Source organism: Coregonus lavaretus, assembly GCF_964263955.1.
Source record: "Coregonus lavaretus genome assembly, chromosome: 33".
NCBI lineage: Eukaryota > Metazoa > Chordata > Actinopteri > Salmoniformes > Salmonidae > Coregonus > Coregonus lavaretus.
The window spans coordinates 12,044,538-12,188,716 of NC_140020.1; the positions used below are offsets into that span (position 1 = coordinate 12,044,538).

A 144,179-nucleotide genomic window follows, 5' to 3' on the forward strand; every position below is an offset into this window, starting at 1 on the left:
CAGCATGAGTGGTCGGGAGTAGATGCGCTTGTTTTGAGATCAAGGTGAGAGCTGCATGTAGCCACGTGTGCACATTTGTTCATATTATTTGTTAGTAAGTGAGTTATTAGCCCAGTTATAGCTCATTTCTAGTCAGCAATGGGGGAGTGGTTGCTTCCTACAAGAGAACAAAACGTGTTTTCTAGGCATCTTTGAAAGTGAGTCAGGTAAAGAGCATTTTTTCGGTCTTAAAGGGGCAGTGTTGTATTTTGAGACAGGCTTGAATAAGCTAAGTAGCCAATAGGAAGAGGGTAACATAATTTGTCTGATTCTCTGTAATAATGGTATGGGAATAATAATTAACTTTATTTTGTAAAGTGGTTTCTTGCATCAAACAACACCTTTTCAGTCACCTCCTTGTCTGAAGGACAAGTGGATGAACAGATTAATGTCAAGCCCTGCATATTTTTTCCAAAAGTCTCATGGAATGTAGGCCTACATAGAACACCACACATTGGCTGCTAATGTGTTGGCTGAATGATAGGACAGCTATTTCCATGTTAAAATGTTATGGGATGCATTTTCACAATTGTTTTTGATGGTAGGCCACTCTGATAGGTCTACATTATGATCAAATAGCCACAGTAGCCTATTTGGCCGCTGTTATAACTGTAACTAAAAGCGGGTACAGCCTCAGTGTTCACAATAAATACGTGCCAGAAGTTGCACAGAATTTTCACAACGTTCAAGTTTGCACTCAGCAGACCTGAAGTTTGCTCAGTGCCAAAAAAATGTTGAGGGAACATTGGTAGCGACCCCTAGTTCGGGAACCGCTGCTCTAGTCCCTGTATAGTGCAATATAATGGGAATAGGGTGCCATTTGGGATGCAGCCCTATATCACAGAAACAAAGCACCAAAGATGACGGTGTTGTGTCTTTAATATTTACATCTTGATAACATACCTTTGTAATCACATGATCTTAGCAAAAATACAACAGTGATTTGAAATGTGTAAGTTATACAGGATCTTTGTAAAAGTAATATTAATTTTGATTTTATTTTGGTGTTGGCTTAATTACTAGCTTATTATAGTCCAAGCACTAGGTCATGCATTGGAGACAGTTAATGAGAATGACACTCAATGTAAGGGGGAGGACACAGACAGAGAGAGACACACAGAGAAAGAGAGAGAGGTAGAGAGAGACACACAGAGAAAGAGATACAGAGACAGAGAGAGACACACAGAGAAAGAGAGAGAGAGGTAGACTGACAGAGAGAGCGAAAGAGGGAGAAAGAGCGAGACAGAGAAAGAGAGACACGGAGAGCGAGAGACAAGAGAGGGAGAAAGAGAGAGCGGGAGAGAGAGACGAGGGAGGGAGGGAGAAAAATAGAAAAATAGAAAGAGACAGAGAGAGAGCACAAATATCAACCTTGCTGATGAGATTTAACACCCTGCCTACAGTCTTATTTGAAAGGAAATGCAAGCGTACTAATCAGTAACATAGGAGTGACGTATTGGACAGAGTATTTCTTTACTCCCATTCCAATAAAGAGGATATGTTTTATTCACACAAACAGAGGTGAAATTAGAACTGGGGTGGCCATCCGTCATATTGGAAAGCTACTGGAAAGCAGGCTTTTGCTCCAGCCCTATACCTGAATCAGCTAAACAAGGTCCAGAGGAGCAGCCGATTAAAATAATCAGATGTGTTCTGTGTAGGGCTGGATCAAAACCCTGCAGGAGGGTATAACTCTCCATTATGAGAGTTGTCCACCCCTGAATTAGAATATTCTAACTGTGGGTGAAACTCTTTCCACATGCTCTTTTCTGTTAGCTGGTGATGTGCTTCTCATTTACCACAAAGATACACTTCTGAACAGTGAAAGACCAACCAAATAAATACAAATACTGCACAGGAAATTCTCCAGTGGTGAATCAACACTGACAGTGTAAGATTCAACACTGGGCCAGTGTGTATAATGGTCCACACTTTTCAGTGTTAAATCAAATCTGTGCTTAGTGCCGACACTGTTACACTTTATCAGTGTTAAGGAAATTAACACTTTTAGTGTTATGCAAGAACACCTCATATATATTTTTTTACACTAGGAAGTGTATATAGTTTACACCAATGGTGTTTTGCAATAACACCTCATAGTACTTTTAACAATTACACCAATTAGGCCTAGTTTTACTCTAATAAAGTGGCTTGAAACTCATGGTTTACAGGCCATATCAGGCCTTCAAGTAGGGTTGCAAAATTCCGGTAACTTTCCCAAAATTCCCAGATATACTGGTTGAAGGATTCCAGAATCTTCCAACTGGGATTTCTGGAAAACCTTGGAGTTATGGCAAAGTTTCCAGAATTTTGCAACCCTACCTGCAGGCCACTTTATGCTGGCTTGTAAAGTGATCTGTAATTCCCATTGGAATCCAGCCAGAGTTAGGCTATCCAATAGTTGGAATTTGTATTCACCCACAACTTGCATTCAGAATGACTGCCAGGGTTGGGAACACTATGAGGAGACTAAGTAAGCCATTTAAACTGGAACAACCATTTCAGTAATGGGTGCACAAAATCGAATTAACTGATTGGATTAGTTTAGAAAAATGAATGTTATTTATCTTTGAGTAGCATAAGATTAATCAATCAATGTACATGCAAAAACACAGATATAAAAAACAATCCTAAAAAAATCTACCTGCAGTAGAGCATGCTGGGAAATATGATAACAATGAAACAATCACACTCAACATTGGTTATGAACACCAACACTGGGGTTCTTTTAATTTAGAACTCATAAAGTTAATTTAAAGATGCACTATCTACAGTCGTGGTCAAAAGTTTTGAGAATGACACAAATACTAATTTTCACAAATTCTGCTGCCTCAGTTTTGATGATATGTATATACTCCAGAATCTCATGAAGTGATCAGATGAATTGCAATTAATTGCAAAGTCCCTCTTTAACATGAAAATGAATTGAATCCCCCCAAAACATTTCCATTGCATTTCAGCCCTGCCACAAAAGGACCAGCTGCCATCATGTCAGTGATTCTCTCATTAACACAGGTGAGAGGGTTGACGAGGACAAGGCTGGAGATCACTCTGTCATGCTGATTGAGTTAGAATAACAGACTGGAAGCTTTAAAAGGAGGGTGGTGCTTGAAATCATTGTTCTTCCTCTGTTAACCATGGTTACCTGCAAGGAAACACGTGCCATCATCATTGCTTTGCACAAAAAGGGCTTCACAGGCAAATATATTGCTGCTAGTAAGATTGCACCTAAATCAACCATTTATCGGATCATCAAGAACTTGGTCCTCTGTAGCTCAGCTGGTAGAGCACGGCGCTTGTAACGCCAAGGTAGTGGGTTCGATCCCCGGGACCACCCATACACAAAAAAATGTATGCACGCATGACTGTAAGTCGCTTTGGATAAAAGCGTCTGCTAAATGACATGTTATTATATTATAACTTCAAGGAGAGAGGTTCAATTGTTGTGAAGAAGGCGTCAGGGCGCCCAAAAAGTCCAACAAGCGCCAGGACCGTCTCCTAAAGTTGATTTAGCTGTGGGATCGGGGCACCACCAGTGCAGAGCTTGCTCAGGAATGGCAGCAGGCAGGTGTGAGCGCATCTGCACTCACAGTGAGGCAAATACTTTTGGAGGATGGCCTGGTGTCAAGAAGGGCAGCAAAGAAGCCACTTCTCTCCAGGAAAAACATCAGGGACAGACTGATATTCTGCAAAAGGTACAGGGATTGGACTGCTGAGGACTGGGGTAAAGTCATTTTCTCTGATTAATCCCCTTTCCGATTGTTTGGGGCATCCGGAAAACACCTTGTCCGGAGAAGACAAGGTGAGCGCTACCATCAGTCCTGTGTCATGCCAACAGTAAAGCATCCTGAGACTATTCATGTGTGGGGTTGCTTCTCAGCCAAGGGAGTGGGCTCACCCACAATTTTGCCTTAGAACACAGCCATGAATAAAGAATGGTACCAACACATCCTCCGAGAGCAACTTCTCCCAACCATCCAATAACAGTTTGTGGACGACCAATACCTTTTCCAGCATGATGGACACCTTGCCATAAGGCAAAAGTGATTAATAAGTGGCTCGGGGAACAAAACATCAACATTTTGGGTCCATGGCCAGGAAACTCCCCAGACCTTAATCCCATTGAGAACTTGTAGTCGATCCTCAAGAGGCGGGTGGACAACCAAAAACCCACAAATTCTGGCAAACTCCAAGCATTTATTATGCAAGAATGGGCTGCCATCAGTCAGGATGTGGCCCAGAACTTAATTGACAGCATGCCAGGGCAGATTGCAGAGGTCTTGAAAAAGAAGGGTCAACACTGCAAATATTGACTCTTTGCATAAACTTAATGTCATTTTCAATAAATTGACACTTATGGAATGCTTGTAATTATACTTCAGTATACCATAGTAACATCTGAAAAAAATATCTCATAACACTGAAGCAGCGAACTTTGTGAAGACCAATACTTGTGTCATTCTCAAAACTTTTGACCACGACTGTAGAAATCGCTCTGCCATTTCCTGGTTGGAAAAATTATAATAGTTTGCCTAATTTCAGTTTATGTGACAAAACAAGGAAGTACAGTGTACACAGAAACATTGTACCATCTAAACCACTGTGAAATATATTTTCCATAAACGAAAATATTGTATTTTCAGCTGTTTGAAGCTGGTGTACAAAACCGAAAGTAAAAGATGCAAAAAACGAAAGAACGGGAAGCATAGAAATAGTGCACATAGAACATATCTACAGCTTTTTAGACTTGCTTTCAATGAGAATGACAGATCTAAAACACACATTTCTATGTGAATTTGGTCAGGTCGCCAAAAAAGTTACATATTGCCACATTAACATCTGAATCAACACTAGAAATGTTACAATGAAAAATCAACACTAGGTAACACTGGCCAATTTACTGTGGCAATCTCCCATGGCAAAGTGCATTCATTAGCCACAACAATAATATTTTTAAATATCCACCTTTAGAATATGATATATGATAGCAATAGTTCTATATACACAGAGGCATATATATATATATATATATATATATATATTACTCATTTAAAAGTAATCATTTTTGTGTAATGTCCAACAACAACATACAACAATACATTTTGGCAAAATAATCTGGATGCGGATGTTTCCCCCACTAGAGGGCACTGAAGAGCATTGTTTCAGTGCCACAGTGTCACAATGGTTGCATTCCAATAGTCTCTCCTTTCTCCTAAAGTGTGCACTTGTTCACTTCCCTTCATGGATTTAAAAGGAAATTACTGGTACATAGAAATTCCCTTTAGCCCATGCCTACACCAATCCAATGCTTTTAAATTAGTTGGGAGCCGTAAACAAGTGCACATTTCAGGAAGGAGGAGGGATTATTTGGACACAACCAAGGCCTAGGCATGACCTTTGGCAGGTAGAGTACGAAATCTAAACAGCAGCAAATTAGCCCCTTCTCCTCTGTACACACAGGGGCGGACTTAGCGATTTGAGGGCGCGGGTGCCTGTCATGTGTGTGTACACACTGGCGGAATTACCATTAGGCAGAAGAGGAAATTGCCTCACATCACCAAGGGGGCTAATGAGCTGGGCATAAAAATAAAATATTTTTATATCCATCTGTTTAAGTGAGTTTCAGTGTCAGTCTGTTATCATGGAATTTCCCTGATATAAACACATGTATGTTTCATGTCCTTTGGTTGGGTCCTCGTCATCATCAGGTGGTGTGACGAGTACTGAGTATACGAAGAGGCAGGACGCAAAGTGGGTGAGACACGGGAGTGAGGGGGAAGGAGCAGCCGGTATGATACCTAATTTATCCGCCAGAGGACCTTAAACGGCCCCACATACCGGGGGCTCCGTTTCTTGCAGGGCAGGCAGAGAGGGAGGTTTTTTGTGGACAGCCAGACACGATCCCCAGGCTGGAATACAGGGGCCTCACTGCGGTGGCGGTCGGCTTGGTCCTTCTGCCGACAAATGGCCCTCTGGAGATGGACATGGGCGGCGTCCCAGACCTGTCCGGCCCAGTGGAACCACTTGTCAGCAGTAGGTACATCGGTCTGGCTGGGTGTCCAAGGGGCCAGGGCCGGCTGGTACCCCAGGACGCACTGGACGGGAGTGAGCCCCGTAGAGGAGTGAACGAGGGAGTTCTGGGCATATTCTGCCAAGGGAAGAAACCTTGCCCACTCACCCTGCCGGTCCTGACAGTGGCAACAAAGAAACTTCCCCAGCTCCTGGTTCATGCGCTCCACCTGCCCATTCGACTGAGGCCTATACCCGGAAGTGAGAGCAGAAGGAAGACCAGTTAGTGGCAAAAAACGGCATGATTTGGAGAACCGATCTACAACCACCATGACTGTGGTGAAGCCGTCAAAACGTTGAAGGTCGGTGACAAAGTCTATTGACAGGTGTGACCAAGTTCGCTGAGGCACTGGGAGAGGAACTAGTTTGCCTGCCGGGGTGTTCCGAGGTGTCTTCGTTTGGGCACATACGGAACAGGAGTTGACATAGTGGGAGATATCAGAATCCAAGGTGGGCTAGAGAATGCAGGGTGCATGTAATACCAGAGTGTCCTGCCGTAAGGGTGGTGTGCACCCAGATCAGCAGGCAGTCACGGACACGGGTAGGTACATACACGCACCCCGGAGGGGCGTTGGCAGGCGCTGGGTCCTCCTGATCCGCCAGGCGGAAGTCTTCGTCCACATCCCAAACGACAGGTGCAACGATGAGAGACGAGGGCAGGAAAGGACTCCCCAGATCCTTCCTTTCTCTGGTATGGTGCATCCTGGAGAGTGCGTCAGCTTTCACATTCTGGGATCCTGGGCGGTAGGACAGAATGAATTGGAAGCGAGTGAGAAATTGGGCCCACCTGGCTTGACGATAGTTCATCCGTTTCGCTGCCCGTATGTGCTCCAAATTCCGGTGGTCAGTAAGAATCCGGAATGGATGGACTGCGCCCTCCAGCCAGTGTCTCCATTCCTCCAGAGCGAGGACCACCGCCAACAGCTCCCTGTCTCCAACTCCATAGTTCCTCTCTGCGGGGGTAAGCTTTTTAGAGAAAAAGGCACAGGGATACATTTTCTCTGGCTTACCATGCCGCTGGGAGAGGACCGCACCCACGCCCTCCTCCGATGCATCCACCTCCAGGATGAAAGGACAAGATGGATCTGGATGTTTTAGGATGGGCGCTGTGGTGAACCTCTCCTTTAGCCTCTTGAAGGCAGCTTCAGCCTCAGGGTTCCAGGCCAGCTTCTGAGGCCCACCCTTTAGGAGAGAGGTGAGCGGGGCGGCTATGGAGCTGAAGGACCTGATGAAATGCCGGTAGAAATGAGCGAAGCCCAGGAAGCTCTGTAGGCTGTTGATGGTTGTGGGAACTGGCCATGACCTGACGGCGTCCGTCTTCACTCCTCCCATGAACACCCCCTGTGGACTGATCCGGTATCCCAGGAAGGAGATGGCCTGTTGGTGGAATTCGCATTTGTCCCCCTTCACCAACAGGCTGTGTTCCGTGAGGCAGAGTAGGACAGCTCGGACGTCCCTGACTACTGTCTACTCAGCATGTCCCGGAACACGTCATTGACGAAGGACTGGAACACAGAAGGTGCGTTGGCGAGACAGTAGGGCATGACGCAGTATTCATAGTGGCCTGAGATAGTGTTGAATGCCGTCTTCCTCTTGTCTCCTTCCCGGATTCGGATCAGGTTGTAGGCACTCCTCAGGTCCAACTTGGTAAAGTACCGGGCCCCTCGTAGCTGCTTGATGGCCGATGGAACCAAAGGGAGGGGGTATCGGTACTTGGTGGTGACTGCGTTTAGCCCTCTGTAGTCAATGCATGGTCTCAGTCCTCCATCTTTTTTGGCCACAAAGAAGAAGCTGGCAGAGGCAGGAGAGGTAGAGCGTTTGATGAACCCCTGTTTCAGGGTCTCCGCCACATACTACTCCATGGCCTCAGTCTCCGCCATGGAAAGGGTGTAAATGCGACTCTTCGGGGGGTGTTGTCCCTCAAGCAGGCACTGTCCCAGAGCCTGTGAGGAGGGAGACACGTAACCTTTAATGAAGAGAAGACATCAGAGATATCTGCGTACTCACATGGAATGTTGGGCTGGAGGGCGGACTCCGGACTCTCCACTGACGTGGAACAACAAACCACTGGCAGGCAGGTCTTCCGGCATAAGGTGGACCAGGCTGTGATTCTCTTGGTGCTAAACTTGATGGTGGGGTTGTGTAGTCTGAGCCAGGGCAATCCCAAGACGATCCGGTGAAGGGGTGATGTGACGATGTGGAATGACAGCTCCTCGTGGTGCTCCGGTAGTGTGGGAATGGTGATGGTGATGGGGAGAGTGACGTGTGTAATGGTGCCTGATCCAAGGGGTTTATTGTCCAGTGAGGTGACGTGTAGCGGAGATGACAGTGGCACGGTGGGTAACGCCCATTCAGAGACAGCTCCCTATCTATAAGGTTCCCCACTGATCCGGAATCTATCATTGCAGTAGAAATGGAAGAGAAGGAATAACCAGTTACCGTTATGGGAACTAAAAACAATGGTTTTGTGATAGGAGCTGACGTAACACTCACGGAGCGGCGACGGGAGTCATACCGCCTAGATAGGGAGCTGCCAGGAGATCTGTGGTCTGTGGTGGTGTAGGGGGTGCTGCCCACCTCCATTGGTGAGGACTCGGAAGCAGGGCAGCTTCCATAACTCAGAAGGGGTGAGCGTCGAGGCTCCGGGAGGTGTTGGGAATGCCGTCTCTCTCTCAACATGTCGTCAAGATGGATGGACGTGGTGATGAGGGTATCAAGGTCCATCTCATCATCCCGACATGCGAGTTCCGTCATGATGTCCTCCCGTAAGGCTCTCCTGAAGGCAGTGCACAGAGCACGCTCATTCCAGCCGAAAGATGCCACCACCGTGCAAAAGCTCAGAGCGTACTCGAACGCTGCCCCCTCTTTCTGTTGTAGATGGAGGAGACGCTCACCCCCGTCCTTTCCCTCCGTGGGATGATCAAACACCGCCCTGAACCGAGCGAGGAAGGTGGGGTAGGGAAGCGCCACTGCCTCCTCTCCTTCCCAGACTGCCATGGCCCAATCCAGCGCCTTTCCTTTAAGTAGCGATATCACCAGCGCTATCCTGGCTTGGTCAGATGGATATGCCCCAGGCTGACGCGACAGATAAAGTGAAACCTGTAGCAGAAAGCCGCTACATTTAGTAGTTTTACCGTCATAGCGCTCCGGTAGGGCGAGGGTTCCCGCAGAAGTGGGTGATAGCACGGGAACAGGTGGATTGGGGGCACTCACCGCTCACTGAGGTGGAAGCGGAGCGCTGGGTAGATTATGCAGAGTTTTGAGCACTTCCTGCATGGCGGCGTTCAACTTGGCAAGCTACTGTTGGTGCTGGTCAAGGCACTGGGAAACTCCTGCTGCATCCATTTTCGTTTGGTGTGTGATTCTGTGACGAGTACTGAGTATAACCTCCCGAGTGGCGCAGTGGTCTAAGGCACTGCATCGCAGTGCTAGCTGTGCCACTAGAGATCCTGGTTCGAATACAGGCTCTGTCGTAGCCGGCCGTGTCCGGGAGACCCATGGGGCGGCGCACAATTCGTCCAGGGTAGGGGAGGGAATGGCCAGCAGGGGATGTAGCTCAGTTGGTAGAGCATGGTGTTTGCAACGCCAGGGTTGTGGGTTCGATAAAATAATGTATGCGCTAACTGTAAGTCGCTCTGGATAAGAGCGTCTGCTAAATGACGTAAATATACAAAGAGGCAGGACACAGATGCAGGAATGAACAAGGTCAAGGTTTACTTAACAATGAGAAATAACAAAGATCGAGTAAATGACACAAAGCTTAACAATCACACACAACATCATTCAGAACAGTCCAGGGCTAAATAGGTGAGGTGCTGGAGGTGATTAGGGTGCGTTGGGTATCCATTCCGGTGTTGCCGAGGTGGTGCACTCAGACCGGTGGCTCAGTAGACCGGCGAATCAGAGTGCCGGAGGGGAGCCACGGGAGGAGACGTGACAGGTGGCCTATGTTTGGATAATCATCATCATCCCCTGACCAGGAAATGATGCATATATCCTTCACCATGCTGCCTCAGTGGAGCCCCATGTTCAAAAGTGGTGCACTATATAGGGAATAGGGTGCCATTTGGGACTCAGACTGTATCCTCCACTTCACTTTACTATGGACCAGCTGAATGTACGGCACTCACAACTGGACAGGAGAGCTTTCTGGGAAGCCACTGTAGTAGACATTGTGGAAGACATAGCATTCCTGTGGTTCAGCCGTCATACTGTATGGCAGTACTGTCCCTCCACAATCTTCTTGAGTCCTAAAGACTGAAGTATTTCCCAAATATTGGATTTCATGAGGATTTCCAAATACATTATTTCCAAATACATCATTTCCAAATACATGGACATTTAATTTCCTGCAACTTCTTTGCCTTGCATTTGTCGTTTTTCTTCTCCTGTCAGTCTCTATGGTCAACTAACCAGACAGTGTCCTCAAGTTAATTTAATTTAAAACAGCTTGGGTGTTAGATTTTCTCTGTGAAATGTATACCTCATTCCACCGTGATGGGGTTAGGCTGAGCAGTGTCACATAGAGTAAAGAGGTGCAGACTGCTTTATGGTCTCTCCTGGAGCGAGAGGGAGATCAGAGAGTCCAAGAGGGCCCTGAAAGGTCAACCTGTGCCCCCCTCATCTCCTCCTCGCCTCGTACGGCTGTTTGGCTGAGCCTAGGGGATCCTCTTTCACTCTCTGCCACATGCCAAGCTCAGGCAGCCAGAGAAAAATCTAAGGTCTATCATAACAAACACTTCTTCACTGTAATCACCCACAGTCATGTGCAGCTGTAAAGGCTCCCTCATCATTCCATAATATTCTCAGCCCATACTGGAGGTTAGGTACTGTAAATGTTAGATAAATGGGAGATTAGGGGTTAGATAGTATATTGAAACACAAACATAATGCCACTCCTCCTTGCTCGGGCAGGCTTCGGCGTTCGTCGTCACCGGAGTACTAGCTACTACCGATCCATGTGTCTATGTTCGACTTGTTTTGTCTTTATTGGTCACACCTGTTTCCCATCATGTAGTTATGTCTTCCCTATTTAACCCTCTGTCTCACACTGTGTTGTGCGTGTTTGTTCATGTTTTGGTTGTCGTTAGTGTGCGGGTTTGTTCCTCCCTGCGTGGAGGTTTGTTCTTTCTATTACCTACGAGTAAAGTACGTTTTTCCGATTAGCTCTGTGTCCTGCGCCTGACTTCGTCCTACCGCATTACACTGACACCTTGACAGAAACACGCACCAAAATATGGAGTCAGCAGGTACAGCAATGCCAGCCAAATCGATGGAGGAACGCATCCAACAACAAGCGACCATGATCCAGGCTCTCAGCACCGCTATGGAACGAGTGGTGAATACTATGGAGCGATGGGAGAGAGGAGGTTTCCCTATACCTCTTCCAATTACACCACCACCTACACCGCTGTCCACCTCTTCACCATCTGGGTCCAGTGGGATTCGGCTCTCGCTCCCGAGGGCATATGACAGTACAGCTGCCGGGTGTCAGGGTTTTCTGCTCCAGGTAGAGCTCTACCTGGCAACCATCCACCCGGTTCCCTCGGGATTGTGTGTAGGCCAGTGACTAAAAATCTCAAATTAATCCATTTTTAATTCAGGCTGTAACACAACACAATGTGGAAAAAGTCAAGGGGTGTGAATACTTTCTGAAGGCACTGTATATGTAACAAAATATCAATACATTTTTTATTAAAAGTTACTTTTGTCCTCCGAAGAGGGGGGTGGATGGGCCAATAAAATAAATACATCTTAAATCAGCAGATTATCTGCCGATAAAATTAAAATAAAATAAAAAAATGTCTGAACATTTATTTCAAACTGTGTACGTTTTACTTGTGTTTTACTTGTGGATCTAAAATCAAGATGAGTCAATTAATTTGTCTGCATGCCATTTAAAAAACATTGCAGATATTGGAGTAAACCTATTTTGGGTTAAGACAAGTAACTATGAGTAGGGGCAAATATCATGATAAACTTGCAAGCTGTGTCTGAATAAGACATCCGATTAACACTTTGCATTTATAACAGTTGGTTTTACTATATCTAATAAATAACTAAATCATTGATGGATCAATAGATAAAATAAATGTATGTCTCTCGTCTGCCCCTGCAAACCGGTCGGCATATGCGTCATTACACTCTTTCATCTGATTGGTCGTTTCCGATGAACCGTAAATCAGCATATGCGTCATCACACTCCCTCATCTGATTGGTCGAGTAGGCGCGCCTTCTGACTTTGTGGCTGTGGTAACTAGTTACTACCCATCCTCCCCGACCAACCTCCCTACTTAATTTCTGTCTAAAGTAACTAGACCATTAGTAGGTATCATTCGTCATGGAGATGCTCAGAAATACTTAAAGTATTGTAGCGACCCTCAGGGAATAGGGTGGGCAGACCCTGCCCCAGGCTGGTAGCACCAGTCATGTTCATTGTTTATGGGGTTTTCATGGTAATAGAAGAGGGGGGGAGCTGCACATGAGTTTTTTCTGATATAATTTCTCTCTCTTGTGATTATATCTCTGGGCTGTGATTTATGTAACATTAAAACACCTGTTGGCATTAACCGTATTTCCCTCTCCGTCCGTTTGTTATTTAAGCTAGTAAAGTTATGATTGGGAAATTACCAGAGAAAGAGGAACAGCCAATTGCCCTGAATCTACAGACAGATTGGCCCTTTTTGAAACTACAACTTGAACAAGAGGGTGCCTTGCACGAATGGAGTGAGGAACCTAAACTCATGAAACTAATGAGAGGAAATGGAACAGTTATGGCCAATACTGCAGGGGGGCAACATGAGCTACTAGGGTGTTGTTGGATGGATGGATGGATGGGTTACACCTTAGCCGTAATACTCCTCAGCACAGGCTATTCGTCAGAGCGAGAGGGACAATAGCACAGATGCTAAAATGCCAAGAGAGGATAATGTGAGCACAAATATTAGCGCTGATGCTAATGTCAATGTGAATCCCAATGCTAATGCTAACATTAGCCAGGATGCTAATCCTAGCCCCAAATGTAGCAGTGACACAGTGACAGCAGCAAAAGGCTGATACTGACTGCTCTGGGGCTCGCCGGGAGAGGCTCAAAGTATGCCAGTTTGATGGGAAGCCTTCAAAGCCAAGTTTGAGCTAGTGGCTGCAGCTAACAGGTGTTCCACTACAGAGAGAAGAGAACAGTTGGCCATGTTACTGGAAAGGGAAGCCCAGCAAGTACTACTGGACCTGTCTGAACAGGAGATGAAGGATCCCCTGGCTATAGCAACTACAAAAACTCTGCGGTTTGGTCAGCCGGTGCCAGCCTTGGCGTCAACAGTTTGCTGAGCGAGTCCAAAGCCCGGGGAGACACTGGGTGTTTGTGCCACTGAGGTTCGCTATTTGGCACATACAGGATCCCCCAGTTCTCAGACAGCATTGTCATGACCCTTGCTACAGAGGCTTTCATCAAGGGGCTAACACCAGATAGACTCCGTGAACAGGTTCGCCTTTGCGCACCAGAGACACTAGAGGCGGCACTAACAAAGGCCCTGACCGAGGAAGTCCTCAGAGAAGGGCAGGCCACCTCAGCTGGGAGACCCCTCCCCCAAATGTACCAGGTGCAACTTCCAAGCCTCCCACCTCGACCAGCGGCAGAGAGAACCTCAACACAACGCCTGCCCGGCCTGATGGTTGACCAACGAATTTATAACAGCAAATTTGCTGGCGCTGTGGCTGGAAAGGTCACCAGATGAGATATTGCACCCTTGTGGAATCTAGAGCCACTCCAGAACCACAACGTTTGGGAAACGGGATGGATCCAGTGCAGTTGGTGCACCACTGGGCACACCAACAAAAACAAAACACAGAGAGACTACCACTGGTGAATAGTGTCCGGCCTGCCTCCATCCTCTACCCCCTCAACCCCCTGACAGCTGTCGGATACCTGTGCAAATAGGAAGCCAGAGCGTGGAGGCCCTCATTGATACAGGTTCCACCGCTACACTGATCCACACTAACGTATTGCCCCCCCCCACACCTACCTGGGGGCTGTCGGTGTCCCATTGGGACTGTCACGGGTGACCAGGCTCCAATGATGGGATCGGCCTATGTGGATAATAGCCTTGGTTTCTCAAATGACTGCCTCGCCTGGTTCACCAACTACTTCTCAGATAGAGTTCAGTGTGTCAAATCGGAGGGCCTGTTGTCTGGACCTATGGCAGTCTCTATGGGGGTGCCACAGGGTTCAATTCTTGGGCCGACACTTTTCTCCGTGTATATCAATGATGTCGCTCTTGCTGCTGGTGACTCTCAGATCCACCTCTACGCAGACGACACCATTTTGTATACATCTGGCCCTTCATTGGACACTGTGTTAACAAACCTCCCATACGAGCTTCAATGCCATACAACAATCCTTCAGTAGCCTTCAACTGCTCTTAAACACTAGTAAAACTAAATGCATGCTTTTCAATCGAACGCTGCTAGCACCCGCCCACCCGACTAGAATCACCACTCTTGACGGGTCTGACCTAGAGTATGTGGACAACTACAAATATCTAGGTGTCTGGTTAGACTGTAAACTCAACTTCCAGACTCACATAAAGAATCTCCAATCCAAAGTTAAATCTAGAATCGGCTTCCTATTTCGCAACAAAGCCTCCTTCACTCATGCTGCCAAACATGCCCTCGTAAAACTGACTATCCTACCGATCCTTGACTTCGGCGATGTCATTTACAAAATAGCCTCCAACACTCTACTCAGCAAATTGGATGTAGTCTATCACAGTGCCATCCGTTTTGTCTCCAAAGCCCCATACACTACCCACCACTGTGACCTGTACGCTCTTGTTGGCTGGTCCTCACTACATGTTCGTCGTCAAACCCACTGGCTCCAGGCCATCTATAAATCACTGCTAGGCAAATCCCCGCCTTATCTTAGCTCATTGGTCACCATAGCAGCACCCACCCGTAGTCTGCGCTCCAGCAGGTATATCTCACTGGTCATTCCCAAAGCCAACACCTCCTTTGGCCGCCATTCCTTCCAGTTCTCTGCTGCCAATGACTGGAACGAATTGCAAAAATCTCTGAAGCTGGAGACTCTTATCTCCCTCAATAACTTTAAGCATCAGTTGTCAGAGCACCTTACCGATCACTGCACCTGTACACAGCCCATCTGAAATTAGCCCACCCAACTACCTCATCCCTATATTGTTATTTATTTTGCTCTTTTGCACCCCAGTATCTCTATTTGCACATCATCTCTTGCACATCTAGCATTCCAGTGTTAATACTATTGTAATTATTCTGCACTATAGCCTATTTATTGCCTTACCTCCATAACTTGCTACATTTGCACACACTGTATATATATTTTCTGTTGTATTTCTGACTATGTTTTTTTACCCCATATGTAACTCTGTGTTGTTTTTATTGCACTACTTTGCTTTATCTTGGCCAGGTCGCAGTTGTAAATGAGAACCTGTTCTCAACTGGCTTACCTGGTTAAATAAAGGTGAAATAAAAAATAAAAATATACTGTATGTATAGCTGACAGAATGTTCCACCACCCCATCTGGGTTGCGGAGGTCAGAGAGAAGTGCCTATTGAGTTTGGACTTCCTGTGCAGGGCGGGTGGATCTTCTTGCTGAGGTGATAACCTTTTATGGCTGTCCTGCCATATGTCTTGGGCCTTCCCCTGCTCCTACTACTGCTGCTGTGGTGCAACAAATCGAGAGCCAACCACCAGGTCCAATACAGCATCCCCAAGACACTCTCACAGAGACACTCCAGACCGCAGTCCTATCAAAGCATTGCCCTCTGGAAGCAGGCATCTCCCCCCCCCCCTAGCAGGCACTGAACCTGCACAACCCCCCAGTGTACAGCACCCTGTGGATGTGTTTACACCAGCCTACCCCACTCCCAGCCTGACTCAACTCCTATTCCATACAGCCATCCAAGCTGTGACCCCCAGGAGTCCTACATGGACTCAAAAGCCAACTGACCAAGTGCCATGCCCTGCAGTGGTAGCCCAGTCAGACGATATCACCCCTGGTCACTCTCAGACTGCAGAGCTTGTTGCTGTTGAGGTGATTCAGTCATTTGCGAGAAGAACTGAGAAGGCATGGAGCCGGAACAACATCGTCGCCTTTGGGATCTGCTGTTTGAGTTCCGTCACAGCTTCGACCACCACCCCTGGGTGTACTCATCTGGTCCAGCACCAAATCAATACAGGCGATGCCAGCCCCTCCGTCAGCGCCACCGTCGCCTCCCCACTGGATGGCAGGCCATCGCATATGAGAATGTGGAAGACATGCTGCCAGCTGATATTATCGAACCCTCAGACAGCACCTGGGCCTCCCCAGTGGTGTTGGTCCAAAAGAAGGATGTGACATGGAGGCTACTGTGGACTACTGCCAGGTGAATTATATAACTGTAAAGGACTCTTACCCGCTGCCCTGGGTGGATGAGTCCCTTGACTTGGTGGTGAAGTCCACATGGTTTTCTTCTTTGGACCTTCAAAGCGGCTACTGGCAGGTGGCCATGGCTCCAGAGGACAAGGCCAAGACTGCCTTCACCACAGGGAAGGGGCTGTGGCAGTTCGGACTATGCGACGCCCCAGCAATGTTTGAACGGCTGATGGAGAAAGTACTGGCTGGCATGCTCCCTGAACACTGTATGTGTACCTGGACAATGTGCTGGCACATGGGCTGGACTTTGATGCTGCCTTCGAGGCGCTGAGGGAGGTCTTGGAGAGGATCTGTGCCGCAGGACTCAAGCTGCACCCTGAAAAGTGTTGCCTGCTGAAAAGGGAGGTCACATTCCTCGTCCACAGAGTGAGGGCCTCAAAACAATGGGGGACAAAGTCGCTGCAGTACAGCACTGGCCTACCCCGAGAGACATCCACCAAGTATGGGCATTCTTCGGCCTAGCCCAATACTGCAGGAGGTTAGTGGCAGGCTTCTGTGGCTGCTCCTCTGAACTGGCTCCTGAAGAAAGGAATGACTTCCAGTGGAACCAAGCGCATCAGGTTGCCTTTGAAGCCCTGAAAAAGGCCATTTGTGAAGCCCCCGTCCTCATTGCCTCAGACCCACAGAGACAGTTCGTCCTGGATACCAATGCCAGTGGTGAGGGGCTGGGAGCAGTCCTGTCGCAGGTCACCACTGAGGGTGAGCGGGTAGTGGCATACTATAACCATACCTTCAACAAGGCAGAGAGGAACTACTGCATCACTCACCGAGAACTCCTGGCAGTAGTGGACTCATCACCTCTGCCGCCACCTCTGTGACCTGCCCTTCGTCATCCGAACAGAACACGCAGCTTTGAAGTGGCTTCTCTACTTTAAAGAACCTGAGGGGTAAGTGACCCGCTGGACAGAGCAGCTGCAGGCTTTCCAGTACACCATCGTTCACCATGCCGGGGAGAATCACTGCATCAATGCTGATGCACTGTCCAGGCTGTGTCAAGCATTGTGAGCGCACAGATGCTCGAGAAGCAGAGCGACATCTGTCCAAAGGCCATGTGTATCGGGCATTGCTGCCAGCAGATACTGACGGTGGCTGGAACAACACCAGGCTGATCCCGACCTACAGATGGTGATTTGCTGGGTGGAGGAAGGACATAGCCCCCCTGTGATGAGGTGGTGAAGCAGTCACCCACTGTGAGGGGACTGTGGTCACAGTGGCCTGGGGTGGAAATAAGCTGGTTTTAATCAGCCTCAGGAGAGGCTCGTTGGCAGTTTGTGGTCCCAGATGTCCTGAGAGAAGAAGTGCTGGAGCTACACCAAGGACACCCTGGTGTAGGACATTTCGGCATTACCAAGACTCTTAAGCAAATCTGCCAATCCTTCTACTGGGTGTATGATGTGCATGTGAGGGGGCAACATTTTACATCAGGAGACCTGGTGTGGGTGTACGGCTCCAAGAGAGTGAAAGGCAGGAGCCCCAAACTGGACAGCAACTGGGTGGATTCCTGCTACATGGTTGGCCAGGTTGGAGTGATGGTATACTGTGTGAGGCTAGCACAGTTGTTACTCCTGAGGCCAGGCTGTACATAAGGCAATGTGTGTGCTGTGTGTTAGTGTGTGAGAGAGAGAATTCCTATGCATATTATAAAGGTTGACGTTTGATCTCCTCTGATGCGTTCCATTGAAGTAGAAGTGGTAACGGACATGTTATTGTGGTCTTGTTTTGCTCTTGCATGGAAGGAAGGCAGAATTAAAAGGAACATTCCTAATATGCATCAGTGGAATGTGACGGCCTGTTTATTGATCATCCGAGACATACACTATATATACCAAAGTATGTGGACACCCCGTCACATTAGTGGATTTGGCTATTTCAGCCACACCCGTTCCTGACAGGTGTATAAAATCGAGCTCACATCCATGCAATCTCCATAGACAAACATTGGCAGTAGAATGGCCTTACTGGAGAGCTCAGTGACTTTCAACGTAGCAGCGTCATAGGATGCCACCTTTCCAACAAGTCAGTTCGTCACATTTCTGCCCTGCTAGAGCTACCCAAGTCAACTGTAAATGCTTTTACTGTGAAGTGGAAACGTCTAGAAGCAACAACGGCTCAGCCGCGAAGTGGTAGGCCACACAAGCTCACAGAACGGGACCGCCGAGTGCTGAAGCGCGTTGTGCGTAAAAATCGTCTGTCCTCAATTGCAACAATCACTACCGAGTTCCAAACTGCCTCTGGAAGCAACGTCAGCACAATAACTGTTCATTGGGAGCTTCATGAAATGGGTTTCCATGGCCGAGCAGCCGCACACAAGCTCAAGATCACTATGCGCAATGCCAAGTGTCGGCTGGAGTAGTGTAAAGCTCGCCGCCATTGGACTCCAGAGCAGTGGAAACGCGTTCTCTGGAGTGATGAATCACGCTTTACCATCTGTCAGTCCGCCGGACAAATCTGGGTTTGGCGGATGCCAGGAAAACGCTACCTGCCCCAATGCATAGTGCCAACTGTAAAGTTTGGTGGAGGAGGAATATTGGTCTGGGGCTGTTTTTCATGGTTCAGGCTAAGCTCCTTAGTTCCAATGAAGGGAAATCTTAATGCTACAGTCATACAATGACATTCTAGACGATTCTATGCTTCCAACTTTGTGGTAACAGTTTGGGGAAGGCCCTTTCCTCTTTCAGCATGACAATGTTCCCGTGCACAAAGCGAGGTCCACACAGAAATGGTTGGTCAAGATCGGTGTGGAAGAACTTGACTGGCCTGCACAGAGCCCTGACCTCAACCCCATCTAACACCTTTTGGGATGAATTGGAACGCTGACTGTGAGCCAGTCCTAATTACCCAACATCAGTGCCCGACCTCACTAATGCTCTTGTAGCTGAATGCCGCGACACAGACACTATACTTTGATCTTAGAGTACACAGCGTTGAACTTTGACAATACTTCCTTTATGGCTGAAAGTAGCACTCAGTCAGTCAGTCACTGGCCTCCTTACTGGTGGGGGAACCATCCTGGCCTTAACACAGTTTTCATAAATGTATCACCTTCTTTGACAGTCTGACCTGTGTAAAGAAAAACAGAGGGGCAGCACCAGCCAGGGAGGGGGATAAGTGTGAAGAGGTGGGGTGGGGGGCAGCTTTTTTTTCTCCTGCACTGCAGACGTAGTGCTGAGGCTTATCCCGGCCACCCTCTCTGCCTGGACCAGTGGACCAGAGGGGGAGGGAGGGCTCTGAGTGGGGTTGGTGTCTGCTGCTCAGCCCCCCCAAGGTGAAAGGGTGCCATTGAGGGACCCTGCAAACGGAGACGTCTGCTGCCCAACAACACTCTATGTGACTGCCAGAGGGAGATATGCCATCTGGATGACTACACTGTCTGCCTGTCTGCCTGTCTGTCGGATATACACACTAGTCTAGTGCACCCTGTTGATCTCTAATTTTCTCTCCATTTTTATTGCTCCCCCCTCTCTCTCTCCCTCTCCAGACTTCCCATCTGAATGTGATTTAAGTTCAGGCTTTGGGGAGGCAGGTCCGCTGGGGGAGGCATAGGAGGAAATTGAGAGGAAGTGCACACAATTTGTTTTATAGGACTGGCGCTTGCACCGCGTCTGGAGCTCGGACCAGTGGAAAAGTTAAACCAACGGGTGCTGCAGAGCGAGGGAGAGAGAGAGCTGCCTGTGTCGCAGAGAGACTTCACTACAGACAGGACAGGAAGAGACAGAGAGTGAGAGGGAGCAGTGCTCCACTGGACTTATACACAGACATGTCTGCTACTAGAGCTCTGCCCTGCCTCTGCCTTCTACTCTCCATCGTCCTCTCAGGGATCGTCTGCCCAGCGACTTCCATTGGTTTACATTGGGAACAGCAGTCGGTGATGAAAGTAAGACCAGACATTTTGTTTTTCCTCTGCTTGGCTGGTACAGGATGCACAGCAGGCTTCCAGTTCCTTATCACAGCTAAATACAGAGGACCTGTTGTTGTTGCAAACTTTTCCACATCACCTTTTCCACATGACTGAATCAGACGGTCACATTGGATATTATGTCCATGAACTGTGCTGAATGCTTCTTTAGCTAAACTCTAATGGGTTTTGATAGTCACTGCAAGAGAGAGAGATTTGTAATCAGTCAGTATGCCTCTTAGACTTTTTTGTGAAGTGCTGGGGTGGTTTGGGTGTGAGAGGATCTTGCTGTGTGGATCCATATATCTAGCGCCGCACTCTGGCCACAGTGCTGCGTCTCAACTCTGTGTTCTGCCTGGGGTTGGGGTGTTTGTGGAGGCCCCCGCTGGCCCCCGGTAGAGCCCTAATGGGAACCAGCTGCCAAGTGTTGAGCAACACAAATAGAGGGAACACAGCGGGTAGAAAGGGCATGAGAAACAATACAGGACATGCTGCTGACACATTTATAGTGAGTAGACTGGGTACAGGCAGATATTTCCTGTTTGGGGGCCAATGGGGGCCCAAAGAATGGCCATCTATCTTAGAGAGAGGCCTTCTATCTCAGGGACACACAGGCAAAACAATGTGCCCAGAGCGAGACTAATGTAAATGTTGTTAACTACTTTGCATTGTGTAAGAAGTCACAGAACAATGAATTGAATAGCTATATTTATTTGTTGTTTGCTGAATTTAAGGCAGGGAGGGGGTGGGTGGAGGGGGGCAGGGAGCAGATCAGTGTCTAAATTTAGAATTGACGATCTTCTGCCTCTTGTGAAATTGTTTACTTCTTCTGTGTACATGAGCATTCTAATAGCAGAGTCCCATGAGGAGATAGAGGCCTCTCCACTGCAGACATATAGTCTCTGCTCTGTTATTGGATTATGATGAGATTCACATGACCCAGCCAGGCCCCTTTCCCATCCTCAGTATCTTCCGAGGAGTTTACCACTAAGCCAGAGACTGAAGCCTTCACTAGGGCCAAAGTCAATAAGCTATCTGCATCTTATTGTGAGGAGGAGTGGGTGCCGGCAGGGAGGGAGAGGGGGGCACAGGGTTTGTTGTTCCTATTGCAGAGAGAGCGAGTCTGCCACAGCCTCAGACCTGAGAAGATGTTGACTTTGGACTGAACTCTTGTTTGGAGCCAATTCTTGTTTTTCTGCCTGAGCCGAGACCCACTGTATTTATTCAGCCCTGTCCCAGAGGCAGAGATAGAGGCAGACTCATGCTTAGTTTCATGTAGGCTACATAACGTATAGCACTTCTGAACACATGATATGAACAGCTAATGATAAATGCGTACGGACAATTCCACGATAACAGAGTGATGCTGAGACTCAGATTTTTCACTTTAAAATGTATGCCAAAAAATGATTGCAAAGTTAAACAAAACATTAAACTCTGAGCACAAGGAGTGTGAAAAATCTGAGTCTCAGCATCACTCTGTTAACGTAGAATTGCCCATACCATTTGAGGTTCAGTCCTTTTAGAAGTGGAGCACAGTGACATAGTCTTTGGGACATGCTGCTGCGCATGAAACAGAGAAAGGCTATACTACATGGTGAATGTCATCTTTGTTCTCTACAGTAGTGGGCGCACAGAGAAATAGTTCAGAAATAGCTCACATTACAGAGGACATTTATAGGGGACCAGAAGGCTACAGATGTGAATTGTTTCAATGTTCATGCCATTTAGGAGCGGATTAGAGCATTCACCATGCTGTAAAATAATATTGAGGGATTAATTTTCTATATCACAGGATTACTCCCTATACCCAGGGGAAACAGTACCAGAAAATTGGGGTTTGGTGTTTTAATTCTGAACAAAATTATATTTGAATGAGACTCATTGTGGTCTAAACGAACAGGAAATAATGTAGTTAGATATTACATTAATAATTAATTAATTAATTAATATGCCATTTAGCAGACGCTTTTATCCAAAGCGACTTACAGTCATGCGTGCATACATTTTTGTGTATGGGTGGTCCCGGGGATCGAACCCACTACCTTGGCGTTACAAGCGCTTTGCTCTACCAGCTGAGCTACAGAGGACCACCTTCATGGTGCAACGGCTGCTGGGTTGTATACTTCACACTTCTAAAGGCTAAGTCCCAAATGGCACGCTATTCCCTGTTATATATAGTGCACTACTTTTGACCGGAGCCCTACTGTTTTGGCCCTGGTGGTCAAAGTAGTGCACCATAGGGTAATAAAATAAAAATAAAATCCAATTTTATTGGTCGCGTACACATATTTTGCAGATGTTATCGCAGGTGCAGCGAAATGCTTATGTTTTTTCCAGCTCGAACAGTGCAATAATACAAATAAATACACATAAATCCAAAAAATAAAAATAAAGGAATTTAGAAAATATTGAGAAATATCAGAACGAGCAATGTCAGAGTCTGGAATATAAATATACATGTATATGATGGTGTGTATAGACATTATGGACAGTATATGAATAGAAAAGGTGTGTACAGTAGTAGTTATATAGGATGAGCCTTGACTAGAATACAGTATATACAGTGGGGAGAACAAGTATTTGATACACTGCCGATTTTGCAGGTTTTCCTACTTACAAAGCATGTAGAGGTCTGTAATATTTATCATAGGTACACTTCAACTGTGAGAGACGGAATCTAAAACAAAAATCCAGAAAATCACATTGTATGATTTTTAAGTAATTAATTTGCATTTTATTGCATGACATGAGTATTTGATCACCTACCAACCAGTAAGAATTCCGGCTCTCACAGACCTGTTAGTTTTTCTTTAAGCCCTCCTGTTCTCCACTCATTACCTGTATTAACTGCACCTGTTTGAACTCGTTACCTGTATAAAAGACACCTGTCCACACACTCAATCAAACAGACTCCAACCTCTCCACAATGGCCAAGACCAGAGAGCTGTGTAAGGACATCAGGGATAAAATTGTAGACCTGCACAAGGCTGGGATGGGCTACAGGACAATAGGCAAGCGGCTTGGTGAGAAGGCAACAACTGTTGGCGCAATTATTAGAAAATAGAAGAAGTTCAAGATGACGGTCAATCACCCTCAGTCTGGGGCTCCATGCAAGATCTCACCTCGTGGGGCATCAATGATCATGAGGAAGGTGAGGGATCAGCCCAGAACTACACGGCAGGACCTGATCAATGACCTGAAGAGAGCTGGGACCACAGTCTGAAAGAAAACCATTAGAAACACACTACGCCGTCATGGATTAAAATCCTGCAGCGCATGCAAGGTCCCCCTGCTCAAGCCAGCGCATGTCCAGGCCCGTCTGAAGTTTGCCAATGACCATCTGGATGATCCAGAGGAGGAATGGGAGAAGGTCATGTGGTCTGATGAGACAAAAATATAGCTTTTTGGTATAAACTCCACTCGCCGTGTTTGGAGGAAGAAGAAGGATGAGTACAACCCCAAGAACACCATCCCAACCGTGAAGCATGGAGGTGGAAACATCATTCTTTGGGGATGCTTTTCTGCAAAGGGGACAGGACGACAGCACCGTATTGAGGGGAGGATGGATGGGGCCATGTATCGCGAGATCTTGGCCAACAACCTCCTTCCCTCAATAAGAGCATTGAAGATGGGTCGTGGCTGGGTCTTCCAGCATGACAACGACCCGAAACACACAGCCAGGGCAACTAAGAAGTGGCTCCGTAAGAAGCATCTCAAGGTCCTGGAGTGGCCTAGCCAGTCTCCAGACCTGAACCCAATAGAACATCTTTGGAGGGAGCTGAAAGTCCGTTTTGCCCAGCGACAGCCCCGAAACCTGAAGGATCTGGAGAAGGTCTGTATGGAGGAGTGGGCCAAAATCCCTGCTGCAGTGTGTGCTAACCTGGTCAAGACCTACAGGAAATGTATGATCTCTGTAATTGCAAACAAAGGTTTCTGTACCAAATATTAAGTTCTGCTTTTCTGATGTCTCAAATACTTATGTCATGCAATAAAATGCAAATTAATTACTTAAAAATCATACAATGTGATTTTCTGGATTTTTGTTTTAGATTCCGTCTCTCACAGTTTAAGTGTACCTATGATAAAAATTACAGACCTCTACATGCTTTGTAAGTATGAAAACCTGCAAAATCAGCAGTGTATCAAATACTTGTTCTCCCCACTGTACATATGAAGTGGGTAAAATAGTATGTAAAGTGACCAGTGTTCAATGACTATGTGCAGGGTAGAGTACCGGGTGGTAGCCGGCTAGTAACAGTGGCTAAGTTCAGGGCAGGGTACTGAGCGGAGGCCGGCTAGTGGTGACTATTTAACAGTCTGATGGCCTGGAGATTGAAAAACAGCTTCTGTCTCTCGGTTCCAGCTTTGATGCACCTGTACTGTCTCCTCCTTCTAGATGGTAGCGGGGTGAACAGGCCGTGGCTCGGGTGGCTGAGGTACTTGATGATCTTCTTGGCCTTCCTGTGACACCGGGTGCTGTAGATGTCCTGGAGGGCAGGCAGTGTGCCCCCGGTGATGCGTTGGGCTGACAGCACCACCCTCTGGAGAGCCCTGCGGTTGCCGACGGTGCAATTGCCATACCAGGCAGTGATAAAGCCCGACAGGATGCTCGCAATGGTGCATCTGTTGAAGTTTGTGAGGGTCTTAGGGGCCAAGCCAAATTTCTTTAGCCTCCTGAGGTTGAAGAGGCACTGTTGCACCTTCTTCACCACACTGTCTGCGTGGATGGACCATTTCAAGTTGTCAGTGATGTGCACGCCGAGGCTTTTCACCCTCTCCACTATGGCCCCGTCGATGTGGATGGGGGCGTGCTCTCTCTGCTGTCACCTGGAGTCCACGATCAGCTCCTTCATTTTGTTGACGTTGCGGGAGAGGTTATTTTCCTGGCACCACTCCCCCAGGGCCACACAGTCATGGGTGAACAGGGTGTACAGGAGGGGGCTGAGCACGCACACTTGTGGGGCCCCTGTGTTGAGGATCAGCGTAGTGGAGGTGTTGTTGCCTACCTTCACCACCTGGGGTCGGTCCAGGATCCAGTTGCACAGGGTGGGGTTCAGACCTAGGGCCCCATAGCTTAGTGATGAGCTTGGAGGGCACTATGCTGTTGAAGGCTGAGCTGTAGTCGATGAACAGCATTCTCACATAGGTATTCCTCTTGTCCAGATGGGATAGGGCAGTGTGCAGTGCGATGATGATTGCGTTATCCGTGGATCTGTTGGGGCGGTATACAAATTGTAGTGGGTCTAGGGTGTCGGGTAAGGTGGAGGTGATATGTTCCTTAACTAGCCTCTCAAAGCACTTCATGATGACAGAAGTGAGTGCTACGGGGCAATAGTCATTTAGTTCAGTTACCTTTGCTTTCTTGGGTACAGGAACAATGGTGGATTGTTTGACCAGAGAGAGGGTTTCCGACATTAATGCCAAGTTGCATTGGGTGCCATTTGGGACACAGCCTGTCCCACACTATCCCATCTGCTGTTTCTGCTCCATCTTTCCCAGGAACCTCTTGTCCCATGGGTCTGGTTGTGGTTGCATCGTCCAGCTGTTTGACCAATCACAGGATGTCACACAGCTAATCATTCTAAGTCATTAGCAATGAAGTGTAATTATTCAGCACTGTCAGCAACCAATAAGACTCTCTGAGTGGACTAGCATTCTGTAGTGCAATAGAATCATTGTCCAATGGCCTCATTTGTGATATGGATCTCTAGACTGCTTACTGTTCAGGACCCATTCAGATAATTTTTCATTATGCCTGGCATAGATTATAACACCTACTCTATAGTATGTCATCAGTTGTAATGCAAACATATGTGTGGGCACAGAAGGTCAGTAGAATCGATTGAACTGACCTGTAGTCCATAACCAGGACATCATATAACATCATAACCATATGATGTATAGGCCTCATTTACAGTGTGTAATATAGGTCAGGAATGCCACAGGAAGGAAGGTTCTTTGACTCACGGCCTGCAAGCAAATAAATCAAGGGGTATTATGCATCACAACTGGGAGCATATCTCTGGAATGTTTGAGATGTATTTGTGCCTGCCACTCTGGACACAGCATACATGTTCCACTGACTGGATGACACAAGGGGGAAAACATTGCATTCTTACAGCAGGCCAATGTGAACAGAGTAGTATTGTAGGATCAGAACACTCTTTGAATGGGGGGTGACTGAAGATCAAAGGGATCTGTGGGGGGGGGTTCACTACATTAGGAAACTGTCTTACAGAACAAGTGGCAGAGTGAATTGGGCATGAGAGTTCTGTAAGTAACATTCTGTGAATGACTGAGAACCATTATAAGCAGTATGCAAGTATCCAATAATGTCATAATTTTGTCTTAGTCAAGTACTGTGCTTTATTGTCACATATTAGAGTAGCTAAATAAGAGAGCACCTTTTTTATGAAGGAACGTGAGTGTGTTTGATAAGAGATATTGTGAAAAGCAGGGGACCGTTGTATCCCATTTATGACGGACAACTTAATCCAGCCTTGCCAAAACGATTCCAGGTGCTGTACTTTCTGAAATTGCTGTTGTTTCAAGTTTTAATGTAATGTGCACAAGTACAGTGAAATGCCTTTCTTGCAAGCTCTAAACCTAACAGTGCAGTCATCAATAACAATGTAATACTAAAAATAACATAAGGTGGAATGATAAAGTGCCTTGTTGAATGATAAAGTGCCCCGTTAGCAACTTGGCATTAATGTCAGGAATCTCTGGTCAAATGTATTTCTAATTCTAGATCAGATTCAGGGGCAAACTGTACTCTGTTTTAAAGAGCTCGTTCATGTTCCCTCTCCCTAGGTGTGTGCAAAAGGATATTTCCTCAGTAACCAGAAAAAATGCCTACCATGTAACTGCAAAGCCCATTCAGAAACTTGTGAAGATATCACAGGTGTTTGTATAGTAAGTATTACATCCATCCCCTTTATTAATACTTATTATAAACTGGGTGGTTCGAGCCCTGAATACTGATTGGCTGACAACCATGGTATATTAGACCGTATACCATGGGTATGACAAAACATTTTTTTGTACTGCTCTAATTACGTTGGTAACCAGTTTATAATAGCAATAAGGCACCTTGGGAGTTTGTGGTATATAGCCAATATACCATGGCTAAGGGCTGTATCCAGGCACTCCGCGTTGCATCGTGCAAAGAAAGCCCTTAGCCGTGGTATATTGGCCATATACCACACCCCCTCGTGCTTTATTGCTTAATTACACCATGGGGACTACTTCTAGTCTCTAGATTACCATCTACTATCATATCAGTAATAGATTTAAACTATATTTCACTCTTTACCATGCAGTCATGTCAGGACCACACCACTGGGGATTTCTGTGAAATATGTGAGGATGGATACATGCCTGACGTCTCCACATATGGACGACACTCCTGCCGGCCGTGCGCCTGTCCCCTCTCTAGCCCCTCCAACAAGTAAGCTATAGCATCCGTCCATCCAGACCCTACTGTTGTGCAGGCCATGCAGGGAGAGGCCTGTGTGTTGGTGGGCAGAGCTCACTAACTGACATTCTTTCCGCTATGTGTCCGGCCAGCTTCGCAGAGCATTGTGACAGAAGCAGTAACATCCTACGATGCAAGTGCCTAGAGGGCTATGCTGGACATTACTGTGAGAGGTCAGTGCTGACAGAACCTTGGCCAACACCATGAGTTAACTTCACCATGGGAGCAATTACACTCATTATCCTAAATCAGCTCATATAGACACAAATAAAGCTCTTACAATTTCACTATTTTATTTTTTTCCGGACAGATTATCAACCTGAACAGTAAATATTTAGAAATGCTTTCATATAACAATGATGTTTAAGGGTAAGTGATAAGTAATTCTAAGTCAAACAATCATTGGCAATCACCTTCCATCTTCCTCACCCAGATGTGCTCCAGGTTTCTACGGCAACCCCATGGTGATCGGTGACTCCTGTAAGAGTTGTGACTGTAACGGTAACTCAGACCCCAACCACATCTTCAATGAGTGCCACAACGTGACCGGCTTCTGTCAGAATTGCTGGGGGGACACGGCCGGAGCCAACTGTGAACGGTGTGCCCCGGGTTTCTACGGCGACGCCATCAGTGCCAAGAACTGCAGAGGTGCTTGCCAAGAGTACTTTTAGACATTACTTATGCTACTGAGGCCCTTTGCTCCAATAGGAGCTAAAAGGAATAAGTCCGGTCAACTCTTCTGTCAATGCAGACTACCCATGTAAAAACATCCAAGGGAAAAATAGATATTCATATGATGTCTGACAATGATCCCCACTTGTTTGGATAGTGAAGCTATATCCAGTCAATTGCCATGCTCAATTCTGGATTTGAACGCTGCTTTGACGTTGCTCTTGGGGTTAAGGACTTACTATGGATTTGTCTTCAATAGAGCTCTAACAATTTCCCCTTGTTTTGCTCATATAGACATAAGTCAATCACAAGGCTCTATCTGAAACGAAATACGGGAAGGTCTATTTTGTATGTTTACACAGTTGGGCAGGCTGGGTAGTGAGAATTCCTGCCTCTGAGACAGTACAGTACAACACAGACAACCATGGCCTGTGTATTATCTTACGCCATGTGCACATCAGTGTAAGAATAGAGTCATGGAAAAGTGGTGCATGTTTACCAAATATGAACTTGTAGTTGCTGTCTGTATGAGATAAGTCCAGCTCTAGCTCACTTGTAGAAAACTATGAAGAATACAACTGTAGAAATGGGAAAAATCCCAGTCTACATCACAATCTATTGCATGATTTTCATTTGTATTTTAGGGCTTTGCTTGGACAGAAATAACCTTTTTCATTGTGGCAATGTCATGATTATTTGACCCGTGCTGTATTAGCTATGAGTGCGTCCTGTGTTACAGCGTGCGAGTGCAGTAAGTGTGGAACAGCTTCGTGTGATGACAGGACAGGGACGTGTCACTGTAAGCCTGGTGTCACCGGCCAACTCTGTGACCAATGTGAGGTGAGATGCTCAAGGGCCTTATCAAGGAGCCAGCCTTACAACCATGTGGTCACACAATCACACTGTTGGACAGCTTTTCATGAGAACAGATATGCTCAGTAAAGCAGACAATAAGAAGAAAGCAGACAAAATCATTCAGGCTACTGTGAATAACAACAACAACAACAACCAAATGTCTAACATACTGTATGTCCATTGTGTGCTTTAGGAGGGCCACACAGGTTTCAATAACTGTCAGGGCTGCCAGAGGTGTGACTGTGGACCTGCCGGTCTCCGGCCCACCTGTCATCCTCTGACCCACAGCTGCCAGTGCCAACCAGGGGCCGGAGGCCGATACTGCGAGCGTTGCCTCCCAGACCACTGGAACTACGGCCCCTCAGGGTGTCAAAGTAAGTACCGTGTCTGTCTAATCTTGCTAACCACCCAGACCAGTTGGTCAAATTAAGAACAGATAACGTTTTTCTGTAGCTAGCAAGCCAGTCCACCATTCCCACACCCACTCATATATGATGTCAGGGAGGCATCTGCTGTGATCTGCAACCCCAGGACCATCTGTACGCATCTGCACACGGCCACAGGCACTGACTGCATCTAGCAGCCGACTTTCCTCTGACATCACCGCCCGCCTAGTCCTCATTTATCTGCTGAGCTGCCAGAACCATCAATCCATCCTACAGCCACAATATAGAGAACCAGGGAACCGCACTGCAGATGTACAGCAGCACTCCTCCCAAGTCAAAAGACCCACCATAGGTTCCATTATATATTTGGTATTTGTACTAAGACTGACTCTCCTATGTCCGGCTGATAAAGCATTCAACTCGATAAATAGAACTAGACATGTAATCAACTGTAGCTATATGAAGTGCATGAGTGTGTGTCTGTTTCTTCACTCCAGAATGTGACTGTGCTAGCAGCCACTGTGACATGCACACTGGGGAGTGTCTCCCTGAAGCCGCCACGATCAATCTCTGCAACATCAGTAAGTGGGTCTGGTTAGAAATCAAAATGAATGTTTCAGTTAATCTTAAACAACCCTTTGTGTTGGATTTTAGCATGATGTGATGTTGGGGAAATTACACACAAATAATTTGCGTCATCATTTGGCTCCTCCCTCCCATCAGGTTGTGATGAGTGTATCTGGCACCTGATTGGTGACCTGAGGTTGTCCAATAAGACGCTGGACCAGATGAGGGTCAGTGTGTTGAACATCTCCACTGGGGCTGCAGCCAACGACAGGCTCAAGTACTACAACTACACTGCCCAACGTCTGCAGGTACAGTACAACCTCTCTTTCTGCTCACGCTGATATAGTTGGGACTCAAGATGTTTATACACACCTATATTATCAGTTCATTCTGATTTAAACAAGATAAATAAGCAGCTTAACTACCTTTTTCTACGACAAAGTCTGACAAAGGATATTGGCAAATATCATACACCAACCAACCAACCAAAAAAACAACTAACCAACCAATACAACAACCATTGTACTGTGCGAATCACACAATTTTCTTCTCTCAATCCTAACATGCATTTACTGTATTGTAATAGTATTGTGTAAGTGTATCCCATTACCCCTATGTTTCGTTTCCAGACTCGGTTTGTGAACTGGAGGAATAAGTCAGCTCTGATGAGGACCCAGACAGGGCAGCTGGAGGGGGCCAGTGCTGCTCTACTCTTAGACATCAACCATCTGGCAGAGACGGTAAGAGGACACCTTCATCACTCATCTAACTCACTCACACTCCTCTTCCTCCCTCCTTTCACATTTCTCTGGAGGTTAAATAAAGTCCAAATACAAAAACCAACATATAGTTCATTCATACTAACTCAAAAAAAAATATTGCATGCTTCGTAAACAACCGGTGTAGACTAACAGTGAAATGCTTACAGGTTCTTCCCAACAATGCAGAGAGAAAAAAATTGAAATAATAGAAAAATATAAAAAATAATAACATGAGGAATAAAAACACAATGAGTACAATAACTTGGCTATATACAGGAAGTACCAGTACTGAGTCAAGAGTGCAAAAAGGGTCAATGCAGATTGTCCAGGTAGCTATTTGGTTAACTATTTAGCAGTCTTATGGCTTGGGGGTAGAAGCTGTTGGTTCCAGACTTGGTGCATCCAGAACCAAATCTCCCACTACTCGATTTAGCATTTTAATGTTAACGTCTGTCACGAGAGACTATGGTTATACAGTTCAGTTAGCTTACCTCTCAGAGCCATCAAATCTGTTTTAGTTGAGCTTGTAGTGGTAGTGTCCAGAATGTGTCATTGATTTTTGTGTTCTGTGGTCTTAACTATGTCATTGATCTGTGTGGTGTTTGCTGTGGGCCAGGAGAGTGCAGTGAAGTTCTTGGGGGAAAGAGTGGATGAAGACACAATAGAGAGTGTCACTCTGGCTGACGAGCTGACCACTAACCTCACCACCCTCAACGTGCTGATTGAAGGTATTGTTAAGCCTGCTAAAGATACACTACTATGCCTCTTTGAGTACCGTACACCTCCCCCATTATTCATAATGCTTCTAGGTATAAATATTGATATATGATATCCAATTACTTTTTAATCTCGCCTTGCCTTAAGATTTAAATCCAAATCACCTTTGCTGTATTTCCTACTGTCATCCATTTATCAGCCCTTGTTTATGAGGGTGCTTTTGGTAGTGGAGCTTCAGTCATATCCCAGAGCCATATCCCAGCCTTCCTTCACCCTGCGCTCTGTGTCGTGTTTGTGTCTCATAGAGATGATCAGTGACTGGGAGCTGTACAGTGTCCATCAGGACCTGGACCCAGAGATCATCAGACAGAAGACAGCTATGGCCGAGGGCATGGTGGCCTGGATGAAGAAACTGGACCTTTCTCCACGAGAGCCCATTGCCACCGATGAGTCCACCGAGGCCCACGACCGTGAGAAAAAACGCACACACTCACACACAGACACATCTACACAAAGAAACACACATGCTATAGACACGTTATAATGGAGAGGTAGAGACAAGCTTTGTGGTCATGTGTATTTACAAATGTGTGTGTTGTCCAGTCCTTAGACGCATGCGTCAACTGGATAAGAACCTGATCAGTACGGACAGCCGCGTGGCCCCGGTACGGGAGGTGCTCTCCCGCTTCACCAACAAGCTCTCTGAGGCCCAGGAGATCCTCCAGAAGGCTGCCAACACTGTCCAGGAGACTGAGGACATGAACAAAGCCAACACCGTCAAATTCCAGAGGAGTGAGGTAACTTCCCACGACACTGGGGTCAGCTTGGCCCAGAGCGTGCCGCCTGGAGCCTCTCCTCCTGCCTCCCCAAATGCCCCTAGCCGACTCCCAGACTCCCTGACTGCCAGCCTCTCTGACTGCCTGGCCCTCTGACTCTCTGGCTGACTGACTTTATACTTCCCCTACTGCTTGCCTGACTCCCTGGCTCTCTGCTTGTCTGACTCCCTGGCTCTCTGCTTGTCTGACTCCCTGGCTCTCTGCTTGTCTGACTCCCTGGCTCTCTGCTTGTCTGACTCCCTGGCTCACTGCTTGTCTGACTCCCTGGCTCACTGCTTGCCTGACTCCCTGGCTCTCTGTGTTTGTCAGCATGGTTTCATTACCACAGCTCACTCTGATAGCGCCCTGCTAAAGAGATCAGTGCCGTCTGCCTTTATCTTCCCTCTGAATGTTGCAGGAGTTCAGCTTGACTTTATCACTGGAAAACAACTGTCCTGCTCCTGCAAAGGAATAGACCAGATATTCTCTCTCTGCCATACAGTATGTGGATTGTAGTTGTTCCCAAAGCCTGCCTGAGAACTCAATTACCCATGGTATTTAGTAGTAGAGAACAGTAAAACAGAAACAGCTGTTAGGGATTGTTAGGAGGCACAAAGTGTGGGGTAGATACATTGCTGCACAACACAATCATAACCCCATAGCCCATATTAAGAGGATATGCCCCTTAGAGTTGAATACCCACAGCTGCTTGTCATTTAATGGGTTATCATGTGTACAGTAATTTTGTACAGCTCCTTAACGTTTCCTCAGTCTGAGGCTGTCACGATCTTTGACTGATGAAGAGACGGACCAAGGCGCAGCGTGATAAGCGTACATTCTTTATTTAGTACACACACGAACCAAAACAACAAACGAAACGATACGTGAAGTCCTAGGTTATACACAAAAACCTTACAGAACAAGATCCCACAAAGTAACATGCCAACAGGCTGCCTAAGTATGGTCCTCAATCAGAGACAACGAGCTACAGCTGTCTCTGATTGGGAACCACCCTGGCCAACATAGATATAAACGATCTAGAACAAAAGCATAGAAAATGTAACAGAAACTCCACACCCTGGCTCAACATTTAAGAGTCCCCCGAGCCAGGGTGTGACAGAGGCATGAGGCTAGTTAGACAACTGAAAGATTTCCATAAAGTTTATAGATCCCAAATACAATACAACAGGCCTATTGTTCCTATTCATTATGGTGTGAAATCCTGAGGGATTGCGATTCTAATTTAACACACAAACTGGCCCTGTTGTCATGCCCAAATTGACATTATGGGCCCATTGTGGTTGTGCTGCAGTGGAGCCTGGAGCTAGGCGCAACCAGCTGCTGCAGTGAAGGCTGGAGCTAGGAGCAACCAGCTGCTGCAGTGAAGGCTGGAGCTAGCTGAAAATCAATTCCATGAATGGTGTACTGTCCAAACAGGAGGCCTACCATAATCTGTGGCTCTTTCTTTCCACAGCAGATTAGTCAACATGAGTCATGGCAAGAGAAACACAGCCAGGGTTACTATGGGGGAAAGAGAGTGTTACTGTACCATACTCATAACTGCTGTCAACACATCTCTCTCTTGCCTCTTTAGGGCAAAACACAAGTTGTTAAAGGGAGTGCTATAAATTAAATGTTGATGTTCTGCATCAATTAGGCTTGCAGCTTTCATTTGACATTTGAAAGTATTCTACTTATGATTTATGTACTTTTATGATATGGGAGAGATACATAACCTGTACTCTCTACACAATGTATATTCTCGGTACTATAAACAGAAAGATATGACTGAACATCAGGCTAGCATACAGTACTCAGAGTATTCACTAATCCTGTCCACTCTCTCTCCCAGGCCAAGCAGCAGGAGCTGATAGAGAACTACAAAGCTGTGAATGACACCTTGCAGATGGCTAAAGACCTTATAGTGGACACTGAAAATACTGTGGCCGAGATGGATCTCCTTGTGCAGGTAAGGCCTGTTCTCGGCCTGTACACTCTTAGGAAAAAGGCTTCCAAAAGGGTGTTTTGGGTGTCCCCATAGGAGAACCCTTTTTGGTTCCATGTAGAATCCTCTGTGGAAATGGTTCTACATGGAACCCAAAAGTATTCTACCTGGAACCAAAACAGTTCTACTTGGAACCAAAAAGGGTTCTTCAAAGGGTTATCCTATGAGGACAGCCGGAGAACCCTTTCAGGTTCTAGAGAGCTCTTTTCTTCCAAGACTGTACACACCATAGTCACTATTAACCTGCTATGCCTGAAAGCTTTGTGTTTTGGACCCCCTCAATGAGGTCATCATGTAATTATGATGGATTGCAACGTTTCAGTTCATGTGTTGAATATGGCCTGACAGGGAGAGTCCCATGTACTGGTCCATGCACTTAAGAGTATGAATCCATAACTAATTTAACAGACAGCCAAAATGAGAGACTTATTTTTTGAATGGCTTTGGATCTAAAAAGCCATTGCGTCTTTGAACAATTCCCATTTAAGTCAATTGCCTCTCTATTGGGTTACTCAGTGGGGAAATAGAATAATTCAGAGGTAACATTGTCAGTTAAGTCCTGGAATGGGGTCTGTGTCTGTGTAGAACGTGACTGAGTACCACGCTGCGATCGATGGCGCAAGCAAGCGGCTGCAGGAGAAGACTGAGGCGCTGTCCCTGGCAGACAGAGACCTGGTCCAAAGAGCCCAGGACCACGCAGAGGACCTCCAGAGTCAAGCGGATGAGCTGGAGTAGTGAGTAGTAGTGATGTTACATAGTAGTGATCTCATCACGGCATCACTCTAAACAATACACTATCCTCCTTAGTCCATTATAAATGCACATCACATTGTAGAACCAACCAACTACTAAACACGACTACACTTGAATATCCTGTACTCCATTATAATGGACACCACATTCAAGAAACAAAACCACCACTGAACATGTTTATCCAACACTGATCAACACTCAGTCACACATTACTTGAAGCACAAATGAAAGGCCACCCTTTAATGTACAGTAGTGGTACCAGTTAAAAGTAGGCCTTATCCTCATTGCTTTACAAATATTCTAACCAGACACTGATTTTGTTGTATGTTTCTTTTCACCTAGTAATCTGAAACGAAGTGATGCCAATGGATTCGTGCAGAAGGCTCTGGATGCAGCCAATGTGTACAACAACATAGTCCAGTATATCGAAGAGGCCAACATCACTGGACTGACAACAATGGATTTAGCAACAAGAGCTAAGGATGTAGGTTGTCTGAAATGCGCAATTAGCTACATATCATATATTTAGGCTAGTGTACAGTAATTTTCACTTGATAACCTAAAACTGTGCTGTCTATGGCAGGCCAGCACTGGGATCAACACCCAGCTGGGGTTTCTGAAGACCCAGAGTGACAACATCTTCAAGGAATCTGTTTCATTGCGCTCTGAGCAATTCGGTATGACACATTTTCTGGTTCAGCATTGTTTGATTACTGTTAGAGACTAGCTTGTACAGGTTCTCCTCAATGATGATGCATGTGTGAATTATCTTCACAGAGGTTGAAGCTGAGGTTCTGGACAAGATTAAATACATTGAGGAGACCAAGGAGACCATGGAGGACAACACCAAAAAACTAGCTGTAGTACTGAAAGATATCAAGGGAATTGAGCCAGGTAAAACACATTATTTTTCTGGCCCATAGCCTATCTAGGGTCTCTGACATACACGTCATTGTATTCACCACCCTTCCAAGGTTTCTCTCCTCATCTCTGTAGTAAAAAAAAATTCTGAATTCCACTCTGACCTTCCAGACAGAACCACCAAGCGTCTGGAGCTCACCAAGGAGGTTGCTGAAGGCACCCTGAACCGCTCAGTGGAGGTCCTGCAGACCATCACCCCCATCCACGAGAAGGTAGAGGAGTGGGCCATCAACATGAAGAACCAAGATTACTCTGCTGCAGCCTTCGACCGCGCTGTAGTCTCCGCTGGGGAAGCAGGTACAGTACACTCATTCAAACCGCAGCATTTCAATCCTCAACAGAGAAGACTTAATGACTAAGCATTACACTCAAACTAGCAAGTGTAAAACTGAACAGAGATTCTCCGAAAAAATGCCAAAGGAAGGATAGAGAGAATCGATGGATATTCTAACATGTTAGTCCACATGACTAGAGTTGTAGTCACAGAGATATACTGTATCTCTATGGTTGTAGTGGCTTAATAGAAAAAAGTGGTTGGAATATTGTTGTAAATCTATGATGGTGTTTTTAGTGGAGAACCTGTCTGAGCTGGTCCCTGAGCTGCTGGATAAGCTGCGTGTGGTGGAGGAGAAGAACCCAGTGAACAATGTGACCACGAACATCATGAGGATCAGAGAGCTCATCGCCCAGGCCAGGAGTGTGGCCAAGAAGGTCAATATTTTCACCTTAACAATCACTATATCACAACCGAAATGTACTTTCAACCACCTTTGATGAGCAAAATCCTTTATAGTCTCATGTTACTATAATCCCAAGTCTTGTTCATAATCAAGCTCGTATGACACAGATATATCATGTTTTGTTACACCATAGGTCCAAGTGTCCATGAAGTTCAACGGTCAGTCGTCGGTTCAGGTGCAGCCCCACACCAACCTGAAGGACCTGAAGACAGTGACCACCATCAGCCTGTTCATCAGGGTGGACCCAGATAAGGACCCTATCGAGGACCGCTTCATCTTCTATCTGGGAGACAGAAACGTGAGGAGGCTCGGGGGAGAGGGGGGACAGGGAATTGGGGGCGGGGCTGGTGCTGGGTTCAGCAGCTTGGCTCTTCTCTAAAGCAGATATGTTTGTCCTGTATAGCCAACTCCATGGGAGTTAGCCATACAGCATAAACACATCTGGGATCAGGATAGCAGCATAGACCACAACAGCCCCTGTGTCGGACTGAGGCATTGTTCTGTTGTGTGCAAGAAGTGGGTGGGTGGGAGGAAAGGGGTGCAGAATGGCCCAGATCTGCTATTGAAACTTCCCAGACTTGGACCCTGAGGACAGCCTGAGATAAAAGGGAGAGGAGCTTGTGTGCAGATGAATGGTTTGTTGTCATCATGTGAGCAGGAGAGGCCTTTGAGAGCAGACGGTTGCCTTTTTCGAAAGGTTTCCAGGAAACCCCTGTTGACAATAGTGTGTGCCACTGCCTCCAAAGTCGGGGATCCTTTACATGAATGGCATTACCCCCCACCCACAGGGGCTTAATGACAGCAGGGCAGATCACTCCTCTCTGGGCCTCTCTGTTCTCTTTAACGATGCTGCTTACCCTGGTGATTCTGCCACTGCTGTAAATGATGCAGTGGTGTTGCTTAGTGACCATTCGTTGGTTTTATAAAAACAAAGATTTGGACGCTTTGCTTTTCCTGAAAAAGAGTGCAGGCAGGGATTCCATATTACAGTACATGCATTATATGTTGTCTAAAACCTGTAACCTTGGTATCTGTGCTATATATCAAATAGGGTAGGAAGGACTACATGGGTCTGGCAATCAAGAATGACAACCTGGTGTACGTCTACAACCTGGGAGGGGAAGATGTCGAGATCTCACTTGGTTCGAAGCCTGTCAGCCAATGGCCTCCAGTCTTTAACCTCATCAAAGTGGAGAGGTACAGTAGAGTATTTCCTAAGAAACAGATCCACACAGATAGACTATCATATTCTGGTAGCAGATCAGTTAATGCTTATTAGACAATAGTTTTGTCGTGTCTGCTGTCATGCCATACATGTATGCCATCATGACTGACAACCAATGATAAAGGACATACAGCACAGATCTGCGACCAGGCTAAAGGTCGTCCATCCATTCACACGGTCAGTACATCTGTCTAGTCTAACCACTCACAGGGAGCTAGGAGGCTGATCTGCCCATGCAGGAGGTAATGGTGTTGATGTGACTGATTATTCACGCTGCTTTGTGTCTCTGTTTTGACAGGCTGGGCAGACATGGCAAAGTGTTCCTGACCGTACCCAGTCAGACATCCACTGACGAGCAGAAATTCATTCAGAAGGGAGAAGCCTTTGGCACCGACTCCCTGTTCGATCTGGACCCTGAAGACACTGTCTTCTTCATGGGTGGCGTCCCCGCTGATGTCAGGGTACAGCATTACTTTCTAACAGGATATGACATCAGTCTCTGGTCAGAGTTCTGTGGCATTGGCTAATGCATAGCAGACCGTTGTATCATACAGTGTTGATGTAACCTGTACTTCACTCATGAACCATTGACACAGCAGGATTGAATCTGTATTGCAATGATTCTGTATTTACTCTTCCCTTCCAAGATAAGATTCTGAATGTTGTTCATTTGTTTTTCTTGTAGCTTCCACCTGCACTCAGCCTAGCTCCTTTCGTGGGCTGCATCGAGTTGGCCTCTTTGAATAACGATGTCATCAGTCTGTACAATTTCAAACAGACCCACAAGATGGATGTAGTTGCTTCAACACCTTGTCCCAGGTATGATATACCGCATCTTGTCCAGACATTTTTGTTGGGAACTTTAGATATTACCTCTGCCTTTAAAGAATCTACATCTGAGGCTTGTTCAGACAAGTCACTTAATGTTGACTTAAATCTAACATTGTTTTCTTTGCCTTATCAGGTATAAGCTGGCATTCTCACAAAGTCGTATCGCCAGCTACCTGTTTGACGGAACTGGATATGCCCTCATCAACAACATGGAGAGGAGGGGTAAATTTGGCATTGTCACCCGGTTTGACATTGCTGTTCGGACAGTAGCAAACAACGGCATCCTGTTACTCATGGTCAATGGGGTAAATATAGCAACAGAAATGTCACCTTTATATTTGAACAAGCAACACAGTCAGTGATGCAATGCTATGACTTGCAATGCTTCAGAGAGCATAGAGATTTACCAATCATTTATCTTCATCATGTAACTGGGATGAATTACAAAAAAATGGTTCAATCCTTCTTTCCAGGACAACGTCTTCCTGTTAGAGTTGAAGAATGGCTTCCTACGTCTCATGTATGACTTTGGCTTCAGTGGAGGCCCAATCGTCATGGAGAGTAACTCACCCAAACTACAGATCAATGACGCAAGATACCATGAGGTAAATATAAATCAGCCCATTCTCTTTGTGTCTGCAAGGGTGTGCCTTCTACAACTGTGAGATGTGAATAAAATAAATGTCCTCTCAACAGTAATCTAATCTACGCAGTTTTTTTTTAAATAGGTGTCAGTGATCTATCATTACTCCAAGAAGATCATTCTATTGGTGGACAAGAGTCACGTGAAGTCCATGGAGAATGAGAAAAAAACTCTGCCCTTCTCCGATATCTACATAGGAGGAGCCCCCTCGCGCATTCTCCTCTCCAGGTGAGTTATCCAACCAACACCACACACATGCACTTCCTCACACCAATCCAAGGACCTTGAGAGAGGTATAACCTTGAAAGAATAGTTTACAATGGTAACACAATATCAACAGATTATAACATTGGCATTAGACTGAGTACAGCTATGCCCTATGAAACTATGAGACTGAGACTATGAGCCCATTCCCTCTCCTCCAGGCCTGATATGTCCTCCCTGGTGGGGCTGAAGGGGTGTGTGAAGGGCTTCCAGTTCCAGAAGAAAGACTTTAACCTCCTGGAAGAACCTGGCACTATTGGCATCAGCAGCGGTTGTCCTGAGGAGTCTTTTGTATGTACTGTAGTCCAAATGAAATTCTAAACATATACAGTACATAATCCACTGAAATACAATAGTTGGCAATGTCCCTGTTGTGTCTTGATTTGTAACAGATGTCCCGTAAAGCCTACTTCACTGGAGAGAGCTACCTGGGGTCTGCGGCAAAGATATCTCCTTTTGACGCCTTCGAGGGAGGCCTTAACTTCAGAACACTGCAGCCTACTGGTCTCATGTTCTACCACAGCGAAGGGGTATACTGATGTATTCTTAAATCAAGAATGCTCTCTTTTTTTATATGAGTTCCAAAAGGAACTACAAAGGAAATACAACTGTTATAAACTCTCCTCTGTCTTTCTCCTTCAGTCTGATGAGTTTACCATCTCCCTTGAGAATGGAGCAGTGGTATTGAACTCCAGAGGCACCAGGGTCAAATCACAGAAGAAGCAGTACAATGATGGAGTGACCCATTTCCTGGTAGCTTCAGTGAATAATGACAAGTAAGAATCCAATGTATGGCTCCCAAGTACCATGTGCTTTTATAGATTGCCCTGCTCTTAAGGCATTTTGAGATTTCTTCATATTTTAAAGGTTTCTTTAAATATAGAATAGGCTATCATTATTCATTGCAACAATTGCCTTATTAACCATCTAATTCTATCCTAGATATGAGCTGGTGGTGGATGACAAAGACAAGCATGAGAAGAAACGTCCGACTGCTGCCCCCTCAGCCTCCACAGTGAAGAACTTCTACTTCGGAGGCTCTCCCAGCAGCAGCATGAAGAACTTCACTGGCTGCATCAGCTATGCCTACATCAGCAGGTCACACTCTCTCACTGCCACAGCACTCAGACCATATTAGAAATACATAGACAGGATTGTAGGAAGTGGCCCCATAGCCTAATGCATTTGATGTAACGGATTGTAATGGATTGCATCTATATAGAGAAGTCACTAAAGTAATTTTATGGGGGAGCTGACCTCATCCACCGCCAGTGGATGCTGAATGTGTTTCTGTAAAGAGTATTTTCTTAGCGAGTGAACAAGTCCAAGTTTGCACACTGTTAGTAAGCCTGTTTCCTTTCTCCAGGGACTGCTGTTATGAGAGCATGCTAAATGGTCATTTGGCTCAGGTTGGTTGGTGAAAACCTAGCTGCCTAGCTTTATCTATGAGAGGAGGAAAGCCAGGCTCACAAATAGAGCTGCTGTTGAGAGCTGAGTGGGAGGACAAGGAGTTTGTTTCCATGGAGACAGAGTTCTGTGTGTGTGAGTATCTCTATGGCTCTTATGTCTTTGGCACTAAGTTGCTAGTCTCTCTCCCTTCAGACAAGACAGAGACATTGAGCCAGAGGACTTTCAGAAGTACACTGAGAATGTCCAGACCTCTCTGCAAGACTGCCCTGTGAAGCGACCGCCCGCTGCCCTGCTCTCAAAGCAAAGCAAGGACTCTGCCAAACCCAAGCCGGGCCATACAAGGAAGGTATAAAGACATACATTAATTTCCATACATGTCAATGAACCCAGTTTGCTACGAAATGTCTATTTTCATTTTTATTCATGCCCGTCTTGGTATAATCAATGCAGAAGGAGTACATAATTAATCAGTGAATATTGAACTAGAGGCATGCATGTATTGACCCACTACTAAGTCAAGTAACTTCCTTTGTCTCTCAAAGGTGGGCAGAGATAAGTCCAACCTCCCACAAGGCCTGTTGGGACTGAAGAGTGATGACCAGGAGCCAGGAGAGACAGAGGAGACGCCCTGCTACCTGTCCCCCAGGCCCCGTGCCACCCGCCACGCCTACCACTACGGGGGCACTGCCAACAGTAGGCAGGAGTTCACAGACATCCCAGGGTCCCTCTCTGAGAGGTAAGGCCGGGGCTGGGAAGAACACTGTGGGTACATAGGTTGACCAGAAGTCAACCAAAAGGTAAATCCTGAACATGAACTCCACTTTGGTTTCTTGGTCTAAGTACTAGTCACATGCTCTCTGGTCTAAGTACTAGTCCTTATGCATCTTCCTCCACCAGGTCTCACTTCTCCCTGTCCCTGAAGACCCAGTCCTCCTTTGGCATAATCTTTTATGCATCAGATGAGGCGGAGGACAACTTTATGGCTCTCTTCCTGGCCCATGGCAAGCTGGTGTACACATTCAACCTGGGTCAGCAGAGGGTCAAGATCAAGAGCCTGGAGAAGTACAACGATGGAGCATGGCACAATGTAAGTAAATGTACTTATTCCCCATTATCCATACTAAAATATATCACTTTTACCTCTGACATCAGTCACAAATACAGTATACCAGACCTGGGATATCTATAGTTTTAACTATGCCTTATAAAACATTTAATTTTAAAAAACGGGGGGGAAATAGTTACTTTCGAGGTGACTACAACTATTTGAATACAGATCCCAAAAAATGACTATCTCAGAAGGTAACTACTTTTGTAAACTATTTGAATACAGATCTGTGCACCTCTACTTTTCTTTTACCAGACAATTATCATAATCCATTAGATAATTTGTAAATGTTCACTTATTTTTTAGCTAGTCTGTATAAAAAAAATATATACTGTATATGACCATTTCATAAATGGTATAATTGCGTGCTATTAAAGCATTTTGCAAACCCGCTCCCCCCGTCAGCCCACTGCTTTAATTGGTGTAATGTTAGCTAAAAACCACAAGTGTCTATCCAGATAATGAAAAGGCACCCACGAAAGAAAAATCAAGGAACTTATATTTACATTATATTTGCGTCGTGCATGATCATGAGCAAAATCATTGTAGCCGATCATTTCACTTCCCTTGTGAGAACCATGAGCACGGGCTGACTTGGCTTTGCTGTACCGCAGCAGAAGCCTGCCAGCAGCCTACCTACCAAATGTTGCACCATGTCCATTACAATGTAGAAAGACACATATCAGCTATCTTTCAATAGTTATCCATATTACCGGAGCTTCATCTTATTCTTTCTAACTATTTCTATGGTGGATTCGCAAACGCAATTTAATGAAAATGCCAAAACTTTGGAGATAACAATAGATGGTGAAGTCAGAGATAGGCCAGTGGTGTCCATCTGTGGTGAAGTTTTCCCTAAATCAATGCTTATGACAAATCCAGCATGAGAACAAGCCACAGAGCCAGCTGGATAATCTTTTGAATATGGCGTAGCAACAACAAATAATATTAGCTAGCTAGTTAAGGTTAGCAAGATAGCTAGCTACACTGACAGCTGTCAGTGCCCTATTTGTTGATGTTTTATCAACCCCACGTGGATATTCCCCACACCCAGTGTGTGAATATATATAAGTTGCCTTCGTCATTCTTCGGAGGTGGAACCTAAACGTGCATTTCATCTCTAGGACAGGAAATGACGTCGAAATAGTGGTGGTAACTTCCTCTGGGGGGGGGGTCTTTTAACACCTACAGTGAGGGGGAAAAAGTATTTGATCCCCTGCGGATTTTGTATGTTTTCCCACTGACAAAGACATGATCAGTCTATAATTTTAATGGTAGGTTTATTTGAACAGTGAGAGACAGAATAACAACAAAGAAATCCAGAAAAACGCATGTCAAAAATGTTATAAATTGATTTGCATTTTAATGAGGGAAATAAGTATTTGACCCCTCTGCAAAACATGACTTAGTACTTGGTGGCAAAACCCTTGTTGGCAATCACAGAGGTCAGACGTTTCTTGTAGTTGGCCACCAGGTTTGCACACATCTCAGGAGGGATTTTGTTCCACTCCTCTTTGCAGATCTTCTCCAAGTCATTAAGGTTTCGAGCCTGACGTTTGGCAACTCGAACCTTCAGCTCTCTCCACAGATTTTCTATGGGATTAAGGTCTGGAGACTGGCTTGGCCACTCCAGGACCTTAATGTGCTTCTTCTTGAGCCACTCCTTTGTTGCCTTGGCCGTGTGTTTTGGGTCATTGTCATGCTGGAATACCCATCCACGACCCATTTTCAATGCCCTGGCTGAGGGAAGGAGGTTCTCACCCAAGATTTGATGGTACATGGTCCCGACCATCATCCCTTTGATGCGGTGAAGTTGTCTTGTCCCCTTAGCAGAAAAACACCCCCAAAGCATAATGTTTCCACCTCCATGTTTGACGGTGGGGATGGTGTTCTTGGGGTCATAGGCAGCATTCCTCCTCCTCCAAACACGGCGAGTTGAGTTGATGCCAAAGAGCTCCATTTTGGTCTCATCTGACCACAACACTTTCACCCAGTTCTCCTCTGAATCATTCAGATGTTCATTGGCAAACTTCAGACGGCCCTGTATACAGTGGGGAGAACAAGTATTTGATACACTGCCGATTTTGCAGGTTTTCCTACTTACAAAGCATGTAGAGGTCTGTAATTTTTATCTTAGGTACACTTCAAATATGAGAGACGGAATCTAAAACAAATATCCAGAAAATCACATTGTATGATTTTTAAGTAATTAATTTGCATTTTATTGCATGACATAAGTATTTGATACATCAGAAAAGCAGAACTTAATATTTGGTACAGAAACCTTTGTTTGCAATTACAGAGATCATACGTTTCCTGTAGGTCTTGGCCAGGTTTGCACACACTGCAGCAGGGATTTTGGCCCACTCCTCCATACAGACCTTCTCCAGATCCTTCAGGTTTCGGGGCTGTCGCTGGGCAATACGGACTTTCAGCTCCCTCCAAAGATGTTCTATTGGGTTCAGGTCTGGAGACTGGCTAGGCCACTCCAGGACCTTGAGATGCTTCTTACGGAGCCACTCCTTAGTTGCGCTGGCTGTGCGTTTCGGGTCATTGTCATGCTGGAAGACCCAGCCACGACCCATCTTCAATGCTCTTACTGAGGGAAGGAGGTTGTTGGCCAAGATCTCGCGATACATGACCCCATCCATCCTCCCCTCAATACGGTGCAGTCGTCCTGTCCCCTTTGCAGAAAAGCATCCCCAAAGAATGATGTTTCCACCTCCATGCTTCATGGTTGGGATGGTGTTCTTGGGGTTGTCCTCATCCTTCTTCTTCCTCCAAACACGGCGAGTGGAGTTTAGACCAAAAAGCTCTATTTTTGTCTCATCAGACCACATGACCTTCTCCCATTCCTCCTCTGGATCATCCAGATGGTCATTGGCAAACTTCAGACGGGCCTGGACATGCGCTGGCTTGAGCAGGGGGACCTTGCGTGCGCTGCAGGATTTTAATCCATGACGGCGTAGTGTGTTACTAATGGTTTTCTTTAAGACTGTGGTCCCAGCTCTCTTCAGGTCATTGACCAGGTAGTGCCGTGTAGTTCTGGGCTGATCACTCACCTTCCTCATGATCATTGATGCCCCACGAGGTGAGATCTTGCATGGAGCCCCAGACCGAGGGTGATTGACCGTCATCTTGAACTTCTTCCATTTTCTAATAATTGCACCAACAGTTGTTGCCTTCTCACCAAGCTGCTTGCCTATTGTCCTGTAGCCCATCCCAGCCTTGTGCAGGTCTACAATTTTATCCCTGATGTCCTTACACAGCTCTCTGGTCTTGGCCATTGTGGAGAGGTTGGAGTCTGTTTGATTGAGTGTGTGGACAGGTGTCTTTTATACAGGTAACGAGTTCAAACAGGTGCAGTTAATACAGGTAATGAGTGGAGATCAGGAGGGCTTCTTAAAGAAAAACTAACAGGTCTGTGAGAGCCGGAATTCTTACTGGTTGGTAGGTGATCAAATACTTACAGTGGGGGGAAAAAGTATTTAGTCAGCCACCAATTGTGCAAGTTCTCCCACTTAAAAAGATGAGAGAGGCCTGTAATTTTCATCATAGGTACACGTCAACTATGACAGACAAAATGAGGAAAAAAAATCCAGAAAATCACATTGTAGGATTTTTAATGAATTTATTTGCAAATTATGGTGGAAAATAAGTATTTGGTCAATAACAAAAGTTTCTCAATACTTTGTTATATACCCTTTGTTGGCAATGACACAGGTCAAACGATTTCTGTAAGTCTTCACAAGGTTTTCACACACTGTTGCTGGTATTTTGGCCCATTCCTCCATGCAGATCTCCTCTAGAGCAGTGATGTTTTGGGGCTGTCGCTGGGCAACACGGACTTTCAACTCCCTCCAAAGATGTTCTATGGGGTTGAGATCTGGAGACTGGCTAGGCCACTCCAGGACCTTGAAATGCTTCTTACGAAGCCACTCCTTCGTTGCCCGGGCGGTGTGTTTGGGATCATTGTCATGCTGAAAGACCCAGCCACGTTTCATCTTCAATGCCCTTGCTGATGGAAGGAGGTTTTCACTCAAAATCTCACGATACATGGCCCCATTCATTCTTTCCTTTACACGGATCAGTCGTCCTGGTCCCTTTGCAGAAAAACAGCCCCAAAGCATGATGTTTCCACCCCCATGCTTCACAGTAGGTATGGTGTTCTTTGGATGCAACTCAGCATTCTTTGAGTTGAGTTTTTACCAAAAAGTTCTATTTTGGTTTCATCTGACCATATGACACTCTCCCAATCCTCTACTGGATCATCCAAATGCACTCTAGCAAACTTCAGACGGGCCTGGACATGTACTGGCTTAAGCAGGGGGACACGTCTGGCACTGCAGGATTTGAGTCCCTGGCGGCGTAGTGTGTTACTGATGGTAGGCTTTGTTACTTTGGTCCCAGCTCTCTGCAGGTCATTCACTAGGTCCCCCGTGTGGTTCTGGGATTTTTTCTCACCGTTCTTGTGATCATTTTGACCCCACGGGGTGAGATCTTGCGTGGAGCCCCAGATCGAGGGAGATTATCAGTGGTCTTGTATGTCTTCCATTTCCTAATAATTGCTCCCACAGTTGATTTCTTCAAACCAAGCTGCTTACCTATTGCAGATTCAGTCTTCCCAGCCTGGTGCAGGTCTACAATTTTGTTTCTGGTGTCCTTTGACAGCTCTTTGGTCTTGGCCATAGTGGAGTTTGGAGTGTGACTGTTTGAGGTTGTGGACAGGTGTCTTTTATACTGATAACAAGTTCAAACAGGTGCCATTAATACAGGTAACGAGTGGAGGACAGAGGAGCCTCTTAAAGAAGAAGTTACAGGTCTGTGAGAGCCAGAAATCTTGCTTGTTTGTAGGTGACCAAATACTTATTTTCCACCATAATTTGCAAATAAATTCATAAAAAATCCTACAATGTGATTTTCTGGATGTTTTTTTCTCAATTTGTCTGTCATAGTTGACGTGTACCTATGATGAAAATTACAGGCCTCTCTCATCTTTTTAAGTGGGAGAACTTGCACAATTGGTGGCTGACTAAATACTTTTTTCCCCACTGTATGTCATGCAATAAAATGCAAATGAATTGCTTAAAAATCATACAATGTGATTTTCTGGATTTTTGTTTTAGATTCCGTCTCTCACAGTTGAAGTGTACCTATGATAACAATTACAGACCTCTACATGCTTTGTAAGTAGGAAAACCTGCAAAATCGGCAGTGTATCAAATACTTGTTCTCCCCACTGTATGTGCTTTCTTGAGCAGGGGGACCTTGCGGGCGCTGCAGGATTTCAGTCCTTCACGGCGTAGTGGGTTACCAATTGTTTTCTTGGTGACTATGGTCCCAGCTGTAGTGGGTTACCAATTGACTATGGTCCCAGGCGTAGTGGGCGTAGTCTTGGTGACTATGGTCCCAGCTGCCTTGACAAGATCCTCCCGTGTAGTTCTGGGCTGATTCCTCACAGTTCTCATGATCATTGCAACTCCACGAGGTGAGATCTTGCATGGAGCCACAGGCCGAGGGAGATTAACAGTTCTGTTGTGTTTCTTCCATTTGCGAATGATCGCACCAACTGTTGTCACCTTCTCACCAAGCTGCTTGGCGATGGTCTTGTAACCCATTCCAGCCTTGTGTAGGTCTACAATCTTGTCCCTGACATCCTTGGAGAGCTCTTTGGTCTTGGCCATGGTGGAGTTTGGAATCTGATTGATTGATTGCTTCTGTGGACAGGTGTCTTTTATACAGGTAACAAGCTGAGATTAGGAGCACTCCCTTTAAGAGTGTGCTCCTAATCTCAGCTCGTTACCTGTATAAAAGACACCTGGGAGCCAGAAATCTTTCTGATTGAGAGGGGGTCAAATACTTATTTCCCTCATTAAAATGGAAATCAATTTATAACATTTTTGACATGCGTTTTTCTGGATTTTGTTGTTGTTATTCTGTCTCTCACTGTTCAAATAAACCTACCATTAAAATTATAGACTGATAATTTCTTTGTCAGTGGGCAAATGTACAAAATCAGCAGGGGATCAAATACTTTTTTCCCTCACTGTAACACTTTGTACTTTTTTAAAGACTTTTAACATAGCCCTGTTGTTACCTCATATCACAGCGATGATGCCTTGCATTACGCCTGTGAAGAAAACACTTCAATTTGCTCAACTTGCCATTGACTCAACCATTGGCTCAACTTACCCCATGGCCATTGGCTCAACTTACCCCAGGGCAAAACATTTGACTGTATTAGTCCACACAGCTACAAGGATGCACTTTCATGCTAGTTTTAGGACCTCATATTGAAGCTTATAGAGACCCCAACTGAACAATCTTAAAAGTAGCTACTTTTGTTTAGATACGAACATAATGAAACATCTGTTTTTTGGACCTAACCACTTTTTCCATGTGGTTTCTTTCTCCATATACTCCATAAAATAATGACTTCCTAAATATTTGGTCAAATTATTAATTTTGTGTATAATTTCCTAGAAACAAGGGTGGCTCAATTTACCCCTTTGGCTCAACTTACCCCACTCTCCCCTACATAACTATATAAGTCTATATTAAGATAAACCACTAGTTTTTAGCAGTGAAATACTCCAACACTTCAGTGTGACAGCCATGTTCTGTCTCTCCTGCAGGTTATTTTTATCCGTGATGGGAATCTAGGCCGATTAGTCATTGATGGGCTGACAGTGCTGGAGGACAGAGCTCAGGACTCCAACGTTTCCTGGCACGTCAGCAGCCACCTCTACTTGGGAGGGGTGCCCCCAGGGAGGGCCCAGAAGAACATACAGGTAAGATACACCCCTTATCAAAATCAAATCAAATCAAATTGTATTGGTCACATGCGCAGAATACAACAGGTGCAGACATTACAGTGAAATGCTTACTTACAGCCCTTAACCAACAGTGCATTTATTTTTAACAAAAAAAGTAAAAATAAAACAACAACAAAAAAAAAGTGTTGAGAAAAAAAAAAAAGAGCAGAAGTAAAATAAAGTGACAGTAGGGAGGCTATATATACAGGGGGGTACCGTTGCAGAGTCAATGTGCGGGGGCACCGGCTAGTTGAGGTAGTTGAGGTAATATGTACATGTGGGTAGAGTTAAAGTGACTATGCATAAATAATTAACAGAGTAGCAGCAGCGTAAAAAGGATGGGGTGGGGGGGCAGTGGAAATAGTCCGGGTAGCCATGATTAGCTGTTCAGGAGTCTTATGGCTTGGGGGTAGAAGCTGTTGAGAAGTCTTTTGGACCTAGACTTGGCACTCCGGTACCGCTTGCCGTGCGGTAGCAGAGAGAACAGTCTATGACTAGGGTGGCTGGAGTCTTTGACAATTTTGAGGGCCTTCCTCTGACACCGCCTGGTATAGAGGTCCTGGATGGCAGGAAGCTTGGCCCCAGTGATGTACTGGGCCGTACGCACTACCCTCTGTAGTGCCTTGCGGTCGGAGGCCAAGCAGTTGCCATACCAGGCGGTGATGCAATCAGTCAGGATGCTCTCGATGGTGCAGCTGTAGAATTTTTTGAGGATCTGAGGACCCATGCCAAATCTTTTCAGTCTCCTGAGGGGGAATAGGCTTTGTCGTGCCCTCTTCACGACTGTCTTGGTGTGTTTGGACCATGATAGTTCGTTGGTGATGTGGACACCAAGGAACTTGAAGCTCTCAACCTGTTCCACTACAGCCCCGTCGATGAGAATGGGGGCGTGCTCAGTCCTCTTTTTTTTCCTGTAGTCCACAATCATCTCCTTTGTCTTGGTCACGTTGAGGGAGAGGTTGTTGTCCTGGCACCACACGGCCAGGTCTCTGACCTCCTCCCTATAGGCTGTCTCATCGTTGTCGGTGATCAGGCCTACCACTGTTGTGTCGTCGGCAAACTTAATGATGGTGTTGGAGTCGTGCCTGGCCATGCAGTCATGGGTGAACAGAGAGTACAGGAGGGGACTGAGCACGCACCCCTGAGGGGCCCCCGTGTTGAGGATCAGTGTGGCAGATGTGTTGTTACCTACCCTTACCACCTGGGGGCGGCCCGTCAGGAAGTCCAGGATCCAGTTGCAGAGGGAGGTGTTTAGTCCCAGGATCCTTAGCTTAGTGATGAGCTTAGAGGGCACTATGGTGTTGAATGCTGAGCTGTAGTCAATGAATAGCATTCTCACGTAGGTGTTCCTCTTGTCCAGGTGGGAAAGGGCAGTGTGGAGTGCAATAGAGATTGCATCATCTGTGGATCTGTTGGGGCGGTATGCAAATTGGAGTGGGTCTAGGGTTTCTGGGATAATGCTGTTGATGTGAGCCATGATCAGCCTTTCAAAGCACTTCATGGCTACAGATGTCAGTGCTACGGGTCGGTAGTCATTTAGGCAGGTTATCTTAGAGTCCTTGGGCACGGGGACTATGGTGGTTTGCTTGAAACATGTTGGTATTACAGACTCAGTCAGGGACATGTTGAAAATGTCAGTGAAGACACTTGCCAGTTGGTCAGCACTTGCTCGGAGTACACGTCCTGGTAATCCGTCTGGCCCTGCGGCCTTGTGAATGTTGACCTGCTTAAAAGTCTTACTCACATCGGCTACGGAGAGCGTGATCACATAGTCATCCGGAACAGCTGGTGCTCTCATGCATGCTTCAGTGTTGCACCCAGGGGTAGTACCAGTCAAAAGTAGTGCACTTACTATAAAGGGAACAGGGTGCCATTTGTAGCCTAGTAGCCTGGCAAATGGAGCAGAATGTGTAAAAACGTTTTTACAGTGGAATTCTGGAAACACAAAGCCTGGCCAAGAATGTTGAAGTAGGATAAAATAGTTAAGATCCTGACCTCTCCAAACAGAGCATTGCAAGAGATGTTTGGGCGATTTATGGTCCTCTAGTCTTTTCTGCCATTATATGTTCACACTGGGAGCCATCCAAGTATTTTCACTTCAGACTGCTGTCTTCAGACGATACGGTTCCCACAGAGAACAGAAAACCACCAACGTGACCCCTCTATGCAAGACCGCATTTGTTAGTGGAACATATTTTCCACAGACTACCACTCTACTCTACTACCATGGTAGTACCACTCTACTACCACTCATTTACGCTTCCCTGTGCTGTATTTGTCTCCTATAGAGAAACTCTGCGTACAGCTTCACTGGCTGTGTGAAGAACCTCCAGCTGAACGGCCAATGGCTGTCCTCCGTGTCCCAGACCTTCGGGGTGACGCCGTGCTTCGAGGGACTCTCCGAGCCGGGGATATACTTCTCCGAAGAGGGGGGATATGTCGCCTTGGGTAATACACCAACACATATGATTCTCCTCAAGGCCCTTCTGGCTTCATACTGTGGTTGAACCATTAAAGATTAATTAGAAGTATGATACCAAAGGAAAAGCTTGTGAAACATTGATTTGCTGCAATCTTCAGGACATTGTATCGTTGTACACTGTTCATTTTGGCAGGGCCTGGAACTGTTTGGAAACAATGAGTCAATTATATCACACGCCATGTTATATTTCCTCTGGAAAGAAGACAAAACCCTTGGGCCGCTCACCAATCACCACACAGACAGGGAAGCAGAGAAGCTGTAGTCAGGATAGGGGAATACGATATCCCCAGTGCAGCTGTGGTGAAAATTTGGCCTGGTGGAAAAGTCGAGGGCACGGAGGAGAGTTGCAGACCCAAAGGTCTTGGGAGCCGAGCTGCAGCTGTTTGAATGAGCGCAGAGCAATTTCACACCCTACTGTGGCTGGCTAAGTTTCACACGTGTACATACCTCATTTGGCCGAAGGGCAGTGAAATATTCCAGGTTACAGACGTTAAAGGGGAGGGGGGTTGTAGAGCAGACTTTGCTTGAACTTCTCTTTCCGTCCGTCTCACTCAGATGACACGTTCAACCTGGGGCTGAAGTTTGAGCTGGTGGTAGAGGTGCGCCCCCGTGTGGCGTCAGGGGTGCTACTGCACGTGTACACAGCAGCCGAGGAGTACCTCACCATGTATATCCATCAAAAAGCGGTAAGCCACTAACACAAAGTAATCTGTATTAATTTGCTGATTTTCTATTAGTAGATCTTGGACTTGTCATCAATGCAAGTGTTGTTCTATGCTCACAGTTGGTGGTGCAGGTGAACAATGGAGTTCGTGAGTTCTTCACTCAGGTCACTCCTAGACTAGGCCTGTGTGATGGGAGCTGGCACAGGGTCACAGGTAAGAGTATTCCCTTCAGTGCACTGACTGCCCTGATTTAACCAGGATGGGACCATGATTTATTTACACTGATTGGCCCATGTTATATAGGTTTGTGACGATATCAGTATTGCAATGTTTTTTCCATGGCAAAAAAGAAAAGATGAAGCAGGTTTTACTATTTGGTTCCTTTAAAAATCTGCTGTAAGTAAAATATTGTGTGATATATCTTGGAAAATAAACAAATATGACTGATGACAACATAATGATGTTTGTTTCCAACATTAGAGCTGTTTTCCTAAAGAAGTTAAATCCGCTTCGTGTTTTGTTTTCTTGCCACGATACTAACGAGTATCGCGATACTGGTATCATCCGGCCCAAATGTTATGCGCAGTGACTGATAACAATGTGTTCCTTCCTGCCTCCTCTGGTTCACAGTGATCCGAGATGCCAATGTTGTCCAGCTGGATGTGGACTCAGAGGTCAATCATGTGGTGGGACCACTCAACCCCAGCGCACAGAGTGCCAGGACCCCTGTGTTCATTGGTGGAGCTCCAGGTCAGTGGCAAGGCCATACTCAACTCTCATACTAGTTGTTAAACACTGCCTAATCCCTGAGATCCCATCTACAAATCACATCCAAACTGTAACAACTTTGTATAGGTTGCTGAAAAAAATAACAAATACAAAAGTACCTATACTATACAAAAAAATCATATGAACTACATTACAGCTATAGGTAGTTTCACCCAATTCCTTTTTATGCGGTGTCTTTGAACAGATACAGAGGCTGTTAGCAGTAACGAGTGTGTATATAATGTTGTTTATTATCTATCGTCCTAGAATCTCTTCTTCCAGAGGGCGTTGCGACTAGGAGGGCCTACACAGGCTGTATGAGGAACCTGACTGTGAACGAGAGCCAAGTGAGCTTCAGCAAAGCTGCCCTGGTCATCGGGGCCGTCAGTGTGGGCTCCTGTCCAGCTGCCTAAAGGGCCTGTCATAACCAATACAGTCCAGCTCTCCAGCAACAAGACTGAACAAATTCTGCTTCATAAGTAGTTTCCACACTGTCAATAAAGTGTTTTATTAAATTGTCTATCCTTGTCCACCAACGCAAGGTTTGTTGTTCTTTAGTCAAGAGAATGACCCAGAAATGTAAACCACCCTCCCATATGAATTAGTCTAGTTTCACATGAGAAAAAAAAAACTGTTTTCCAAAGGTTCCCAGTGATTTTGTTTCTTTCAAGGACTGCAACATGTTGTGATTAAGGACCACTGCATTTCCAGTGCTCATATTATAGCCAACTGAAGAAGGCTTGTAAATGTATCTTCATTCTCTTAATCTACATTGACAGTACTCATAAATCACACTCCCACTCCAAAGGGATGGGTTTGGGTTTGGTTGATAGGACCCTAAAGTATAGTTTTTGTTTAGCCAAAGAGAGTTGTGATGTACTGTAGAAGTGCCCTCAACTCCAGTTCCAGACAATGCTTCCACCACCCTATTTTGTCATCTCGATGTAGCCACATCTTTGTCTTCTCAATGTTTTTATTGTAATTTTCAAAGATTTACAAGTTCATGTCAAATAATGGTTTAGAACAAAACAGCCATACAATACATAACATAATACAACACAGACAATATACAAAAAAAGGAATAAAAATATATACATAAATAAATTGGTGGTAAGGAAATGGCAGTCACTAGAGAGGGCCACATCCGCATGTAACAAAATAGTCTTCATTGCTTTGTCACCGAGTTGTTTTTCTACCTTTTTTCTGCTGAATAAAATTAATCTTCTAAAATCCTTGCTGTTATTGCTTCATTCCCCTCACACATAAAAGACACTGGTCTGATTTACAGATGTGGTCATCAAATACACATGCAGCTAATACAATAATGTTATAGCTTTTTCATTCTGCATTTTCCATAAACTGACACAGCGAGAGAAAGAGAGAGAGCGGTAACATCTTACCTGTATCATGTTGATTATTCTAGGAGGGAAATGTGATGGAATTTCAACCAGATTTCAACCACAGTATACTGCCATCTAGCGCATGATGAGTGGAAGATGGAACTTGATGTAACATTTATCTGCACTGAGTCATTGCGTTATATGCAAACATATATTGAAAAAAACAACAACTTGCTTTGGTCCACGGTTTTTCTGTTTCCATGACAAAATCTACGTGATCAACAGGCGACAAACTTGTGGTGCGAATCTCAAATCGAAGACAGTACAGTATGAAGATAGGCAGAAACTGCTTCTCCAAAATAAATCTCCGATCACGCTTGTAGGCGATGTCATGGCGACGTCATCGGGTCTAACGGTCGTCATGCGCCGAACTGCGTATGTGCATGCCATCAAACCCACTCCTTCAATATAAAGTAGTTTTTGAAGAAAATTAAAACGTGTCAGTTTGTCACTTTCATGAGGTTAAAGTAATAACATCTTAAACCACTTAAGACATTGGCTCGAATCTACACTGAACAAAAATATAAAAGCAACATGCAACAATTTTTAAAGATTTTACTGAGTTACAGTTCATGGATGTTGCTGTTTGGCTAATCACCACTGCCCCCGATGCAAGCACCAGTTAGCCTCGAGCTAGCCTAGAGCCAGGCCCATATCCCGGCTATCTACCTCTCGGTCTACCGGACGGGAGTAGCCAGCTAACTAGCTACTTGCTATTAGCTACCGTTAGCGGTTTTTCACCATTGTCCGTGGCCTGCACCACCTACCAGCCAGCTCTAGCCTGGACTATTATTCGGCCAGTCTCCACTGTCTGCACAGCGCGTTATCGACCCAGAACATATCCGTTTTTTGCCGGAATCACTGAATCACTGGACCTTTAACTCCGGATTCATCGCTACCAGCTAGCTGCAACAAAATGGACGTTGTGGTTTGGCTAATCATCCTGAGCTAGGCCCATCTCCCGGCTATCTACCTCTCTGTCAACCGGACGGGACCACCTAGTGTTGACACGGAGCCCAGCCGATCCTACACGACTGGTCTGCCGACGAAATCGTCTGATGTGGTTACAACAGGCTTCCAGTTACGACGTCGACCACGAAGATTCCATCTGCTAGACCCAGCCCGCTAGCACACGCTAGCCGTGGCCTCTTGCTCGCTAGTGCTTTAGCAGCCCCCGAACTACCTCCGAACTATCCTATTGCTGTTCACCGGAACTTATGATAACTCAGCTATACAGCTGATGCCTGCTGGACTGTTCCTTTTTACGGTACCGCATCCTGTTTATGTTTAGCCTCAGCCCAAACTGTGTCGCCATTACCAGCTGTTGTCTTAGCTCTCTCAAATTACACCTGTGATTGCTTTATGCCTCTCTCCCATGTCAATATGGTTTGCTTATTGCTGTTTCGGTTATTTCTAATTGTACTATTTCACTGTAGATCCCCCAGCCCAGCTAAACCTGCCTTAGATAGCTCCTTTGTCCCACCCCCCATACACACGGAGACTGACTCAATCGGTGCCTCCAGTGATGCTATCTCTTTCATTGTTACCCAACGCTCATCACTGTCAAACGCTCCCTAAAACACTTTAGCGAGCAGGCCTTCCTAATTGACCTGGCCCAGGTATCCTGGATGGATATAGATCTCATTCCGTCAGTAGAGGATGCCTGGTTGTTCTTTAAAAGTAATTTCCTCTCAATCTTAAATAAACATGCCCCATTCAAAAAATACAGAACTAAGAACAGATATAGCCCCTGGTTCTCCTCAGACTTGACTGCCCTTGACCAGCACAAAAACATCCTGTGGCGTACTGCATTAGCATCAAATAGCCCCCGCGATATGCAACTTTTCAGGGAAGTTAGGAACCAATATACACAAGCAGTCAGGAAAGCAAAGGCTAACTTTTTCAAACAGAAATTTGCATCCTGTAGCACTAACTCCAAAAAGTTTTGGGACACTGTAAAGTCCATGGAGAATAAGAGCACTTCCTCCCAGCTGCCCACTGCACTGAGGCTAGGAAACACTATCACCACCGATAAATCTACAATAATCGAGAATTGCACTTCAGCGACGCTCAAGGTCCTAAACGATATTTTAACCGCGATCGATAATAGACAGTACTGTGCAGCCGTCTTCATCGACCTGGCCAAGGCTTTCGACTCTGTCAACCACCGCATTCTTATTGGCAGACTAAATAGCCTTGGTTTCTCAAATGACTGCCTCGCCTGGTTCACCAACTACTTCTCAGATAGAGTTCAATGTGTCAAATCGGAGGGCCTGTTGTCTGGACCTATGGCAGTCTCTATGGGGGTGCCACAGGGTTCAATTCTTGGTCCGACTCTTTTCTCCGTGTATATCAATGATGTCGCTCTTGCTGCTGGTGACTCTCAGATCCACCTCTACGCAGACGACACCATTTTGTATACATCTGGCCCTTCATTGGACACTGTGTTAACAAACCTCCAAACGAGCTTCAATGCCATACAACACTCCTTCAGTAGCCTCCAACTGCTCTTAAACACTAGTAAAACTAAATGCATGCTCTTCAATCGAACGCTGCTGGCACCCGCCCACCCGACTAGAATCACTACTCTCGACGGGTCTGACCTAGAGTATGTGGACAACTACAAATACCTAGGTGTCTGGTTAGACTGTAAACTCTTCTTCCAGACTCACATTAAGAATCTCCAATCCAAAGTTAAATCTAGAATCGGCTTCCTATTTCGCAACAAAGCCTCCTTCACTCATGCTGCCAAACATGCCCTCGTAAAACTGACTATCCTACCAATCCTTGACTTCGGCGATGTCATTTACAAAATAGCCTCCAACACTCTACTCAGCAATTTGGATGTAGTCTATCACAGTGCCATCCGTTTTGTCTCCAAAGCCCCATACACTACCCACCACTGTGACCTGTACGCTCTTGTTGGCTGCTCCTCACTACAGGTTCGTCGTCAAACCCACTGGCTCCAGGCCATCTATAAATCACTGCTAGGCAAATCCCTGCCTTATCTTAGCTCATTGGTCACCATAGCAGCACCCACCCGTAGTCTGTGCTCCAGCAGGTATATCTCACTGGTCATCCCCAAAGCCAACACCTCCTTTGGCCGCCATTCCTTCCAGTTCTCTGCTGCCAATGACTGGAACGAATTGCAAAAATCTCTGAAGCTGGAGACTCTTATCTCCCTCACTAACTTTAAGCATCAGTTGTCAGAGCACCTTACCGATCACTGTACCTGTACACAGCCCATCTGAAATTAGCCCACCCAACTACCTCATCCCTATATTGTTATTTATTTTGCTCTTTTGCACCCCAGTATCTCTATTTGCACATAATCTCTTGCACATCTAGCATTCCAGTGTTAATACTAATTGTAATTATTTTGCACTATAGCCTATTTATTGCCTTACCTCCATAACTTGCTACATTTGCACACACTGTATATATATTTTCTGTTGTATTTTTTGACTTTATGTTTTTTTACCCCATATGTAACTCTGTGTTGTTGTTTTATTCGCACTGCTTTGCTTTATCTTGGCCAGGTCGCAGTTGTAAATGAGAACTTGTTCTCAACTGGCTTACCTGGTTAAATAAAGGTGAAATAAAAAAATAAAAAAAATAAGGAAATCAGTCAATTGAAAAAATTGCATTAGGCCCTAACCTATGGATTTCCCATAACTGGGAATACAGATATGCATCTGTTGGTCACAAATACCTTAAAAAAAAGTAGGGGCGTGTATCAGAAAACCAGTCAGTATCTGATGTGACTACCATTTCCCTCATGCAGCGCGACACATCTCCTTCGCATAGAGTTGATCAGGCTGTTGATTGTGGCCTGTGGAATGTTGTCCCACTCCTCTTCAATGGCTGTGCGATGTTCCTGGATATTGGCTGGAACTGGAACACGCTGTTGTACACGTCGATCCAGAGCATCCCAAATATGACATGTCTGGTGAGTATGTAGGCCATGGAAGAACTTGGACATTTTCAGTTTCCAGGAATTGTGTACAGATCCTTGCGACATGGGGCTGTGCATTATCATGCTGAAACATGAGGTGATGGCGGTGGATGAATGGCACAACAATGGGCATTTTAGAGAAATAAGCTTTTTGTGCATGTGGAACATTTCTGGGATCTTTTATTTCAGCTCATGAAACATGGGACCAACACTTTACATGTTGCGTTTTTGTTCAGAATAGGTTGTGCCTTTAGATTTTGAGAAAATTAATACTTTTTTACTTCTCTCATTGACTTCTCAAACCCCAAACCTCGGCCTGGTCTGCTTGGTCTGCATCGCAAGCCTTCCCGGAAGTATCGCGATGTTGCACCTCTGGGTTTAGAAACTCTGTGATCAAATTCTCAAACTGCCTTGTACATAGGTCTGAAAGTTCGATATATGAAGTTCTGTAAATTATAATGTTCCAAGAAGTTACCGTCTGATATTCTGTGAAGCGATGACACAATCAGTCGTTGTACAATGTGAGCTTGATACTTTCTTAACTTGTTACGACTTCCTCCGAAGCTGCCTCCTGTCCTTGTTCGGGCAGGCTTCTAGCCACTGCCGCTCCTCATCTCATCATTCCATTTGTTTTGTCTTGTTTATTACACACACCTGGTTCATATCCCCTCATTAGTACCTGTATAAGTGTTCCCTCTGCCCGCCTGTCTGTGTGTGTGATTGTTTATTGTGGAGGTATTATAGCTCGGTGGAGCTACTTTGTATTTGTATCGCTGGGATATTCACCCGTGTGCCTTGTTTTTTTAACGCATTGCTGCGTACCACTGTGTTCCTGAATAAACCATATATTCTGTGATTTACCCTCCTGCGCCTGACTCCGTCCAAAATCACCCACTACATATCTCTACCTGCTCTATGTCTATGGCTGCAACACCTGCGAAAGGGGAGGTGTTAGTAACCAATTATTTATATATACACACTAGAGCACAGATAGGGGGCACTGTGTTGAAGCCATCATGCCTCCATCTTGGCACTCCCCCACCGTTGTAAACAAATAATTTGGAAGCCATTGAAATGCATTTATTAATGTCCACATACTTTTTTGACATGTTTATTCTATTACAAACACCTTATACTTTACAAGTATGCAATATTAAGTGAGCTAATGAAAAACAAAATGAATTCCTTAAAGTATCATTTTCTAAGATTACTAATGTTACTGTCCCCACTAAAACATAAAAAATACTTAAATACATTTAATTTAGTCCTTCAAACATTTAATTGAAATAGTGTACAATTCCATTCATTCCTATGGAGGACTGCTCCTACTGGGGCGGGCCAATATGGCCGACCGGTGGCTTCAAAGCCTCTCAATGGCCAGTACATAGCAGCAGTCCAGGGTTTATAGACACTGAGTGTACAAAACATTAGGAACACCTTCCCCTCAGAACAGCCTCAATTCGTCAGGGCATAGACTCTAGGAGGTGTCGAAAGTGTTCCACAGGGATGCTGGCCCATGTTGACTCCAAGGCTTCCCACAGTTGTGTCAAGTTGACTGGATGTCCTTTGGGTGGTGCACCATTCTTGATACACATGGGAAATTGTTAAGTGTTGCAGTTCTTGACACACTCAAACGGAGCGCCTGGCACCTACTATCATACCCTGTTCAAAGGCACTTAAATATTTTATTATTTAACCTGTCTCCTCTTCAGCTACACTAGGGTTGAATATTTTCCAGGTATTTTACAAATGTTCCATTCTGAAAATAAATCACTTTTCTCCCGTGTAACCCGGTATTTCCCGCCCAAACCAGAAGTGTCATTCAAAAGCATTATAAAGCATATATATATATATGTCTGGATTTGATTAGAGCTTTGATCCGCATGAAAATTGAAACCTGATGCTACCTGAGCCTGATGAGCCATATATTAAATACATTTTATGAGCCCTACATTAATTACATTTAATGAGCCCAAATGATTGTGCTGTTATCTATTGCATATATTATATAGGCTACTGCACATTACACATAACAGAAAAACGCTGTAATATTTTTTAGTGTGAACTGTATTACTGTACTGTATTGTATTATACTGTATTATATGGACAGGAATTATGCACATCGTTTAAACCATGATAAAGCAGAAGAGAACATGCAATTCTGGTGTAGCACATGCACCTACAAAGTTAAAAGTATAGGCTAGCGAATTTGATTTTAATTTTTAAATATAATAGGGCCTATTTGTATAATAAGTAGGCTGTCGCATATATACCTTTCATAATATCCCCCCTAATGTTATTAGCCTACTTCCTCTTTCTCTCTCTATTGTTGCTTCATTCCTTCCTCGCTTTCAACAATTAAATGAAATAAGTTTCCTTGTCCTTATCTTCATCATTCTAATGACATCCTTGAATATTATAGGACTAGAATTCTTTCAAACTACCCGTGAGTTCTATTGGCTGCTGTATTTAACATTAAGCAAAAAAGAGCTTGCGTCCATCTTCGAATAGTCTATTGGTATAAGAAATACTAAAAAAAAAAGAATGTCCGGCAAGCTATTCTAGTCTAGCTTTTCTTGCATGGGCCTCCAAGAGCTAAGGAGCGTTTTTGTAAGGAGAGGCCAGCGGAGCACAGGTGCTTGCATATTGTGCAAGAGACAGAGGCTATAAATTAGAAGCTTATTACGCATAACCCAACATGAATTAGCTAAATATAAGGTTCATACTGCATTGAATGTATTACCTGAAAGAGGTAGGCTAGGGCATCTATATATAGGGCTATATACAGTATAAATCTAGAACAGGGTTATCTATTTTGGATGCAATTTGAATGGAGTTGACGGAGAAAGAGGAAGACTGTGAGAGTGCTTGCGCGTGCACTGATTTAAAGCAACGATGTTCAAGCGATAGACTGTTTTAAAACTCTGCAGCTTTAATTAAAAAATATATAATCTTTCAAATTAAAAGACAAGGTGACCCCCAAAAGCCAGATGTAGAGGGGTAAATTAGACGTACATTTGGTCTTTATATTACTGTAGCATAGGCTATGCTCAGCAAACATAGGCCTACCTGTCACAAGAAAAAAAGTTACCATGATGAGATGATAGGTCTACATGCATTGTGAACTGTCAGTTGGACAGTGTGGTAACCAGGTGGGCTGCAGGTTTTGGCATCTTGCTTTGCGGGAGCATTCCTATGTCAACAAAGTCAACTTTTCCCCAGAAAATAATAGTAGTTATTAAAAGATAAATGTATTTGATTTGATGGGGAAAAGTCAAGACTAAAATCATTCATAATGTTTAACAATGTATTCTAAATATATGTCAGTCACCTGTGGTTTTTATCCCCTGTTGTGTATAATGGGACAGGAAGTTAAGCTAGTGGTATGTTCTCATTTGACATATTCATAACTGGGCTACAGTATCTCTAACATTTATTTCCTATTTTCTTTGTAATTTAGAAAGTAATCTACGATGAGGCTCTGAGCAGCTTCTTCCGGAATGTTGACTCAAGGTAATTCCATCCCGCCCATCTCTTGCTGTGACCCATTCAACCCTAATGACTACATGGCTGTGAAACGTGCACACTCAGTCCATCAGTCAACCTTTACTCACCTTCTCAAATGACCATTGTTGTTCCCTGCTATGTGTGTATTTCCAGGGGAAGCGACGGGGGAGCTTGTGACATCACCGGTGGGAGAATATGATCCCAGGGTAAATTCCAGTGATGATTTATTGTCTCTGCTTGATTAATGTGACCGTATGTGTGTGTGTGTGTGTCAGCTTCACACACCCTCTGACAAGAGGAATGCCCTCTGTACAGGCGGTGTTGGTAGACATGGAGGAGGGCATGGTGAACGAGATCCTATAGGGCCCGCGTCAAAGAGAAGTTTGACAGCACTCAGCTCATCATTGACGTGTCTGGCTCAGGCAACAACTGGTTAGGGACTGAGTGAGTGAGTGACTGACTGTCTCTCTGTCTGCATGCCTGCCTCTGCCTGCCTCAGGCATGCCATATCACATGCCCATGAGCAGCTTTTTGTCCAAGTTCTGTATAGGCTAGGCCCCTCAAACTCAACTCTGGACCTCGAAGCCAGTTTCACTGTGCTTTTCCATTGTTCCCCTCTAATCAGGGACTGACTTAGACCTGGGACACCAGGTGGGTGCAATAAATTATCAGGTATAACAGAACAACAGCAGGCTCCTTACATCGAAGGGTAAAGAGTTTAGTACCATTGGGCTTGACATGGTAATCTTATCAGTATGTGGCATGTAAATAGTCTAGTTCAGTGGAGATAGCATTGTCAGCGGTTTGGTGTGTAGTGATTAGTGCTTTTTTATGTCTGTTCGGTTTCGATTATTATTATTTTTGGACATGAAATGCTCTATGCATTATGTGGGTTGAATGCTGTAACAACACAGAATAAAACAATTCACCAAAGTCCCATGATGGTGAGGACTGCTCATTATTGCTTATCACTTATTAACTACAATTTATTCACATTACTTTACTTTAATAAAATATGTGTTTTATTTGATGACTTTATTATTTCATTCCAATGCTGTCTGACAAAATCACTATTTTGTAGTTCTACAAAGTAAAAAAGGCATACTTTTATGACTGCTGAATATCAACAATCAGTCACTTGGATCATGTATTTTCCAGCTCATGGAGCAACTGCTTTCTATCCCTCTCGATCACGTGCTCCGCGCAGACCGGACAAGTTTAAGCAGACGCGCGGCAATTATGTGGTCAAACAATGCCAAACTTCTTCTGTAAGTGTGCAAACTCATTCATTTCTCTCCAGGGCAGTGGGCCACTGGACGTTTGGCTCAACCTACAGGGAACAGATCGTGGACCAGCTGAGGAGGGCAGCAGAGCATTGTGACTGGCTGCAATGCTTCTTATTCACTCAATGGGTGGAGGTGAGGACTCAGTGTACAAATGCATTCATAGTCTCATAACTACTGAAACACATTAATAAACATGTTATAACTGCATGAACGGCATTGGTGCTTTCAGTTACTTTCAGTGTAATGTTTTGGATGACCATAATGTGTTTTGTCCTATGCTGTGATGGTCAGGGACTGGATCAGGCCTGGGCACCTGTGTTTTAAAACTTCTGGAGGAAGAGTTCCCCGAGGTATGTCGTATCGTCACCTCAGTCTGCCCCTCAGCAGAGCATGACGTCATCACCTCCCCCTGCAACAGTGTCTTGGCCATGCCGGAGCTCACCGAGCACACCGACTTGTAATAATAATATGCCATTTAGCAGACGCTTTTATCCAAAGCGACTTACGGTCATGCGTGCATACATTTTTACGCATGGGTGGTCCCGGGGATCGAACCCACTACCTTGGCGTTACAAGCGCCGTGCTCTACCAGCTGAGCTACAGAGACCTTGTGTTCTCCCTGTGTAAAATCAGGTGTGTGGCTGTCTGTGTGTCCGGGTTAAAGTGTAATCTTAGTCTTTGATTCAGTGCTCAGGTCTTTCCTTATTATGCATGTAGTGTATGATGTACATTCTGTTTCTGACAGTTAAAGTTAAACGACAGTGATTTCCTTCCTTTGTCCATTTTTGTTATTCTTCTTCCAGTCATTGGTGGACATAGTGAACAACATAAAGCACATGTCCCAAAGGTTCTGTGGTCAAGAAGGACACTACCATCATCTCAGGCCAGGGAGGGGTCAGTGGAGCGGAGAAGCCCTTTGATGCCATGAACAACATCGTAGCCAACCTGCTGCTCAATATCCCCAGGTAGACTACTGGAGATAGACAGGCTGCTGTCTGTGGCACTAGGCCTTTTATTGACCTTCACAGACCCACTTCATTGAGCCTCCCTGGTGTTTGGAGTCTGGTCTTCTCCAGTGTATTTTACTGCCACTGTAAAAACCAACATCTGTTTTTGGATAAAATAAAACATAAAAAAGCAATTTCTAAGAAAATTTAGAGGAAATTCTGAATTATAAAAGTACTGTAATAGAATTACAAAAGACCCACCCCACCACCAACAACGTAATTGCACAGTGCAGTCATTGCACTGTTAAAGGGGGGTTATTTGTGTCAATAAAGAAGAATGCTTGTTTGTCTGAGGGAATAGCATCTGTCTGCTTGGTTCTTACATGTCTGATGTGATATCAATTCACTGATTGTTTCTCTGCTGCTGTAGTTCGGCTCGTTTTGAAGGATCGCTCAACATGGACCTGAATGAGATAGCCATGAACCTAGTTCCCTTCCCTGCTGCACTACCTGGTGCCCAGCGTCACCCCTCTCTACACCCTGGCTGATGTTAACATCCCCACCAGGAGATCTGCTCTCCTGTCCCAACTCCTATTTTTACCTACTCTGGAACTCAGAATATTACATTGCCCACCGCCCTCTGTACAAGTGCCCTTTGTTGACAGTCAGTGAATGGCAATGCTCCGTCACACCCATGCTGTCTACTCTGATCTATGCTGTATAAAATTCTGGTGTCTCAAAGTGGGATCTCACAGTGAACTAGGAATACTAGAGAGACCTATGAATAGCACATGATGCCAATGGTGTGTCCAGGCATGTATAGTGTAATGTGAAAGTGCAATACAGTAGTGTAGTATCTTTGTTAGTTGAATGCATTTAGCTACAGTACATTGCTGTATCGTGTAGCTCAGTGAGTAGAACACGGCGCTTGCAACGCCAGTGTTATGGGTTCGATTCCCAAGATGGACCAGTATGAGAAAATGTTTGCACTCAATACTGTCACTCTTGATAAGAACGTCTGCTAAATGACTCAAATGTATGAGTCATTGTGGATATGAGTGACAGTCTGCTATGATGTAAATGGTATGAATACATTTTGTAGTTATGTTCTTTTTTAGCTGTGCTCTCTGTCTGTGTCTTTCCTGCCTCAGGCTGGACCAGATGTTTACTGATGCCTCCAGGAAAGACCATTACCTGGCCTGTGCCCTCATGTTCCGGGGCAACGTGCAGGTGTCTGACTTCAATGACTTCAAGAGCACTATCCTCCCCTCCCCAATCCTGTTTCCGATCTCCAATAAAAAGTACCACCCAGACTCATACATACTCATAAGGCCCAGCGATGACCTTCCCAGCTGCTCACTCTCAAATAGTGTTCTTATTCAAAGCTGTGTGTTTATGCTCCACTACTGATGCCCCTGAATCATGACTGGCCTATTCAGCTCCCACCTTCTCCTCTCCCCTCCCTCCACTCCCTGCAGATACCTTTTTCATGTGGCATGTTGTCAAGCGCAACAGAAACAGGTGTTTTTATGAGAGCACATACCTGTGCGTGACCACCATGTAAATCAGGAGGAGAAATCTCCTGGAGCACAGACACCATGTGGCACATTTAGGTGACTTTGGATAGCGACAGTATTATTTACTTTGGTTGTTGAATTAGACTGTACATCTAGATATGATTTAAAGTAAACCCTGGATATGTGGGCTGCTTTAGTGTCTGGTAACCTGTGGGCTCGTTTCCAGGAGCCTAAACTTCTCCATTGAGAATGAGAAACTGACCCTATATGTTTTCATAGAAAAGCAGGTTGACCAATGGTAGCCCCATATTCATTCTCATTCCCTTCTTCTTCGTCTCAGACTGAGGCCCACATTGCCCATTGTGTCGTGGAACCAGGAGGGATGGAAGGCAGGGCTGTGTTCTGTGCCCCCTGTGGGTCACTCCTTACTGGCCCTGGCCAACAACACCTGTGTCAAGCCCACCTTCATGGAGATCCGAGACCGCTTCACCAAGCTCTACAGGAAGAAGGTACATCCTAACATAAACTTCAATCACAACAATCTTAAACTGTTGAAAAATAAGTGTTTAGAGTCCAGAAGATTGAGAGGTAAATACAGCAAACAGACCAATTTCCATTTCACAGAGGACAATAGCAGAGTTCAACTAAAGAAAGAGAAGTGGTTCATGTTCTCTAAGCAGGGCTGTAGGCACCAGTATTTTCCCTGCGGTCAGTGTAGAGTACATCCCTATCTGACATAATGGATTGTTTTGGCAGGCTCACTTGCATCACTACCTGCTTGTGGACGGGATGGAGCAGGGCTGCTTCACAGAGGCCATCTCCTCCCTCTCCTCCCTGATGGACGGGATGGAGCAGGGCTGCTTCACAGAGGCCATCTCCTCCCTCTCCTCCCTGATGGACGGGATGGAGCAGGGCTGCTTCACAGAGGCCATCTCCTCCCTCTCCTCCCTGATGGACGGGATGGAGCAGGGCTGCTTCACAGAGGCCATCTCCTCCCTCTCCTCCCTGATGGACGGGATGGAGCAGGGCTGCTTCACAGAGGCCATCTCCTCCCTCTCCTCCCTGATGGACGGGATGGAGCAGGGCTGCTTCACAGAGGCCATCTCCTCCCTCTCCTCCCTGATGGACGGGTTGGAGCAGGGCTGCTTCACAGAGGCCATCTCCTCCCTCTCCTCCCTGATGGATGGGATGGAGCAGGGCTGCTTCACAGAGGCCATCTCCTCCCTCTCCTCCCTGATAGAGGACTACAGTCAGCTGGATGCCACCAAGGACAGACTGACTCTGCCACATGAGGTCCTCTCTGTCTACACATAGTGGACTGTTAGTGAGTGCAGGTGTGTGTGGTAATGTGTGGGTGTGTACATGCAAAGCAATTTAGTATTTTACTAAAATAAAATAGTACTGTAATTTGATAAATAACTGGTTTATTTCTTTTTTATAAGTTACAAAAGATTTCATACACCTTTGTGTCTAAATGATATTCCTCATCCATCAAAATAAATTAGAATGAATTGCTGAGTAATGAGTATGTATGCCTTGAAACAAAAGGCCCTAAAAATGATCAAAGACTCCAGCCACCCTAGTCATAGACTGTTCTCTCTGCTACCGCACGGCAAGCGGTACTGGAGCGCCAAGTCTAGGTCCAAAAGGCTTCTTAACAGCTTCTACCCCCAAGCCATAAGACTCCTGAACGGCTAATCATGGCTACCCGGACTATTTGCATTGCCCCCTCACCTCACCCCAACCCCCTCTTTTACGCTGCTGCTACTCTGTTTATTATTCATGCGTAGTCACTTTAACTCTACCCACATGTACATATTACCTCAATTATCAATTTTTTTACTTAACACTTATATTTATATATTTTTTGTTTTGTTTTGTTCTTTTCTTAAAAACTGCGTTGTTGGTTAAGGGCTTGTAAGTAAGCATTTCACTGTAATGTCTGCACCTGTTGTATTCGGCGCATGTGGCAAATAAGATTTGATTAGATTTATTATGTCAACAATACAAATAAACATTTATACCAAACTAACAATTCAAACTAACAATCCAAATCTGTAGTGAATCAAAGTGGATTTGAGATAGTATGAGGTATTTTGAAGCTAACTTAGTTGTGAATTAACTGGTAGAAAGATTAATTGTGATCCAGCTGGTACAACACTGTGTTTGGCATTGATTAGGGGTTACGATCAGTGGTTCTCTAGATCATAAAACATATTTAAGAAGAAAACTGACCCATAACATGTTTGCTCTATCTATCCCTGTTACCACTACTGGCCTCACTGACAGCCCTATTGTTAATGAGGTACTGTAAAAACCATATCATTTTATCATGAGGTCTAACCCCAAATTACTTACATTACGTTTCCCTTCATGTTAATTGTTAAGCAATCTGCCAAGCCCTAGTTGTCTCTATCCAGTCAAACTTCATGAGTTGAGGTTCCACGTGTTTCAACTTTTCATATCAGCCCACTGGCATCTAGCCAGAGAACACAGGCACTGTTCAGGAGCATTTCATGGCCAGACTGAACTGTGACCAGGGTTCAGTCCTGTCCACTTAACCACCATGACTTGGTCAGAAGCAGTAAGGCCAGGCCAGTGTTGGAGTCTGTGGGCATGGACATGGATGAGGCTCTAAGGTTGATATAGATGCTGGAGAAGGTGCTAGAGGAAGCGTAGCTCTGCGAACATGTCCTCAGGGTCGTCGCACTTCCTCTGGCACACGCAGGACGTTATCCACTGCATCTTCCAGCGCACGCTGGAGCCGCCCTTGCACTTGAAGTTGGCGGCCACCATTTTGGATTTGTTGGGGACGCAGCAGCGCTTGTCGGTGCAGATGCCGCAGTAAGTGGGTTTGAAATTCTTGGTGCTGGTACACCCAGACAGGGTCAGCTTCTCCGCTTTCTTGGCCTGGAACTTGGGCTTACACATCTTTCCTCTCAGCATCTAGAGGGAGAAATGACATTTAAATTGACCCTGGCCGTGACCCCACTCTCCGAGGGTGTCTTAGGGAGAGTTGGGATATACAAAAAAACACATTTCCTATTCACACATGCGTATTAATACACACCTGTACATGTGTGAAATAAGACAAATGTAAGCACCCACCAAAGTTATTATTATTATTAAGTCTTAAGATTCATATAGAAACCCTATCAGACTTCTTCTGCTCTCCTTTGGTGAATGTATACAGTCAATCCAAGACCACTGTCATATTTAGGGTGTTGTGGGCATACAGGGAATTCCTTTTACATTTCACCCATCATCACCATCTGAACAATGCATCATCAGCTCCCAGAGAGAGCCTGGCTGATCGGTGGTCGGTCACCTTGACGTTCTTCATGATGCTCTTCTCACACGGCCGCAGCAGGCAGAGGCGGCGGTCCTTCCTCATCTCACACTTGCCGTTGTCGTTGTTGACCCGGACTGAGATACCCAGGCCGCAGGTCTTGGAGCAGGGACTCCACGGAGTGGTCTGGATCAGGCAGTTCTTCTTCCAGACTAAAGGAGGATCCCTGTAAGCTTTCAGTATTAAAGGGCACTCAGACCGCTAGAAGAAGGAACCCGCCTGTACCTGCCATGCTGCCACAGAGCACATGCTGTTCAGAGTGAATCAAGAGCCCTCAGTCAGCCACACTCCATCCTCTCTGCACTTCCCAGCCAAAGTAATAAAAATGCCCTCAGCCTCCCTCTTTCCATCCAGCTTACTTTCACAGCAATTAGCATTCCAGGGCAGACAAGCTGGCGATTCTGGCCCTGGTTTTCTCTGCTAACACACACCTGGCATGGTGGCCATGTAGGTCGCATCCTGCTGGTGTTTCCTGGAAGCACCGGGGGCGCTCTGGTGGCCGGCTGGCAGGGGTGTGTTGCTCCTCAGAGGGGCAGGACCCAGGAGACCAGCAGGCTTCCTTATGAAGGCCAGGGTGCAGCCGATGGCTCCCACGATGCACGTGCACTTATACAGTGGGCTGGGCTGGAAGGCCTCGCCATTCTCATAGTGGGCCCCGTTCAAGTCACAGCCCACTGCCATCAAGTCTAGGAGCAGGCGATAAGGGAAACAGAACTCAACTCAGTTGACTGGCCTATGCAATGCTTGCCGCATTCTTGTGGTGTTAGTGTGTCTCTAAGTGTGGTCAGCCTTGGGGTATTTGCCTGATTTAAATGTGTGTTTGACCTAATGGAGTCCTTTGATGATCAAAGAGACCCTGGATAAATGAGTAAACCAGTCCCATGGAACTACAGGTTTATGCAAATCTCCAATCCTGAGTGAGTAGCATGGGATTGAAGTATTTTCATGTAGTAAAGTGTATAGCCAGTTCTTTGAAATAGCAGAGACCTATTGCACAATCCAGCTCCTCTCCCCTCTACAGGTTTATGCAAATCTGAAAATAAGTAATTGACCTTGAGACATTCAATTATACATTGACTTAACTTTGTTGATAGCCCATGGGCTACAAATGAAACGTTCACTCACAAGCGCAGACTCCGACCTCATATCGCAGCTGGTCTTTAGAGAAATCGCAGTACATGCCCTTGTGGGGGTCGCAGATGTCCCTCTCATTGCAGGCCTCTCTGATTTGCCAGGCACAGCTCTTACAGCAGCCGCAGTCATCCAGCACAGAGCTGACCCCTGGGGCACACTGGGGCTTAGCCCGGCACTTACAGGGCCAGTGGCAGAACTGTTTCCTCTCCAACACGGCCTTGCTGCCTCGCGGAGCAGACAGCTGCCCACCATGGTTCTGAGCCCTGCATAGAGACTGGAGGGAAGGAGAGGACAGGGTTCTTATAGGGTTAAGGGTAAAAGAGCACTGCTTGGGAGGTGGGATGAACAAAGACCAGAGGGTCCCCTTAAACTAAAACAAGTAATATTATACAAAGCCTGTGATTTACTGTTCTGAAAGTGTTGCTTTATGCGACCTCAGTGGCGGCTCCTGAAAAAATTCTCAGGGGGGGCAATTTTTCTGATGATTTAGGTGACCTACACACATTTTTTAAAAGATATGTCCAGCAACAACATGAAGACAGGGGCAGCATATAAGTCAATACCAGAAGCATTTATTGACTGATCTCAAAAGTGTTGGCTTACAAAATCAAAATAAGTTATCACAGTAAAAATAATCAAGGGTGTTCTTTCACATTCCTCAACACTGCATAAACAATATGCATTTCCATAAACAAATGAAATATCAGCTGAAAATACAGCATCTTGGTATTTGTTCAGATTGCAGGATCAACAAGAGCTTTTACCACATTTTTTGCCTCATGGTTGAATTGGAAATATGTGCACCTGAGCATAATTCTCAACAAGCAAGCAGGAGCTTTTGATAGAGGCTACTGAAAACATTGATGCAAGTTATTGGTAATAAGACATTTTTATAGACTTCCATATTCTGCCCTCTTGTATAGATTTGTGAAAATGAACAGTGATAGACATTTTGCCTGAAAACAGAATTTGAAAGTAATTTCTAGAAAAGGTAAACACAGCTATCTGTATGGCTTTGTAAAAATGAACAACCATATTCTGGCCAATTGTATAGATTTGTAAATATGAACAACCATATTCTGGCCAATTGTATAGATTTGTAAAAATGAACATGAACAGATTATTTATTTTTTTACTCTTTTTTAAATGAAAAATAACTATTTTAAACAACATCAACTGTGAACTGATTTGGGCGTGTGTGTGTTAAAGAGACAGACAGGGAGGGACAAAGAGAGAGAGAGGCTACATTACTTGTACTGAAACTGTTCTCTTCTCTGTTTCAATACAGCAAAGCGTTCAATGACTTTCTCATTGAAATCAGGCATGCTGAGGACTAGTTCCCTCTCCATGGAAAGCATGGCCAGTGCATTCAGACGTTCCTGGCCCATTGAATTTCGCAGGAATGTCTTAACTCGTGTCAAAGTTGAGAAACATCTCTCAGCTTCAGCTGTTGTCATGGGAGTAGTTATGAGGATGTTCAACAGAGTCACAGTCTCAGAGAACGTCTCCTGGAGGTTGTAGCTCATGAGAACCTGGTACAGTGCCAGTGCACCACAGCATCCCTTGAATTCAGGATTCTCATAGATCAGAGATAGTTCTGTCTTGAGCTTTGCCTTGCTCAGCATGGGGTATGCATTCACAGTGGCATTCAGAGCCTCATCAGGAAATGAATGGCAGTACCTTTCAAACATGTCTGCTTGCAGTAAGGTAGCACTCACAAGGTGGCCAGAGAAAGAGAACCTTTCTTTGGTGTGATCCAGGATGGTGTTGCAGACCTCTTCAGACAGCCTCTGCTTCTCCTCTTCTCTCAAAGCTGTTCTGGGTCTTTTGGCTCCTGTTGCTTCTTGCAGCTGCTGTTGAGAGGAGTCCCTGAAGGCAAACAGACCAATGTGTTTGTTGGCTTTGTACAGTATTGTTGTCTATGTGATGCACAGGTATATGCAATGTATCCATGTATAGTACAAATACTTCAGTTCCACTTAAAATGGGCAGGGATGCATAAAGTCTTTAGTGTTTAAGTTAGCCTTTGTGTCTCACATAGCCTGGATGTTCAGCACAGTATACAGTGGTGCTCATAAGCTTATGATCCCATGCTAAAGTTGACTAAAAAGAGGAATAAAAAAGAAAATAAAATTGGTGTCCTTAAAGGTTGGATTTTCCAACTTTTTTAATTAAGTCATTAAGATCAATTTCCAAAAGATGATTTTTTTATTTTTTTATTCCTCTTTTTAGTCAACTTTAGAATGTGTTCATACACTTATGAGCACCACTGTACAGTACACATAGTATATAAAATAAGCTAGATTACACCACTGGCCATATACAATGAGAATAATGTAATTTCAAACACAAATGCAGTCTCCTTTCATGCATACATTTTCAAATAAAGCTCTGCTTTGAGAAAGATCGAATGATATTGTTTAATCTTACCTTATGGCCTGCACACTGCTTGTGAAGCTGTCGAGGGCACGTTTGATAAAGACAGCATCGATGTCCTTCTTCTGTAGCTTCTGGTACAGAATGTCGACGTGGGGCATGATTTTGTGAAAAAGCCGCAGGAAAAAAATAAAATCTTCATCATGTAGCATCCTCACGTAGCCAGATGCCTCTCTCACGGTGGGCTGGTCAAATGAACCCAATGAACCCGTCCGAATGGCTTCAAAACATTCTATGAGGTCGTCTCGATTCTCGTAGACAGTGTTCACGACTCTGCTTAGTAGAAACCTGTTGAATTATTACATTTGGTCTGGGAGGTCCTAATTGTTTCGTTGCCAATTTATCTTGATTTGTTCGCCGACAAAAAGGAACTTCTTTCAAAGAGACAATCGAGTTGCACTGAAGGCTAGCCATTTTGACAGTAGTAGTGAATTGATTGATGAGGCTACCCGCTCTTTTCTTAGTTACGTTCATGGTTATGTTACGTATGACGAAAGCGCGTAAGTGCAAGCCCTCAGAAACCCATAGAGATTGTATTGAAAGCTCTGATATTTGAAAAAAATTGATTTTACATTAGAGGCTATGAGAGACTTCTGGGCGATTTTCAACCTGACTGAAATCGCCCCAAAACGGGCGGGGACATTTGAAGCACGACTTTAGCCTGATTGGACATTTAGTGGCAGATCAGACGTCTAGATTAGAACACTGATAACTACTGTTGCCGTGATATAATTGATTAGAAAAAAAAACCTTCCTTTTCCCGTTTGGCAGTGCGTCGCCCATATCGCCCTAATGAACACACCGCCCCTGTGCGACCTAATATAGAAGTTCTTGATAAAGTTTAAAGTTCACCAAGAAGTCACCTATGGGTAAAACTTTCAGAACATTCACATTTCACAACAGTCAAGAGGCTAAAGGATAGAACAAGGATAAAAGGATCAGAACAGCAAAACAACGCATGATTAGTAAAAGTATTGTCAGAGTGCTGTGTGTGGATGAGTGAAGGGAATCAAGCGCAGGAACAAGGATGACTTCAACAGACTTTAGTAATATCCAACACAGGAATGAGTCGCCAACCCAACCGGGCGGCGCGAACAATTACGCACAACACACAGTGCGGAAAACAAGAAAAAGCGCACGCAGTGCGAACTCTCGAAAATACAACAAACGAGAGAGACAAACTCCTCGGAGGCAAGCTGACAAATAACAATCACACATAACACCTGACCCAAACAAACGAAACTAAATAGGGAACACAATCAAACACAAACAAGGGACAGGTGTTACAAAGAGACAAAACCAAACGAACATGAAACATAGAACGGTGGCAGCTAGTACTCCGGAGACGACGACCGCCGAAGCCTGCCCGAACAAGGAGGAGGAGCAGCCTCGGCCGAAACCGTGACAAGTATCAACAAATTCCATCAATCAATTTGAAAAATCTATGTTAGCCCAAATATTATAGCAATTATATCGGTATTAATTGTGCGCGAATTCAGATAAGCATTTTGGTTCACACTTTACAATATATCATACATTCCTGATGTGTAAATTACTGCATTTTTGTATTTTTCATTCCCTGTCAAACATACATGGACAGTGTTTGCAATTTCAGCAATGACTTCTCATTCATCTAGAAATAGCCATGTTTAAATCAAGATGGAGCCATCGAAAAATCAGCTCATCACTTATGCTTCTTAACAGCTTCTACCCCCAAGCCATAAGACTCCTGAACAGCTAATCATGGTTACCCAGACTATTTGCATTGCCCCCCCACCCCACACCACCCCACCTCAACCCCCACTTCCCACCCCCCTCTTTTATGCTGCTGCTACTCTGTTGATTATTTATGCATAGTCACTTTAACTCTACTCACATGTACATATTCCCTCAATTACCTCGCACATTGACTCTGTACCGGTACCCCCTGTATATAGCCTCCCTACTGTTATTTTATTTTACTGCTGCTCTTTAATTATTTGCAATTTGTTATTTTTTACTTATCTATTTTTTACTTAACACTTTTTTATTTTCTTAAAAACTGCATTGTTGGTTAAGGGCTTGTAAGTTAGCATTTCACTGTAATGTCTACACCTGTTGTATTCGGCGCATGTGGCAAATAAAATTTGATTTGATTTGATTTAAACAAGTAGCTCCTTTGTACATGAGCAGTACGTCCCAGTATTTACCTCAGTTTAACTGGGAGCAATTCATTTCTGTTCCAGCATATGGAAATTCTATAGCACAGATTTCAACTGTATTATTAAAAAAAGGACAACTCAGTAGAAGGGGACAAGTCAATGAAATGCCCATTGACTATGATGCAATCCCAGTGTGTTGTCAGTTAGGTCCATAGTGAGGGCAAGTGCTTAGGGTCCATTCCAAATGGCACCCTATTCTCTACATAGTGCACTACATTCTGGTCAAAAGTAGTGCACTACATAGGGAATAAGGTACTATTTGGAACACAGCCTTAACTGCTTCCCAGGGTCTCTTGGGGTTATGGCAAAAATCTGAAGCCTTTCTGCCAGGTTAACATAATGAGCTAATTTCATGGTGTGAAAACGGACCTACTCTACTGAAACCTTTCAAAACACAGCATACCTCATAACTTGCCCTCTCTTTTGTTAGTAACCTCTTTTAATTATTTAGAGTCTGATATGTGTGTGTGTGTGTGGGGGGGGGGGGGGGGGTCATACTAAGATGGTCATACTATGGATCATTTATCCATTTGATTTAGAATTTAGGACCACTTTAGGTATCAAAAACATATACAGTGGCTTGCGAAAGTATTCACCCCCTTGGCATTTTTCCTATTTTGTTGCCTTTTTTTAAATTGATTTTTTTGGGGTTTGTATCATTTGATTTACACAACATGCCTACCACTTTGAAGATCCAAATTTTTTTGGGGGTGAAACAAACAAGAAATAAGACAAAAAAAACAGAAAACTTGAGCGTGCATAACTATTCACCCCCCCCCCCCCCCCCGCCCCCCAAAACAGCTGCAAGTCTCTTGGGGTATGTCTCTATAAGCTTGGCACATCTAGCCACTGGGATGTTTGCCCATTCTTCAAGGCAAAACTGCTCCAGCTCCTTCAAGTTGGATGGGTTCCGCTGGTGTACAGCAATCTTTAAGTCATACCACAGATCCTCATTTGGATTGAGGTCTGGGCTTTGACTAGGCCATTCCAAGACATTTAAATGTTTCCCCTTAAACCACTCGAGTGTTGCTTTAGCAGTATGCTTAGGGTCATTGTCCTGCTGGAAGGTGAACCTCCGTCCCAGTCTCAAATCTCTGGAAGACTGAAACAGGTTTCCCTCAAGAATTTCTCTGTATTTAGCGCCATCCATCATTCCTTCAGTTCTGACAAGTTTCCCAGTCCCTGCCGATGAAAAACATCCCCACAGCATGATGCTGCCACCACCATGCTTCACTGTGGGGATGGTGTTCTCGGGGTGATGAGAGGTGTTGGGTTTACGCCAGACATAGCGTTTTCCTTGATGGCCAAAAAGCTCAATTTTAGTCTCATCTGACCAGAGTACCTTCTTCCATATGTTTGGGGAGTCTGCCACATGCCTTCTGGCGAACACCAAACGTGTTTGCTTATTTTTTTCTTTAAGCAATGGCTTTTTTCTGGCCACTCTTCCATAAAGCCCAGCTCTGTGGAGTGTATGGCTTAAAGTGGTCCTATGGACAGATACTCCAATCTCCGCTGTGGAGCTTTTTCTCCTCCTTATCTTTGGTCTCTTTGTTGCCTCTCTGATTAATGCCCTCCTTGCCTGGTCCATGAGTTTTGGTGGGCGGCCCTCTCTTGGCAGGTCTGTTGTTGTGCCATATTCTTTCCATTTTCTAATAATGTATTTAATGGTGCTCCTTGGGATGTTCAAAGTTTCTGATATTTTTTTATAACCCAACCCTGTACTTCTCCACAACTTTGTCCCTGACCTGTTTGGAGAGCTCCTTGGTCTTCATGGTGCCGCTTACTTGGTGGTGCCCCTTGCTTAGTGGTGTTGCAGACTCTGGGGCCTTTCAGAACAGTTGTATATATACTGAGATCATGTGACAGATCATGTGACACTTAGATTGCACTCAGGTGGACTTTATTTAACTAATTATGTGACTTCTGAAGGTAAATGGTTGCAGATCTTATTTAGGAGATTCATAGCAAAGGGGGTGAATAGATATGCACGCACCACTTTTCCATTATTTATTTTTTAGAATTTTTGGAAAAAGTAATTTTTTTCATTTCACTTCATTTCATTTGGACTATTTTGTGTATGTCCATTACATGAAATCCAAATAAAAATCCATTTAAATTACAGGTTGTAATGCAACAAAATAGGAAAAATGCGAAGGGGGATGAATACTTTTGCAAGGCACTGTATAACATTTTTATTTTATAAAATATTGTACTGCTATAGCCCATAGAAACACATTGAAAAACACGTTAATAAATGGCAAAAAGGACAGTAAAAAAATAAATAATAGGAAACAAGGTTTTGAAGTGTCTGTCCTAAATCTAGGAGACGTTAAAAAAAAACTCTGGATGTATTTTGTTGGTTTTAACACATATTTAACCCCTTTTTTTGGGTAGGCACAAAACTACAGTTACCTTCATACTTCCATTAGTTTTTTTAAACCGGTACCAGTTACCTTCAGACAAGTCCCGTGACACTTGTGGGGGTCGTACAGTGTTCGTGAGAATCTACCCTTTCCACAGTAGGGTCCCATTAGTTTGTTGCCCAAACGGTTTGGATGCTACCAAACATAAATTGGCACATCGACGGTACCAACTTCAGATGAGTCTCCTGACACTTGTGGGGGTCGTAGAGCAAAAGGGAGAACACCATCGTCTTCGTGAGAGTTTCCTCTTTCCATATAGTGGTCATAGTCAATAGTTTGTAGGTCAAACCGTTCGGACACTACAGACGTTTTCGCGAGAAGAGTGATTTTCAGGATGTCTCATGGTCTGACAAACAGTGGCGGCTCCTGAAAAAATTCTCAGGGGGGGCAATATTTCTGATGATTTAGGTGACCTACACACATTTAAAAAAAAGATATGTCCAGCAACAACATGAAGACAGGGGCAGCATATAAGTCAATACCAGAAGCATTTATTGCCTGATCTCAAAAGTGTTGGCTTACAAAAGCAAAATAAGTTATCACAGTAAAAATAATCAAGGGTGTTCTTTCACATTCCTCAACACTGCATAAACAATATGCATTTCCATAAAACACCTCATCTAATTGTGCCACAAAGTTGACAAGTCCAAGAAAAATACCAGGGTTGGTGGAGCCCTCAGTTTCATCTTTGCCTCGCAAAGCTAACTCAAACACTCCGCAAAACTTCACACACTGGATTAGCCGGCTGAGGATGTGGCGGTTGTTGCTAACCTCATCGTTGTGGCGGCGGACAGCTAGCCTGTATCCCTCATCCAGTTGAGTGGCAATGTTCACTCTCCCCAAAGCAGACAATCTCAAACAGCTATCCATGTGGGTCTTTGACAGCTCATGTTTCTTAATCTTTTCTGAAAGATGGTGCATGTCCGTTACACCAGTCGCTGTCCAAGCGGTGCTGTCTGCCGTGCCGCCTTCAGGGTGAAAGAGTAAGCAGGGGTAGCAGAAGACTGCATTAGCTACATCACAGCCTGCTAGCCAGGTTTTTCGTTCGTACCAATTTTTTGAAAATCCTCGGGTGTAGGACTTTCCCCCTTTAGTAGAAACCTGTTGAATTATTAAATTTGGTCTGGGAGGTCCTAATTGTTTCGTTGCCAATTTATCTTGATTTGTTCGCCGACAAAAAGGAACTTCTTTCAAAGAGACAATCGAGTTGCACTGAACGCTAGCCATCTTGACAGTAGTACGTGAATTGATTGACGCTGCTACCCGCTCTTTTCTTAGTTACGTTCATGGTTATGTTACGTATGACGAAAGCGCGTAAGTGCAAGCCCTCCCGGAACCTATAGAGATTGTATTGAAAGCTCTGATATTTGAAACAAAAAGATTTTACATGAGAGTCTATGAGAGACTTCTGGGGCGATTTTCAACCTGACTGAAATCGCCCCAAAAGGGGCGGGGCCATTTGAAGCACGACTTTAGCCTGATTGGACATTTAGTGGCAGATCAGACGTCTAGATTAGAACACTGATAACTACTGTTGCCGTGATATAATTGATTAGAAAAAAAATCCCTTCCTTTTCCCGTTTAGCAGTGCGTCGCCCATATCGCCCTAATGAACACACCGCCCCTGCTGACAAATACTGCTCTAGCTCTGCCACCTTTCACTGCAGATGCGGAAATGCGACTCTGGCGGATGCGGTGGATTGAGAAGCATCCAACGCAAACAACCTGATATCTCTAGTTTAAACTGACAGAGTTTGATAGGGATTATTTGGGTCTGTAATTTAGATTGACACACTGGTGCATCAATCGACTAGGGGGTTAAAAAGTGACGCAAAGGGAACCCTTTTTACTGTAACTTTACTACAACATTACCTCACTCAACAAGGCTCCTGCCACTGAAGAATTGGATACTCATTCATAAAAAATTTAAATAAGTCCAAGAAAACACTTTCACTCTAATAAAATAAACTAGAAAGTAACCAATGCAAGTTCAACATATTTTAAGGTATAACTAACATATACAACCTTACTCTGAGAGCAACCCTACCATCTTTCTCTATGGCTTGCTGTCATCACCCTTTTCCTGGTTCTTCCTAGAAAGCAGGTGTTGAGTACCACATCAAGCCTTGTCCTATCAGAGACCGCGGAGACACAACTCATCATTATTCTGAAGCAAGAGAAAAGGAAAGTCGCAGCGCTCACCTGTTGAGCTAGAATGACCAGGAGCGAAGAGCAGAGCAGAGATAGCATATTTTAAGTACCCAGGTTCATGTGAGCTCTGGGAGCTTGAGAAAGAAAAAGTGGGAAAGCAGGATAGAGAGTGAGAGAGAGGGAGGGGGAAAGGAAAAGGCGGAAGAGCGATCGAGGGAGCTGAGCTGGCACAAAGCGCCCCTCTGTCTCCTCTCCAAACACACCTTTCTGTGGCTTACTGATCCGAAGGAGAAATATTTCTCTACATAACTGCTGGCCTGTTCTTAGACGTCCAAGCCCAGACCACTTGTTTATCCACCAGTCTGTAGATCTATTGCCTAACACAAGCACATTCATATTAGACTCATCTCTGCTTTATTCTTAAACTTTTTACAGTTAAAACATATTTGAAACCACTTACACATTTTAGATGAACATGTTTGTTTACACTACACACATGCTCTATAGTGAGACAGTTTATGTGATTTGTTTTATTTTTATAGAAGTGATATTCTCTGCTCAAGCATGAGTGTACAGCAGGGTTATTCAACTCTTACCCTAAGACAGGGTTTCCCAAACTTGATCCTGGGGACCCCAAGGGGTGCATGTTATGGTTTTTGCCCTAGCACTACACAGCTGATTCAGATAAACAATGTATCATCTAGATTTGATTCTTTGAATCAGCTGTGTAGGGCTAGGGCAAAAACCAAAAAGTGCACCCCTTGGGGTCCCCAGGACCGAGTTTTGGAAACGCTGCCCTACGAGGTCCGGAGCCTGATGGCTTTCTGTTCTAACTGATGAGTGAGAAAGTTACAGACGCACAATTATCATACCCCCAAGACATGCCAACCTCTCACATTACAATAACAGGGGAGGATAGCCTTTTATTTTTATTTTTTTATTTTTTGGTGGGGTGGGGGGGGGGGGTGGTATGATATCTATGCCTCTGTAACTTTCTCAGTCATCATTATTCACAATTCATTCAGGACTATCCGTAATCGTGGTGGCATCCACATTAATGTAGAAGTGTTTAGAAAACATATTCTATTCTTATTTACAATAAAAGTGACTACAAAATGACACAATACATTATTTACCATTCATTTCTATTGTGCACAAAATAATCTGAAACACAACCAAAACAAACAGCAAATGCATCCAACAAGTTTGTAGAGTCACTAGCTTGATGTAGTCATTGAGTGCTATGAATATGGGACCAAATACTTCACTTTTTACTAATTTATATATGTATATGATGGTGTCTATAGACAGTATATGAATAGAAAAGGTATGTACAGCAGTAGTTATATAGGATGAGCCTTGACTAGAATACAGTATATACATATGAAGTGGGTGAAACAGTATGTAAACATTATTAAAGTGACCAGTGTTCCATGTCTATGTACATAGGGCAGCAGTCTCTAAGGTGCAGGGTTGAGTACCTGGTGGTAGCCGGTTAGTAACAGTGAATAAGTTCAGGGCAGGGTACTGAGCGGAGGCCTGCTAGTGGTGACTATTTAAAAGTCTGATGCCCTGGAGATAAAAGCTGTTTTTCAGTCATTCGGTCCCAGCTTTAATGCACATGTACTGTCTCCGCCTTCTAGATGGTAGCGGGGTGAACAGGCCGTGGCTCGGCTGGCTGAAGTGTTCTTTTAGTAGTAGTAGTAGTAGTAGTAGTAGTAGTAGTAGTAGTAGTAGTAGCGGTAGTACACTGCAAGAAGTGAAATCTAAGCAAGCCTAAATATCTTATATTGAGTTATAATTCACAAAAAAATTGTGTTTTTACTTGTTTTTTCTTAACAAGCTAAATTATCACTCAATGGAAGATACTGTTGCTTATTTTAACCTAAAAAAGGCTTAATACAAGTACTTTTTCTTATTTCAAGATATTTTTCAAGATATGTTTTTGTAAATAAATAAATAAAATAATTTAAAGTGAATTTTCACTACTGTAGTAGTAGTAGCAGAATGCCTATAGAAACAGGAGGTTTTTTTCTTCAGATATGGGCACCACGTCATTGCTCTCTATCTCGCTCTGCTGTGTGTGCCTCTTGCTAACTGTCACTCAAACGGCGAGGAGCTGAAGCTCATTGGCAAAACATTTAGGGAAGATGGCGCCGCACAGCTTCCAGAAAACATTGGCTTTCAAACTAGGGATTTGTGGCTAATTGAGGTAAAACAGTAATTCTGCTCATAGATTATGCATGTATGAACTACACATTGACACATCCAGCCCAAAGCAGGATGTTTAAAAAATACTTACTAGTCGCCAAAGTTCCGGAGCATGTCTTTAAAATGAGTCCAAGATGTCAGTTGCTGCAAGTAGTCTAGAGGCAGAAGTACACTGAATGATAGGTCAAGGCATTCTAAGCATTAGACCTCATCAGACTTGATGCCCCTTAAAAGGTGATAATGCAATGCCTGGGGTGAGAATATTATCAAACTCAGTCCTACTACATTGTTGCTGTTAGTGTATTGAGAAGTGATTCTTTGAATGTTTACATTTTACTAGTCTCATTTGCTATACAAATGTTAGTGGCAGTGTTTAATAACACTTCAATAGGAAAGGTGCCAGGAAAGTCCAACTGAACTAACTGAGAAGCAGATCAAAGAAAGGGAAGCTAAGTGAGGAGATTAACTGACAGTCAGCCCCCCTGGTATAGAGTGACAGACAGAAAGACAGGCTGATTTTAAACCCTGTGAGTGTGGGGGCACAAGCTGCTCATGTGTCCCCTTCTGTGGGCAGGATAATGGGCCTAGGATGGAGGTGCTGAGGCTGGGGTCACGCATACAAACACCCACACATACCTGTATTTGTTTCTTAATGAAGTGGAAGGGCCTGTGGCATCCTGATGCCCTGCTGTACACACACAGTCTCACTCAATTCAATTCAATTCAATTTAACATGGGATTGACATGGGAAACATATGTTAACATTGCCAAAGCAAGTGAAGTAGATAGTAAACAAAAGTGAAATAAACAATAACAATTAACAGTAAACATTACACTCAGAAATTCCAAAAGAATAAAGACATTTAAAATGTCATATTATGTATGTATGTGTATACAGTGTTGTAACAACGTGCAAATAGTTAAAGTCTCTCTCCCTCTCTCTCTCTCTCTTCTCTCTCTCTCTCTCTCCCGCTCTCTCTCTCTCTCTCTCCCTCTCTCTCTCTCCCTCTCTCTCCCGCTCTCTCTCTCTCTCTCTCTCTCTCTCTCTCTCTCTCTCTCTCTCTCTCTCTCTCTCTCTCTCTCTCTCCCGCTCTCTCTCTCTCTCTCTCCCTCTCCCTCTCTCTCCCGCTCTCCCTCTCTCTCTCTCCCGCTCTCTCTCTCTCTCTCTCCCTCTCTCTCTCTCCCTCTCTCTCCCGCTCTCTCTCTCTCTCTCCCTCTCTCTCTCTCTCTCTCTCTCTCTCTCTCTCTCTCTCTCTCTCTCTCTCTCTATTTCGCTCTCTCTCTCTATTTCGCTCTCTCTCTCTCTCTCTCTCTCTCTCTCTCTCTCTCTCTCTCTCTCTCTCTCTCTCTCTCTCTCTCTCTCTCTCTCTCTCTCTCTCTATTTCTCTCTCTCTATTTCTCACACACTGATCTGGAACGCAGCCACATTGTACTACTCTTTCAGGCAAGACTCCCCTTCATGAATGATCACTCTCTCCAGGTGTATCATGTATTTTTCATAATGTCCATACATAATGGTTCTTTTTACTTTATGAATCAAATATATGTATAGCGTATGGAGTTATGAAAGCTTTTCTCTTATGGCCAGTGCATGGCAGCAAAACATTCCAAAGGTCTTGAAATAGTAACCCTGCCAAGAGTTTTGTAACTGCCTGTTGCATAAAATATACTTCTCCTACCACAAGGGGGCACTCAGAGCAATCTGAGGGAATCTTATACTACAAACAACCATTGGGGATTTGTGATTGGTGCATAAAGAGCTCCTACAGAACCTAAGGCAACATGACCTCATATGCTTTTTACATAAAGACACAAAATGGACCAATCAAAATGTCCCACGTTCAGGCCAGAGCTTCTTTCATGAACTTTATTGTGCAGTAAATGTCTCTGGTGTTCAAACAGAGTAGTTCTTTTTACTGTCACTTAATTAAATATATGACCCGGTGTCTTGAACTTGACAGTTACAGCACAATTATTCACACTTCTGTTTACGCCGTAGGTGATCACTCAAACAACTTCACAAAAATGTTTATAAAACCTTTCTGACTGCTTTCATAAATGTTGAAACAGAGCGCCACCTCCTCCTCTCCTCCTCCTAGGAGCCAGCTGTCTGACAGGTCCCCTAGACAGGAGGGCCTTAGGGGACATTCCTGTCCCAAGCTGTGCCACTCCGCTCTCAGCCACTCATCAATTACACACACCTTTCACATCATCTCCCACTTAAACACAGTGAAGAAAATGCCTTTGACAGTTGCTAGAAGTGGGTTTAGTTATAGAAACCATCTGTGGTTAGAAATACTGTATGCTGGACTGAAGAATTAACAGCATGATGCTTTGGCGGTAGTGTGACGCATCCTCACATAACGCAACTTATGAAAGGTTTATGGGTTATGAAAGGAATGTTCATGTGTCGATCTTCAGGGCCCTCAGGCTAACCAAAGATTCCCCACATTTCCCCCCACGATTTGACTAGTATATTAATTAAATTAAAATTACAAATGTATTGTTTTATAGATATAACATACATTAACATTATTAGTAGTTATCCTTGAAACACATCATTCAAAGAATCTTAAAAGATAAAGACGAGAAGAAAAGGTGGAAATTGTCATGAAAAGATTCAGGCAGAGGCTTCCCATCCACACACGACTGGCCTAAGCTCATTTACAACCCTAACCCTAACCCTAACCCTAAAAGATTCAGGCAGAGGCTTCCCATCCACACACGACTGGCCCAAGCTAATTTATAACCCTAACCCTAACCCTAACCCTAAAAGATTCAGGCAGAGGCTTCCCATCCACACACGACTAGCCCAAGCTAATTTATAACCCTAACCCTAACCCTAAAAGATTCAGGCAGAGGCTTCCCATCCACACACGACTGGCCTAGGCTAATTTACAACCCTAAACGTAACCCTAGCTTCATGTCCATATTCCTGTTCAACCCTAACCCCAGCCTCAACCATAACCCTAACCCTAGCTTCAAGTCCACATTCTAGTTCAACCCTAACCCTCCACCACAAACCTAGCCCTAGCTTCATATCCACATCCCAGTTCAACCCTAACCATAAACCAAGCTTCATATCCACATCCCGGTTCAACCCTAACCCTAAATAAAGCTTCATATCCACATCCCGATACAACCCTAACCCTAGAGTCATATCGACATCCCGGTTCAACACTAGCCTCAACTCTAACCCTAACCCAAGCTTCATATCCACATCCCGGTACAACCCTAACCTCAACCACAACCCTAACCCTAGAGTCATAGCCACATTCTCGATCAACCCTAGCCTTAACCAGATCCTTAACCCATTGTTTCATGTCCACATCCCGGACTCCCTCACCTCCGGGCTGCATCCAGGGGTCTCCAATTAACGGAATTCAGGGAATAAATAATCTGCTCTCCTCCTTTCCTCATCCCTTCCCCTCTCTTCCTCCCCTGCTCCCCTCCTCCCCTCCTCCCCTGAAGTGGCTGAGCAGTGGCAGGGAGCCATACATACAATGGGTGACAGTCCTTATCAGTAAACATTGGGAGAGAAAAGGGATATGTATGAGGGTAACCACTGTATTACCTCCCCTGTGGAATGACAGGTATGCCATGTCATTTTATTGACTGTCCAGACCAGTGGAGACTGCTGAGGGGAGGACGGCTCATGATAATGGATGGAATGGAGCCAATGGAATGGCATCAAACACATGGAAACCATGTGCACAGGTCCTGAGTTACCTGAGGGGCATCTACAAGTCAACAAGGGACGTCTCATCTGCAAACGCAGACTTTCCAGTTAGTAGAAAAGGCACTTAACTTTTCCTACTGGCACTGACTTTTCTGATAAACACTTTGTTGAGGGAAAATGTACATGATACGATTGTGATGTGTTGTTGTCTCACTTAACTATCTTAAGATTAATGCACTAATTGTAAGTCACTCTGGATAACAGCATCTGCTAATTGAGAAAACATTAAAACATTTAAATGTAAAATGTTAGTATACATCAGGGCTGTTCAATGTCAGTCCTGGAGGGCCGAAACACTTATGGTTTGTGTTTCTACCTGGTAGTTAATTGCACTCCCCTGGTGTTCCAGGTCTGAATTAGTTGATTAAGATGAAAACCAGAAGTGTTTCAGGCCTCCAGGACCAACATTGAACAGCCCTGGTATACATGTATGTGTTTGAAAAGAAGGTGTCCCTCTCAATGAGTCTGTCACTTACATTCTGAGGTCAAATATGCCCTTTCTACTCCTCATTCTCCACAAGTGACCACAGCTATCATCCATTGTGTTGCAGATGCTCTGTTGTGTACTCTGGTGAGATAAAATAATTGCAGAAGGATCCAATGTCCTTGCATTCCATCTAAAGTACATTTACCTGTGTAGATGGCAGCAGACGAGTATGGACAATGTTGGAGAAGAGAACTCTTGCCTATGGGTCAATGTAGTTTATGATAACCTCTACACAGCTCTTTCCCCATCCAGCCCTCCGTGGATGGGGCCTGCTCCAGCTCACTGGTCTGTAAACCAGTCTAAATAGTTTTTATTTTATTTTTGGGGTCTAAATAATTTAGCATACGCTACTTTCCACTTTGGTCACATTGGTGGAATTTCCTTCTTCATTCCCTCTTCTTACCACAAACCTCTTTATTTACTGCAACAACTAAGACTGTAGCTTTTTTCCACTATTTTTTTCCACTATTAAACCCTTAAATCACGGGTGTGCCTCAGCAAGTCACTCTCTCTGGGAACCTGTAGGTTGACCCAGATTTGATATGTGGTCTATTTTATTGAGGGTGACTTCTGATAGGGTTTATTTCTGACTCTAAGACCTTTGTAGAGTTTCAGCTCACCTGGAGAACAGAATATTCAGGTTCTCTGGCCTGCTTGGCTGAGATTTTGGTGCCTTGTCTGACATTCTAGGAGTATATGGAGTGTTGTGTCCGGGAGCGGATGGCATTGGCTTCATCTGCATTAAACCTACTCCAGACCGCTGCCCAATTCCCAATGCCCACTGCCCACGGCCGACCACCCAGCCACTCCAGGTCTGTGACAGATCTGCCCAACGTTATTTACTGGAAATAGCCATTTGCCATTCACTGGCCCAGCTGTTTGCCACTTTACTAAGGTTTTTATTCCTGTCCTGGTGATGTCATACCGTTGCCTGCAATATCCAGCTCACTCAAAGACGAAGTTTCCGTTAAGAAATCCCCACTTCCCCATTGAACAACGGTCAGTATGTTCTCTGTACTACAGGTAGCTATTTTTCCAGTGATCAGAAGTGTTGATGAACGGTGTTCACTTTTCCTCTGAGCACGAAGGTCCAAACAGATGCCAGCTAAATGTAATCAATCTACCTCGCTCTCTGTAACGTGAACTGATAGTGGGCATTTCCACTGAAGCTGATAGCATTTTTGTTTTTGTCACTCTCATCCATGATTGAAAGCTTTCGATTTCACAGCCATCACTGTTTCTTGTAGACCATTTATACTGAACAAAAATATAAACGCAACATGTAAACATGTAAAGACTGCAGAAATGTTCCATATGCACAAAAAGCTGCACAAATTTGTTTACATCCCTGTTTGTGAGCATTTCTCCTTTGCCAAGATAATCCATCCACCTGACAGGTGTGGCATATCAAGAAGCTGATTAAACAGCATGATCATTACACGGGCCACTCTAAAATGTGCAGTTTTGTCACACAACACAACGCCACAGATATCTCAAGTTTTGAGGGAGCGTGCAATTGACATGCTGACTGCAGGAATGTCCACCAGAGCTGTTGCCAGAGAATTTAATGTTAATTTCTCTACCATACCATAAGCCGCCTCCAACGTTGTTTTAGAGAATTTGGCAGTACGTCCAACCGGCCTCACAACCACAGACCACATGTAACCACGCCAGCCCAGGACCTCCAAATCCGGCTTCTTCACCTGCGGGATCGTCTGAGACTAGCCACCCGGACAGCGGATGAAACTGTGGGTTTGCACAACTGAAGAATTTCTGCACAAACTGTCAGAAACAGTCTCAGGAAAGCTCATCTGCGTGCTTGTCGTCCTCACCAGGGTTTGCAGTTCGGCGTCGTAACCGACTTCAGTGGGCAAATGCTCACCTTTGATGGCCACTTGCACGCTGGAGAAGTGTGCTTTTCACGGATGAATCCCAGTTTCAACTGTATCGGGCAGATGGCAGACAGCTGGTATGGTGTCGTGTGGGCGAGCGGTTTGCTGATGTCAACGTTGTGAACAGAGTGCCCCATGGTGGAGGTGGGGTTATGGTATGGGCTGGCATAAGCTACGGACAATGAACACAATGACATTTTATCAATGGCAATTTGAATCCACAGAGATACCGTGACGAGATCCTGAGGCCCATTGTCATGCCATTCATCCGCCACCATCACCTCATGTTTCAGCATGATAATGCACGGCCCCATGACGCAATGATCTGTACACAATTCCTGGAAGCTGAACATTTCCCAGTTCTTCCATGGCCTGCATACTCACCGGACATGTCAGATGATCGACGTGTACGACAGCGTGTTCCAGTTCCCGCCAATATCCAGCAACTTCGCACAGCCATTGAAAGGAGTGGGACAACAAATCTATAGACTAGGACCTAATTTATTTATTTCAATTGACTGATTTCCTTATATGAACTGTAACTCAGTAAAATCGTTGAAATTGTTGCATGTTGCGATTATGTTTTTGTTCAGTATTTGGCTTTCCTTGTCATTAATTGACTTCATATTTGTTTGTTGTCATCTTTATGAAGAAGGCATTTGCCCTTTATGGCACTCCACATTTGATCCGTATCAGGGATAAACAATAAACAAACAAATTGTCACTCATTGGCTTCCTGTTCTCCTCTCCACGTACCAGACACAGAAACAATTCACTGTATGTTGCCTATTCACAACACTGCCATTTACAGGATCTAATGCATACCCACTGGGCACACACTGGTTGAATCAACGTTGTTTCAACGTTATTTCAATGAAATTATTTTCAACAAATAAGATCACCGCTGAAAAAGGTCTGATGCAAAAAATATCTGATGTGATTGATCAAAAGACCAATTAGTGGAAAAAATATCAGAATTGGTCTTTCTGTCTAAACGCAACCTAAATCACTTTAGACACAGGAAAACTTCACATGCTGAGTTTCACATGTGAGTATGATAATGATAGTCAGTGGCAGCCATTTCAACATCCCGACTTTATTGAGTCCCTCCCTGGCTGCAATGTTGTCATTCATTCATTCATTTAATGTTGTCGTTTAGGAGGGGTCATATACTGTAGATGTTTGCATTTGTGTTTTGTGTATTGTCCTAGCACAGTACGAGAACCCGGTACTGGAGCCCCACACCTCTCAAAAGAATGCAGAACATCAGCCCCTCTCCGCTTACCCCTGGGTGTTCCATTTCATTTTGATAAATGGTTGTGATTTGGGATGTCCGCTGAGAGCGATGGGCTGCAGCTCACTGAGAGAAAAGAGCGCTTGCCGTGTTCAAACATGTGACACCACAACAGGGGAAAGGATAAAATGATAAAACAGAGGAATGGGAGCCGGGATGATGGGTAATTATGGAGTTGCCAGAATACAGCTCTTTCATTGATGTCAGGGGGTCAAATCTTAATCCCTTCTTCCCATGGCATTAATCTGTTGCTTTTGTCTGGCCAGTTTAGCCAGCTCTCCCCTGTTGGCATCTCTATGTCAGATGAATCATTGGATGCCAGAGGGAATCTGCATTTCTTTAGAGCTGTATTAGTTTTCCACTGAGGGCACTTGATGGTGTTTTGCAACTGTAGTGTCCCAGGGGGAAGGCAAGTGGATTTATAGCTGACCTTCAAAATATTCCCACGTCATTGTTAGGAATTTGATTGTTGAAAACATGTACCGTAAAGCAATAACACACATATACCTGTACACACACACACTTTTTAAGGAGTTGTCTGGGTGATAACTTTAGGCTAAGGTTGACTTCTATTGTGCATCCCTCTTGAAATTTGATTCACTCTGTCACATTTGAGAATTGGTCTTCACTTTATCTCTATATGTTATGTGTAATGGGCTTATATATGACTTATTCCCACTGTTTCTGGCTCTCACCATGCAAATACACAGAGAGAGAGAGGGAGCGAGAGAGAGAGAGATATATAGAGATTTAAACAAATGCAGTCACTCAGCAGCACAAAGAGCAGCTCCTCCCTCTGAGTTGAGACTCCACCCCCAGGATCCAGGTCCCTCCCTCCCTGTACAGAATGGTTATATTACCTTGCAAGTGCAGTGCGGCGAGTTCACAACACTGCAGACAGCAGCAGCAGCCTGCCTGCGCTCAGGGTTTACTACACCACAGACAGGTGTGACTTCATCTGAATGAGGACTGAATGAGATTTACACAAACCAGCATCTGTAGTTTATCCTGAGCTCTGTGAGGTGTCAGCTGCCTCTCAGCCTTCTGTTCCACTCTCAGTCCATTCAGAAGTTTAAGATCTTTGGTGGCAACTTGAGAGAGTACTGTTCTGTTGGACCTCTTGTATCTGTGGTGATACATTAGGGTAGCGTCTGCATTGGAACAGCAGCTATGGAAAGAAGCATGAATTTTGACGAGATTCTTTCTCATATCGGTGGCTTTGGCAAGTTCCAGAAGATCCTGTATGTGTGGATTTGCCTCCCCCAGATCCTTCTGGCGTTCCACATGCTGATATCCGTCTTCACGGGGGCCGTCCCCCCTCATCTCTGTCGCTCCACCAACACCACCTGGCCCTTGGCCGCCAGCTCAGGCGCATCCAACTTCAACTTCAGCCTGGTGACGGGCCCAGATGGTGACCCTGACCTGTCCTGCTCTGCCCCTGGGGGGGTTCCTGGCACCCCGCTAGCCCAGTTGAATCACAGCACCGCCCTGGCCCTTAGCGATGGCCACGACACCGGGGGTTGCCGAGGGAGATGGGAATTCAGCAAGGAGACCTTCCAAAGCACCGTGGCAACCGAGGTGAGTAAGTGGTGGTGCAGTAGAACAGACATGACGGGCAGGACAAGCGCTCGTTCTCTGTCTGGGGGGCTGGGGGGCTCAAACGTGATCAATACCCTCTGTTCCACATTCTCCTCTGCAGTCTGTAATGTGGAACTCATTTTTCCCCAGAAGCATTTTCGCTACTATGTAACAGTGTAGCGGTGGTGATATCTGAGCCGGAGCTAGTCTGGGTTGCTGGAGAGTGGAGGGTTGTGAGATGGACTCCTGTGGTGCAGGCGTCCTCTCTCCCTGGCCAGTGCAGTTCACTCCCCCCTTGACACACTATTACATGTGGAGCAGGGTTGGGGGGGGGGGGGGGGCTATGTAACTGGAATGCACTGATTGGGTCCCGTGCTGCTTGGGACGGACCCTCACGTGCCGTGTGTCAACCCTCACACAGCGACAGTAACCATAGTGGAATGGTCCCAGCCATCAGAATCTGTTATGATTTACAAACACTAGGATCAGACCTCCACTGTGAGGCCCACTGTTGGAGGCTGTCTTTATGATTGATAATAACTCATATTTTCTGTCACATTCCACACTGATTGATGTCAGAGTCCTGAAGGACGTTTAGATGGAATCTGTTGAGAAGCGAGGTGCTCACAGGGGCAAAGGAGTATTACACCACAGTCAAAATACAGTTACAGTGTTGTACAAGTGTGAACCTTCACAGTGTAATAGTCTATGTATAGTCAATCAAGGACAAAACACTGGTAACAGGGATATAGTATAATTTGAAATCTGAAATCTTATACCTAGTACATGGTTTATAAAGAATGTAGGTGAAAATACAGATGGGCTTGCCAATATGATGTAGCTTTTAACTAATTTGAACCCTCTGTCCTTGACAGTGGGATCTGGTGTGTGAAAATGCCAATCTGAACAACATTGGTTCCTCAATCTACATGTTTGGTCTTCTGGTTGGCGCTGTGCTGTTTGGTTCCTTAGCTGATAAGTAAGTATAAAACAACTATGCGTCTTCCACCATTGATACTTATGTATGTTTTATCAAATGTATAATTAGCTTGGTTCAAATACAATGAAGAGGATCCATGAAACATGTATTGTAGGTAGGTCACAAATGTAATAGAGGGTCATGATAAAACAAATATAAAGAGGGAGAAAGTCAAAACAAAAATGTAGCTCAATGAACACTTTGCAGCTTGTATTGCTATGTTCATTTGCTAGTATATTTTATTTGTGTATCTAGGATTATTCATAGAAAGTACACAGACAAAATGTCTGCACAGACTATTTCAGTACTAGCTGTCTTATTCATTGATATTTATAGGCGGCGGCAGTGATTTTATTTGAAATGCGCTCTTGTTGGCCAGTCAAGTCAAAAGTATTTGAAGCATTTAACACTGGGTATTTTAAAGAGTGCAACTAATTTGCAGCACGTCCCACTCCCTAACAGTCCAATTCATTCTCAACACACCCGTACAGTACCGTGAGTGAGGACACCTCAAGTGAAACAAGTTCTATTCATTTGAAAAGGTATAATCGCTCTCTTTCTTGTTTCAGGTTTGGACGCAGGAACATAATCCTGGTTGGTTTGGCTATTCAGTCAACCTTTGGGGTTGGTGCTGCTTTCGCCCCAAATTTCTACATTTATGTCTTTCTGCGCTTTGTGGTTGGAACCACTATTTCTGCTGTCATCATGAACGCATTTGTTTTAGGTTCGTCTCTCTCTCGTTCCCTCTCACTGTCTCTCTCATACACACCACACACATACACACACACATTCGTAAAGTTATTGACTTGTGATCTGAGAAAAAATTAAGATCATAAGGTGTTAGTTTTATGCTCTCTATACTGTTCTGTTTGTTCCCCCCAGGCACAGAGTGGACAGGATCAAAGCACCGGATGCTAGCTGGGATCATCACCGACTACTTCTTTGGGTTCGGCTACATCACCCTGGCAGGCCTGGCCTACCTCATCAGAGACTGGCGCAAGCTCCAGCTGGCCATCTCAGCACCAGGCTTCCTCTTCATCTTCTACATCTGGTGAGTCACTGACCGCCTGCAGCACGCCTGTAGCCTGAAATACAAACGGAATATCACTCACTTTCAATATCTTCAGTGAAGTGAAAGGATAATTCAGTTTGGATTCCAGGCTAGCAAGCCAACTCACTAAAGAAGAAATGAAAGAGAATGAAGAGGAACCCTCTTTTTTCATCAATAATCAAAACCAGATGGGTCATTGAATTCCATTTGGGAATACCTAAAGTATATATAAGTTGCAAAATTGTGTGCATAGTACCAAATTATTTTATTTTTTTGTTGATATTTTAGTACTAGTATTGGCCTACATCCTACCTCATGACGAAATGTATCTTCGTGTTTATATATCTTGTTCCCATGTTCCCATGTTGTTTATGTGTGTGGGTCAGTTTAACACCTTTCCTCTAAATTCTTAGGGCCCTACCGAAGTCGGCTCGGTGGCTAATGGCCAACCAGAGGAACGAGGAGGCCATGAATCTGATCAGGAAAGCTGCTCTGATGAACGGCAAACCCCTGCAGGAGGACACAGAGATATGTCAGGTGTGGTTACGCATGCCCACGCCCACACACACACACACACACACATAACTGGACTCAGGAGGACCTTGAGGATCAGGTGTGTTTTTTTTGTGTGAAGCTAATACAGTATCATTAACTTTGTCCCAAGGCTAATTGCTAAAGAGAGAAAGAGCAGGCTGGTGGACGAGATTAAGCTATCATTGATCATTATGAAATTCCAACAGCCTCGATTAAAGCACTTGCAAAACAATGCTTCTATGTACAAGCAATGTTGAGAGCAATACCGCCAAAGCCTGAGCATATTAAAGCGCTTTGCATGTTATCCCTCTATGCTGTGTAGGCATGTGGGACAAGCAAATTAGATGAGTTGCATTGGTGTGCTTTTTGCATTGATGAGCTCATTCCTTTTCTGAAAAGCATCATGGTGAAATGCTCAGAGCTAATATGCTCTTTTTATTTTCCAGGGGTACAAAGACATGGTGAAGATGGAGGAGAGGGAAAAATACACAGTCATTGATCTGGTCCGTACACCAAGAATGAGGAGGAATTCTTTGATCATGTTTTACCTGTGGTGAGTTGGCAGTAGAACATTGTCAGGTCACATTTCTTCGTGGGGCAAACATGAATTGATCAAATCTACTGTATCAACTACCACTTTATTGAGGTTTCTGTTTCTGCCAAACATTCATAACATTCATGTATCAAACACACTAATTATTTGATCTACTCTTTCCGTTATGGGTTGATTCACTTGATGTGGTATGCCAATGGAGTTCTCAGAACTGTTTCTCAAGGCCTCCTCAGGTCATTATGCTTGCTGTGTAAGCCATTTGAATTGCAGTGTATCACTCACTGAGGCAACACTGGAAGACTATTATTTGAATGGGAATACTTTACATAGCTTCCCAGGCACTGAGAAGTGAGTGTTAATGTAGAAAACATTGTCAATAGATATCACTATTGTAAAATGTTGCACTATTTTCCGTATCAAATCCAGTTTACAAGAGGTATATACTGTAATATTACTCTGTTAGAAAGTCCCTTGATTTTGCCAGGGTTCGATTATCCTGTCTGTGGCTAGAGAGACATTGCTGCTTCCCAGACATCTTTCCACTCTGCATGGTAAACTTCTGTCAAACCAGTGGAAGAAGGGAGTCCTTGTTTCACTGCAGTGACAGCAGTTTTATTAATCCTTCCCTTACCTCACCAGTGTTTCCTCTACCATTCCATCTCTGTGTCTATCCAGGTTTGTCAACGTGCTGGTCTATTACGGCCTGTCCCTGAACATCTCTGACTTTGGGATGAACATCTACCTGACCCAGCTGATCTTTGGCCTGGTGGAGATGCCCGCCCGGACCATCACCCTCTTTACCCTGAACCGCTCCAGGAGGATATCCCAGCTAGCCTTCCTTGCTGTGGGAGGCCTAGCCTGCCTGCTAACCATCTTCATTCCTGATGGTATGGACCATTCCATAGAAAACTCTGCCGTGTGTCAATACGTCTTTAAGATGTTTATACACATCCTGACCTACACTACAGTTCAAAAGTTTGGGGTCACTTAGAAATGTCCTTGTTTTCCATGAAAACATACATTAAATGAGTTTGAATAGGAAATATAGCAAAATGCATAGGAAATGTAGTCAGTGACAAGGTTAGAAATAATGATTTTTAATTGAAATAATAATTGTGTCCTTCAAACTTTGCTTTCGTCAAAGAATCCTCCATTTGCAGCAATTACAGCTTTGCAGACCTTTGGCATTCTAGTTGTCAATTTGTTGAGGTAATCTGAAGAGATTTCACCCCATGCTTCCTGAAGCACAAGTTGGATTGGCTTGATATGCATTTCTTACGTACCATACGGTCAAGCTGCTCCCACAACAGCTCAACAGGGTTGAGATCCGTTGACTGTGCTGGCCACTCCATTATAGACAGAATACCAGCTGACTGCTTCTTCCCTAAATAGTTATTGCATAGTTTGGAGCTGTGCTTTGGGTCATTGTCCTGTTGTAGGAGGAAATTGGCTCTAATCAAGCGCCGTCCACAGGGTATGGCATGGCGTTGCAAAATGGAGTGATAGCCTTCCTTCTTCAAGATCCCTTTTACCCTGTACAAATCTCCCACTTTACCACCACCAAAGCACCCCCAGACCATCACATTGCCTCCATCATGCTTGACAGATGGCATCAAGCACTCCTCCAGCATCTTTTCATTTGGTCTGCATCTCACAAATGTTCTTCTTTGTGATCCTAACACCTCAAACTTCGATTCGTCTGTCCATAACACCTTTTTCCAATCTTCCTCTGTCCTGTGTCTGTGTTCTTTTGCCCATCTTAATATTTTATTTTTATTGGCCAGTCTGAGATATGGCTTTTTCTTTGCAACTCTGCCTAGAAGATCAGCATCCCGGAGTCGCCTCTTCACTGTTGACGTTGAGACTGGTGTTTTACAGGTACTATTTAATGAAGCTGCCAGTTGAGGACCTGTGAGGCATCTGTTTCCCAAACTAGACACTCTAATGTATTTGTCCTCTTGCTCAGTTGTGCACCAGGGCCTCCCACTCCTCTTTCTATTCTGGTTAGATCCAGTTTGTGCTGTTCTGTGAAGGGAGTAGTACACAGCGTTGTACCAGATCTTCAGTTTCTTGGCAATTTCTCGCATGGAATAGCCTTCATTTCTCAGAACAAGAATAGACTGGCGAGTTTCAGAAGAAACGTGCCATTGGAACACAGGACTGATGGTTGCTGATAATGGGCCTCTGTATGCCTATGTAGATATTCAATAAAAAATCAGCCGTTTCCAGCTACAATAGCCATTTACAACATTAACAATGTCTACACTGTATTTCTGATCAATTTGATGTTATTTTAATGGACAAAAAAATTGCCCCAAACAATCGGAAAGGGGATTCATCAGAGAAAATGACTTTACCCCAGTCCTCAGCAGTCCAATCCCTGTACCTTTTGCAGAATATCAGTCTGTCCCTGATGTTTCTCCTGGAGAGAAGTGGCTTCCTCGCTGCCATTCTTGACACCAGGCCATCCTCCAAAAGTCTTCGCCTCACTGTGCATGCAGATGCACTCACACCTGCCTGCTGCCATTCCTGAGCAAGCTCTGCACTGGTGGTGCCCCGATCCCGCAGCTGAATCAACTTTAGGAGACAGTCCTGGCGCTTGCTGGACTTTCTTGGGCGCCCTGAAGCCTTCTTCACAACAATTGAACCTCTCTCCTTGAAGTTCTTGATGATCCGATAAATGGTTGATTTAGGTGCAATCTTACTAGCAGCAATATCCTTGCCTGTGAAGCCCTTTTTGTGCAAAGCAATGATGACGGCATGTGTTTCCTTGCAGGTAACCATGGTTAATAGAGGAAGAACAATGATTTCAAGCACCACCCTCCTTTTAAAGCTTCCAGTCTGTTATTCTAACTCAATCAGCATGACAGAGTGATCTCCAGCCTTGTCCTCATCAACACTCTCACCTGTGTTAACGAGAGAATCACTGACATGATGTCAGTTTGTCATGTTTGTGGCAGGGCTGAAATGCAGTGGAAATGTTTTTTGGGGATTAAGTTCATTTTCATGGCAAAGAGGGAATTTGCAATTGTAACCCTCTCACCAGGCTCGAATTTGACTCTCACAATATTACCTTATTTAGAATATCTGAACAGCATGGGATATTAGGTGAGAAGGACATCTCCAATAAGAATCCCTATTGTAAACTTGCTAGGGTGAATGACAAATAGGGTATTAACTTCAGATAGAATGATTATAGACTTGGTTATTATTATAAGGATATGCTTTCCTATGCATTAAATGAAACTGAAACAGTAAATGACTCCACCAATACAACAGAAATAAGGTTCAAGATCTATATTAATCAAATTTTCAATGTATTACATCAAAATAAATAAAAATAATAAACCCCAATGATTTTTCCACAACCCATGTCCAAATTATTTGCAAGCTTGCTTAAATCCTGGGCGCGTTGGAGCTCATAAAAAAAAAATGACGACATACATAAAGTCCCGAAGTCCACCCCACATTTGTAGTTACTCACTACTCGTAGATAATGCCTCAGCAAAATATAGTAGTTCCGTGCAGCTGTCCTCACAAGATCCACAGCGAACACAGCTATCAATGCAGCCAGTACTCGGTAGCAGCAACAGACATCCGTTGGAAACCCGAACTCGTTGATCGTCACAAGCAATTCTCTCCAAGTCTTGCACGATGCTAGGCTAACCTCTAGGATGTCGAATGTCTCCACAATGCGACGGCAGCTTCAGTCTCCACTAGGTCTTTCTTAACGAAATAATAAACACTCTCTTATAGAAACAAAATCAGGATTTCCCTTCAAAAAAACTCTGTAGGTATGGTTTTGTTCTCTCTTTATCGTTTCCTTTGGTAGTTTTTCCTTCACCAACCCCACTAACGTCTCTCCTCTCCCTTCTTTCAACCTTTTCCCTCTCTTTTCTTTCCCCGCAACCAGTCCACTCTCCCATTGGCCACAACTTAACAAGTTACCTCATTGGTCAAAACTTTAACGAGATACTTAAAAGTAAACCAACCTATTCACTTGTACATTTTTTTTAAACATTGCTTCAAAAGAAATGCATTAATGACATTCCAAATCAGGAGCTATTCGATCACCTTTTAAATCTAATACCAATGAATTATAACAAATAAACTCTATACTTGGTTTTAGCAAGGTATTACACAATTAATTGCAATTCATCTGATCACTCTTCATAACATTCTGCAGTATATGCAAATTGCCATCATAAAAACTGAGGTAGCAGACTTTGTGAAAATTAATATTTGTGTCATTCTCAAAACGTTTGACCACGACTGTACATGACGAGTTACAGTATCCTCCTGGCCCTGAAAAGACTTCAGTTAACTTTAATTAAGTTGTTTACCAGTGTAAATAAACCATGGCAGTCCTTGAATGATGTCATAGTTGTGTAGTTTTATAGCCCTGTTTATAAGGACTTAGCTAGTAGTCAATGGAAAGTCTTTGTGGCTTGGAACTTGGCTTTTGGTTGAAACTTAAAAACGTTTGCAAGCCACATTTATTATAACCAGAGTTTGTCAGAGACGTAACCTCCTGGATGTAGAGTTGTTATTAACTCCCACCGGTGCCCTCATGGAAGTCATGTCAGCCTTATATTCGAAGCCACTACCTTAGGTGGTTATGGTCTCCAGTAGGAACTACAGTAACTTAGGTGGTTACGGTCTCCAGTAGGAACTACAGTAACTTAGGTGGTTATGGTCTCCAGTAGGAACTACAGTAACTTAGGTGGTTACGGTCTCCAGTAGGAATGCTGGAGAGTGATTCGCATGGATGTAACCTAGAGTTACAGATGCTATACACACACAGCCCAGCTATTTATCAGTTTAATCTCTAACCCCATCACTTCTCCCCCCCCCCCCACATATACACAGATCTCTCCATTATTAGAACTGTCCTGGCTATGGTGGGGAAGTTTGGGATCACCGCCTCCTTGTCCATCGTCTACGTCTACTCAGCAGAGATCTTCCCGACTGTCATAAGGTGAGCATCTGACTCAAATGGCACCCTATTCCCTATATATTTTACATTTTAGTCATTTAGCAGACGCTCTTATCCAGAGCGACTTACAGTTAGTGAGTGCATACATTTTCATACTGGCCCCCCGTGGGAAACGAACCCACAACCCTGGTGTTGCAAGCGCCATGCTCTACCAACTGAGCTACAGGGGACCCTGGTCAAAAGTAGTGCATTACATAGGTAATGGGGTGCCATTTGGGACACACCATCGGAGTGTTCTGCTGACTAATGTGGACTGCTGATGTCTGGGCAGGTTTCCATCAGGATCATTCAGGGATAGAGCATTAGATCACAACATGAGTCTAACCATCCTTGGAGTTAATCCTCTCCCTGACTCTGTCAATATCTCTGTGACCTTAATTTTGTTGTTGAGGGTTGAGACGAGGTACAGTGGCTTGCAAAAGTATTCACCCCCCTTGGCATTTTTCCTATTTTGTTGCCTTACAACTTGGAATTAAAACAGATTTTTGGGGGGGTTGTATCATTTGATTTACACAACATGCCTACCACTTTGTAGATGCAAAATATTTTTTCTTGTGGAACAAACAACAAGTAAGACAAAAAAACAGAAAACTTGAGCGTGCATAACTATTCACCCCCCCCCCCCCCCCCCCCACAATAAGACAACCCCCCCCCCCCCCCCCCCCAATACTTTGTAGAGCCACCTTTTGCAGCAATTACAGCTGCAAGTCTCTTGGGGTATGTCTCTATAAGCTTGGCACATCTAGCCACTGGGATTTCTGCCCATTCTTCAAGGCAAAACTGCTCCAGCTCCTTCAAGTTGGATGGGTTCCGCTGGTGTACAGCAATCTTTAAGTCATACCACAGATTCTCAATTGGATTGAGGTCTGGGCTTTGACTAGACCATTCCAAGACATTTAAATGTTTCCCCTTAAACCACTCAAGTGTTTATTTAGCATTATGCTTAGGGTCATTGTCCTGCTGGAAGGTGAACCGCCGTCCCAGTCTCAAATCTCTGGAAGACTGAAACAGGTTTCCCTCAAGAATTTCCCTGTATTTAACGCCATCCATCATTCCTTCAATTCTGACCAGTTTCCCAGTCCCTGCCGATGAAAAACATCCCCACGGCATGATGCTGCCACCATCATGCTTCACTGTGGATATGGTGTTCTCGGGTTGATGAGAGGTGTTGGGTTTGCGCCAGACATAGCGTTTTCCTTGATGGCCAAAAAGCTCAATTTTAGTCTCATCTGACCAGAGTACCTTCTTCCATATGTTTGGGGAGTCTCCCACATGCCTTTTGGCTAACACCAAACGTGTTTGCTTATTTTTTTCTTTAAGCAATGGCTTTTTTCTGGCCACTCTTCCGTAAGGCTCAGCTCTGTGGAGTGTACGGCTTAACGTGGTCCTATGGACAGATACTCCAATCTCCGCTGTGGAGCTTTGCAACTCCTTCCGGGTTATCTTTGGTCTCTTGTTGCCTCTCTAATTAATGCCCTCCTTGCCTGATCCGTGAGTTTTGGTGGGCGGCCCTCTTTTGGCAGGTTTGTTGTGGTGCCATATTCTTTCCATTTTTTAATAATGGATTTAATGGTGCTCCGTGGGATGTTCAAAGTTTTAGATATTTTTTTATAACCCAACCCTGATCTGTACTTCTCTACAACTTTGTCCCTGACCTGTTTGGAGAGCTCCTTGGTCTTCATTGTGCCGCTTGCTTGGTGGTGCCCCTTGCTTAGTGATGTTGCAGACTCTGGGGCCTTTCAGAACAGGTGGATATATACTGAGATCATGTGACAGATCATGTGACACTTAGATTGCATACAGGTGGACTTTATTTAACTAATTATGTGACTTCTGAAGGTAATTGGTTGCACCAGATCTTATTTAGGGGCTTCATAGCAAAGGGGGTGAATAGATATGCACGCACCACTTTTCCGTTATTTAGTTTATATAATTTTTTCAAACATGTTATTTTTTCAATTTCACTTCACCAATTTGGACTATTTTGTGTATGTCCATTACATGAAATCCAAATAAAAGTCAATTTAAATTACAGGTTGTAATGCAACAAAATAGGAAAAACTTCAAGGGGGATGAATACTTTTGCAAGGCACTGTACGTCATAAGCAAGATAACTGAAGGTTACTTACGTAACCCAGTCCTATGAGAATATGGGTTAGATGTCTCACTATGGATATGTCTGGGCGTGTCCACAAACTTGATGTAACCAATCACACAACATCTGTTGGAGATAGACAGGTCGATTGGCGAATGAGGTGACCCCCTCTTCTCCATAAAGGGAGCCACTCATCCGTCAAACTGGTCATTCTCGAGCATGCCTCTCTTCCTTGCGCTCTTGAGACATCTCACTTATATTCTCATAGAACCGGGGTTACGTAAGTAACCTTGAGTTTTATTTCAAAAACTTGTTTTGATGTCTCACTATGTGATATGGCCAACTCCCATTATGCAGACATGCTCTCCAAAGCCAGGGTAGTTCCAACAGCATCACCCCTCAGAGGCTCCGACACTGAGGACAGTTGGCACCATTGAAGGTGCAGTGACGTCCAGTCGGTAGATGTGCAAGTAGAAGCGCAACGCGCAAACTGGACATAAACGTCCCTTCTTTCCTAGAGTTGAAGGGAGGAAGGTGGAAAGCCATAAGCTGTAAGACGAGACAATAGTAATTGCCGCTGACCTTAGGCATAAAGGCGGGGTTGGGTAACAACATTACTTTGGAAAACCCTGGGACAACTATAGGTATGAATGGTGGACTGCAGTGCGTGCAGCACTCTCACTCGCTATGCGGATGAGAGGGTAATCAGCAAAGTCGTCTTGAAAGAGAGATATTTAAACTCCATGCTTTCCAGAGGCAAAAGTTTGCTGAGAAATCGCCTCAAGCACAATAGACAGGTCCAAACAGAGGGCTAAAAGGCTTGGGGATTAGGCGTAAGCGACGCACTTCCTTCATGAAATGTCACACCAGAGAGTGTTACACAACTGTTGTTGTTGAAGCCTATATGACAGGCCGAGAAAGCAGCTAGAGGGACCTAAACAGTGAACTGTTTTTGGTCACACCACTTCTCGCAAACGTGCCATTGTTTCATACAGTGAGTGTGTAGAAGGGGCTCCTGGGTAGTCTAGAAGACTCCGAAGGCAAGTCGCATTCAGATTCTCTTCCTCACAGGCCATGCCCAGAAGGCCATGGTTTCTGAGTGAGGGTGGAAAATCAGTCTGTACGTCTGGGTCAAAATACCCCTGCGTAACAGGACTCATCGTGAAGCATCTGTGTTAGTCCTTTCTTAGCATGGTTAGCTAGCCTTGCAGCTAGCTAGCCAAGTTAGCTAAAGCCTTGCAGCGATGGCTAACCAAATCTCGATAGCTAGCCTTGTGGCGCCAGCTAAACAAAGACTGACGAGTAGAAAATGAATTTGGTTGGTACTCAACACTATCGACAGGAACTGAAGTACTACGTTCGGCAGTGTTAACCTCACTGTTCGCCTGAAAACAGTTCAGTAGGAAAACAAAAATCCAGTCGCACTGAGTAGAGCTTTAGTGAACACAGTCACTTCCGCAAGGAAGAGAGGCAAGAATGACCAGTTTGGCAGGCGAGTGGCTCCCTTTATGGAGGAGCGGGGCTCACCTTATTCGCCATTCGACCTGTCTGTGTCGAACAGACGATGTGTGATTGGTTACTTCGAGCTTGTGGACACGCCCAGGTGTATCCATAGTGAGACATCGAAACAAGTATTTGAAATAGCTTAATTTACCACCTGAGCTGCAAAAATTACTGATACCTTAAGCTAAGATTCGTAATACTTATTGATTGCATTTTATATCGATAGTAAATGTTGCTTGTGTTCTTTTTTTTATGTGGACAGACATCTTTTACCAACCAATGCCAATAATGTCTTTCCTCATTGCAATAGTCAACACTGACTCAATAGGTGTATAAAGGTCTGTTAATTCCTAACCCTAACTTTTGAACTTCTGATAAGGGCTGAAACAACTGTTGCATGAAGTCACAAGATTATTCTGAATGGCTGCTCAGTTAAATGACCTGTCCTGATTTGTCATAGACTCTTGCTGAAAAACTTTAACGAGCAAGCCTTCATGACCTGGTCTCTGTAAATTGGTATAATATCAGCTTGATCCCCTCTGTCAAAGATGCTTGGACCTTCTTTTTTTTATATTTTCAGTGGTATTGTTAACAAGCACACCCTCATAAAGAAAATGAGAATTAAAAACAGGTTCAGCCCCTGGTTCGACCGTTATCTGGCAGAGTTACTCCACCTCAAGAACACCATTTGGCGAAAGGCTCGGCACACAAATATTCAGGCTGACTGACTGACGTTCAAGCAAATGAGAAATAAGTGCACTCAGGCTATCCGGAAAGCCAAAGTTAGTTACTTTAATGAGCAGTTCTTTCTCTGTGGGTCTAACCTCAAGAACTTCTGGAAAACGTTTGTACCATGTTTGTGCTGTTACCATGTTGTGTTGCTGCCGTGTTGTTGTGATGTTGTGTTGCTACCATGCTCTGTTGTCATGTGTTGCTGCCATGTTGTATTGTTGTCTTCAGTCTCTCTTTATGTAGTGTTGTGTTGTCTCTCTTGTCATGATGTGTGTTTTGTCCTACATTTTAATTTTTTATCCCAGCCACCGTCCCCGCAAGAGGCCTTTTGGCTCTTGGTAGGCCGTCATTGTAAATAAGAATTTGTTCTTAATTGACTTGCCTAGTTAAATAAAGGTAAAAATATATATATATATATTTTCATAACATTCAAATCAGATTCTTATGTTTTCCATGATTTACCTAGTGTACATTTCTCTGACCCAAACAACCACAGTAAGAAGGGAGGCAGCAGACTAGCTGAGCAGCTGTTGTTAATTGTTTGGAGATGTGGCGGAACAGGTCTTGATGCACATTCTTAATTACAGTACTGCGACAATGTGAAGTTATTTTGGCTGAACACGTCTCCTCTGTGCTCCACAGGCAGAGTGGGATTGGTATGGGCTCCATGTGTGCCCGGGCAGGGGGAGTCCTGGCTCCCATCATTTACCTGCTGAGGGGTGTCAGTAAGAATGCTCCCATGGTTCTGTTTGGCCTGTGTACTCTGCTAGGGGCAGCCCTCACCCTGCTGCTGCCTGAGACAGCCCACCAGCCCCTGGCTGACACCATTGAGGATGTAGAGGGATCCAGCATCAGGTCTGAATCCCATCTCTATCCATTGAAGGGGAAGAGCGAGAGAATATTCTATTACATAGTATTTAATACTTTAAATTCCTTGGTATTTATTTGTCAATGTTATGCTCTGGAGATACAGCCTTGAAAGCAGGAGTGAACATCTTAGCTTGGGTTAACACGCATTTCAGATTGTACTATAAACTGTTATTACGGTGCTGAACTGGGGTTACCTGTAGGTTCATGTAATGTTAATAGTAATCCAAGGATATCCGCTTGTCTCGTCTAGTGAGGACTCAGAGGAAGGGAACATGAAGCCAGCCCTCTATGAGGAATGTCCAACAAGAAACCCAGACATCATAAACTGAAGAACTAGGAGTGGGACAAGGCACCAGTCCGCACTGATACTTTGAGACCTGTGGTACTGTCATCTGGAGTACTTCTAAGGGAAAATATCATTCCTCCAAGGAACTCAACTGTGCATTGTAAGATATCTGCTAAGAGTGTTTGAACACTTGTAAAGCTATTTCCTATTTCGTACATAAGACATTGATGTCACTGAACTGACATTTTATACAGTTTTGTTTTATATACATTTTTTAATTTGTTTTGAAAATATGTACTATATATTGATGTTTTACTGTGACTATCAGTTCACATTTTGATTGATAATAAAGTACAGTAGTAAAAGTTCATTTATGCACCAAATATCCATTTATCAGATTCTGTAAATACTGTCATGGACACACGAATGCCTTACTGTTCATCATGCATTGTGATTTCGTATAAAGTGCCCACACTGTGAACGAGCATAGATAACAAATTATGCAAACTATCACACATATGTAAGATGAATTGCTAACTCTTTTTTTCTATTTGATAATATAATTTTTTTTACTTGGTGGATTCTGTATTTGACATTCCTAACTCTCAATTTTAGAAGTGAATGTGTTTGAAGTTGATGTTGATCTGTGATCATGATGAGTCTTTTAAAAGTGTGCACTCTCCAGCACAGCAGGCTATAGGACAACTGCTCCACAGAATGTTTGTTAGAAAATCATGTTGAAATACTAGCCATCTGCTGGCAGCCTCCTACCAGCCAAGGTGTGAAAACAGCCATGGAATCTCAAGCGCCCATGTAACGGAGTGAAGAACGTACCATAAACTCACCCCACAGCAAGCTTGAAATGTTGCGGATGGAACTATCGAATAAGATATTTTTCGGTGGAACGTTGTCTCGGAGGATGGTGACGTGTGTTGCGAAGCAGAGGATCACTGGTTCGACTCCGGTATGGGGCAGTCGGACACTGGAGGAAGCTAAGCTGTTAGCAGCACACAGACGCCCCAGTACACCCAGTGTCAGCTCCAAGATTACCCAGTTACAGGTCTCTATAGGGTCAGCAGATGAGCTGTGGTGTCTGTAACAAGCACTTATACAAGACAAGGATGCCCTTATACAAGACAAAGATGCCCTTATACAAGACAAATATGCCCTTATACAAGACAAAGATCCCCTTATACAAGACAAGGATGCCCTTATACAAGACAATGATGCCCTTATACAAGACAAGGATGGATGGATTGAATGATAAACAGTTATGACAGCGTTACTCCAAGTTAGGAAGCCTCCTCTTCATTTACATTACATTATTAACATTTCAGCTGAAGGCTTTCATTCTGAGCGCTTACAGTTAGTGTATAAAGTACACTGAACCGCAGCAATAACACCAGAGAGACAGATCCAAGTTTGAGAACTTTCACATCAAGTGGAGAAGAATAGAAGACTAAAGTTATGACATGCTCTCTCTGTGGTACTTTGGGTGGATCTTATTATTGTTATTACAGTGGATGATTTGACATGCATCAATTGTTCAGTTGTCATTGTAAGGCTTAGGAGAGCAAAGCCACAAATGTTTTGGATGAAACACAGGGTTTGCCTTACAGTCATGTAACCAACCGACTGTAATAGGCCTATATGTTTAGTAACATTGGTCAACAGGAGCCCGTATGTGTTGTGTTAGTGATCACTGCCACTCTCTGGAGGAAAGTGGTACTTGCTTCTTGTCTGACATCAGCTGCTTTATGTAAGTACTGTAATGGGGCACAAGCATGATTACCACAGAGATTGTGTTACAACATGTGCATTTCCTGATTCTGTAGAATCAGAACTTTTATACATTACCCATAATACACTTGTACATATGTATTACAAATTTACAAAACCAAAGTATAACTGGGAAGTTATCCATGATGTGATAATAAAAAAATAATACATTGCATTTGTATAATATACAGTGGGGGAAAAAAGTATTTAGTCAGCCACCAATTGTGCAAGTTCTCCCACTTAAAAAGATGAGAGAGGCCTGTAATTTACATCATAGGTACACGTCAACTATGACAGACAAAATGAGGAAAAAAATCCAGAAAATCACATTTTAGGATTTTTAATGAATTTATTTGCAAATTATGGTGGAAAATAAGTATTTGGTCAATAACAAAAGGTTCTCAATACTTTGTTATATACCCTTTGTTGGCAATGACACAGGTCAAACGTTTTCTGTAAGTCTTCACAAGGTTTCCACACACTGTTGCTGGTATTTTGGCCCATTTCTCCATGCAGATATCCTCTAGAGCAGTGATGTTTTGGGGCTGTCGCTGGGCAACACGGACTTTCATCTCCCTCCAAAGATTTTCTATGGGGTTGAGATCTGGAGACTGGCTAGGCCACTCCAGGACCTTGAAATGCTTCTTACGAAGCCACTCCTTCTTGCCCGGGCGGTGTGTTTGGGATCATTGTCATGCTGAAAGACCCAGCCACGTTTCATCTTCAATGCCCTTGCTGATGGAAGGAGGTTTTCACTCAAAATCTCACGATACATGGCCCCATTCATTCTTTCCTTTACACGGATCAGTCGTCCTGGTCCCTTTGCAGAAAAACAGCCCCAAAGCATGATGTTTCCACCCCCATGCTTTACAGTAGGTATGGTGTTCTTTGGATGCAACTCAGCATTCTTTGTCCTCCAAACACGACGAGTTTAGTTTTTACCAAAAAGTTCTATTTTGGTTTCATCTGACCATATTACATTCTCCCAATCCTCTTCTGGATCATCCAAATGCACTCTAGCAAACTTCAGACGGGCCTGAACATGTACTGGCTTAAGCAGGGGGACACGTCTGGCACTGCAGGATTTGAGTCCCTGGCGGCGTAGTGGTAGGTAGGCTTTGTTACTTTGGTCCCAGCTCTCTGCAGGTCATTCACTAGGTCCCCCCGTGTGGTTCTGGGATTTTTGCTCACCGTTCTTGTGATCATTTTGACCCCACGGGGTGAGATCTTGCGTGGAGCCCCAGATCGAGGGAGATTATCAGTGGTCTTGCTCCCACAGTTGATTTCTTCAAACCAAGCTGCTTACCTATTGCAGATTCAGTCTTCCCAGCCTGGTGCAGGTCTACAATTTTGTTTCGGGTGTCCTTTGACAGCTCTTTGGTCTTGGCCATAGTGGAGTTTGGAGTGTGACTGTTTGAGGTTATGGACAGGTGTCTTTTATACTGATAACAAGTTCAAACAGGTGCCATTAATACAGGTAACGAGTGGAGGACAGAGAAGCCTCTTAAAGAAGAAGTTACAGGTCTGTGAGAGCCAGAAATCTTGCTTGTTTGTAGGTGACCAAATACTTATTTTCCACCATAATTTGCTAATAAATTCATTAAAAATCCTACAATGTGATTTTCTGGATTTTTTTTCTCTCAATTTGTCTGTCATAGTTGACGTGTACCTATGATGAAAATTACAGGCCTCTCTCATCTTTTTAAGTGGGAGAACTTGCACAATTGGTGGCTGACTAAATACTTTTTTCCCCCACTGTAGTTCTGTTTACACAATGTTTGCTATGCTGTGTGTCATTTCAAAAAGGCCTATAGCCAATGTTGAGGGGCAGCGCAGGGGCTGATAAGATGCCAGTGCTAATAGACTTGTTTTTGGGGATCAACTGCATGTTCGGTGCTCTCTGACTGACTGAGTAGCTGGCACAGAAATGCAGCATATCTATCAATGAGTCGCTGCCAAGGGGACATTAGCAACAACTGGTATTTCAATTAGACTACAACAGAGGATCCCAAGAACAGCTGCAAGTACCCACTACCCATCCCCCCACCACACTACAGCCAGGGAGAGCTGTTGTACGGTACTTTGTCTGTGAAATCTTTGACTAAATATTTAACGGTTGTAGTGGCATTGTCTGTGTTGTGGAATGTACATTAGGCTTACTGTCATTGTACAGCCCAGAAGTGAAAAGATACATTGTCAAAAATTACAGAGACGCTAGTCTGAAACAAGGGTACAGCTGTAGGCACACATTTCCATGGAATATCATGCCTGCACTGACATTTGTTCTGGTATTATGCTGAGAATGTATCAACAGTGTCCAAGGCTCGTTTGTCATTTTTTAAAGGTACATTTACAGTGTGGAATTCCAGTGAAGTTAAATGATTAGGAGTATGCACAGCCCTTTTTCAAGTATGCACAGCCCTTTTTTCATTCCACTTGGACTATGCAGTTACTTGCCAGATCTCTGTTTCTAGAATACAGACACTAGTCCCTATTTCATTGGCATTGGCATCAAATTGAAAACAGAAGTTTCATAAGTGTGACTATGTTTCCATATCTGATCTCACTGGTATTTGAATAATCCAGATCTAATTTCCTGAATTCTATAAAGGTATAATGAGAGATAACTAGAGGGCAGATTGCGTAATATGAACTAGTAATTGTTGGCAGCAGAGGGCGCCCCAACGCAATGATTATCAGAGCGCAGTGTCAACGCGAGAAATCATTGATTGAATTACAAAATCGCACTGATGATGATGATGATGATGATGATGATGATGATCATCTTCATAACACTTTGTCCCACAATACAATGTACACTTTTTCCTTGTATTGAGCAGTTATTTTTTTATTAGGCTATCGTCTCAACTATAGAAGTATCCAACATTTGGTATTCGTGTAGGCATGTATGTTAATTGGGCACACAAGAACTGATGCCAGTTTTCCATTTAAACATCACATTTTCCCATAGCCTATCATGTGAAGTAGGCCTGCTTCATCCCTCTATCTATTGATGAACATTCATTATGGGCAGCCATGTCTTGACCTAGTCTAGACCCAAAATGAATCTCATGTCATGAAAATACCTCTAATGCAACAGTCTCGCAACCTCAATAATCTCCAAATAGGCCTAGCCTACTGACTTCATAGCTACCGAACCTGTTTACGATCCCCTGTTCCTCACTACTAGTAGCATTCTCCCATTCTATTGGCTGGCGGTGTTGTCAATCACTCCACTGGTCCCGTTAGTTTCATTGTGGCCCTTCAAAGACAACGTCATCATACCTCATACATAGCAGCTACAGCGAGTGGGGCAGCTCGAATATCGCACAGGATTTATGTAGGCTATTAGGTTATTATTGTCACAAAAACATCAAGAGTCTCATCTTCAACTGCAATGGAATACATTCGTCCGGTTAATTAGACGCCTTCGAATCGGTAAGGAACAATTTATCATTACTATCCTGTTTCTGTTGAATCGCACCTATACCAATGCGAAATGAATTACTTTGATTTTATCAACGTTTTATTGGAACGGCATACTGTATCTAATTAGTGTGTTATTATGGATAACGCATTTGCTCTCATGTCTGTAGGCTAGCTGAGATGTTACAAAGCAGATTTTTCATAAATATCTTTATAGACTGCCTTTGCCATAAGTACGGACACATTGCATTGGCCAATTACAAGTATCCTGGCCTCGATCCTCGAACGCCGTTATGTCATGTGTAGGCCTATTCATTAGAAATAAAATCAATGTGCTGTGTCTGCAAAAACAGTCAACCTTCTTGAGTGCCTTGTCGCATTCAGCGCTTGGTGAATTGGTTTACCGTGATATACTAGTGATAACCCTCCCTATCAACATGCTATGTCATTCATTCTTAAAAGATGGCATCATGGTGAAGGATTAAATGTAGCAAATGCTCCTACACTTGCTATCTAGAACCTAAAGGGGTTCTTCGGCTGTCCCCATAGGATAACATATCCACAGAGGGTTCTACATGGAACATAAAAGAAACCTTTTGGAACCCTTTTTTCTAAGAGTATTATGTAGGGGAGGCTATATAGATTTGTATTGATTTCTATGGCAGAGTGTTATATTCAACCAGTCAACAAGCTTGCAATAACTTGGTTGTGAAGACCATGATCAAATGCTCCCACTGTATGTATGCCAACTTGTATTCCTTCCTTTACTATGTGTTCATCACGGCATTTGTTGACTACCCACTTTTTCCATTGCATTAAGTCAGAAATATTACATTTTAGTCATTTAGCAGACGCTCTTATCCAGAGCTACTTACAGTTAGTGAGTGCATACATTTTCATACTGGCCCCCCGTGGGAATCGAACCCATAACCCTGGCGTTGCAAGCGCCATGCTCTACCAACTGAGCTACATGGGGCTTACAACACACGGGGCTTACAACACACAGGGCTTACAACACATTACAACACTTTCAGAATAACAATTCTATTTGTGTATATTTCAAATAATCTTAATTACATCAAGTGAGTTGGATAACTTCTCAAATAGATACTCCTGAGAATATGCAGTCTTCGAGTATAAACCAACCCGTTGTTGTGAAATTGGTTGCCACTTTCCTTTGATAATTGGGGTAAATTGTGCTGGTTGACCTTCACATCCTTCTATACAATACTAGGCATCCTTCCCAAAGTCTACTCATGCTGAATGCACGTGCGCTAGGAGTACAGAGAGCATGTCTAAGGATTTGTCTTGGGAAACACGTTTCTTTTTTTATGTAATCTTTAACTACTGTCAGCAAAGGGCAGTCGCTGTACAGAGCTACACTATATATACAAAAGTATGTGGACACCCTTTAAAATGTGTGGATTCGGCCATTTCAGCCACAGCCATTGTTGATAGGTGTATAAAATCTAGCACACAGCCATGCAATCTCCATAGACAAACATTGGCAGTAGAATGGCCTTACTGAAGAGCTCAGTGACTTTCAACGTGGCACTGTCATAGGATGCCACCTTTCCAACAAGTCAGTTCGTCAAATTTCTGCCCCGCTAGAGCTGCCCCGGTCAACTGTAAGTGCTGTTATTGTGAAGTGGAAACGTCTAGGAGCAACAATGGCTCAGCCACAGAACGTGACCGCCAAGTGCTGAAGCGCGTAGCGTGTAAAAATCGTCTGTCCTCGGTTGCAACACTCACTACCGAGTTCCAAACTGCCTCTGGAAGCAACATCAGCACAAGAGCTGTTCGTCGGGAGCTTCATGAAATGAGTTTCCATGGCCGAGCAGCCGCACACAAGCCTAAGATCACCATGCGCAATGCCAAACGTCGGTTGGAGTGGTGTAAAGCTCGCCGCCATTGGACTCTGGAGCAGTGGAAACGCGTTCTCTGGAGTGATGAATCACGCTTCACCATCTGGCAGTCCGACGGTCAAATCTGGGTTTGGCTGATGCCAGGAGAATGATACCTGCCCCAATGCATAGTGCCAACTGTAAAGTTTGGTGGATGAGGAATAATGGTCTGGAAATGTATGCACTCATTAACTGTAAGTAGCTCTGGATAAGAGTGTCTGCTAAATGACTAAAATGTAAATGTCTGGGGCTGTTTTTCATGGTTCGGGCTAGGCCCCTTAGTTCCAGTGAAGGGAAATCTTAACGCTACAGCATACAATTACATTCTAGACAATTCTGAGCTTCCAACTTTGTAGCAACAGTTTGGGGAAGGCCCTTTCCTGTTTCAGCATGACAATGCCCCCATGCACAAAGCGAGGTCCATACAGAAATGGTTTGTCGAGATCGGTGTAGAAGAACTTGACTGGCCTGCACAGAGCGCTGACCTCAACCCCACCGAACACCTTTGGGATGAATTGGCTCTCCAACTGCGAGCCAGGCCTAATCGCCCAACATCAGTGCCCGACCTCACTAATGCTCTTGTGGCTGAATGGAAGCAAGTCCCCGCAGCAATGTTCCAACATCTAGTGGAAAGCCTTCCCAGAAGAGTGGAGGCTGTTATAGCAACAAAGGGGGGACCAACTCCATATTAATGCCCATGATTTTCGAATGAGATGTTCGACTAGCATCTGTCCACATACTTTTGGTAATGTAGTGTATATTTGGTCAATTTCCTTTATACCCTGTAGGAAGGTTTGGTCAAAAACAGGTCAGAAATGTGTTCTGTTTTTCTTTTTGTGTATTGTATTGCACAATGCATGTTTTCTTGATGTAGGTTACTGGTTTGAATAGTGTGTTTTCCGGTACAGTAGCTGATGCCGGTACTATCTTGTCTCTCCATCATCTTAGTTTCCTCTTCAAGTTGCTTACTGCTTCACTAACATCCTGCACTTGGCCTTCATATCATATCTGCTTGCTCTTTATTATTGACGTGAAGAACTGTAATTTGTGATCGTGTACTTTTACTAAAGCTAAGAAGACATTGGCCTAGGCTTGTACTGTTATCCCTATTTTCCGTTGCTTTTTGACCAATGACTCGGAATGGCAGGGAAACTTGCTGACTCCACTTACTGTAAGTCTTTCACAGAAAATATGTTTGTATTACAATTGCAGAATATGGGCTGTATTGTTGATTTCAAGTATCAGGTATGGATGCAGAGTATGATTGTTTGGTGTGAAAAGCTGTCTGCAAAGAGCTCCTGCAGTTTTTGCAGGATCCACAAAGGTAACATTGAAAACCACAGAAAGCCCTGCTCATCCTGAAGTATAATCTTACATAAAATAAGAAATAAGAATAATAAATAAGTAAGCTATATACAGGGTCAGTTCCAAAACCATATTTACAATTTGCAGGGATACTGGAGTGATAGAGGTAGATATGTATAGGGGTAAGGTGACTAGGCATCAGGATATATGATAAACCGAGGGTGTTTCTCAATATGCATACTACCGTGCCCCACACTGTCATTCTCCGAGTGCATTCTCCGACCACGTTCTCTTGAGTACATTCTTGTGAGGAGAGTGTGGAGGATGTATAAAACAATACATTTGAGAAGCACTGGCACTCCCCCTACTGTATTACCTCACGCTTCACCTCCCCATTCACTGAACCTTCTTCCAGCCAGGACAATGGCAACAATAGACGAAACAAGATATACACAAAGCAAACATTATGTGAATCGTAATAATCTAGCTAGCCAGGTAGTTAAAGAGGCAAAAGTGACCTAAAACTAACGTTATGCAAGGTTGATGTACATTTTTCGTGGCTAGCTAGCAAGCCAGTTAGCCCTATTGACTTACTATGGACTTACAGCACCCATTCACTGAACCGTCTTCCAGCCAGGACAACAATGACAATAGAGACGAAACAACATATACACAAAGCAACCGTTTTACTTCATAACTATCAGCTAGCTGTATGTGAATTGTAATATTGCAGCTAACCAGATAGTTTAACAGGCAAAAATGACTTAAAACTTATATTATGGAAGATATATGTAAATTCTTTGTGGGTAGCTAGCTAACAATTATTTGTGGCTATCTAGCTAGCTAACAGTACTAGTAGCTAGCCAGTTAGCCCTATTGACTTATTATGGGCTTGCTATCTACGGTACGTAGGCAGGTAAACATGGCAAAATTAACACAGCATGCAGTTTAAAAAAATTTTTTACACCTGCAGCCCAGTCAGTCTGCATACAGTATGTAAGCCCAGTCAGACAGACAGCACTGTGCTCTTCCTCCCAATCAGTCCCATTCTTCTGCTGGAGAGAGAGCTGCCAAACACGCATGCTGCTACTCTCTGCTGTCACAGTACAGAGAGACAAAACTGCTCTGAAATGCAGTAGATCACACTATACAGTAGGTACTTTGGACTTTCTCCATCAGGTGCTTTCATTTGAACTGGGATGCTTTGGTTCATATCTCGCCCCAAACATCACCACATTTGTGGGCTTAATCAATCCAGGATTTTGTATGGCCATTTTTAGGGTTGGTTGGATGTAGGCTTGTTGGATGTGTATAGTACACTCCAGCCACTTTGTGCTCCATTTTGACAATCTGGTTAAGTGGGGCCACTGTAGTTACACTCTTCTGTGTAACATCCCCTGTCCCCTCACCCTCTCCTCTGACAGCAGAGGCCATTTTGAACTGGCCATGACCAGGAGTCTGTGTTGTGTTCAGTGCTGATGTAATCACATAGCTGCTGTTCTGAGCCCACTATGAGTCAGATGTGGGGCTCACGTGTGGGTCGTCCCCATAGCCTCAGAGCTCAGCAGTCGCTCTGTGCTCAGCATCAGCCCAATGCTCCGTAGTCACACACAACAACAATGATGCCCTTTGTGTCACTTATCTCTGTATATATTTGACTGTTTTTGTTCAGTTTGTGTGGTTTACACTGACGCACTGATGGGCTCAAATTAACTGCTTTTTACAGATGAGTAAACGTTTACCCATGGATGAATGAAAAGTATGACAGAGCCGCAAGGAATGTATGTTGACATGTGAAGCTAGGCGATCATATGATTCCCTCCAGGTGAATCCCCCAAGCATCTTTGTGTTGTTTGCGGTTTAGTATTTTAACTTTAGTGCTATGAAAGTGAAAGGCCTGTGTGTTCACTTCTTTACATCTCGTAGACTCTACCCCAAAATGGAACATGGTGGAAAGAATATGATCGAAACCCAAGCACATGCAGCTAGGTCATTGTTGCAGCAATATCATGGGATTAAATTATGTGTGAAACTAATATGCTTGCATGAAAGCCTGTCAAAACAGGGTTGGCTTAGGCCTATGGAGATGGCCATGTTGGGAATATTATTTCAAAGGAATTCAATTAGTTGCAACTGTTTGTCTAACATGAAGTCCCCAGAGCCAGAGGTAGATTGTATCACACACACCCCTTATCAACACACACAATTTTTATTTTTTATTTTTTTATTTCACCTTTATTTAACCAGGTAAGCCAGTTGAGAACAAGTTCTCATTTACAACTGCGACCTGGCCAAGATAAAGCAAAGCAGTGCGATAAAAACAACAACACAGAGTTACATACAGTGGGGGAAAAAAGTATTTAGTCAGCCACCAATTGTGCAAGTTCTCCCACTTAAAAAGATGAGAGAGGCCTGTAATTTTCATCATAGGTACACGTCAACTATGACAGACCAAATGAGGAGAAAAAAATCCAGAAAATCACATTGTAGGATTTTTTATGAATTTATTTGCAAATTATGGTGGAAAATAAGTATTTGGTCAATAACAAAAGTTTCTCAATACTTTGTTATATACCCATTGTTGGCAATGACACAGGTCAAACGTTTTCTGTAAGTCTTCACAAGGTTTTCACACACTGTTGCTGGTATTTTGGCCCATTCCTCCATGCAGATCTCCTCTAGAGCAGTGATGTTTTGGGGCTGTCGCTGGGCAACACAGACTTTCAACTTCCTCCAAAGATTTTCTATGGGGTTGAGATCTGGAGACTGGCTAGGCCACTCCAGGACCTTGAAATGCTTCTTACGAAGCCACTCCTTCGTTGCCCGGGCGGTGTGTTTGGGATCATTGTCATGCTGAAAGACCCAGCCATGTTTCATCTTCAATGCCCTTGCTGATGGAAGGAGGTTTTCACTCAAAATCTCACGATACATGGCCCCATTCATTCTTTCCTTTACACGGATCAGTCGTCCTGGTCCCTTTGCAGAAAAACAGCCCCAAAGCATGATGTTTCCACCCCCATGCTTCACAGTAGGTATGGTGTTCTTTGGATGCAACTCAGCATTCTTTGTCCTCCAAACACGACGAGTTGAGTTTTTACCAAAAAGTTCTATTTTGGTTTCATCTGACCATATGACATTCTCCCAATCCTCTTCTGGATCATCCAAATGCACTCTAGCAAACTTCAGACGGGCCTGAACATGTACTGGCTTAAGCAGGGGGACACGTCTTGCACTGCAGGAATTGAGTCCCTGGCGGCGTAGTGTGTTACTGATGGTAGGCTTTGTTACTTTGGTCCCAGCTCTCTGCAGGTCATTCACTAGGTCCCCCCGTGTGGTTCTGGGATTTTTGCTCACCGTTCTTGTGATCATTTTGACCCCACGGGGTGAGATCTTGCGTGGAGCCCCAGATTGAGGGAGTTTATCAGTGGTCTTGTATGTCTTCCATTTCCTAATAATTGCTCCCACAGTTGATTACTTCAAACCAAGCTGCTTACCTATTGCAGATTCAATCTTCACAGCCTGGTGCAGTTCTACAATTTTTTTTCTGGTGTCCTTTGACAGCTCTTTGGTCTTGGCCATAGTGGAGTTTGGAGTGTGACTGTTTGAGGTTGTGGACAGGTGTCTTTTATACTGATAACAAGTTCAAACAGGTGCCATTAATACAGGTAACGAGTGGAGGACAGAGGAGCCTCTTAAAGAAGAAGTTACAGGTCTGTGAGAGCCAGAAATCTTGCTTGTTTGTAGGTGACCAAATACTTATTTTCCACCATAATTTGCAAATAAATTCATTAAAAATCCTACAATGTGATTTTCTGGATTTTTCTTTCTCAATTTGTCTGTCATAGTTGACGTGTACCTATGATGAAAATTACAGGCCTCTCTCATCTTTTTAAGTGGGAGAACTTGCACAATTGGTGGCTGACTAAATACTTTTTTCCCCCACTGTATATAAACATGGGGGATTGGAAGTGATGCAGACAATTACATTGATGGAAGTTACAATCTATCTGCAATATTAAGCTGATCTACCCCCTTATTAAAAATAAAAATAAATATTGGGATGAGGTAGTTGGGTGGGCTGTGTACAGGTGCAGTGATCGGTAAGCTGCTCTGACAACTGACGTTTAAAGTTAGTGAGGGAGATAAGAGTGTCCAGCTTCAGAGATATTTGCAGTTCGTTCCAGTCATTGGCAGCAGAGAACTGGAAGGAATGGTGGCCAAAGGAGGTGTTGGCTTTGGGGATGACCAGTGAGATATACCTGCTGGAGCGCAGACTATGGGTGGGTGTTGCTATGGTGACCAGTGAGCTAAGAGAAGACCGGGATTTGCCTAGCAGTGATTTATAGATGACCTGGAGCCAGTGGGTTTGGCGACGAATATGTAGTGAGGGCCAGCCAACAAGAGCGTACAGGTCACAATGTTGGGTAGTATATGGGGCTTTGGTGACAAAACGGATGGCACTGTGATAGACTACATCCAATTTGCTGAGTAGAGTGTTGGAGGCTATTTTGTAAATGACATCGCCGAAGTCAAGGATCGGTAGGATAGTCAGTTTTACGAGGGCATGTTTGGCAGCATGAGTGAAGGAGGCTTTGTTGCGAAATAGGAAGCCGATTCTAGATCTAACTTTTGATTGGAGATGCTTAATGTGAGTCTGGAAGGAGAGTTTACAGTCTAACCAGACACCTAGGTATTTGTAGTTGTCCACATACTCTAGGTCAGACCCGCAAAGAGTAGTGATTCTAGTCGGGTGGGCGGGTGCAAGCAGCGTTCGATTGAAGAGCATGCATTTAGTTTTACTAGTGGTTAAGAGCAGTTGGAGGCTACGGAAGGAGTGTTGTATGGCGATGAAGCTCGTTTGGAGGTTTGTTAACACAGTGTCCAATGAAGGGCCAGATGTATACAAAATGGTGTCGTCCGCATAGAGGTGGATCCGAGCGTCACCAGCAGCAAGAGTGACATCATTGATATACACAGAGAATAGAGTCGGCCCGAGAATTGAACCCTGTGGCACCCCCATAGAGACTGCCAGAGGTCCAGACAACAGGCCCTCCGATTTGACACATTGAACTCTATCTGAGAAGTAGTTGGTGAACCAGGCAGTCATTTGAGAAACCAAGGCTATTTAGTCTGCCAATAAGAATGCGGTGGTTGACAGAGTCGAAAGCCTTGGCCAGGTCGATGAAGACGGCTGCGCAGTACTGTCTTTTATCGATCGCGGTTATAATATCGTTTAGGACCTTGAGCGTGGTTGAGGTGCACCCATGACCAGCTCGGAAACCGGATTGCATAGCGGAGAAGGTACGGTGGGATTCGAAATGGTCGGTGATCTGTTTGTTAACTTGGCTTTCAAATACTTTCGAAAGGCAGGGCAGGATGGATATAGGTCTGTAACAGTTTGGATCTACAGTGTCATCCCCTTTGAAGAGGGGGATGACCACGGCAGCTTTCCAATCTCTGGGGATCTCAGACGATACGAAAGAGAGGTTGAACAGGCTAGTAATAGGGGTTGCGACAATTTTGGCAGCTAATTTTAGAAAGAAAGGGTCCAGATTATCTAGCCCAGCTGATTTGTAGGGGTCCAGATTTTTCAGCTCTTTCAGAACATCAGCTATCTGAATTTGTGTAAAGGAGAAGCGGGGGGGGGGGGGGTGGGCATGGGCAAGTTGCAGCGGAGGGTGCAGAGCTGGTGGCCGGGGTAGTGGTAGCCAGGTGGAAAGCATGGCCAGCCGTAGCAAAATGCTTGTTGAAATTCTCGATTATTGTAGATTTATCGGTGGTGACAGTGTTTCCTAGCCTCAGTGCAGTGGGCAGTTGGGAGGAGGTGCTCTTATTCTCCATGGACTTTACAGTGTCCCAAAACATTTTGGAGTTAGTGCTACAGGATGCACATTTCTGTTTGAAAAAGCTAGCCTTTGCTTTCCTAACTGATTGTGTATATTGGTTCCTGACTTCCCTGAAAAGTTGCATATCGCGGGGGCTGTTCGATGCTAATGCAGTATGCCACAGGATGTTTTTGTCCTGGTCAAGTGCAGTCAAGTCTGAGGAGAACCAGGGGCAGGGACGGCCTGTTCAATAGGGCGATATGGGCGACGCACTGCCAAACGGGAAAAGGAAGGGATTTTTTTTCTAATCAATTATATCACGGCAACAGTAGTTATCAGTGTTGTAATCTATACGTCTGATCTGCCACAGTGCCACACTGCCACTAAATGTCGAATCAGGCTAAAGTCGTGCTTCAAATGGCTCCACCCCCTTTTGGGGCGATTTCAGTCAGATTGAAAATCGCCCAGAACTTCTGTCATAGACTCCCATGTAAAATCTATTTTTTTCAAATTTCAGAGCCTTCAATACAATCTCAATGGGTGTCTGTGGGCTTGCACTTACGCGCTTTCGTCATACGTTACGTAACCATGAACGTAACTGAGAAAAGAGTGGATTGTTTGAAAGAAGTTCCTTTTTGTCGGCGAACAAATGAAGATAAATTGGCAACGAAACAATTAGGACCTCCCAGACCAAATTTAATAATTCAACAGGTTTCTACTAAAGGCGGAAAGTCCTACACCCGAGGATTTTCCAAAAATTGGTACGAACGAAAAAAGACATTGCCACTCACTCAACTGGATGACGAGGGATACAGGCTAGCTGTCCGCCGCCACAACGATGAGGTTAGTGTTGATAATCACAAGTTTACTGGATGTGGATATGGTGTAATAAAGGCAGTTTATTCAGAGGTAAATATATCTGGAATCGCGTTCACGGACCCGTTCGTCAAACTCTTAGGGAGCTATAAATTAAGCCCCATTACTTACCATATCAGATAAGAGAAATTGCTGCAGCTACATATATTTTACATCCTGGCCCTACATAGTTCACTATTTGCATCACTTACCAAAATATTACATGTGGTCATATATGCTTGGAAAGTGGAGATGCCATAGAACGTCAAAAAAGTAAACATTGCTGGAGACACATTGCCGTTTTGGAGAAGACATCGCGTTTGCTAGCGAAGAGATTTGTTGTGGCAAATGAACTTGGGCTGGGAATTGCCAGGAACCTCACGATAAGATATATGCATCAGCATTGCGAGTCTCATGATTCTATACGTATTGCGATTCGATACTGTGATTTTATTGCGCACCATATGTCTGTTGCAGAGGGATCAGAAAGCCATGAGAACGAGTTTTGATCAGTCATGGAAATAAAAGTGCTGAAAACAAATTGGCTCCCAATGTGAAAAGATTGAGAACAAGCTATGAAGGAACAATAATGGTGTTTTGGTGCAGGTACAGCCAACTAGCGCTAAAATATTGCGATATTGTCAATACAGTATATCGTAAAGTATCACTATGTAACTCGATTTCTTTCACCCCAATCCCTCAAATTAACGGTAAATAACTGAATTGTTTGCCCCACATTTAGCTAAGATGATTAGCTAGCCAGCTAAAATGTTTTAGTTAGTTAGCAGTCGCATCTACAATAGTTTACTGTCAATAACATGTCTCCAAAAATGACGTGGTGTCTCCAATTGTGTTGACATTTTACAATTGCAATGCGCATCCATGAGTATCCACTTTCTGTAGCTCAGCTGGTAGAGCATGGTGCTTGTAACGCCAAGGTAGTGGGTTCGATCCCCGGGACCACCCATACACAAAAATGTATGCACGCATGACTGTAAGTCGCTTTGGATGAAAGCGTCTGCTAAATGGCATATTATTATTATTATTATTATTATTATTATTATCTGAAGAGAGCCCCGAAACATTGTGTGCAGACATTTTATGCAATAAATGAAGTAGGTTCAATCTAGTAGTTCTGATCTTCTGATTGGTCCTGATGAGTTGGGCGAGGTCCCCTGCAGGCTACTGTCACTGTTGCATTGGCTCTGAGTCGGGTTCTCTGTCTTCAAATGTTCAGCCTAAGAGAGGGGATTTTTGTGTGTGTGTGTGTGTGTGTGTGTGTGTTTAACAGTGATGATGTGTGTGTGTGTGTGTGTGTTTAACAGTGATGATGTGTGTGTGTGTGTGTTTGTGTGTGTGTGTGTCCTCAGAGCAAGAACTCGTGAGTTGGAAGAACTGAGAGGCCTATGGCGTGGGTGTTGTCCTTGGCCACCTGCTGACAAGGCTGACAAGATAGGACCCTTTTGTCCATTGTTATTGGATAGGAACAGAACTTATAACCAGCTCCTGACCTAAATAGATCTTAGCACAACATTTTACTCAACATATCATATTCCATATTCACTATAACAAATATATTTACTACGACATTAGCAAGAACCGCCACATCCTCAGCCGGCTAATCCAGTGTGTGAAGTTTTGCGGAGTGTTTGAGTTAGCTTTGCGAGGCAAAGATGAAACTGAGGGCTCCACCAACCCTGGTAAGCCAACACTTTTGAGATCAGTCAATAAATGCTTCTGATATTGACTTATATGCTGCCCCTGTCTTCATGTTGTTGCTGGACATATATTTTTTTAAATGTGTGTAGGTCACCTAAATCATTAGAAAAATTGCCCCTCCTGAGAATTTTTTCAGGAGCCGCCACTGACCAGGGGCTATATCTGTTCTTAGTTCTGAATTTTTTGAATGGGGCATGCTTATTTAAGATTGAGAGGAAACCACTTTTAAAGAACAACCAGGCATCCTCTACTGACGGAATGAGGTCAATATCCATCCAGGATACCCAGGCCAGGTCAATTAGAAAGGCCTGCTCGCTAAAGTGTTTTAGGGAGCGTTTGACAGTGATGAGGGGTGGTCGTTTGACTGCGGACCCATTATGGACGCAGGCAATAAGGCAGTGATCGCTGAGATCCTGGTTGAAGACAGTGGAGGTGTATTTAGAGGGTAAATTTGTCAGGATGATATCTATGAGGGTGCCCATGTTTACAGATTTAGGGTTGTAGCTGGTAGGTTCGTTGATAATTTGTGTGAGATTGAGGGCATCTAGTTTAGATTGTAGGTTAGCCGGGGTGTTAAGCATATCCCAGTTTAGGTCACCAAGCAGTACGAACTCTGAGGATAGATGGGGGGCAATCAGTTCACATATGGTGTCCAGGGCACAGCTCGGGGCTGAGGGGGGTCTGTAGCAAGCGGCAACAGTGAGAGACTTATTTCTGGAAAGGTGGATTTTTAGAAGTAGAAGCTCAAACTGTTTGGGCACAGACCTGGATAGTATGATAGAGCTCTACAGTAGATTGCAACCCCACCCCCTTTGGCAGTTCTATCGAGACGGAAAATGTTGTAGTTGGGGATGGAAATGTCTGAATTTTTGGTGGCCTTCCTAAGCCAGGATTCAGACACTGCTAAACATCAGGGTTGGTGGAGTGTGCTAACGCAGTGAATAACTCAAACTTAGGGAGGAGGCTTCGGATGTTAACGTGCAAGAAACCAAGGCTTTTACGGTTACAGAAGTCAACAAATGATAACGCCTGGGGAGTAGGAGTGATACTGGGAGCTACAGGGCCTGGGTTAACCTCTACATCACCAGAGGAACAGAGGAGGAGTAGAATAAGGATACGGCTAAAGGCTTTAAGAACTGGTCTTCTAGTGCGTTGGGTACAGAGAAAAAAAAGGGGCAGATTTCCGGGCGTTGTAGAATAGATTCAGGGCATTATGTACAGACAAGGATATGGAAGGATATGAGTACAGTGGAGGTAAACCTAAGTGTTGGGTAACGATGAAAGAGATAGCATCACTGGAGGCACCGATTGAGTCGGTCTCCGCGTGTATGGGGGGTGGGACAAAGGAGCTGTCTAAGGCAGGTTGAGCTGGGCTGGGGGTCTACAGTGAAATAGTACAATAAGAAATAACCGAAATAGCAATATATTGACATGGGAGAGAGGCATAAAGCAATCACAGGTGTTATTCGAGAGAGCTAAGACAACAGCTGGTAATGGCGACAAAGTTTGGGCTGAGGCTAAACATAAACACGATGCGGTACCGTATAAAGGAACAGTCCAGCAGGCATCAGCTGTATAGCTGAGTTATCATAAGTTCCGGTGAACAGCAATAGGAGAGTTCGGAGGTAGTTCGGGGGCTGCTACAGCACTGGCGAGCAAGAGGCCACGGCTTGCGTGTGCTAGCGGGCCGGGGCTAGCAGATGGATCTTCGTGGTCGACGTCGTAACAGGAAGCCTGTTGAAACCACATCAGACGATTTCGTTGGCAGACCAGTCGTGTTGGATCAGCGGGGCTCCGTGTCAACACTACCTGTGTGTGTGTGTGTGTGTGTGTGTGTGTGTGTGTGTGTGTGTGTGTGTGTGTGTGTGTGTGTGTGTGTGTGTGTGTGTGCGTGTGCGTGTGCGTGTGCGTGTGCGTGTGCGTGTGCGTGTGTCTGTCTGTGTTTGTGTGTTTGAGAGCATCAGCCCAGCAGCAGGGCTTCTCCTAATGTGGTCCTCAACGGTTTCTATTTTAATCTTTCTCTGCATTTAATCTCTCGAACTCCAATGTACCTTTCATCTTCAGTAAAGGCCAGTATTCAGGAGCTTTGCAGTGTAATGGCGCTCTTCTGTGCAAACAGACAAGACTATATTTAAGATTATATTGCTAAATAAGTACATGGATTCTACCAACCACCAACCCACATATTCTTACCAATGCACAAGTACTGAGGCAGCAATGGTAGAGTTCTCATAACAGGTTTCCACCACATGCTGCTGTCTGCACAACAAGCCAAATCTCCATACTATCATCTAGGGCACGTGTCAAACTCATTCCACAGAGGGCAGAGTGTCTGCGGGTTTTTGCTCCTCCCTTGTACTTGATTGATGAATTAAGGTCACTAATTAGTATCTCTACAGTAGATTGTAGTATCTACAATAATGTACTTCTCCCGAGTGGCGCAGTGGTCTAAGGCACTGCATCGCAGTGCTAGCTGTGCCACTAGAGATCCTGGTTCGAATCCAGGCTCTGTCGTAGCTGGCTGCGACCGGGAGACCCATGGGGCGGCGCACAATTCGTCCAGGGTAGGGGAGGGAATGGCCGGCAGGGATGTAGCTCAGTTGGTAGAGCATGGCGTTTGCAACGCCAGGGTTGTGGGTTTGATTCCCACGGGGGGCCAGTATGAAAAATAAAAAAATTATGTATGCACTCACTTAACTGTAAGTCACTCTGAATAAGAGCGTCTGCTAAATGACTAAAATGTAAATGTAGTAAAGAGCTCCCCTCACCTGGTTGTCTAGGTCTTAACCAAAAACCTGCTGACACTAGGCACTCCATGGAATGAGTTTGACACCCCCGATCTAGGGCTTTTAAGGGGGGGGGTTCAATTAACCAATGTTAGACTCCATATTGCCTTGTTTTGGGATGTGGATCTTCAAGGATACTGTACTATATTGTTGTGCTTTGTTGAATGGCAGGACGATTTCTCTCTCGGTCCCTCCCTCCCTCGGTCCCCAAAGGTTTTGCCAATGAAATGATATCAGTATAATATATTGTGCGTGGTGCGATTTGGTGATTGTGTATGTTGTGATATGTATGACTCGAGGAGGACTCGATGTTGATGACTCAGCGATATGGCGTAGGAGCAGAAAGTAAACAGCATAGTGGGTCAATTTCCATAACAGCGCGAGGCTCAACTTCTCCTCTGTTTTGGTCCCGAGGCTACCACGCTGTAAAAGCCTGAAGCGAATCCGTGCGCATGCGCAGATACTGTGTGCGACTGTGTGAGAGCGAAGTGTTGCATCTCACTCATCTCAATACATTCAGTGCTGCTCGTGGCAATGTCATTTCGCCGAGTCTACCTTTAAACACTTATAAATGGTAAACATTTGAGTGTACAGGATCGGCGTCCCTATACCGGGACGGTTGCTGCTCAATGGGCTATATGTGACTAGAATGGCGTTGTAAACAACAGCCAACCTTCCGGGACATAGACATGTCTTATATGGCCAGAAAGCTTAAATTCTTGTTAATTTAACTGCAGTGTCCAATTTACAGTAGCTATTACAGCTAGAAAAAATGCCTTTCTATTGTTTGAGGATAGTGCACAACAACAAAACACTTTTGTCACGGCAACTGGTTTGATACATTCACCTCTGAAGGTAAATAATGTACTTACATTCAGTAATCTTGCTCTGATTTGTTATCCTGAGGGTCCCAGACATAAAATGTAGCATAGTTTTGTTTGATAAAATCAATTTTTATACTCAAATGTAGGAACTGGGTGGTAGGGAAGCTAATGATCCATCATGTATGACATTCCTGGGAGTGTGTAAACTTAAATGTTGTATTACCATAGCATTTTTGTATGTTCTCTATAGTTATGTACTTGAAAATGTATAAATTGACCAATTCGGAACATTTGGGAAAACTCCTGGCAGACTTAATACAAAATATTGTGTAGTGATGTAATGCTTCACTGGATCAGTCTGAAACGTTGCACACACAATGCTAAATTAATCTAAATTACACCTAGATTCCTACACCACTGTCTTGCATTTAAAAGATGATTGTATTATATTTTACCAGATCTAATGTGTTATATTCTCCTACATTCATTTCACATTCCACAAACTTCAAAGTGTTTCCTTTCAAATGATATCAAGAATATGCATATCCTTGCTTTAGGTCCTGAGCTACAGGCAGTTAGATATGGGTATGTCATTTTAGGCGAAAATTGAAGAAAAGGGTACGATCCTTAAGAGGTTAATGCATTTCCCCCCGCCAGAATACAGTATGAATCATGTGGTTGGTGCTCTCCCCAATAGGAGAATGAAAAGAGATTACAGTACAGTATGTTTGCTAATTTATTAATGATATGTTGCCCTGATGTCAAGTGTTTGCATTTTCAGGGGAAAACAAAAGTGGTCTGTTTTGTTTGCTGTATGATTGTGTCCCGGGAGTTTTTATGCATATTTAACTAATCCTATGAATTTCCTAGCTGTGTTTGACGTCATACATTATACATTTGTGTCACAAAGGCTCTGTTCTTTTCTGTCAAAATATCTCCCTGTGCTCTGAGCGACTACTGCTGCTGTATCAAAAGCAGTGGCACGCTGCATTACAAAGAAGCCATTATGCATTTATGAATTTAATTGAGAATGTTGTTCATGCCACATTTGAGCAGATATTCACCCAAGATATAGGCTAGTTAACCAGGAACGATTGGGATATAAGCAGATAGCCTTTTAGGCCTACCTATTGGACTGCAGCAATATGAAGCAATGCTCTCCCCTGTCAACGTAAGTTGCAATATACAGTAGTAGTTCGTAGAACTGTATGGCAGGCAGCTGCATTACAGTTAGTTATACAGTGTCTTAGCAGTGCCTGTCTGCCCTCCATACTGTATCACTCCTATAATACTGTATAGTGAAATACTACAGTACAGTGCAAAAATCTCTGAAGCTGGAGACTCTTATCTCCCTCACTAACTTTAAGCATCAGTTGTCAGAGCAGCTTACCGATCACTGCACCTGTACACAGCCATTCTGAAATTAGCCCACCCAACTACCTCATCCCCATATTGTTATTTATTTTGCTAATTTGCACCCCAGTATCTCTATTTGCAAATCTTCTTTTGCACATCTATCATTCCAGTGTTAATGACGAAATTTTAACTATTTTTGCACTATGGCCTATTTATTTATAACTTACTACATTCGCACACACTGTATATATATTTTCTGTTGTATTTTTGACTTTATGTTTTGTTTACCCCATATGTAACTCTGTGTTGTTGTTTTTATCGCACTGCTTTGCTTTATCTTGGCCAGGTCGCAGTTGTAAATGAGAACTTGTTCTCAACTGGCTTACCTGGTTAAATAAAGGTGAAACAAATAAAAAACAGTCTGTATAATGATATAGTGTTTTACTGTAGAACAGTAGAACAGTAAAACGGTACAGCAGGTAGCAGTTATACTGTCTCTCTGAGTGTAAATTCTGCATCTATATACAGAGTCAAATTTCCTGTACATGCAAATGTATTTGGCAAATAAAGTTGATTCTGAGTGGTGCCTGTCTGCCCGCCATGCTCCCTGCTCCTCTCTGTTGCCTCTCTACAGTGTCTTTTTTCTGCAATGCTGATGCAGTTGCTGCTGACTGGGGGCCTGACAAAGGAGACAATTGCTCATCCTGGAATCACGACGGCCTCCTGGCTGGCACACCAGGCCTAGTCCCTCAGTATGCCCCATTCAAATTCCCCCTCATTGCCAGGGGATAAAGCAATATTGACCGAATTATAGAGCTTTACCTTTTAGGAAGCCCTGATAAACATCAAAGGGGCCATTGTTAATGTTAATTTATTTATCTTTAATTAGTGTAGTGGGAGAGCAGCAACAGAGCTCAATGTAATAGGGGTTTATTTCACACATGCTTCCTCTGCAAGTTATTTTGAAGGAATCTAATTTTCTGTTGCGTATTCAGTGTTGACCTTTGCAAAGTTCCCCAACTCTAGGTTAATGTGAGGTCTCATTGTAATATAGGCTACAGTGAGTCTTCATCCAAAATGCCATTAAACTCTAACCTTTCATTCATTGTAATCCATTGCCTCCACTATGTCGGTGTAATCCTCCTGCACTGTACATTTGAGGCATCCTGCCCATACACATCATCCATGGAGTCAGAGCAGATATTTACAGTGAGGATGTTTGTCCATGTTAATCCACCCTGGCTCTGTCAGTCAGATACTGAGTCCCAAATGGCACCCCATTCCCTATATAGTGCACTACTTTTGACCAGGGCCCCAAGGGCTCTGACCAAAAGCAGTGCACTATATAAGGAATAGGGTGCCATTTGGGACACAGCCAGGGAGCCTCTGTGTGAAGGCTCAGATACAATCCTGACATGTCAACCAAAGCCCTGTCTGTGTAGTGGGGACTGGCTGGGGAGTGGTGCTCTTTTCTCATGTTGATTAGTGCCATACCATATCTGAGATACTGCTGTGTGATTATTAAGTATATGCAAGACATGCAATTATTGCACAGGATGAACTGTAGATACTGCTGCTATTGAAATTGCAAAGTGACTAGTCCCTTGGCCTTTAGAGGTAAGCCCTGAAATTAACTTGGTGTGCATTAGAGATTGTAGATGTAGGAGTCTGAGCTAGGCCAGGGCTGTGGCTACTGTCCCTCAGGCGGCATATGGCGTGCCCCTGCTTAGTGCCTACCCAGCAGGCTGTGCATGGAGAGCAACTCCCCCTCTGGGGAGCCAGTCTATCAGCCCTAGCTTTGTGCTCTGCTCTCCACTCATCTGGCCCAGTAAAGAGCGACAGTAAGAATGACTGAGCTCGTTGTGCCCGGACAGTCATGTGTGGCTGAATGACTCTCCCCCGCAGGCCTCAGCCCCAGTGCCATTATGTTTTATTGGAGGGACTGGGGATGAAAAGAGAGCCAGCTCTGCTCTGCCCCTGGTCTCTGGACTGCGGCTTCATTCACTCAGAGAGCACGGCCTGCTGGGAGCTTGTCGCCATGGCTGCCCAATGCCCAAAAAGACAGAGACAGAGCGAAAGACAGAGGGAGGGAGGGAGAGAGGGAGAGAGAGAGAGAGAAAGAGAGAGAGACCACAGAGTGGACACAGACATGTGGAATGGCTAAATGGCAATTTTCTGCTGGTGTAGGGGGCCTAAAATCACATTTTACTTCCACACATAGAGCAGTGTATTTTTGGTACTCGCTCTCAGTTTCATCCAGATATACGCCCAAAATAGGAAAGCTCAGCAAACCCCTCAATTTGAAAAGAAAGAGTCATTTTTAGAATGGTGTGTGGCAGACCAGAATACTTCTGAATGAGGGTACCATTTTATCCTTTATATTGTATACCAGCCTATTAATAACAATATATATTCAATTTAGTCTGATTGTGAGTTTTAATTAGAAAAACCCTGTGTCTACAGTGTTTGTAGTACAGAATGGGGGGTGCGATTCAAGTCAGTTTGTGCGTGCATGCTACATAATAACTGCCTCAGTTGCCTCGTACCCCTGCACATCGACTCAGTACTGGTACCCCGTCTATATAGCCAAGTTATTGTACTCATTGTGTTTTTATTCCTCATGTTATTATTTTTTCTATTTTTCTATTTTTTCTATTTTTTTTCTCTCTGCATTGTTGGGAAGAACCTGTAAGCATTTCACTGTTAGTCTACACCGGCTGTTTACGAAGCATGTGACAAGTACGATTTGATTTGACTGCCAGAATATTTTGACTATATACAAACTGGAAAATGACATACAGAAGACCAAACTAGAAGACTAAATAATATCTCATGCTTATTCTTATACCCGTTACAACAAAGTCACAAACAGTTAACAGATTCAGATAGAAATAGATGCATTTGATTAACAGCTCTCTGCTTAGAAATCAAGTTTGTGTGCAATGAGTTATAACAAATTTGTCTGTGGAAAATCTGATCCTGTCGTAGATAAAGTACATTTAGTCAATTGACCATGTAGCTAATCCCTGTTCCTATGGGCACAATGACTCCACTGTGAAACATTAGTCTCTCCTCGTTTCAAAGTGCTGGCAGGGCATGGTGCATATGTTGTGTGCTGTTTTAAGTTGAGATTGATTTGTGTGCAAGTACAGTGGTTGTTCTCCACTTTGTGTGAATGTATTTTCCGGTAGTAAATGCTTGGTTAGATGTAGTTCAGGATCTTAAGCAAAACAAATTCGTAACATATTGTACAAATTAGATACATAACATATCATTACACTTTTTTTTGGGGGGGGGGGGGTGACGTAGTACACAATTGGATGACGTAGTACACAGAGAACGGGGACCTAATTTGGCTCGTGAGCACCACTTTCAAAACTACTGGCTGAAATTATACAAAAGTTTTAGAGCGTCACTTTAATGTTGTGCAAAAGGTTATGGTTCTTCAAACCATCTCAGTTTTAATGAATTGTTGCAGCTTTATGTTTTTTGGGTGCTTTTATCAATTATTGCTGTGATTTCTACTGAAAGGCTGCAGTGGCCTCTGCCTCTGTTATGAAGCCAATATTTCCACTTGCTGTGTGAAGGATCACTAGATACTCAAGTTGTTGTAAGTTACTCAGTAAATAGGTTCATAATTGCTTAAAGCACACTTTGCCTCATGCATATCGTCTGTAGTAATTCCAAGTATCAGGAGGCAAAGCTCTGTAACACCTGTATGAGGCTCTTGATTGAAGGGTACTTGATGAAAAACACTCTCATTCAAGCTATTTTAGGTAATACTATTTCAGCTGAGAACATTGAATGAATTAAGCCCCCCAAATCCACATACCTGGTACAGGAAATACACAGAGAGAAATGAGGTCATCATACAGACAGAGTTTTTGATTAAGCCTGGCACCTAAAGTGTGTCCCTCGCTGCAACCTGTTGTTTACCAATGGACAGATATTGAGGTCACAGTTCAACAGAGTGCATCCTGTCGCGACTTCCCAAGGCCTTAGCTCTGAGGGCCAGGGCTGGGGCCAGGGTAGAAAATGAAATTGCAAGACCCATTTTTGGAATGACGCTTACAGTAAATGACATTGGCTGGCACACACAGTTGATATTCATGATTTATTGAATGCTATAAATTAATAATTACATGTTGTTTTTCTCCCCGCAGGGCCTCTGTTTTCGCGGTGAACAAAGCAATGTGGAGCAAATAAAGATCCTGATACACTGAAACCAGAGGTACGTACATCAGCGCTGCCTGCCACAATAATTACAGCTCAAGCAGACACATACACACACACCAGCTGGCCACCGCTGGTCTGGAGGTTGTGCTACAGGCAGTCCCGCTGTCCACAGCTACACTGTCTGTCTTTTCTACCTCTACAAGTAGGATGTTACAAACAGCACTCGTAGCAAATGTGTTGTGTGTGTGCGTGTGTTTGTTGTTTCTCCTGTACAGTAGGTGTCTATACTGCTTAAATCTCAGGTGACCAAGTCAGGAAGAGAATATTCAGTAGCGACCCCATTGTGTCACTCTCTCACTGTCTGGCCTGTGTAGGGTTAAAAAGGCATAGGATGTTTTGGCTTGACTTTATGTAACCTGACTCCTATGGGATTTCTCTCTCTCTCTCGCTCTCTCGCTCTCTCTCTCTCTTCTCTTGCTCTCCCTCCCACTCTCCTCTCTCTCTTTCTCTCTCTTTTGCTCTCTCTCTCTGTCCCTCTCTCTCTCCCTTTATTCTTTAATCCTCTACATGCTGCAAGCTAAAGCTCTCTGCAGGTCAGCCCAGAACATCACCCTACCAGCAGGTTCATCTGGTGTCACAGAGTGCACATACATGTGTTCTCACTGTCTTTATACATGCAACCGTTCTGAGCAGTTATCCATCCAGCTTTCTCACTATCTTACTGTTTCTCCTTCACTAGTGACACACAATGTCTTAGAAAAAATGTAACGTCTCGTTGCAGTGCTAGAGGCGTTACTACAGACCCAGGTTTATTCCTGGGCTGTTCCACAACCGTCCGTGGCCTGGAGTCCCATAGGACGGTGCACTGGCCCAGCATTGTCCAGGTTAGGGGAGGGTTTGGCCGGTGGGGCTTTACTTGTCTCATCACGCTCTAGCGACTCCTTGTGGCGAACCGGGTGCCTGCAGGCTGACCCCGGTCTTTAGTTGAATGGTGTTTCCTCCGACACATTGGTGCGGCTGGCTTCCAGGTTAAGCTGGTGGGTGTTAAGGCGCGCGGTTAGGAGGACGCATGACTCCACCTTTGTCTCTCCTGAGCCCATTGGGGAGTTGCAGCGATGAGACAAGATCAAAAATTGGGGAGAAGAAAAATAAATAAAAAACATTTTTACATTAATATTTATGAAAGATGTTTTGTATTTTATCATAATACTTGTGTTTGCATGCTGGGCGGCTCCTGTCACAGAGGACCAGACAGTGGCTTTGATGGTAAATTACTTATCAACATCCAGCAGCACTCTGTTCTCTCCTCCTGTTGTATTCACTACTTTTGATCAGCACTACTTTTGACCAGGGCCCATAGTGTACTAAATGGTGACCGCAACACATTGGCTTTCTTTTGCTTGGCAGTGAGATCACTTGTTCTTTTGAAAATCAGCATAGAGCAATCAGCACAGAGCTCGAGCCATGCTTTGGCCCTGTCAAAAGGCCTGCACTCTGCGGTTTCCTCTTCCTGTGTGTGGACTGTCCGGCCAGTCCGAAGTAACAATACAACAGGCTATAAATAGAAAGGAAGCTTTTTTGAGGGCAACTGAATTCGTCAACAGTGGCAGAGTGGAAACCGGTTGGTGCACAAGGGTTTCTTCTTCCAAGAACCAGCTTGAAGCTTCCATCAAGCCAGCTGAGTATTCAGCAGTCATAGCAGTTGCATACATTATGCAGGCAGATGCACAGCTGTATGCCTCTGTTCTGTTACACCCTGTATGTATGCTCTCTCTCATATACAGTTGAAGTCGGAAGTTTACATACACTTAGGTTGGAGTCATTAAAACTATTTTTTCAACCACTCCACACATGTTTTGTTAACAAACTATAGTTTTGGCAAGTCGGTTAGGACATATACTTTGTGCATGACACAACTAATTTTTCCAACAATTGTTTACAGACAGATTATTTCACTTATAATTCACTGTATCACAATTCCAGTGGGTCAGAAGATCACATACACGAAGTTGACTGTGCCTTTAAACAGCTTGGAAAATTCCAGAAAATGATGTCTTGGCTTTAGAACCTTCTGATAGGCTAATTGACATAATTTGTGTCAATTGGAGGTGTACCTGTGGATGTATTTCAAGGCCTACCTTCAAACTCAGTGCCTCTTTGCTTGACATCATGGGAAAATCAAAAGAAATCAGCCAAGACCTCCACAAGTCTGGTTCATCCTTGGGAGCAATTTCCAAAACGCCTGAAGGTACCTAGTTCATCTGTACAAACAATAGTATGCAAGTATAAACACCATGGGACCACACAGCCGTCATACCGCTCAGGAAGGAGACGCGTTCTGTCTCCTAGAGATGAACGTACATTGGTGCGAAAAGTGCAAATCAATCCCAGAACAACAGCAAAGGACCTTGTGAAGATGCTGGAGGAAACCGGTACAAAGGTATCTATATCCACAGTAAAATGAGTTCTATATCGACATAACCTGAAAGGCCGCTCAGCAAGGAAGAAGCCACTGCTCCAAAACCGCCATAAAAAAGACTACGGTTTGCAACTGCACATGGGGACAAAGATCGTACTTTTTGGAAAAATGTCCCCTGGTCTGATGAAACAAAAATAGAACTGTTTGGCCATAATGACCATCGTTATGTTTGGAGGAAAAAGGGGGTGCTTGCAAGCTGAAGAACACCATCCCAACCGTGAAGCACGGGGGTGGCAGCATCATGATGTGGGGGTGCTTTGCTGCAGGAGGGACTGGTGCACTTCACAAAATAGATGGCATCATGAGGAAGGAAAATTATGTGGATATATTGAAGCAACATCTCAAGACATCAGTCAGGAAGTTAAAGCTTGGTCGCAAATGGGTCTTCCCCAAGCATACTTTCAAAGTTGTGGCAAAATGGCTTAAGGACAACAAAGTCAGGTATGGCCATCACAAAGCCCTGACCTCAATCCTATAGAAAATGTGTGGGCAGAACAGAAAAAAGTGTGTGCGAGCAAGGAGGCCTAAAAACCTGACTCAGTTACACCAGCTCTGTCAGGAGGAATGGGCCAAAATTCACCCAATTTATTGTGGGAAGCTTGTGGAAGGCTACCCAAAACGTTTGACCCAAGTTAAACAATTTAAAGGCAATGCTACCGAATATTAATTGAGTGTATGTAAACTTCTGACCCACTGGGAATGTGATGAAAGAAATAAAAGCTGAAATAAATCATTCTCGCTACTATTATTCTGACATTTCACATTCTTAAAATAAAGTGGTGATCCTAATTGACCTAAGCCAGGGAATTATTACTAGGATTAAATGTCAGGAATTGTGAAAAACTGAGTTTAAATGTATTTGGCTAAGGTGTATGTAAACTTCCGACTTCAACTGTATCTACAGTAATCCCATGATCCGGTTGAGCCATGGCCGATGGTTTGTAATGGAGCTGATGCAGCATGGAGAGTCGTGTGTGGATGTGGCTGTAACGGTCGTGGTCGTTAGATTGTGGAGAGGAACAAGATGGCGGGCCAACCCTGTGACTCAGGCTCTGGAAAGAGTGTCTACCTCCCAAATAGCACCATATTCCCTACATAGTGGTCAAAAGGGGTGCACTATGTAGGGAATAGGGTGCCATTTGGGAAACAGCCGGGTGTGTATGAAGTAGTGGTGCCTGTCTGCCTGGTGAGTCATGACATGCTGGAGTCATCAGAAGCTCTGCAGTGGTGACATCATGGCTGCTGTGGCTGCACATACAGAGGTACAAAGACACCCTTACTGTCATACCGTCAGTGGAACTATAGACAGTGGAAATATAGACAGTTTTATTGTGTTATTTTTAATAATTTTTTACTTTAGTTTATTTGGTAAATATTTTGTTAACTCTTTCTTGAACTGCATTGTTGGTTAAGGGCTTGTAAGTAATCATTTCACTGTAAGGTCTACACCTTTTGTATTCGGCGCATGTGACAAAGAAAGTTTGATTTGATTTGGAACTATAGACAGTGGAACTATAGACAGTGGAACTATAGACAGTGGAACTATAGACAGTGGAACTATAGACAGTAGAACTATAGACAGTGGAACTATAGACAGTGGAACTATAGACAGTAGAACTATAGACAGTGGAACTATAGACAGTGTGATTTTGTGGTGAGTGTCGTGTGTGGCTGATGGTTAGTGAGAGCTGAACATGAGTCAGTCATTCCAGTGAGATTGTTCCATGCGAAGACCTCACATCTTTTCCCCCCGTTTTCTTTCCTTGTGTCTTTTTCATGGTCTAATGACGAACCTAACTGAACACTGTTCTTCAGTATGCTTGTTTTTTCATAATTGCATCACTTTGTCTTTAGGCCCTTAACGATGAGTATCAATTATCAGTTTTTATTAGCTGCTTTCTCTCACCCCTTTCTCTCATCCTCAATGAATGGTTGTGTGGTGTGGGCTTGAAACAATTTTTCTGAATTGTCAGAGTAAGCCTCAAACGGTTGTTGTTCCCCTGTGGTTGACTGTAAATCAGATTAGCCTGAGACACAGCAGGCTGGGTGATGGTGGGGGTAACTGCTAACCTATTTTAGCTGCACTCCATTATGTTGACACGTCTGTTGACATTTTCCCCCCACATGCAGCTCTCCTTCCCCTGTGCTGTCTTAATTAAGCAATTAATTATAGACAGCTATAGTGTATACCATTACCCCCCTATATGAAGTAGGCTATAGGCCCTCTCCAGAATCAGAATGGAGAGAAACGCCTCTTTAAGAGGCTGGCTGATATGAGACTGGGAAATCATGTAGGTGAGTGGCATCAATGCGCACTTGTCCCCTTCCTGATGTGAATATCCAATGACCACAAAAGAGCCTGTTTTATGGTAATACCACCTGACGAGTCCAGTGGTTTGGTCGGTGTGCTGACGTTTAAAGCTAATCTCTGCTCTGCTGCTCTGCTGCTCTGCTGTTCTGCTGCTCTAATGCTCTGCTGCCCTGCTGTTCTGCTGCTCTAATGCTCTGCTGCCCTGCTGCTCTGCTGTTCTGCTGCTCTAATGCTCTGCTGTTCTGCTGTTCTGCTGCTCTGCTGCCCTGCTGCCCTGCTGCTCTGCTGCTCTGCTGTTCTGCTGCTCTAATGCTCTGCTGTTCTGCTGTTCTGCTGCTCTGCTGTTCTGCTGCTCTGCTGCTTTGCTGTTCTGCTGCTCTGCTGTTCTGCTGCTCTGCTGCTTTGCTGTTCTGCTGCTCTGCTGCTCTGCTGTTCTGCTGCTCTAATGCTCTACTGCCCTGCTGCTCTGATGTTCCTCTGCTCTGCTGCTTTGCTATTCTGCTGCTCTGCTGCCCTGCTGTTCTGCTGCCCTGCTGTTCTTCTGTTCTGCTGCTCTGCTGCCCTGCTGCTCTGCTGTTCTGCTGCTCTGGGATGGAGAGGTGGAGGGATGGAAGGGTGGAGGGATGGAGAGGTGGAGGGATGGAGAGGTGGAGGGATGGAGAGGTGGAGGGATGGAGGGGTGGAGGGATGGAGAGGTGGAGGGATGGAGGGGTGGAGGGATGGAGAGATGGAGGGACGGAGAGGTGGAGACGTGGAGGGATGGAGAGGTGGAGGGATGAAGGGATGGAGAGGTGGAGAGGTGGAGGGATGGAGGGGTGGAGGGATGGAGAGATGGAGACGTGGAGGGATGGAGGGATGGAGAGGTGGAGGGATGGAGAGATTGAGGGATGGAGAGGTGGAGGGATGGAGGGATGGAGAGGTGGAGGGATGGAGGGATGGAGAGTTGGAGGGATGGAGAGATGGAGGGATGGAGAGGTGGAGGGATGGAGACGTGGCAGGATGGAGAGGTGGAGAGGTGGAGGGATGGAGAGGTGGAGAGATGGAGGGGTGGAGAGGTGGAGGGATGGGGGGGTGGGGGGATGGAGAGGTGGAGGGGTGGAGAGAGGGGAAAGACAGGAGGTGAAGGGTGTAATCCAGAGCTACATCATGGGGCCTTTTGAAGCTTCCCCTCGCTCTTCTTCTCTCATCCCTCTCTTTCTCTCTCTCTCTCTCTCTGCAGATGAAAGAGGAGAAAGGTGGAGAAGGAGAGTCTGAGGAGTTTAGCAGAGGCAGTTTAATGATCTCTGACTCATTCAACCTCTCTTTAGTTTGCCTCGGTCTATACCTCTTATTTGGTGGATGCAGGCCTGCTGGAGGAACACACACATACACACATACACACACACACACACACACACATACACACATAAACACACACACATACACACACACACACACACACACACACACACACACACACACACACACACACATACCCACATACACACATACACACACACACACATACACACACATACACACATACGCACATAAACACACGCACACACACACACATACCCACATACACACATACACACACACACACACACACACAATCACGCACATGTGCAGCGCATGTATATTTGGCTCTAAGAGAACTTGGTTATTTATACTGTGCGTCTCTGTTTTCTCTGGATTTGTCTGTTTGTTTGACTCAGGAAGTTAACATGGTTTAGAGTTTATGAACTGTTTCTCTAGCTGCTGTTGCTGCAGCTTGATGCTGACTGTGGTGGGGGAGTGCTCTACTCTGCTGCAGGATGTGTGGAGCAGCCCCCTCATCTTTGTGTGGGTGGGTGTTGATTGTGTGTGTGTGTGTGTGTGTGTGTGTGTGTGTGTGTGTGTGTGTGTGTGTGTGTGTGTGTGTGTGTCAGGGTTTTCAGGATAAAAAAAAAAAGCTGATAAATACAACTTTTGCCAGCCAAAATGACCAAACAAATTTAATCCCATTGTCAAATAATGCTTTTTATTCATTGATGGAAATACCAGTCGAAGGAAATACATTTGACCGTCATGCTATAGGTTAATTTGCATAATTTAGTTGAATTAAATTGGCCTGTGTGTGTTTTTGTTAGTCATCACGTATCTGATTTATCCAACATAACTATCACAGAGCCTATTTTTAGCAGAATTGATCCTGCAGCTCCTCAGCTGGTTGTTTTGGTACACGATTAAAAATAGCTACTATTTTTATTTCTCAACTGGTAATTGAAGCCTGCCTCCCATTCACCATTCAAGTGCAGGCAATTGGCTATCAGCGTGTCACCCACCACTTTACAATGTGAGCTGGAAGCAGTATGCATTTTGAAAACATACTTAATTGTTGGAAATCTGGATGTTTTATTTTATATTATAAGCCATGTCTTACCTTGCTTCAAAGTATCCAAATCATATGTGCATTTTTGTGGAACAGTTTCATTTCAATAATAACGTTTTTGTTTCTCAAAATCATTGTCATGTAAGTTAATCATAAAAATCATAATTAAAATGATAAAAATCTAAAAGTTAAAAGTCAACTAATGCGAGATCACCAGCCTCTGCGATATGGACACATTGATACACAGTGATCCATTGGCGGCTAAAGAAATAAGCGCATGGAACTCATAGCCTATAGGCCAATGCAGCAGTACACTCTTAGAAAAAAAGGTGCTATCCAGAACCTAAAAGGGTTCTTCGGCTGTCCCCATAGCAGAACCCTTTGAAGAACCCTTTTTGGTTCCAGGTTGAACCCTTTTGGCTCCAGGTAGAACCCTTTTGAGTTCCATGTAGAAACCTTTACACAGAGGGTTCTACATGGAACCCAAAATAGTTCTACCTGGAACCAAAAAGGGTTCTACCTGGAACTAAAAAGGGTTATCCTATGGGTACAGCAGAAAAACCCTTTTGGAAGCCTTTTTTCTAAGAGTGTAGGCCTATAACTTCCATTGCTCTTTCACACCGAGGATTGATGATTATCGAGGGGGAGATTGTTGGAAAGATTTTTCAAATAGCGTACAGTGAGGAACTATAGTTTTTATATGTTATCATTCACAATGGATGTAAAAAAAAACACTTTCGTACATTTCCGCGAAGCAGGCCAGGTACAGTTGAAGTCGGAAGTTTACATACACCTTAGCCAAATACATTTAAACTCAGTTTTTCACAATTCCTGACATTTAATCCTAGTAAAGATTCCCTGTCTTAGGTCAGTTATGATCACCACTTTATTTTAAGAATGTGAAATGTCAGAATAATAGTAGAGAGAATACATGCATTAACAGAAATTAATGTAACCAAATGACAGGGATTACCGGTACATTTACTACAGGTGACATTTGTAATGGGGAATTTATTTTAAAATATCTAAATAAAAGGGCAAACAATTCACACAGTGAAACAATGAATGCGTAAGAATTGGCGGGAGACAGCTGAGCCATTCTGGAGAGAGACTTGCCTATATCTTCGCAACATACCCCTTCCCTTCTTCTTGTCTCAACATTTTAAATTATACTCGAGACACATTATCTTCACACATATTTTAGATGCTTTTCACTGACATCCGTAACTCAATAATCAGCTAGGCCTATTGCCACGCGCGCTGCCCAAATTGCGGGCTTCCCAAATAGGCCTAGGGCTACGAGCTTGTGATTTGAAACAATCCACAGCTATTTTTTTTAAGTAGCTAATGGTCCTTGATTCCTCTGTGACTAAGTCATGCTTTCTGATGAAGTATTTTAAATGATTGTATTTATTTCTTTGTAAACAGGAGTAATTATATACATTTGGCAAATTTATTTTCAGTTACTTCCCTATTGGACCCACCGCTATGCCATTTCTCTCCTGTTCTATTGGTTTTCATATCAACTGTCTTTCTTTGTCCAGAAGCCAAAGGCACAATCCTAGTCATATTAAAAACCCATCTTAGTTGTTGCATCTTTAGATTCCCCCTCTTCCTGAATTTCTAACAGAGATTTTAATCTCTGTCACATATGGAACTGTTATCAGGTACACTGTTTAGAATTGGTGTTTTCCCAGGTGCGCTGTTTATAATGGTGTTTTCCCGCGAATTGCATTTTGGCAAATGTTAACCCTCAATGAATGTGTGATGCACACGCAGCAAGCTCCTCTAAGAAACCTCTCTTACTGATGGGGACACGTCACACTCTGGGTTGCTAGTTTATATGTATGAGAGGGAGGGCTGTAGGCTTCAGGCGGCCATATTGCCTTACTGAACACAATGTGCTCATTACAGTGGAGCTGAGCTGAGCGTCACTCTGCGCAGATTTTATTGGCGTTGATGCTGGAATCAGAGACCCTAGGGACAATGGTCACTGCCTTTTCTTCATTGTTAAGGTTAGACTTACTGCTCCTCCTGTTGAGAGGTGTGACAGGTATGTTGTGAGAGGTGCTGAGAAAGCCTTAAAGTGGCACTCCAGTCTCCTTTTCACCCAATTTAACACCTTCTTAACCTTACTTAAAGCTGTAATCCTTAATGGTGAAACAGCCACGTCCGTTTGCGATAATACAACAACAAAGAAGATACTGCAAACAGCAAACACTGTTTTTTCCCCTCGGACATCATTACACGTGCGATAGAAGAGCACAAAATGTACTGGATTTCTTTTTTACCATGCTGTGCGACGCTCCTCAGCTCGGCAACAAAAACAATAACAGCGGTGGTGGGGCGGCCAGTGGCGCTGTTTCCCTCCTACTGCAGATTCCATCTTTAACAAAAGGCACATCTCAATAGGTGTCCAGGTAAGTCATGACATAGCACAAGTGAGGGGTGGGCCTTTCCTCTTTTGTTCTATATTGCTCCTCTATTGTTCCTCAAGCAAGGGGGATGCCGATGACATCACCGATTCCAATCAGACCAACTCCTTGAACTCCCTACTCCTTGAAGTTTGCAGCTGTGTCTAAAAAAATATTTGTTTTATCCTTTAGTGTGTGTACTTTACTGTATTTACACTTGGGATATCGCTGTTCAATAGTAAAAGTAAAAAAAATAGCTGGAGGACGTCTGGACCAGGCCAACTAAAGACTTCACACATGGATGGGCCTATTAGGGACATGACCGTGCTGCGTCGGACACTCCTTTATGGAACATCCGTCGCTGGGATGCAAATTTGCCTAATCTCTACCCAGTCAAGATGGCCGCTGACACAAATAACCTTTAATTCCCGCTGTATCAGGGGTTGAGACCCATTCAGAATGCTTCAGCTAGTGAACTCAAATTCAACTCAAGAGTTGGATTCGATAAAAGAAAAAGGTTTTGTAAAACATCAGACCAAATCTCTGATGTTAATGTTGCTTACGGATTATTCACGTAGCTAGCCATACACTTGATCTACAGTACTGCCCTCCTTCTCTGCGGGGCAGAGGGGGAAGTTTGGAATCAATCTAGTGAATGTTGTGGACAGGCTGGTCAGTCCCATTAAACAGTGCCCAGGCCTAGCATGGTGTAGTGTAGTGCTAGAGTATGAGGAGCTCTTTGATGTTCTGTTTGCTTCCTCTGCTCCAGACGGACCCCATGCTGTCCATAGTGGTCTGCAGCTTACATGAGCACCACTCCACATGTTGGACGTTTGGTTTGTTGACGATGGCGATGTCCTTTTAATTGTAATGGAGGGAGACAACTGTTGGGCTCTGGACATATGGCCACTCTGGGGCCAATAGCTCTTAGCCGGTAGCCACAGGCGTATAATGAACAGTCCCAGTGGGTTCACTAGCCTACTACTCACTGTTATGCTGCTGCTGCACCAGTGTTGTGACAGGCTGAAGTGGAGAAGCCCATCTGAACTCTAAACTGATTTAGGGCATTGAGAGAGAGAGAGGTGTTTCAGAGGGAGAGGAGGGAATAAGCATGTGTACTGTACCTTAAAGGGGGGAACCCAAAGCACTGACCTAATCAGTACACACATGTAAATGTCATAAACCAGATGAATGAGATCTGACTGAGGTTAACCCATCCTTTAGTGATTAAGGTGATTGAGGAAACATGAAAAGAGGAACCTGTGGTTACGGGTTGAGCAACGAGACGAATTTCAACAGAAGGCTGGATCAGTAGCTGTCTCCCTTACTTCCTGGCTGACTTCATCAGGGGGTTCATATCCAGTTCCTCATTCTTATTCATCATAGAGAGTTTCTTTATTACCCAATGTTGGCACTGTGAATGACTCCTTTTACACACAAGAAAAATAAATGTATATGTCTGCGTCCCAAATGCCACCCTGTTCCTTGTAATACAGCCTATATAGTGCACTACTTTTGAACATGGTCCATAGAGCTCTGGTCAAAAGTAGTGCACTATTAAGGCAATAGGGTGCTATTTGGGACGCAACCTATAAGAATGGCTATTTAGGTGATTGGCGGCAATAGGCTTCCATATAAACGTGCTGGCAGAGCTTGTGTGGCTAAGTGGGCGCAGTGTTGGCACAGAGTGGGCATGGTGCTGGCCACGTGGCAGTGCTTAAGCCTGGGCTGGGATAGTAGGTCTGTGAGGTCTGGTTTTAACTCTGCGTGCCATTCTGATTTTTAATGAGGCATACAGTTGGCCGATCTGGACGGGAAGAGGAAATTAAGAGCACATTTTCTTCTTTTAAATGCACCCCACCCCCTGCTGCCATGGACTTAAGGCTGGAACCTCTCACGTACAGTACATCTGTGACAGTAATTCATCAGCTGACATCTAAGCTTTAATTTCATTTCTGCTATGAAATCATTCTTATTTTGTTAGTTCGCCATTACATGGAATTTCCAAAGCTCTCAGTCTCAGCACTCTCTGTTTGTAGTCACACAGCGGTGCGACGGTGCTGCAACATAAGCAAATATACTACTGTACTGCACTGTGGTACTGCATCTCTTTGAGGTATTCATACATTATCTGTTGATTGATCCTAATGGAAACCACCTGCTGAGCAATGCCAAAAGCCTTGAGAAATGTGAGGTGAAAGATCCTTTGAGACAAATCAGATCAGACCATTCTGTGTAACATACTTATCTCTAGTGACTAGTGCATGGTCAAGTGCAAAAGAGAACAATCAGAGCATTGGCGGTGGTTTGGCAAAATATATTTCTCAGGGTGTTAACAGAGTGTTGGTCAGAAATGAAAATGAATGTGGGAACATTCAGAGTAATCCTATTAGAGTAACCCTGTTCCATATAGACCGAGTTAACCAGTTGACGTTGCTGGTTCAGTGGACATTGCCTGCCACACCAACTGACGATAGAACAGGCTTCTCCAGTCAACAGAACAGTAATAACGAGGACAGTTCCTGTTCAGTTCTGCACCAGTTCACATCATTGATCCTGTATACACTGAGTGTACAAAACATTAGGAACACCTTCCTAGGGCTGACCCCATTTAGTCGACTGGTCGATTGTTTGGTCGATAGGCTGTTGGTCGACCGAGATTCTTTTAATCGAGCAGTCGCAAATACAGTGAGGGAAAAAAGTATTTGATCCCCTGCTGATTTTGTACGTTTGCCCACTGACAAAGAAATTATCAATCTATAATTTTAATGGTAGGTTTATTTCAACAGTGAGAGACAGAATAACAACAAAAAAATCCAGAAAAACACATGTCAAAAATATTATAAATTGATTTGCATTTTAATGAGGGAAATAAGTATTTGACCCCTCTGCAAAACATGACTTTTTTTTTCCCTCACTGTATATATATATATATATATTTTTTTTTTATGGCACACAAGACTGTCTGATTCGCGCCTGTCTCAGTGGACTAATCCAATGTTTGTTTGGTTACGCTAATTTGTTAATACATTCAATATATTATTATTACAGTGGACAAGTTGTTTGCGGACCACACAACCTAGGCTACACTTGTGAGGAACACGTTTTTGTTTTTTTCATTCCATTTACGAGTTGTCAATTTATTAATTGTCTTTTGTTTATAGCGTTCCTGTCAATGTTGAGTAAGGACGCACCTGATTATACATAGAAGTAGGCCTAGGATACCTGGCCTGCGCACAAATGTAGGCCTATAAATGTGCCCATTTGCGGACCTGATAGCATTTCTGATTGTCTTAACTCACCACCACTGTGGAGCTTCTCAAAGTAATTTTTTCTTCACCTCAAACAGCAACTAAACAAAGTCTGTTTTTACATCATTTGAGAATTACAATAGTTCCTCAACTTAGCCTATTTGAAAAATCTTTCCAGCTATCTTTCGATAACCACTCGGCTTGAAAGGGGAAAAAAATGTCATGCTCTGATCCAGTGGAAACGTAATAAAATAGTCCTACCTGATTACTTCTTATCCCTTGCGCAAATAGCCTACAACTATGTCTGTCCGGAGTGGGAAACTCTGAGGGCCCAGAATATTCTACAGTGACTCGCAAAAGTATTCATCCCCCTTAAATGGATTTTTATTTGGATTTCATGTAATGGACATACACAAAATAGTCCAAATTGGTGAAGTGAAATGAAAAAAATTACTTGTTTCAAAAAATTCTAAAAAATAAATAACGGAAAATTGGTGCGTGCATATGTATTCAACCCCTTTGCTATGAAGCCCTTAAATAAGATCTGGTGCAACCAATTACCTTCAGAAGTCACGTAATTAGTTAAATAAAGTCCACCTTGTGTGCAATCTAAGTGTCACATGATCTCAGTATATATACACCTGTTCTGAAAGGCCCCAGAGTTTGCAACACAACTAAGCAAGGGGCACCACCAAGCAAGCGGCACCATGAAGACCAAGGAGCTCTCCAAGCAGGTCAGGGACAAAGTTGTGGAGAAGTACAGATCAGGGTTGGGTTATAAAAAAATATCTGAAACTTTGAACATCCCACGGAGCACCATTAAATCCATTATTAAAAATGGAAAGAATATAGCACCACAACAAACCTGCCAAGAGAGGGCCACCCACCAAAACTCACGGACCAGGCAAGGAGGGCATTAATCAGAGAGGCAACAAAGAGACCAACGATAATCCTGAAGGAGCTGCAAAGCTCCACA

The 144,179-nt window shown here is 44.2% G+C and overlaps 3 protein-coding genes and 1 pseudogene across 4 annotated transcripts; 3 read left to right on the top strand and 1 right to left on the bottom strand.

Annotated features, from left to right (window-relative positions):
- The first annotated feature begins 20,271 nt into the window (after nt 1-20,271).
- Nucleotides 20,272-54,560, top strand: LOC311108751 (laminin subunit alpha-4-like). The gene is made up of 40 exons (XM_084151488.1): nt 20,272-20,430; nt 27,268-27,369; nt 27,777-27,904; nt 28,024-28,104; nt 28,365-28,579; nt 29,343-29,443; nt 29,652-29,832; nt 30,342-30,425; nt 30,568-30,719; nt 31,041-31,151; nt 31,789-31,900; nt 32,195-32,359; nt 32,493-32,686; nt 34,557-34,673; nt 35,295-35,443; nt 35,805-35,946; nt 36,046-36,139; nt 36,240-36,356; nt 36,495-36,680; nt 36,955-37,094; nt 37,257-37,421; nt 38,175-38,320; nt 38,647-38,809; nt 39,034-39,167; nt 39,313-39,484; nt 39,653-39,784; nt 39,908-40,050; nt 40,248-40,377; nt 40,479-40,616; nt 40,729-40,862; nt 41,029-41,184; nt 41,689-41,842; nt 42,039-42,232; nt 42,394-42,583; nt 49,240-49,395; nt 51,708-51,867; nt 52,457-52,587; nt 52,686-52,779; nt 53,197-53,316; nt 53,602-54,560. Exons 1-40 carry the CDS (start codon nt 20,314-20,316, stop codon nt 53,745-53,747), a joined length of 5,646 nt encoding a protein of 1,881 aa, XP_084007614.1. The 5' UTR covers nt 20,272-20,313; the 3' UTR covers nt 53,748-54,560.
- A 4,625-nt stretch (nt 54,561-59,185) lies between these two features.
- LOC311108139 (tubulin epsilon chain-like) lies at nt 59,186-67,260 on the top strand (annotated as a pseudogene). Its single transcript has 12 exons — nt 59,186-59,210; nt 61,822-61,895; nt 62,150-62,202; nt 62,472-62,628; nt 63,497-63,614; nt 63,774-63,939; nt 64,264-64,447; nt 64,860-64,998; nt 65,581-65,730; nt 66,287-66,455; nt 66,703-66,787; nt 67,187-67,260. The product of its transcript is annotated as a tubulin epsilon chain-like (transcript).
- A 1,350-nt stretch (nt 67,261-68,610) lies between these two features.
- LOC311108707 (cellular communication network factor 6-like) lies at nt 68,611-79,739 on the bottom strand (the record flags this gene model as incomplete). The annotated part of the gene is made up of 5 exons (XM_084151426.1): nt 68,611-68,892; nt 69,275-69,468; nt 69,727-69,981; nt 70,421-70,703; nt 79,692-79,739. The coding sequence occupies 5 exons, from the start codon at nt 79,737-79,739 to the stop codon at nt 68,611-68,613; spliced, it is 1,062 nt and encodes a 353-aa protein (XP_084007552.1).
- Nucleotides 79,740-90,433: 10,694 nt separating this feature from the next.
- On the top strand, nt 90,434-104,483 carry LOC311108108 (solute carrier family 22 member 6-A-like; the record flags this gene model as incomplete). The annotated part of the gene is made up of 10 exons (XM_084150746.1): nt 90,434-90,841; nt 91,717-91,820; nt 92,390-92,544; nt 92,703-92,871; nt 93,285-93,408; nt 93,852-93,958; nt 94,634-94,845; nt 98,828-98,936; nt 103,927-104,139; nt 104,405-104,483. 10 exons carry the CDS (start codon nt 90,434-90,436, stop codon nt 104,481-104,483), a joined length of 1,680 nt encoding a protein of 559 aa, XP_084006872.1.
- Nucleotides 104,484-144,179: the final 39,696 nt, after the last annotated feature.

Coding starts and splice junctions, on each gene's coding strand:
- LOC311108751 (XM_084151488.1), top strand. CDS start 20,314: ATGTCTGCTACTAGAGCTCTGCCCTGCCTCTGCCTTCTACTCTCCATC. Junction 28,105..28,364: donor GCTGGACATTACTGTGAGAG/GTCAGTGCTGAC, acceptor TTCCTCACCCAG/ATGTGCTCCAGGTTTCTACG. Junction 40,051..40,247: donor TCGCGCATTCTCCTCTCCAG/GTGAGTTATCCA, acceptor CCTCTCCTCCAG/GCCTGATATGTCCTCCCTGG.